Below are 130,667 nucleotides of genomic sequence, written 5' to 3' on the forward strand. Positions count from 1 at the left end.
AAAGAGCCAAATGCAACTCGAGAGCCGCGGATTGGCCACCCCTGTTTTAGACAGACCACTTTAAATTATTCAAAGCCAGAACAAGGAAAGAAAAGCCCCAAAAGTTTTTTTTTTCATGTACACATCGAGAATACAGTTTTATTTTATTCTTAAACAAGCAATGCATTGTGGGTTAATTCTAAAGATTGAGTCTAAATCGGTGATAAATCGGTCATGGAGGGTGAGGACTGACTTCACTGAAGGATTTTAAAGACTTATCTGAAATCATAGTTCCAATCAAAAGACAGAACTTTCACCTATGTCACGAGTCCGGACTGTGTGCACGTTGAAACCGCTGAACTGGTGACTTCACGAAGAAAGTGCCCACCACCCCACAATTAAGAAACCTACAGATTTGCTCGTTAAAAAGCTGGTTAAAATTTCCATTGGGAGTGAAAATATTTTCTCGCTCTTTGTATCAAAATTAGTGTGGTGTGCTGTGTGTGTTTGTGCACCAGGTGAATCGTTCATTATTATCATCATCATGTTTTTACCTCAAGGAAAAAGAATGTGAAGCAGGACAAATCACGGAGACCACCATCTTGTTAAAAAAAATGTGCATACACGAAGTCTTACAGGCAGGTTGTCGTGGCCGAGTGGTTAAGGCGATGGACTAGAAAGCCATTGGGATCTCCTCGCGCTGGTCGAATCCTGCCGACTTTTGTAGCACAGCGGCAGAGCGTGCAGATGGAGGGTGGCAAGAGATAAGAGTCAAATATACTTTGACAAATTGGAAACGAGCACAACGGCACCAATATTCAATATTCAACCACCAGAGCTCTGCAGATCGAATGTCTGTACATTTGATTATTCCATCGAAAATTGGATAATAATTGATGTTCAGTTTGTCAACAAAATGTGCATGTACATCGTAGGTATTATTACGATTAAACTCCACTTGGAGTCGCAATTCTCAACACTATAATATCAGTCATCCGTGACCAAGTGTGAAAGGTACTTCTACGACGTGCTCCACATTTGTCAGGACTTATTTCGTCATCTTTAATCAGACAAAATACATCTTGACCACATGAGATGGAGCATACCGCGACTTCGAGTACCTTGGCCTGGCCGACCGCCTTGAAATCCGGGACCATGTCAACGAAAACCAAGTGGACCCTCTCTGAGGTGTCGTGGATGCTGTACTTGAACCTGGGCACCAGCATCTCCAGCATGGGATGGCTTTGCACATTGACTATGGACAGATATTGAGGAGAACAACACTGCCGTTAATACATGAAGGCTTGGGGAAGCCTTTAATAATTCGGAAAAAAAAAGAAAAAAAACTTCAATTCAAATAAACATACTGAGACATATAATTGGTTGATGGGAAATGGCTCTGTGGCGCAATGGACAGCATGTTGGCCTATTAGATTATTGGTGTAGTAACTCAAAGGTTGTGGGTTCAAGTTCCACCAGGGTTGGTCTTTTAGTAGGAAGAATACCTTGTGTGCTTTGGTGGGGAAAATGATCAGTCCAAACTTTATGTGCATCTTTTCAGCCAATTGCTTGGAGCTTCAAGAAGCAATAAAGTTTTTCAGCCAATTTGATGAAACTTCATGAAGCACTGAATTTCTCAAAAGTACGACGCCCACGAGCAGTGTCTTCTTTGGGACACGGATAAATTATCCCAAAAGTCAATGTAGTCAAGTTTCCATGGTGGAAACACACAATGATTGTCTTAGAATCCAATTCAAAGTTCCTGATAGGATACTCGTGGTCCAGGAGCATGCGAGAATTGGGAGTACATGCAGGATTGGGGAAATTTTGGGAACATGGAGTGTCAGCATTAACAAGACATCCGGACAGAAGCACTTGGCCTGCTACGAATTGCGCATTGAGTCTGCTTGGTCTGAAGTGCAAAGTGCAGGACTGCTCAAGTCTAAATTTTGTTGTGTAGTAATCATGTAAAAAAGAAGACTGCGGTAGTGGGGGTAATACTTTAAAGAGGCCCAGGAAACTTTGGGTTGGGGTTATCAGATCATACTGCTTATGGGATTTGGAATCTTTAGTTTTCTAGACCTACAAGTACCTGGTTCTTGTCCTGTCCAATCCTGTCCTATATTGTCCTGTCCTTCCTTCACAGGGTGGAGTACAACTACCCCGTACATCACTCGAATTTAATCACTGTCACCGCACTTTACAATGTCATTGTAATCTACATTGTCTTTAACTTTACTGCAACTAGTATCCTGTCTTTTGTCATCTTCACATTCTTTATTATTTAGTCATCTTTTGACTGTCTCTCCAATTTGCTTTAAAACTTTGCTTTCGGACTCAAATTTTCACTAAGAATCCATGAGATGCCAAACAAGAAAAAATATAATGAGTACAAAGAACTTTTTTTTTTTTTTTACTTTGCAGAGAAACACTGTTAATAAAAGACAAATTGTACAATCAATTCAAATTTGACTGTTGGAAATTGACCCAAAAATCAAAATAACAGATGAGAAGAAAAATAAAATAACATTTTACAGATTGAAAAAAACATGTAGAAACTAAATAAATTCATTTTATAAAAGAACAAATCAAATGAATAATTGCAATGACAAAAATCCCAAAAGAAACTGACTGATGAAAACCATGCAAAAAAAATGTGACAAATGTACACAAACATGTATTTACACTAACCAGCACAGCGGTTCTGTGCTTGGGGAGGTTCTCCTGTTTTGGTTACCAGCAGAGTTCAAATGGATTCAGCAGTTGTCATTCTAATGTCGATATTGCGATGATGATTGACGTTTCCTGAGTGGATGAAGTGTTCATATTTTTCCTGCTTTAGTTTTTTTTCTCCTCCTCCTTCTCCTTCTGGCTCATGGGTATTCTGGTCTCCGATTGGAGGTGGGGTTCATATCCCACTTCTGACAAAATATTTATTGGGGCCCCATCTCTCAGTGGTGAGATCATTGGTTTGGTTAACCAGTGGTCGTGAGTTTGTTTCTCACTGGGGCCTCCACTCCACAAGAGGGGTTGTGGCAGGAAGGGCATCTCGTGTGAAAACTGTGCCAAACACATATGGGCGTTCATCAGAGACACTGTTGCGACCCCTAATGGGACAAGCCCAAAGAAAGTTTTTTGACTTTCAAGAAGTAAGAAGAAATACATGGGAGCATACCTGCTAATTTGTCTGTTTCTCGCTGTTCACGTTTCACAGAGCCACAGCGCCAACCCCCGGTGGATCGCTTGTGGCGACTCAGATTGTTCTAGGTCTGAGGCCAGTACCACAAACTCACACACAGTGATGCAGTCTCAAGCGCAATGAACAGGCCACTGACAACAGAACGCACAAGGCTTCAATGCCTGGCCTACTTGGCGTCAATGAGGTGCAGGTGAGGAGCTGCAGCCTCCTCAGCCCGAGTGCCATCCAGCCTTGCCAAGAGTGGATACGAGAGTGCGTGGCACAGTCCACACGGACTCGGGAAGGTGAACTGGGTGAAATAAAACAAGGCTAGACGAACAAAACAATAAGACAGACTAATGTTACCGCACACTTTCACAGTAAAAAGTGAAGGATTGATCACAGCTTAAATAATAGTTCCAATAAAAAGAAAGAACTTTCAACTATATCTGGAGTCCAGACTGTGTGCCGTTTTAACGGGCTGGACTGGTGACTTCTCGAAGTCAGTCCCCATCACCGCACGCTTTAGAAACCAACAGATTTGCTAGTTCAAATGCTGGTTAAAATTTTCATTGGGAGTGAAAATATTTTCTCGCTCTTCGCATCAAAATTAGTGTGGTGTGCGCCAGATGAATAATTTATCATCATGTTTTTACCTCAAGGGGAAAAAAAACGTGCGGCATTACAAAGCACGGAGACTGCCATCAGGTTAATAAAAAAGTGCATACACACAAGCCAGCTGTCAGGTTGTTGTGGCCGAGTGGTTAAGGCGATGGACTAGAAATCCATTGGGGTATCCCCGCGCAGGTACGAATCCTGCTGACAATGTACAGGTGGTCTTTTGGTTTGGGATGAGTTCAAATCATGTGGTCAGTGGTGGGTTCTGCACAAAGATTCTATCATGACCTGTTCCAATGCAGTGTCACTCGATGGAAAACTGGAAATATGAGCATGATATAGTGATGAGAGAAATTTCCATTCTTACATGTCACATTTACATTTTCTTACATTTTTGTGTGCACGAGAACATTAATTCCTAATACAGTATCACATCAAATCAAAAGTTATCCTCAACAGTACAGAAGATATACAGAAGTATCAAGTTGTTCCGAGACAATATACGAGACAGTACAAGACAATCCAACATGACAAGAAGAAACACACACCAATAAGATGATGCAAGACGATAAAAGACTTCGCAAGACAAGTCAACAAAACAATCCAATCGAGAACAATCCACAGCACTATCAAGATGATAAAACAATGTGGAGTACAAGACTACCCGACAGTGCAAGATGATACAAGCGAATCTGATGGGAAAGGACAATCCAAACGGATTCTCGAATCCATATGAGGCACTATCGAGACACGATGATTTCGGACAATCGTACAATCCAGCCATACAAAACGTTTTAACACAATACAAAACAATCCACATCACAAGGGACCCCAAACGGACCTCTTTCCAACAGACCTTTCAAAGGACATTTTGTCAATACTGTATGTATCACATTGTTTAACCAAATAGTCTACTTTTACACGCTCATACATTGATCAGAAGACAACCTTCACGTCTCGGGGGGTACCATTAAGAGGGTGCGAGAGTTCAAGTCATGATGGTTCTGAGGATAAATGAATGCTAGTGGGTGGCACGGTGGCTCTGCTGGAAAGCGTTGGCCTCACAGTTCAGAGGTCCCGGATTCAATCCCGGACCCAAATGTATGGAGTTTGCATCTTATCCCCGTGCCTGTGTGGGTTTTTGTCCGGGCACACAAGTTTCCTCCCACATTCCAAAAACACGCAACAATAATTCAACACGAAACTCCCCCTTGGTGTGTGTGTGGCTGTTTGTCTTGATGTGTGAGTATATCATATAAATAAACAGCAAGAGTAATGCTAAGATTTCCAGTTTTCCATCGAGTGAAACTGCATCGGAACAGGTAATTGTCCCGGAACCCACCACTGACCTCATGATTTGAACTAATCCCAAACCAAAAGACTGCATCTTCGTTGTCAGCAGGATACGAACCTGCACGGGGAGACCCCAATGGATTTCTAGTCCATCGCCTTAACCACTCAGCCATTACAACCTGACTACAAAATCTTTGTCTGCATTTTTTTTTTTAACCTGATAGCGGGCTCCATGATTTGGGTGTTTGTTGGCTTTCAAGAAGACATTGTCAGTGACAGTGACAGTGGAAATAAAAAGTGACAACAAAAACAAAAATACAATTTTTCTGATGATGGTGACACGGTAGATCAGCTGCTTAGAGCAGTGGCCTCACGGTTCTGAAGATGGGGGTTCAAATCTCGATCTCACCCGTGTGAGGTTTGCATGTTTTCCCCGTGCCTACGTTGGTGTTTTTCCGGCCATTCTGGTTTCCTCCCACATCCCGATAACATGCAACATTAATTGGAGTCTCTAAATTGCCCGTAAGTGTGATTGTGAGTGCAACTGTTGTCTGTCTCCATGTGCCCTGCGATTGACTGGCAACCAGTTCAGGATGTACCCTGTCTCCTGCCCGTAGACAGCTGGGATAGGCACCAGCACTCCTGGCGACCTTCGTGAGGATAAGCGGCAAAGATAATGAATGGATGGAAATTATGCTATGGCTTGCTCCACATAAACTCTATAGTACGTCCATGTCGAACCTCTTGAGACTTTCATACAGTACCACCAGAAAGATTTCACACCCCTTCACATTTTGCTGCGAGATTTCATCAAAAGCTGTTTTGAAGTTTATCTTAAAAAAAAAAATCTTCATAAAATATAAAGGCAGTCGTGTTTTCAGACATTTGTCTCAATTTATAAATCAGGTAAATATTCAAACATAATGCAATGCCACTCAAACTTAAGCTCAGGTGCATCTGATTTCCACTGATGATCCTTGAGGTCCCTCTCCAACTCGATTGGAGGCCACCTGTGGTCACTTCACTTGACTGAACATCATTTGGAAAGGCACACAGTTGTCTAGATAAGATGCAGCTAAGGATAAGCGGCACAGAAAACGGATGGCTGGATCTTCAGCATCTGGCTGCGCTTTTCTGAGAAACCACCTGATGACCCTGTAGGGGAAACAAATTCATGACTTCTCTTTTTTTCTTCAAGTGGTAGAGTGAATTCCTTCATTCACTCTTGGCATTATTTGCCTTTGGTGGACTGGTGTTTTTTTTTAAGTGTTCAGTGAGGAAGCAGAATAGAAACAGGACTACCAAAGTCAATTTAATGTTTTGCCACACATCAAGGGAGAACGCTGGAACACACTAATCTGGAAATTCTTCCAGTTTTTTTCAAAAGCACTCGTCCCAACAGACTGACAGCCACATCTCTTGGAAAGTGTCAGGGGCGTGGCCAGGCCGCAGCTCCTCACCTGCGCCTCATTGATGATAATAGATCCTTTTCACGTGATGTCATGTTTTGGTGACCACGCCCACTGGGCGGCAAAAGTACAATACGACTGGTGTGTTTTTGTGATGTTTTTGTGAATATTGGCTTGCTTATAAGCATCTTATGGCCTTTTCATCGTGGTTCTTTCATTGTGTGGCTTCTTGTTGCAAGAACAGACAGAAAAAAGGTTCTGACACTCCAGGCGTTCTTTACCTTTTGCTGGGCATTCAGCTAATTTACTGGGGTATCCTCCACACTTGTTACATATCTCTATGGAGGTCTTTGGGCTGTCAATATACCTACGAGCACCCGCAGTGAACCTTTGCCTTCCAGGTTTGCGGTGGCTAACGTGAACCTCGTGGCTGTCGCTAGCCATAGCTTTTCGCGGCACTTTTGCTAACTCTTGGGAGCGGGCTATGCCGATCGCTTTTTTCGAGCGAAAAGTATGCGGCCTCTGACCATCTCATCGCTGTTTGTGTCGTTACAGTCTTTAATCAACAGCCTGAGTTCTGTCACAAAGTGCTCACATGACTCACAGTTACCTTGCGCCTTCTCGTGAAACTTATATCTCGCAAATATGGGCTTTGCTTTCGGTAATCAGAGAATTTTTTTTGGTCACAACGTTTTCGCAACTTATCTTCATCTCTGGTCAGTGTCCATGGAATTGCTGACATCCCGTCCTTTTTCGCCGATCCACAGCAGGAGGAAATTGCACTTTTCCTCTTCAGCTCTGTTTTTAAGCGGCCTCGTGAACAAGAGTTTGGCCTGTTGCTTGAATATCTGCCACGCATCTGGTAAATTGGGTGAGTTGGAACACCGAACGCCTCCTCATCGTCTTCGTTTGTTTTTTTTCTTCCCTGTGAGTCCGTAGTTATGCTTCCGTCACTCTGACGCCATGTTATGATCTTGCTGTTGTGTTATTGAATAACGTAGACCTGAGTCCAACATGGGTGATATTTATGTCACCCCCCCTCCCCAACCTCTCCCACTGACATCGACACAATGCTCTCAAGTTTCATATGTGGCTTCTTTCTTTCTTTCTTTGTTCCTTTTATTCCTTACACCAGCACAAGTGCCTCAATTACTTCTGGTTACAGTGATCAAAGGCTAACCGTAGCCAAAACATTACAGTATACATTTATCGCTTCCTAGCCATAATATGTAGACATGATCTTCCCGTCCAAAACAAACAAACACGTGGTCAGCGTGACGTCAGTGAAAAGTATTCGGAAAGACATAAGCCTTGTGGTTTGCCTTGTCAGTTGTGCTTGCGACTGTTTCTGAAGTAAAATTACAATGTTTGTGTTCATTTTTTTTTCTCTTCATCTTTTCTGTGAAGCTAAAGTATTGAAAAAAATCTTTTTGATGATCTTTTTTATTTTGTGATGCCAAAGAAGTGAAAAAGAATATTATTTCTCTTTAATCAGCGGATCAGATGTCAACTGGTGTGACTGATGACTTGATAATCGATTGGTGCTCTGTCTGTCCTTGACAGAACGTGCGCAGGTGTCCTCTTCTCAGCGCAATTTGTGTCCAAAAGAGAGACATTGCCAGTGAATTCAATTCTCATGACTTTGTTCCTTCTGCAGAGGAACGCACACATCGTTGTGTGTCATGATGCAAGCTTTTGGTTAGTCTATCTCCCTCGTTACAGTGTTCGTGTGCCACTTTAGTCATTTCTTGTTTTGTTCATGTTCCACATTTTGCCTCAGTTATCAGACCTCGTTTCTGGATTTTGGGACTTTGCCTTTTTGCCACGTGTTTTTTGAGCTTCTGCCTTTTTGGACTGCTTCCATGTGTACGACATCTGAAAGAATCAAACTACCCTCAAAAATCATGTCCCTGCGTTACCCCTTGCTGCATACTCGTGACAGGAGGTTTCATTGTTTATGAAGATTAATTCAAGTTTTCAGTTAATAGTTTTTACATTGTTATTAGAAAGTTAGTGTCCATGGTTTTATTTCTGTCACATTCCAAATTCAGTTATTCAGGTAAAAAAAAAAAAAAAAAAATCTGAACTAAAATGCTAAAATCTCATTCTGTTTTTATGTTTTATTCATTTAATTGTACATGCAGTAAAATGACACAAATCCAGGCTGACATTTTGAGGCTCAGCTGTTGAAGGGTGAAATCAATGCCAAAATACTCCTCAAATAAAACGTATGTACCGGTACTCCCTAATATTACATTATTTCTGCTAAAGCAAATAATATGGATTAGAGGTACCTTTTTGTGGTGTGAAAGACCCTAAAATGTAGTGAAATGCTCACATTTGTTCCCCTTAATTGGGAATTTCCAATCTCTGTTTCCCTTGACATATGTGGACTCCTAAATTACTAAGCAGTAATCCAAAGGTTGTGGATTCAAGTCCCACCAGAGTCTCTCTTTCCCTGGCCAAATGAAGCACTGAAACTTTGTGGCCTTTATCCGTCCATTTCTGGAATACTTGTCTGGAGTCTTTTAAGTTCATAACAATAATAATCATGGATGTCAGAGTCACCACAAACCTGACAATGAATATATATGACAAAAGGGTCAAGCAGGGGTGCTTAATCCGTCGATCGATGGTGAGGCCTTTTTGGTCGATCGCAGGATTGGTGAGGCATTTTTGGTCGATCGCAGGATGGCATGCCAAAAAAAACAGCCAATGTTCTCTTAACTAACATAATTACAAATGTTACAGGACTTATGCAACCCATCAATGTGTTTTATAATGAGAGCGTCCACCACCACCGCTGCTTTACTGAGCAACACAGTCTGGGCAACGTCGCGCAAAGACGAGCTAGACATGCTGCTTGTGTTTACTTTTGATATTAATGGAGAAACTTAAAAAAGAAAAAGTTATTTGAAGATGCAATGGCTGTCAGAGTATGTGAATAATCTAAGAAAAAGTGGTTAAACTCGACAAGTGGGAAAGGTCTGGTCTGTAGCCAGCCAAAGTAGAAAGTGCAGGATGAGATGGTGTGTAATCAACCTGCCTGATCCAGGATGAAAGCAAAGACAATACAGTGCACAAAAAGCAAATCCTGCATTTTAAATATAGGAGGCAACATAACATTAACCTTAAAACTGTTTGGGAGCATCATTCATCTTTCAACATGTCTCACTAAAAGATATTCTGCAATCAATAATTCAGTTTTATATCAAGAAAAACAGGGATATCATTGTGGGTTTAAAAAAAAATGAAAAAAAATGGAAGCAACCTTTCAAATTTGTAGTTTATAGTTTGCTTGGGTGCCCTGCGATTAGCTGGAAATCAGTTCAGGGCGTAAACTGCCTACTGCCCGTTGACAGCTTGGATAGGCTCCAGCACTCCCCGCGACCCTTGTGAGGATAAGCGGCTAAGAAGATGGATGGATGGATAGTTGGCTTGGTTTGGTTCGCAATGCATTTTTTTGTTTGGCTTCACTGTGACGACAGTGGGACACGAGGAGAGAAAAAAAAATGTTGGCAGCGGACAGCATGAAGCCAACTAAATTCATGCGCAATTCAAAGAGGTTCCACCCCAGTCATGCTGATAAAACGATGGATTATTTTCAGCGAAACGTCTCGAATATTGCTCACAATCATCCCGCCTTGTGAAAGCTACTTCAGTAAACGAGGGAGGACTCTTAGCATCATACAAGGTAGCGTACCAAATTGCTCAGTGCAAAAAAACTCCACATCATAGCAGATATATTATTGTTTTAAAGTGTTTTATATTTTGTGCTCCTGAGTTAATGTTGCTGAACAGAATTTGAAGTTATTATTCATTGATTTTATTTTTCACAATCGAATGGTGCAATAAGTCGGTCAAAAATGTTTATTTCAGGCAAATTGATGTGCTGAAAATATTTTCTGTTACAGACTGCCGATGTTCATAAAGTTGTTCTCTGTTGTAAGTTGAACCATGTTTCCCATTAATTTTTTTTCTTTAATGTTAATAAGGATACAATGTCATGCAGAACTTTACTTATAATAATTTTATGGACAAATGATATTTATAGTCACAGTGGAGAGGTACAGGTACCCTTTTGCTGTGTGAATCTGTCTGTTGGAATAAGAGTTTTTGACAAAAACTAGAGGTATTTCCAGATTAGTGCATTCCAGCGCTCTCCCTTGATGTTTGGAGCCTCCAAGCAAGGACATGTTGATGAATTACTCTGCTTCCTCACTGAACACTTCAAACACTAGTAGCCGACCAAAGAAATAACGTCAACAGTGAATGAATCCATTTCAAGACCATCTGAAGATCCATCCATCGGAAACTATTGACAACACTGACTTTTTCTTTAGAATGGAAGCAGACTGCCTCGTTGATGAAATACGATTGGACAGCTCCATCTTCAAGGCATTAGCCTCAAATGAAGAATCACTGTTGACTCAATCACAACAATTACTGATTTTATGAAATATGTGTTACCTGGTTACTATCCTGGAAATAATTTTTTATTCATATTTGTCAAAATGATGCAGTGTCAATCACAACAAACTGTCACCTGACAATGAAACATATTGTATTCATCTGCCTGGCCTAATTAGCATCAATGAGGCGCAGGTGAGGAGCTGCTGCTGGCCCTTGTTTGAATTTGTCATGTGGAGGTGGGTTGTTATTCGACAGAGGAATTTGGCTCACCTTTGACCTTTGGCTCAAGGCTCTTGTTGATCCCAACCAACCCTGTCGTACTCATCATAAGGACACAAGCTCAAGTACAAAGAAGACGCAAATCTTTACGGGACTCTTTATTCCTTCATTTTTTTCTGTATGTCTTTATTTATTGATTACATTTTATTTCAGGGCATATTTTTATCACTTTTTTAATGCTGCAATGAACATGCTGTAGGTCATACGTAACTTTGACTTTCCATGTCGGCCGTCAGGGGCGTGGTCAGGAGCTCCTCACCTGCACCTCATTGACACTGATTAGGAAATGCATTGAAGTCTTGTGTGTCGTGTTGACAGTTGTTTGTTGTGCTTTGCGTTTTGTGAGTGAATCTCCCTTGTTTCAACTTTTCTGTGCCACTTCCGTCAAGTCTCGTTCTTGTTTCACATTTTACCTCATGGATATCGGACTTCGTTTCTCGCTTTTGGGATTTTGCCTGTTACCCTTGTGTTTTTTGTGATTCCTTTTTAGATCGCTTACCCATGTATGACCTCTGACTGAATTAAACTACCCTTGATAATCATTTCCCTGCATTTGGGTCCCGTTCCTTACGCATGCTCATGACAGTTGTCATCGTTGTGTATTAGGATTCATTCAACTTTTCAGTTCATCGCCTGTTTTTGCATTGAGAAAAAAAAGATTCGACATGGTTGTATACCTTTCACATTTCAAATTCACAGTTATTTGTCACGAGCAAGCAACATGGTGGAGGACCCAAAGGCAGTCACACTGGAGTCGCTCTTTCATCATAAAAGTTGTGTTTACATTCATGTTAGAATTTGGGGAGCAACTTTTAGGTGCATCCATGTTGGTGAAAACGACATAGTGGTTGCCAAAGGAAGCACGGAAGCTTTGGGGCCTTTCTCCATCCCGTTTTATGGAATATTGTGTCTGGAGTCTTTTTTTAAATTCATAACATGTCAATCATGGATGTCAGAATCCCCACAAACCTGACAATGAGTATCCATCCATTTTCGTAGCCGCTTATCCTCACAAGGGTGCTAGAGATTTTCCCGGCTGTCATCGGTCAGGAGGCGGGGTACACCCTGAACTGGTTACCAGTCAATCACAGGCCACATAGAGACAAAAAGCCGCACTCACAATCACACCTAGGGGCAATTTAAAGGGTCCAATTAGTGTTGCATGTTTTTGGGATGTGGGAGGAAACTGGAGTGCCCGGAGGAAACCCACGCAGGCACGGAGAGAACAAGCAAACTCAACACAGGCGGGTTTGGGATTGAACACAGGACCACAGAACTGTGAGGCCGACGATTTACCAGCTGATCTACCGTGCTGCCAAAAGCTTTCTTTCGGCTTGTCTCGTTCGGGGTCGCCACAGCGTGTCATCTCAAATGACCGCTCATAGTTGTTTGGCACAGTTTTTACGCCGGATTTCTGCCACAACCCCTCTTGGGGAGTGGAGGCCCCAGTGAGGAAAAACTCCCCAAAAATGGTCAATCCAACCAATGCCCTCTCCACTGAGTTGTGGGGCCCCAAGAACTGTGTCAGAAGTGGGATTCGAACCCACGCCTCCATTTGGAGACCAGAATACCCATTAACCAGATTGAGTTTAGTCCTTGAGTCTGGCACCTTAGACCGCTCGGCCCTCCTGACACTGACTTTGTGAAAGCCAACAAACACTGAAATCTACTTAAATATCTCCAAAATACTGAACTACTCCCTAAATTGACCAGTACCAGGTGCTGTAAACATTTTGTCAAGTGGAAACAGAATCATATTTTAAGTAAATATTTAGCCCCTTTTTTTATCTGGAGCTTCCACTTACAGCCATACTGCCCTGAGAATGCCCAATCTCGTTTGATCTCGGAAGCTAAGCAGGGACGGGCCTGGTTAGTAATTGGACGGGAGACCGCCGGCGAATACCAGGTGCTGGAAGCTGCTTCTGTGACAACAAGATCAGTCTGTGTCAATGGCAAAGTGAGACGGGATTGCTCAGCGTTGTGAAAGAAGGAAGTGGAGCAGGAGGACCTCGGCACGGAGAAGAGGTCCCCCCTCCGTCTCCCTTCCATGGTCACCTTTATTAGACCAGCTCAACCCAATCTATCAACCAATTAAATAAATCTTAGTGTTATTTAAAAAAAAAATGCTTCATCTCAGCTTTGGTGATCAGTCAAAAGTAGTCACCGTGGCCAAAACCTTGCATCTCGTCCATCCATCCATGCATCCATCCATCTCAATTAACTGTCTTTCGATCCATCCATCCATTCATTCATCCGTCCCTCCATCCGTCTGTCTGTCCATCCAACTCAATCAACTGTCTTTCTATCCATCCATCCATCTCAATCAACTGTCTTTCTTTCCATCTGTCCATCCCTACCTCCATCCCTCTATCCGTCCATCCATCTGTTCGTCCCTCCGTCCATCCATCTCAATTAACTGTCTTTCGATCCATCCATCTATTGATTCATCCATCCCTCCATCCGTCTGTCTGTCCATCCATCTCAATCAACTGTCTTTCTATCCATCTGTCCATCCGTACATCCATCCCTCTATCCGTCCATCCATCCATCCATCCATCCATCCAACATTGAGAGTAAAAAACAAGAGGTCGTTACCGCTTGACGATTTCTGACCATACGCTTCGGTATGAATAACGAACCCACTTCAAAACCCTGTAAATTTCCATTCTTCAGGAATAAAAGTAACAAAAATAAAAAACGCAAATTGACAAAAGGTGGTGAGAGTGAAGCCATGCATTTCTTTGCACTTCTCCAATATATGCGCTGCACCTTCACTGAGGATCGATCACCGATCACCTCCCAGTAATTTTCTTTGGTTCTTCAAAAGGGAAGCAGACTGCCTGTTTGGTGAAATTTGATTGGACAGCTCCCTCTTCAAGACATCAGCCTCAAATGACTGGTTGTGTAGAATCATTGTTGACTCAATAATAATAATAATTACTGATTTGGTTGAACATCTGTGATCTGGTTAGGATCCTAGATACAATAGCTTTTTTATTTATATTTGTCACAGTGATGCAGTGTCAAGCTGTCCATTGCGCCACAGAGCCAACTGTTTGCAGGCTTTTCTACAGGAGGTTCTGAATGAAATTGAACCTGCATATTTTCTGTTTTTTTTTTTTCTTTTTGAAGGGATTCAGGTATGAATGACAGCGTTGTTCTCCTCAATATTTGTGCACAGTCTTGGACAATGTGCAAAGCCATCCCATGCTGGAGAAGCTGGTGCCCAGGTTCAAGTACAGCAGTCACGACACCTCGGAGACGGTAAAAATGTAATAGATCAATAAATACATCAAAAAATGAAGGAATAAAGTCCTGTAAAGATTTGTCTTCTTTGTACTTGAGCTTGTATCCGTATGATGAGTACGACAGGTTGCTATCTCTTGCTAGGAAGCTAGGAAGCTGCCACGTTATCTAGGGCAGAGCAAAGCATTTCTTTATTGGAAGCAAATGTATGAGAATTATGTTCACAATTATTCCTACATTTCCCCCCTGTTTATCCTACATTTGCTACCACATTTTCTAGAGCAGAGCAAAGCATTCTTCATTGCAGGCAGAGACAGTAACTGAATTGGAGGAGAGCAAAGCATTTCTTCATTGCAGGCAGAAACGGTAACTGAATTGGACCAGAGCAAAGCATTTCTTCATTGCAGGCAGAGACAGGAACTGAATTGGAGCAGAGCAAAGCATTTCTTCATTGCAGTCAGAAGCAGTTAATACTATTTACAATTATTTGTACATTATCCTCCTGTTTATCCTACATTTGCTCAAATCCTTAAATCATCTAATAGATCACCCTTTCGGCTTACAGTCGGAGGAAAATATAGCACTAATTACTTGTAATCTTCTGGATCAGAGAACAGGTCTGGAAGAGAAGTCATAATGTCATCATCGTGCTCAACAATATCACTGTCATTATTATGTTGTGCCAATAGTGGATATATTTCTGCCAATTTTGAATGTGTCGGGGCAATAGCAGTGGTTATAAGTTGGTTAAGTGATGCCTTTATGCAGGGAATACAACAACATCCACACAATGCAATAATAGCTGCAAACAGCGATAGAAACTAGGACAGAGAACACCAAATTTTTAGATTTGCCAATTTTTTATTTATTCCCCCCCCCCCACCACCACCACTCAGACCTGGCTGATGTGTTAACACCAGAGTGCTCCTTCATCTTGTGGTTCAGGGTGTGGAGGACTTGAATGGCCCTTGTGCGTGACCCATCAGGTGCTGTGATATTTGGAATAAACAACAAAGGTCACCAAACATTGAGCAGTCACCACCCTTTTCGGCCAGGAGCATGTCGACCGCTATGCGGTGCTGGAACGTCATGAGTGAGGTTGCAGCTGGTTGTTCCCTTATGGCAATAAAGCCTGCTTCCATATAATTACCTAGTTTCTGTACATTGTAATGTATGTAGTTGATTCTGTCAACATTTTTATTCAGAGTTATCCAAAACAAGATGGATTCCCATCCTGCAGCAATCTCGTTAACCAACTTATACTCAACTAGTACGCCGTTGGGATGCCATTTGCATCAATGTATGTCAGATCTCCATCTTTCCAAGAGGACATTCACCTTCGGGAGAACCCAAGGGGAGGTCCAAAGATGGATGCGGCCAATTGTATATCCTCTGCTTTGGATGGAAACACAGTCACAGATAAGAGCAGTGATACTAGTGTACACGTTCCTGCTGCATTTATCAGTGTGTCATACAACTTTTGACCAACACGCCACCACACATCGCTGCATGGGAGCAGTGGGGCAGTTTGCAGATGGATATCATGACACCATGTTTTCTTGAGAATTCCCACCTTAAAATATGTCCCTGTAAAGCAAACACAGGAGAAATTCGCCAATGAAACATTAGTAGAAAATATCAGTTTATCATTTACTGCCTTCGTTGTTGGATAAATCACTTTTCTATTTCTGACAAGTGGTGTTAGGAGTTGTTTTAGTCATTACCTCCAGGGTACATTGTGTTGGGATTTCTGTTGGAATGACACGCATTAGTGGCCCAGGGCCCATGCATGTGATGTAACTATAGTTTACCATGTTAGCTGCATTCTACATTAATAACAATCAGTTTTTTCCTATTTGTAAAAAAAAAAAAAAAAAAAAAAAAGAAAGAAAAAAATGTTCCTCAGGCTTTTTCAGTTAAAATACTCCCTCCATTGTATAGGTACTCTTTTGTATGGCATTCGGGTTTAAGGCAGCATTAAATTGGCAAATGGTGAGAAGAAAATGGGGGTTTCCTGTAGCATAAGCCCATCGATGGAATCCCCAGCAACTAGACTCTGCCAAGGAATTGAAAAAGTGATTCATTGGGAGGCACACATGGAGTCTTCCCCTCATGCCTCGGTGACTCCGTATAGTTGTTTATCAATGTTATTAGAAATTATGTTGTGCGTCTTTATCTTATTTGTGGTAGGCATAGTTGACTGAGTATAATTATTGGTTCTGTTATGTATTTTTGTCAGCTTTACAGGTGTCCAAAAGTAGCATATGAACAAAAATATCTTTACGGCTGTCAATGTTGCAGCCCAACATGCCATCATATTATTTAGCCATTTTGAAGTCATGTCGACGAAGTCACCCCTAAATGAGTCAAATGTCTTTTAAATCTTCACCAGCCTTCAGGTATTTTCAGATACTATAAATCTGCACCCACCATATGCTGGACTTTGCTCACCTTTCCCTTTGGGTGACTCAGCTGAGATGACACTTTTGTGTAAGGTGCATCCACGTGTTTCTGCTATTTTGTCCATGTCATTCAGCTCTTGCTCAGTCTATGCCAATGTTCAGGTAAAACTGCATGTAAACCAGATGTTAATTCATAAACAGACATAGGATGAAAAGACAAATGGCAGTAATAAAGTTATTAAAGCACAGTAACTTGTTACATTTTTTTTTTCTGATGGTGTAGTGCAGGGTGTCAAACTCATTTCTCTTGCGGGCCACGTTGTAGTTCGGCTTTCCCTCAGAGGGACATTTTGAGTAAAGGAAGCGTGGGATCCATTCCCGCTCAGGGATGATGTCGACATCTGCACTCCGACTGGCTGGCGACCAGTTCGGGGTGTAGTCTCCCGCTGCCCGAAGTTAGCTGGGATTGGCTCCAGCTCTCTCTCCAAATAAATGCAGAAGGGTTGCGTCAGGAAAGTGTTTAAAAAAAAAAAAAAATCAAAAAGACTGTTACCGCTGCACCACCAGGACAATGGTACAAAAATGGTTTTACACAATGCTGGAAAATTTCCTAATTTGTTTCCCATTCCTATCAATTTGATGCATGTGAAATTTCCTAGTGACACGCCGTAAGAAAATGTTTTTTTTTGTTTTTCCAAAGAAGTTAATGGATACACAGAATCCCAACTTTTTTTTTTTTTTTGCATTCGTTATCAATTAATAGCACTTATGTGTGGATCTGTGCAAATTGGACAAGTTTTTTGTAAGTAGTTATCCAATTTGTTTTTTTTTTTTTTTTTGAGAGGGGGGTGGTTCCCACAGGTACCACTCGAAAAGAAAAATTAAAATAATGGATAGGGTTTTCATCCAACCCCCAACAGCAAAATTTAACTATTCAGTCACCATCTTGAGAGCAGTCTCACTCCCCTGTGTAAGTGGACTACTGCAACGTTGGCAGTGAGAATGAGAACAGCTATCTTACAAGTGGCCAATAAAAACAAATTTGTTTTTAGTGTTAATGGTTTCAAAAGCAATAACCTTCTTATAAATCGACAAATTAACTCAAGAATCCCTTTTTGCAATTTTTAAAGCTGTTTGGGTTATTAATAACTCCTGAAAGGGACCCACTTGTGTGAGGGGGTTTCTTCTCTCTGGACTATCTAAATTGCCCATAGGTGTGACTGTGAGTGAGGCTGTTTGTCTCCATGTGTGACATGATGATGTGAAGTTTTGGATGCACATCCCCTTGTGGATTATGTCGAGCACAGGACAAACAAGCCCTACAAAAAAAATTGCATACAAGTTAAATCCATGGGTCATGTAATGCCTTGGTACCAGGGGTACCATTCCCCCTGTTAAGACCTCAGACTTCCTAATGCTCAATATTGCCACCCACATAAAAAGATTTTTTGGTTGAATGTGTTTTGTATCTGTGCTGACATAAATCCCATTTTGTAATATAGCACCTTTTATTTTTCCACATATTTAGTTCTGCTGGTAAGCTTTGTTGTTGCAGTTTGTTTAAAACATCATCTGAAAGTATGTCTTCATTTGTTGCATGGTCAACTAATCCCATAAAGGTTTTGGCTGCTACTTCTTTTGCTGTTTTATCTGTAAATCCATTTCCTAATGATACTTTGTCTGTATTTGATGTGTGTACTGCACATTTACAAATGGCTATTTCTTTTGGTAATTGAACTGGTATGAGCAAATTTTGTAGTAGCTCTGCATGTGTGACTGTGTTCCCTGTCGTTGTCGCTATTACTCTATTTTTCCAGTATTGTCTGTCTAGATTGTGATACCACCGTGAATACAGCAGAATCTGGTCTCAGATTGTTTAAGACTGTCCAATAAATAGTCTGTACAGTTCAGTCGTCCCAATCCAAATCTGTTTTTTTTCCCTGTCCAATCAAGAACATTTCGTACTACCAATACAAATTGTCCCAAACTCTTCCATTCCCGTTAAGTTTGTATTGACGTGTTTGGTGCTGTCCATTCCTTGTGTAATGCATTTAGTTTGTCAGTCAGTCTTGTTCATGCCATTACAACTGATATACCATCTGAGTACAGATAATCAATCATGATTTTGTCTGGTGTGGGCCGTTATAAGTTTACAGTATCTTATACTACGTGGTCACATGCAATGAGTCACTTCCTACATCATTTTGTGGTGGTTCAATCATGTCTCGAGCTGTTTGCAGTGAGATCTCCTGTTCTTGAGGGAGGTTTGTTTGGAATATCTAAAGGTGTAATAATAGAGTGCTGGATTCCTATTTTGTAAGATATTTAACTGTCCTCCCAGTAATTCTTTTTTACTTCTATATTTCCTGTCAGAGAGGGTATTAAGCCCAGTCCTAGTTTCAGCAAGCCAATTCTTCCCAACAAACGTATGGGTAAAATTAAAAAAGTTGCATTTTGGGAGCATTAGTTGTGACATTTTTGATGTGGAGATTGCTGCTCTCTTCCTCATATGCAGCCACAATTATTAAATGTTTCACATAAAGCTCCATAAATTTCTCCTTCCTCTGTCAGAAAAGTGGCAACTTTCTTTTTATTATTTTGGAGCTTTTTTTTTTATTGCTCTTGATACACACTCCCACAGTGTGATCTTCAGGAATGCCACATTTTGCTTTAAAACATGCAGTCATTCCGATTCTGTATTCTTCAGATGGTTCATTGTTGTTTTATTTTGCTTTTCCATTGGCTGAAAATTTTGCTTTTTAGTCTAAATCTAACAGAAGTGCGCTTTATTTACCCTTGAACTCCCTGCTGCTGTGAGAAAGTACTTTCTGTCATGCTCCTGCCTTCCAGTCCTGGCTGGGTGTGGCCAGCTAATTTGGAAGCGCACACTTGGGACTCATCCCGACTGAGTGAACTTGGTATTTATAGGACCCTGGTGACGACTGGTCCTTCGCCAGATCGTTGCCTCTCATGCCTCGTACCCACACTCCTGTATGCCTGACGTCTACCTTCCGTGTACCGACCCACACTTGTTCCCCGACCAACCTCGTAAGCTTGGCGCTACTGCTACTTCTGCTTGTTTGGACTGACTCACTGATTACTGACCTTGCAACAAATAAAGGCTTCCTCTGTCCTGGCTGCTTGCCTCTGGAGTCGTGCATTTGGGTCCGCTCTCGAGTCTCGTTCGTGACACTTTGCTGTTATCCAAATTTGTTGTACTTCCACACCATTTAAGTGGTAAGACTTTCTCAAGTCTTCCGTTCCCTGGACAAATTCGGTTACATCAAATTTATGAGATGTGATAGCTTTATGGCCATTTTCACATCTTGAGTCCAGTTTTTTTTCATTTTTTAATCATTTTTGTTGTTATTTCTTATTTTATCCTGCAGGTTAACTATATATATATATATATTTGTGTGTGTGTGTGTGTAGAGCTGGCCAGCAAAGCCATATTGTGTTGTCCACAAATTTTGATGTTTTATTTTCGAAGGACATTGGCTTTCTACAAACTTCCAGTCCTTACACATTCATTTTTTTTCAGATGTTCTGTAGCAACTATTTTACTATTTGTCAACTTTTTTGATATTTGTTTTTCCCCTGTTGGAGTCAGTGGTTCACCGAGGGGGACTACACTGTCATGCTCCTGGCTTCCTGCCCAGGCTGGGCAGGGCCAGCCAATTAGCCAGAGCGCACCTGCACCTTGTTACAGCTGATGACGCCCAGTATATAGTATATACGACTTGTCCTCCGCTAGATCGTCGTCCTTGTTGCTTCGTTCCCGCACTCCCATTCGCCTGACTACTGCTCTCCGTGTACCGACCTCCGGCTGTTCCTTGACCCCACTATTGAGCCTGCCGCACGAATACTTCTGCCTGGTTTGGACTGCCTACCTGAACACTGACCTTGGACTGAATAAAGGTTTCCTCTGCACCGTCTGCGTGTCTCTGGAGTCATGCATTTGGGTCCGCCCTCTTGCCCCGTTCGTGACAGAACGATCTAGCCATAACATGGACCCAGCCGACTCCGAAGCCATCCGCCGTGCGCTGCAAGTTCAGGGCAAACGCCTGGTCGACCAAGAGGCTGCTTTCCAGGTTACTGATCAACGGATCCATGAGCTCTATGCCCAGCTGGAACCGTGGCTAGCTTCTCAAGCTAGCGCGGTTGCTACGCCAACGATGGTCGTTCCGCCTATTACGGAGCCTCCCCGTGCCGGCATAACTCCGCTCTCCCGACCAGAGCGGTTCTCAGGCGACTCCAGCAACGTCAAGCCCTTCCTGGCGCAGTGCGACCTCCATTTTGAACTGCAAGCGTCCGCTTTTCCCACGGACCGCTCCCGTATCGCCTTCGTCATTTCCCACATGACGGGGAGGGCGGAGGCGTGGGCCACTGCTGAGTGGAGTCGTAACTCTGAGATCTTCATGGTCGAGGTTCGTCTGTGCGCTCACCCAGGTTTTCCAGTACGCAACTCCGGAACGCCAGGCGGCGTCCTCGCTCATGACAATTCGTCAAGGGAGTCGCCGCGTGTCCGACTACGGTATTTAATTCCGGATCCGGGCTGCAGAGAGCCGTTGGAACGATTTGGCCCTCCATGATGCGTTTTACCAGGGACTGTCCCCACAGATCCGTGGCCACTTCGTTGCCATGGATCTTCCGCCTTCGCTAGACTCCCTCATCGCATTGGCCCTCAAGGTGGATCAGCGCCTGACCGTGCAGGGGCAGATGGACGGCCTGAGGGAGGAGGAGACGGAAAGGCTCAGCCCGGTCGCTTCCCGGCCACCCACGTTGTCTTCCACATCGGAACCCATGCAAGTGGAGGGGCTCGGCAGCCCAGCGGAGGAGCGCTTACGTCGGCGACGAGAAGGGCGCTGTTTCTATTGTGGTCGTTTGGGACACGTAATCACCCGCTGGCCGACTCGGCCGAAGCGCCCCGACCTTGGGATCTCGACGCCGGTGAGTGTGCGGTATACTGGCGCTAAGTCAGGGCGATCGCCGTTGCACCTCACAGTCGGGACAGACACTCATTCGTGCTTAGTGACCGCGTTCATTGACTCCGGTTCGGATGCGAACCTCATACATCCTCGGATAGTCGAAGCATTGCGGGCGGCAACCTTCCCCACACAACGTCCTCGTGTTGCTTACGCCGCCAACGGCAAGTTCCTCTGCCGCGTAACACACCGCACGCAAACAATACGTATGGTCTTTCTGGACATGCACACAGAGCGCATAAGTTTCCACGTTGTCAATGCTAGCAACAGTGACATAATCCTGGGGAGCCCGTGGCTCAAGAGACACAACCCCCACATTGACTGGGTCACGGGTCGGATTAGGGCATGGAGTGAGGACTGTCGCAAGCAGTGTGGCATCGCCGGGGAGGACGGAGGGATCCAAGTTGCAGAGCTTAGCACCGCCGCCGAATTAACCACAGTACCCTCTTGCTACCATGATTTGATTTTTTCGGAGTCTAAAGCAAGATCTCTGCCGCCGCATCGGCCGCATGACAGTGCCATCGAACTCCTCCCAGGTACCTCACCCCCCAAACGGAAACTGTTTCCTTTGACAGGACCGGAGCACCAGGCAATGAGTGAGTACATCGAGAAGTCCCTGGCAACCGGACTCATTCGACCGTCATCCTCACCAGCCGGCGTGGGTTTTTTTTTTCCATTAAGAAAAACGATTCCATCCTGCGACCCTGCATCGACTACAGAGCATTGAATGACATCATGGTCAAGAACAGGTATCCCTTGCCCTTAATAGCTACAGCCTTTGAACTCCTCCAAGGAGCCCGGATCTTCACCAAGCTGGACTTGCGCAGCGCGTATCATCTGGTGCGGATCCAGGAGGGCGACGAATGGAAGACGGCTTTCAACACTCCCACGGGGATTTACTAGTATCTTGTGATGCCCTTCGGACTGACCAACGCCCCGGCCGTCTTTCAAAACTTCATTAACGACGTGCTTCGGGAGTTTCTGAATAAATCTGTCTTTGTATACCTGGATGACATTCTCATCTTTTCGGCAGACCTAACCTCTCACATTCGACAAGAGAAGTGCTCCGGCGTCTGGTGCAGCACCAATTGTATGCAAATATGGACAAGTGTGAGTTCCATCGGGCATCCGTGTCCTTCCTGGGCTTCGTCCTGGCAGAGGGAGAGATACGTATGGACCCCGGGAAGGTCGATGCGGTGCTGCGGTGGCCTAGCCCCACCAACAGGAAGGACGTACAGAGGTTTTTGGGATTCACTAATTTCTATAGGAAGTTCATAAGGAACTTCAGTTCCGTGGCTGCTCCTCTGCATGCACTCGCCTCGCCACACACCACCTTCGCGTGGTCCGGGACCTGCCAGGAGGCCTTCAGAAGGCTAAAGGCAAGTTTCACGGCTGCACCCGTTCTCATTGTTCTGGACCCAGATAACCAGTTTATAGTGGAGGTGGATGCATCTAATTGAGGAATCGGAGCAGTCTTGTCTCAGACGAGTCCCAGGGACGGACGGATCTACCCGTGCGCGTTCCTGTCTAGGAAGTTGACCCCGGCAGAGAGGAACTACGACGTGGGAGATCGGGAACTGCTGGCGATGAAGAGCGCTTTGGAGGAGTGGGGGCACTGGCTGGAGGGCTCGCAAGTACCATTTGTTGTCTTCACGGACCATAAGAACCTTGAATACCTGTAGTCTGTGGTTGAACGCCCACCAGGCCAGGTGGGCCCTGTTTTTCACCCGCTTCCGCTTTACTCTGTTCTTCCGCCCAGGCTCCAAGAACGGCAAGCCCGACGCACTCTCGCGGATCCACGAGGGAGGGCGCACGGATTCAGAATCGGCTACTATCCTGCCAGAGGCGTGCTTCGTGTCCGGCTTCACTTGGGCGGTAGAGTCGCGGGTAAAGGAGGCCCTGGGAGAGGTTCCGCCGCCCGCGGATTGTCCGTCGGACCGCCTTTTCGTTGTTCAGGCTCTGCGGGGAGAAGTTGTCAACTGGGCTCATACCAACAAGACTGTCTGCCATCCGGGTATGGCGAAGACCCGCTTGGTGGTCGAATAGAGGTTCTGGTGGCCTAGCTTGGGCAAGGACATGAGGGACTTTGTCAATTCCTGTCCGGTATGTGCTGCCAATAAGTCGCATCGCTTACGACAGGTAGGCGAGTTGCGTTGCTGTCCATTCCCTTCCGCCCGTGGTCACACATTGCGCTGGACTTCGTTACCGGCCTGCCACCCTCCCAAGGGAACACAGTTGTGCTGTCTGTAGTGGACCGTTTCTCCAAGATGGTCCACTTCGTGCCGCTTCCGAAGATCCCGTCGGCCAAGCAGACAGCCCAGATGGTGTTGGACGAGGTCGTACGTTACCACGGGCTACCCCAGGACATCATGTCGGACAGGGGTCCGCAATTCAGCGCCCGTTTCTTGGCAAGGAGTTCTGCAACCTCATCGGCGCCCCAGCTAGCCTGACATCGGGTCATCACCCGGAGTCTAATGGCCAGACGGAGAGGATAAATCAGGAGTTTGAGACCGGTCTTCGATGTCTGGCATCCAGGGACCACAGCACGTGGAGTCAGCACATCAAGTGGGTAGAGTATGCCCACAATTTTCTACCCTCCGCTTCAACAGGTATGGCCCCACTCCATGTTGTGCATGGCTATCCTCCGTCCCAGTTTCCTCCACTGGCCACGAACTTCGCAGTCCCGTCGGCCCTGGCCGTGGTGAGACGCTGCAAACGGACCTGGGAAGCAGCTCGGAGGACACTGCTGCGCATGAGCAGCGCCTACAAGTCTGCAGCGGACCGCAAGAGAAGGGCCACACCAGAGCTCAGGGTGGGACAGCGAGTGTGGCTTTCCACCAAAGATCTTCCGTTGCGGACGGAATCCCGCAAACTGGCTCCCAGGTTCGTTGGCCCGTTCCCGATTTCCAAGATCATTAACCCGGTCGCCGTCTCGCTGAAACTGCCCAGGTCGATGACGGTGCACCCTACATTCCACGTCAGCAGACTTCGTCCGAATCGCACTTCGGCGCTGGTTCCTCTGGCCAAGCCCGACATGGTGGACGGTGGGCCGGTGTATACTGTGCGTCGGCTGATGTCTTCCCGCCGCAGAGGAAGGGGGGTCCAGTACCTGGTGGACTGGGAGGGATATGGTCCGGAGGAGCGCTCCTGGATCCCCTCCCGCTTCGTCGTGGACCGCTCCCTCATCAGGGACTCTCACGCGGCTCATCCTGAGGCTCCTGGGCCGTCCAGAGCCGGCCGTTGGGGGGGGGGGGGTACTGTCATGCTCCTGGCTTCCTGCCCAGGCTGGGCAGGGCCAGCCAATTTAGCCTGTTCCTTAACCCCGCCGCACGAATACTTCTGCCTGGTTTGGACTGCCTAACTGAACACTGACCTTGGACTGAATAAAGGTTTCCTCTGCACCGTCTGCGTGTCTCTGGAGTCGTGCATTTGGGTCCGCCCTCATGCCCTGTTCGTGACACACTGTCTTCCCCCTGAACAAGGAGACAATTACTTTCTGTTTGAGGTAATTTTCAAGCTTCTTCGACAAGTGTCGGAAAATTCTTACCTCTGCATCCTCACATGGTTGTCACTCAATTTCCTGTTCAAATGAGGTAACGATCCTCCACTCACACTTTTACACATGCACACGTTTCACGGAGCTCAAGTGCGTACAGGACACACTTTTGTCAGTTTTATAGACTAATTTGTCTCCTCGACAGGCACTAGTATTCCCGAGGTTTGGTTCTGCCGCAGTCACCCAGACACGCATTCACTTATTCCTCGTGAGTGTGTGAATTTCCTACTCACCAGAGATGCCTTTACTTCCTTCGGCTTCTCGTCAACCCTCAGCCTACAGCCACAAAGTCGAGGCTCAGTCCCAGAAAAGGATCTCAAGTGCTATGGCCACAGTCTTTGCCTGGACGTCGACTCAGTCCCTGGAAATCTCAGGTATCTTGATCCGGCTCGAAGGACCAAGTAAATGTTAGGTTTACCAATTAGACATTTATTAAAGAGGACAAAAAGGAAGCAAGGACACCAGTTCAAGTTTGACAGCTCGAGAGGAGAGGAACTGTCCACTGGATGTGAATTGAGAGGAATAAATCCTGGTGAAGTGTTTTCCGCATTTGGATGAACCACATTATTTTTATAGTTTTTTTTTTTAAATCAAATATTACATCTCATAAAAGCAGAATTTGAGAACTTATTGGTTTATGAACTGATTCAAACAGCGTTTTTTTTTTTGTTTTTTTTTTTTAATGCAAGGTGGATCTGGAGTTCCCAGACGTTGTCTTCGAGGGTGCATGGGACCTGATCTGCAAACTGCTTCAGCACAACCCCAGCGATCGTCTACCACTACAGAGTGTCATCGATCACCCATGGGTACACAAGAACTCGCACCGGGTCTTCCCCCCCAACTGTCCCACCAATACTCTGTGATCCCAAGCCAAAGCTGCCTACTCATGAATCTTGTTTTTTCACCCCCCATCATTTTGTATATCATATTTTATTTTGTAAATGATATGTACTGTAAATGTCTCTTATACTGACCGACTAAACACATGAATTACTGTTCAAAGGGCAATTCTATTCCTATGTATGTTGAAAATTATTTTGATTTTTCGACTTAATCATTTGTGTAATCCTGTTTCGGGTTTTTGTTCCAATCCGTAGTAGATTCACACTTTCAATTCTCTAACATGAATAAACTGTGTTGTTGAAAGAGTCAATGTTTGAAGTAAGGTATGAGCCACCACCATCTAAAGTGAATTTTCTGTCCACCATGTATTTCATATGTAATTGACGTGTGTGTGGCGGCACAGTGACACAATTGGTTAGATTGGTTGGTTGTTCTGAGGACCGAAGTTCAAATCCTGGACCCACCTGTGTGGGTTTTCTTCAGGCACTACGGTTTCCTCCCACATCCCATAAACACACAATAATTGGAGACTCAAAATTTTCCTCAGGTGTGATTGTGAGTGTGAATTGTTGTTTCTACGTGCCCCGCAATTGCCTTGCAATCAGTTCAAGGTGTACCCCACTTCTTGCCCAAAGACAGCTGGGATAAGCACCAGCACTCCCGCGACCCAAATTAGGTTATGCTGTTATTTATTTTGTTTTTAACCCAAGGTAGTAGGAGGTGGATGATGAAAGTTCTCACAGCAAACCCCCCCCCCTCAGTGCTCCCTAATACTCTACTCATAATATTCATAATTTCAAAATTAAATACTTCATGATAATTATTTAAATTTGGCATGATTGACCCTCTGTAATAATGGGTTTAATGTCATGTTCTCAGTTTTAGTTGGGTTGGTTTTGTTTGTTTCCTGTGTTCCATGTCTCGTGTGCTCATTTTGTTCCTTGTGTCCTCCTGTTCATGTTTCCCCTCCTCCCTTGGGTTGCCTTGATCATGGCCGGCGTCTTCGTGGACTTTGCAAAAATTAAAATACTCCTGGTGGACATGGGCATCTGCGGCATAACATGCTGCACATCCCTTTCAAATTTAGGGAAACTCCTCCTCCTCTCAGAAGCTGCAGACCGTACACTCCCACGCAGCTGCAAGAACCGTTCGAGGACGTCCAAGGAACAGATCCCCAAGATGACAGACGCTTGTGCTCTTCCAAAGCTCAGTACCTCCCCGTGGGCACGAGGATGAAGTGGAACTATCCATGGTGAAAAAGCTAGACGTCAAAAAAAAATGAACAATCAAAAAGGTGAAAAGTTCCAAAGAAAACAGAGGAAATCAATTGCAAACAAAGACAAGTTATCATAAACTAAATAATAACTAAATGTAAATACACAAATGTTAAGAAAAAAAAAAAAACAAGTACTCTGCCTTGACGTGGCGCCTGAACCAAAGGCACATTGCAGTGATGAAAGTCCACCTTCAGTGATCACATTTGTATTTTAAGGAATTTTGACGAAAGTCCATTTTCATCTCTAAGACTACCAAGAGAAGAACTGTGTTACTGCATGCAGAAGTCTGGTGTGGCAGAGAAATGTGTTAGAATAGTGCAGGACATGTATGAGGGCAGCAGAACAGTGGTGAGGTGTGCCGTAGGCAAAACAATAATTTAAGGAGAAGGTGGGATTGCATCATGGATCAGATCTGAGGCCCTTTCTGTTTGTGGTAGTAATGGATAGGCCGACAGAAAAGGTTAGACTGAATTCCCCTTGGACCATGATGTTTGCAGATGATATTGTGATATGCAGTGAAAGCAGGAAGCAGGCGGAAGAACAGTTAAAGATGGAGGCACGCACTGGAAAGGAGAGGAATGAAGATAAGCCAAAGTAAAACAGAATATATGTGCATGAATGAGAAAGGTGGAGGGGGAAGAGTGAGGCTACAGAGAGAAGATATAGCGAGGGTGGACGACTTCTAATACTTGGGGTCAACAATACAGACCAAAGGAGAATGTGGTAAGAAAGTGAAAAAACGGATCCAAGCGGGATGGAAAACTTGGTGGAAGGTGTCTGGTGTTCTATGTGACAAGAGTCTCCGCTAGGATGAAGGGCAAAGTTTGGATTCCTGCTGGGCTGTTCCAAAAGCTCAATCTTTTTCGGCCGTTGCCATCCCTTTGTTCTTCCAAGTGTGCGCTTTGGGTCATTGTCACGGAGCACGATGACGTTTGTGTTTGTTTATTTTAGGAAGCAGCAGCCTAGTGTGCCCCCTCCCGAGAAGGACTGTGAGAGCGCTTGCAGGGAGTCCACATCAAAGAGCTCGTCGTCCGGTGTGACCAAAGACATCTGGAAGTTCCTGAAGAAGGCTCGAGAGTCAGGACAATCCAAGGCCAAACCGTGAGTCGAGCTGAAGAAAATGTTGATTGTCGCATATTAGTTGACCCATTCCGGAAAAATCAACATTTTCGTGGCCTGGATAAAAATATGTAGGCCTTTGTGGCACCTGGCTGGCCGTCAGGTGAAAAACGAAGTAATCGAGTAAGTCTTATGTGAGCGAGCTGCTTAGAATTTTCTCAACACTGCGTCAAAAGAGCCAAAAGTTGCATAGCATTACGGTCATTAGTTGAAGAAAAACTGTGGCACATATTTTATAATTGAAGCAAACAAAAATGTCACAAAAAGTGGGCACATTAATAACTTTTATTATGGTGCATTTTTTTGTTCTGCCTCATTGTTAAAAATTGGTAAACAAACAATTTCTTGTAAATATGTATTTTTAGGAGCGATTATATAAAATGTGATCATTTCCTACGGTGCACTAGTTCAGTATCACTGATTTAAGATAACGACGCAAGAATTAATTGGCGATAAGCAGCACCTACTTGAGTCTGCGGTGAAATTGGCGATTTGTCCGCTAGGTAAGCCACACGCGGCACACATTGATGGACGGAATTTGGACAATTGGTCCCGAAGAGCTGCCCCCGAGAGCCAAAATTCCATTGTCGCTACATCTAGTCCTGTGCGCTTTGGGATTTCACACCCGCCTTGTTTTTTAAACTCTGGACTTGACAAATAACCACCCTTGAGCTCCGTAACTAGTCGTCACGGTAACAACAGCGGGTTTGTGCGGAGTCACACTCTGCAGTAGAAAGCGGGTGACAAAAGACAGGCAAGCAGATTTCAGTCAAGCTTGGAACACAGCGCAATTGTTGTAATTCTTGACTTTTGGTATTGCACAGTTGGTACGGTGTTCTCGGGTCTACAAGTAAACATAGTAAATTTGACCTATTTATCAAGACAACTGGGAAGTGTCTCTCGCAAAACCCTTGTGAGGATTCCCTCAACTAATTGAGAGCACAAAAACAAATGGGCCCTTCCATGTTTGCTTTGTGATTTTTAGGAAGACCCTGACGCCGATGAAGGCGCCCCCAGCCCCAGCCCCTCCCGAGTTGGAGGACGATTTCCTGATCCTTGACAACGACATGCCTCTCTACTTTTCCATCCCCACTAAAAGGAAGCAAGAAAAGAGCAAAAAGGCCAGCTCGCGGGACGGAGGCTCCGAGGACAACGGTCCGGAGACGGATCTGCCCGTTTAAATGGACAAGAGATGCTCAACGAGCACATCGTCCTCGTTCCAGACCCTCCGTGAGCTGTCCATGAGCGACCTGTGCGGGCCGCCCCTCAACCCCTTTGAGCTGCGCGCCAAGGACAAGGCTGACCTGAGCAAGTGGCTCAGTTTTCTGTTCCCCACCACCCTCGAAGGAAATAACAAGAGTAAGAGCACGGCCATCTTCTTTGATGGGGAAGTGGCCTTCACGTCCTGGCAAACGTAAGAGTTTTGGCAACCGTCCCCTGCAGATTTGGCCAACGTCTAAAACCACTTGGACTGGTACTTCTACAAAGGCCGAGCCGTCGGCGTCGCGGAGGATCTGTGTTGTGCGACCTTCTCCCAAGGCAAAATGCTGCTGGGCTCCTTTATGAAGAAACCTATGTCGGTGGACAACAGACCCACCACAGTCAGATCTGTCATTCTCCTCTGTTCGGCCATCCTTTTTCCGAGCTGCTTATCCTCACTAGGGTTGTGCTTCAAAAAAAAAAAAAAAAAAAAAAAAAAAATGGTCCAAGCTCCTGTTTCTCCCCCCACAAGGTGTTTTTCCTGCTAATGAGGTCTGTCAGTGTCGTCGTCGACAACGTGAAGTGGTCCGTGCATGTGGGCAACTCCTTCATGGTGCCGTGCGGTAAAATGACATCCACTCTCATCGGTTTGAGAGCAATTCCAGTTTTTTCTTGGTCCGTTTCTTTGAAACCATTGTGGAAGGTGGCTAGGCTGCTTTGTATTTGGAATGGACTCCCAGCCTAGCATACATTTTAAGTAAAAAAAATTAAAAATACATAATTTCTTAAATTATATAATGTATTTAAAATATACATGTATTTCTACTATGCAGTTTATGGTCAGGAAAAGCAAAAAAAAAAAAAAAATTAGGCTTGGAACACATTTCATTTTCCATTCATTGTAATGGGGAAATGCGCTTTGGATTTCAGGTTCTTGATAAACTTTAAGCTTTCATTGAAGGCTTGTGAGTCCTTTATCAAATCCACTCTGAATGGTCTGTGGCGCGGCGGAGGCTTTCGGAACACTGACCATTCCACATTTGGTTTGAAAGGCTCAGGGACGCCAGCCCCGATTCTGTCGCCGCGTTCCTCATTCGCTGGTTTACCACGCTGTGCACAAACAGGCCACGCCTACAGCATACAGAACCTGACGGTGCAGCCCGCCGTCCTCTCCTTCAACAGTATTGTCACCGAGAGTCGCGACTGAAGAGCGGACCCGACGACCGAACCTCGTCCGGCGGTCCCGTTGCTGGGACCTTTTGTATGCATTTTATTTATTTATTTTAGTCTTGTGTCATTTCCTTGTATTTGTAATCCAGGGTTCATACCTCAGGTTTCATTTTGAAGCTGTTTTACAGGAGAGTAGAGGTTAGTTCAGTTGTACTTGTACATTTGTTGACTTCTATCACTCTTTTTGGAAATACAGGGAGTCCTCCAGTTAAGACTGTCTTGACCTACAACGTTTCGACTTTACGACGCTCGTCCCCCGTCCGCATTTTGTCTGGATAATGCTTTTCCCTGCTTCTGCGCCGGGAGCATCTTTGCGTTTTTCGGCCTCCTTTTTCGACATTATCGCCCCAAGTCTTTTAGCAATGTTAAAAATGCTAAAGGAAATCCATTACCATAGAAACGAAGCTCAAGATCATAAAAAGTTGGAGAAAAGGAGACAACACCAACACAGGAGGATTCAGTCGGTCGACCGTGGTGACAATTATTAAAAACAGCCTATATTTTAGCACATCTGATGAAGGTGTTCTGTTCCTATTTCCGATGAAAAATTTTTTGTTTTGGCTTGTCCCGTTAGGGGTAGCCACAGCCAAACCCTCATATTTGTTTGGCACAGTTTTTATGCCAGATGCCCTTCCTGACTCAACCCCTCTCGGGGAGTGGAGGCCCCAGTGGGATATGAACTCACAACCCCTGGTTCACCAAACCAATGAGCTATGTGGCTTCACTCATTTCAGACACAGTAATCACAAAACAAGATTCTTTGGAGGAATCCACTCCTCAGTAGCAATTTCTAAGTACAACTTGTTAATTTTTAATTGATTTGATACAAAGTATTTTGATGTAAATTCTGATTTTAACGGTGGAATCCGGCTCAAGTCAAAATTTAAGTTAAGTCGCTACTGTAAAAACAGATCTCCGTCGTAGACCAAGGACTCGCTGTACTTCCTTAAAATATTTACAAATTAATGTTGAAACTGGTAGTGAGTTAAAATAAAATTAATGGACAAAAAAAAACCCTCAACTCCAAAATAATGTCAGAAATCCAAGATGCTATTCAATAAGGAAGGAAGCGGCACAACAGAAGAGATTTCAAACACAAAGTCCGAATTCTATTTAGTGTTTCACATCAAATAATTTCACGTTTTAACAAAATGTGGTCGCAATTAATGGATTTCATCGCGCAACAAGGAAACAAGCAAAGAGAAAAAAAATTGAAAGATCACAGGCATCAGTTCAAAAAAGATGGCTGACTAACAAATAAACAAATGACTGAAAGTTGATCGGGACAGCGGGAAAGTCTCCTCTAGTGTCTTGAATTCTCATTTATTCGCCAGACGCACTCACACCCCTGGGCAGCAGACGAGCAACCTTTAAAGCTCAAGTGTCATCCCTGTAAACATTCTAAAATAGATATTGTAATAAAAAATACATAACATTATTCACTTCAATGTCTATATGAGAAAATGTGAGCGGAGAGCGCATCATCCACGCGCAAAGTTGCAGAAGTGTCATTCTACGATATCCAAGTGGTCACCAAATTGGCTGCATCCTCCGTCCGTGACGTCACCCGGACATTCGCCAATGAAAACACGCGGTGCACCCTAACTATGGGAGACAAACGCACCCCTTCTGACACGGAAGCTCTTTTCAAAAAGGAGAACACCACACAACAGAGTGAAGTTACCGGGGCAATATTACACTATTGTTTCCAGCCATATTCAGATGATATGCGATCACGGCCAAACCCCATCCCCGTCCGCGGCGGAGATGAGCCATCCCGGCTCATCGCAGCCGGCCGGTGTGGTACGCAGTACGCGATGAGCAACACCGTCGAGCCGGGGCTCATTACTGCGCGCACGCGGCTGAGTGAGGCATTCTTGGCTGGGTTCTTCAGGTTCGCCGCCGCCCAACGCTCACATCGACATTTTGTTCGTGGCTCTTTTATGTCATGAGAGACTGATTATGTGGTCCACCCCAAACTATTATTTTGTTTAGTAGCTGTATACACACACCAACCTGTCATTTGGAACCCACGAAGCTCTCATCCTCTGCACCCGTGCAATCCATTTTTCACAATGAACCGGGTCTCTTGCAAACTTATGAAGGCTAAATCCATTCTCCCGAGTGTTCGAGCAATGTCCAGCAATGCAATGAGCCGGCATTTTGGCTAACACGAAGGAACAACGAGCAACCATCCCGGAGGTAAAACTAAATGGAAACAAACGAGTCCACTCGGGGCACCGCTGTCCTTTAAGTCACATCCCGCTTCTTCTCGAAAACAAATCCCTCAAGAGGATTTTCATGGAGAGAGTTACAAAAAGCTGTATACGTCAAAAATCCTGTTTTGTGGTGAAAAAACACATGGGCCCATATTGGCTGACGTTTTTTCATGAATAACATACTACAAATCATCCATTTCATCAAAGTAGCTCGTTAAGAACATATCTAGAGTGAAGGCTTGCCTGTGACAAGCAAACCAGAAGAAGCTTTTCTTTTCTGAAGTAGGACTGGACTACTGGAATGGTCTTTGAACTGAACTCCCTCAAAAAAGTATTAAACAGCTGCAGCTCATTCAGAATGCTGCAGCTCGCCATCTGACCGGAACAAAGCTGTCAGAGAATACAACTCCAATCCTAAAGTCCCTGCACTGGCTTCCAGTGTCATGAGCATGCGACATGGGGCTGGACAGAAATGCAGGACCCCGAGGCAGGGACATGATGTTGATGGGGGTTTTATTCCAGGCAGAGGTTAAAAAAAAAAAAAAAAAAGATACAAAAACACATGGTAACAGGGAAGGTCCAAAAACAAGGTCAGATTACTATTAGGCCAAAACAAGACTCGACTTAGCTGTGGCGGCTCAGGAACACAGGCCGTGACAATGAATGAATGAATGAATGAATGAACAAATGACAATGAAGATTGTACATAACAAGCGGCTCGTATACTCACACAGACAAGCACAGTCTCAAACACAACAAAACGGCAAATAAGCGTGACAAACTCAAGGCTTATATGCCTGGCCTAATTAGTGTCTATAGGTTGCAGGTGTCGGGCTGCTCCTGGAAGCAGCTCCACCCAGGGCAGTGGCTACACCCCTGACATCCAATCATCTTTAGAATAGATTTTAAAGTTCTTCTACTGGTCTATAAATCACTAAATGATTTACGTCCTGAATACTTGAAAGAAACGTGTACGGAATACAAACAAATACATGTCCGTCTTTTAATTGAAACAACATTGGATTGTGTCAAATTTTCTTTTACGGACATTCTTCAGTCAGTAAAAGACCAAATTCCCCTCCCAAGCCACTCATGAGCGTTCCTGGTGTAATTATCAGCACTTTTGATTTTAAATCCAATGATCGGAGTTCAAGTCTCAGTGGAACCTGTTCCTGTTTGTCTGTGGCTTAAAACAAGACTTGGTTTTGTCAATTTTTCTTTCAGACGCTCTTCCCTCATGCATGAGCTCAAACTCCCCTCCGACACTTGTCATGGAACTTCCATGGTGTAATAGTGAGCACTCTGACTTCAGAGATCTCGGTGGACCTGAAAATTGTTAGGCTCTCAATTGAAAAGACTGGATTTTTACAGAAGTTCTTCCCTCATGCAAAAGATAAAATGCCCCTCCATCAATAACATTCTTGTGGTTTCCATGGTGAAATGGTCAGCACTCTGGACTTTGATTTCAGTGGTCTGAGTTCAAGTCTCAGTGGAACCTGGGATTGCTTGTCACAGAATTTAATTGTGTCAACTGTTTCTTTTTTTTACACATTCTTTCCTCATGCAAAAGATCAAACACCCCTCCCACACCAGTCATGGGTCTTTCACGGTGTAATGGTGAGCACTGGTAAGCATTGAAAGTATATATAATTTAAATAATAACACAAACTTTTGTTAATTCACCTTAAAATAAGCATACCATGTGCAAATCATGAAAAGAATAATAAAACATGAGGTTTACTTACCGTTGCCGTTGAGTGCGTGGCGAGCAAAAAGGCATCGTGGTGACATTAAAGGCGGAGGCACGCACACAACCTGTTTCCACCAAAATTAATAAATTCCATCAGCTATAAATTCAAAACAAACATTAACATTATTTTTCAATGTTTCCTGAAGTACCAATCCAAGGTTGCTTGCCTTTGACGGTTTTCAATAATCTTGCAGAAATACAGTATGGAAGGCAAACGTCATCGAAGTGAGCAATTGCCCGACTAGTTAACAGATTTTCCGGATGATTCTTTGGATACATTCGGAAGTGTCATGGAATTTCGTCACTACGTGTTTGTTTATGGCTGACAGAATGGTGGCTGCCTCCTCCTCTACACTGCAAACTGCTCTTGCATTGTCGTCTGTTGCATCGCCTCCAGCTCCTTTCGCTTCTCCATTAAAAGATCCACGTGATGAAACAACTGGTCAATTTCCTCCTGAGCCTTTCCCAGCGAAACAATTTCCTCAACTTCAGGTTCAACCTCTACTTCAAACTGCTCAAGACGAGCAGCGGCACCAGCTTGTCTTTTTCATATTTCTCAATGAATTATTGTTTTGTTTTGAAGGACAAAACAACTTTCTTCTTCTCCTCACTGGCACTGGGGATCAATTTCTTGGGGCCAATGGTGAAAAAAAAAGCAAAAATCCATGGAGACGTAGAGTGTGCTTGAGCGTCTGACAATAGATTCAGTGACCACCATACGGGATGTGTGTCATGCCTAAGGACTGATATCTCTCTGAGACAATGTGATGCCAGGAAAATGCTCCAGGGATGGCCCACGAGAGAGCACCTCTATCGCACCACTTTCACACCAAGATACAGTACAAATGTTTACGTTCGGTTGAATCCAGCGCCATTTTTTCCCTTTCGTATCCTGAATTATTTCCGTAACTAGAGACAAATATTTTCCGGGGATGCTTTTCGTGACCTGAATCTTTCGTGAGCAGAGACTTTTGTAAGTTGAGGTACCACTGGATTAAAACACAAGAAAAATAAAAGTAGAATTACAAACAGTGTAAAGTGCATGCATGGCATTGGGTCCCTGTGGCAAGTGCCCAGTGGCCAGTTGTGGAGGCTACTCGGGGGTTCAGTGGACCACTCTTGGTCCCTCTGCGTTGGATATGACCTCTGATCTCAGGTCCACCCTCGATTAATTGACCCCTCCGTACAGGGCATTTAACCACGCCTCCTGAAGTGACGTCACGCCACGTACGCTGACGTCAGACAAACAATTGGGAAAAATATCGGCACAGCAACAAAGGAATAGAGCGAAACTGTCCGATTTACCGGCTGATTTCTCACTCGCATTCTTAGCTAACAATGAAATATCGTTGAAAAGCAGACAGCAGGGTTCAAGTATTTCAGCGAGGGGTATTTCAATGGTATTTCCATGCATATCGACGGAGAAACCATTGATATTAGCGCGAGATCTTTCCAGAGTCAGAGGAAGACCGAGAAGCCACATAATATAATATATTATAGCCCAAAGACGAATTCGTCATTGACAGTTTCCTATTTTCGTGTTACCTATCACACTTGTGTGCAGAATCTGTATATGTATCTGTATAGCCGTTTGTGAACCGCCGTATGAAGGAAAAGAAGGAGAGGCTTGATTTACGAGTTGTTTCACTCGTTTTCTTTGTGTAACGTCACGCGCTCCCCTCAATAATTATTCTTGAATTAGTGCCGAACCTATGTAAGTCCTGACCGAGTACGACAATCACTACTTTAGTGCCCTCAAACATCCTTCCTTCAGTCTTGGTGTCTCGGTGCACATCGAAGGCTTTTAGGACTGCTAGTCCGGTTTAGCTTAGCTAATTAGCCACGAACAATGGGACACGTTTGTGCAGTCAGATCATCGCAAAATATCGCTCAACACAGATCAAGTTTGACAATCATTCACACGTAGCTATATTATGCAAGCGAAGAACTGCTAATTCATTTATATGAGACATGGATTGAAAATCAAATATAGGGCATACCTTCGTGCTAACAAACAAAGTCCAGTTTAGCTTTGCTCGGGAGCGCCGAACAGAGACACGTTTGTGCAGTCAGATCATCGCAAAATATCGCTCAACAGAGATCAATTGTGTCAATCATTCACACTTAGCTATGTTATGCAAGCGAAGAACTGCTAATTCATTTATATGAGACATGTATTGAAAATCAAATTTATTTATTAAATATCTGTTCCGGTGGATGGATTCAGTTGATCATGCAGTTTTCCTCAAAGTTTGATCCATCAAAGACATTTTTCGTACTGGGTCTTCGGTTTTGGAAATGGTACGAATTGAACTCCACCAACTAGCCTTTCAGGATACCTGTCGTCACTATTATAAAGTCCGTGACTACACCTCTTAACCATATCTATTGTTAAAGAACCCAAATACGTGACAAAACGCCAACAGAAGCTATACTGGACCATCCAGCCAGCGTTGTCTGAGATTTGAGTCGGAGATTATGCAGATCTCTAGCCTCTGATTGGTCAGTGACGCGGATTTCGCAACATCCACGGAGGGGTCAATTGTGTGAGATCCTTCACCTGGACTTCGCAGACAGCAATTATGGGACATTTCTGTCAGTCCTTCTGCATGCACAATGTTGTGAATTTACTTGCATGTTTCCGTCAGGACACACCAATGGGATTTTTTTCACTACGTGTGCAAGCACTTATTGCAACAAACAACTCATGCATTCATGAAGAGATTTTGTAACGCTCCACTTATTCTTGTTCGATCAACGTCGATCATTCACTTATTTCGGCCCACCACATTCCAGTCAGTCAGTCATGATCCTTGTCTTGCATGCTTCTTTCCCTGTCCTTTGTCCTGTCCCATCTTGTTCTGTTCTTTCTTCACAGGGTGTAGTGCTACAGACTCACGTAACATCCATATTTGTTTCATTGTTGTAGACATGGAACTATTTAGTTTTCTCATTCTGTGTACAGTTTCTCTTTTTGCCCCATCCTTCAAAAAATTCTGTTGTGTTCGGCTGATCCTCAATAAAACTCATTTTAAAATTAGACTAGAAATTACAGAGTAAACTAGAAAATTCCTCTGTGACACAATAAAACTGTTCAGGCATATCAGTGATGCTGATTCTCCATTCTGCTAGATAATACAGCTAAACCCGGAAAAAAAAAAAAAAAAGAAATGAAAGAATCATCTTCCCAAGCTTTGGTAAGACAATGGCACACAATTATGTTAATCAACAGCAAACACGGAAGTCAATGCACAGGTCACAATATGCAATCTATTAGTCGACGAGTAGTCATGGATGTGTCACACAACACGGTAGATATCCCCCAAAAAAATGTAATTTGCTCGACTTCTTTTTGGCGTTGTAGAGCAATCGTAGGGCCAAATTGTTGGTTGGTGCTTATGTAAGATGTTTTGTTGTTCCCGACAAAATATGTCAGCCCCGTACTGGGAAATCGGCTGTGATAGCTCATCGGGCCAGTTTTGGGGCTAAAATCTTGGTCTCTGATCTAAGCATAAGAAGAAGATTATTCTATCATCCAATTAATTGTAGCTATTGTTTGATATGATTTCAAAGGTATCATTTCGACACGTTCCATGTCGAGGTTGCTATAATCAGGAAGCCCGGACATCCCATAGGTTTGTGAAGGTGGTGTGGCTTTGTGGCCCAAGGTGCTGGGTTAAGTCTCCAGTCTCTCATGAGGTGACGTTCAAATCCACCCACTGCCATATTCTTGTCAATCCAGATGTTGTCCTGATACTTTATCATTTGCTCCAAAAAGGGCGCTTAGGACAGTACATGCTTTTGGCCACAAACATGTCAAGCTCTTCTTCCTTTCTTTCTCATTCAATTTGTTTACATGTCCCCATAAAGTATTAGCTCCCCAGGTAGTGTTTCCCAAAATGTCTATCTTTGTCATGTAGGCTGAACAACAGTGGCACATTTGGGGTACTGTCAACAGGCAGGAGGCAAAGTACACCCTGAACTGGTTGCCAGCCAATCGCAGGGCACATGAAGATAGACACCAGTCACCATACTCACAATCATACCGAGGGGCAATTTAGAGTCTCCAATGAATGCATGTTTTTGAGATATGGGAGGAAACCGGAGTGCCCAGAGAAATCCCATGCAGTCACAGGGAGAGCATGCAAACTCCATCCTTTAACAGCCAGCCCTGGTGGTCCAGGGCCCTCAGGAAGTGTGGCATAGAAGTCCCTGATGAGAATGGGGCCAATGACAAAACAAGGAATGCACGACCGCTCATCTGCACAATACCACACCCAAATGACTCGGTCCTGCACGTACATCCCCTGATGGCACAAGGACAATAGCTGCCGTGCAGAGTAGAGGGGGCCTGGCAGGCAGGACCAACGAAGACAGCAGAGGAGGCTTTTGGTTACTAATGTGAAAAGTTGGGTTGACCCGCACGGCCCTTGGCAGTCTCACTCTCATTGCAAGCAGGTTGACTAATTTTGTGATAGGGAGCAGCCCAACGAACCTAGGAGCGAGTTTCCCAGATTTGGCCTGGAGTGGAAGGTCCTTTGGGGAAAGCAGGTCGGGTTCCCTCCCAGGTTCTCTTGAAGCACCTCACAAAGGCCAATCTGGATAGAACTGAACAGAGACTCTGGAACAGAGACTATGGCAGGGAACAGAGAGGGTGGAAAACGGTGCACTATCTGAAATGACGACAACCCAGGAGATGCCAAGGGAAGGGAATTGTGAGAGTCCTCTACCCAAATCAGTTTTTGACTGAACGTCAACGTATGTCTCAAAGAGTATGGTGTATGTATGTATTGGTGTTGACTGTCAAACAAATCTTTATTTAAAAAGGAGAGTTCTTTTGGTGAACTTGAGGGGAATACTCGTGATTTATCATTTGAACATCTGAATTTATGCTGATAGCTGAGCCTTTCTATGATTCAGAGGCATGCTGGAGTCAAGAACCTTCAGAAATCCTTGATGGTCAAGTGGTTAGGTTTCAGCATTCTCACCCCTGTGACCTTGGTTTGATTCCCAGCAGTGAATCTTGTTTGGTTTTAGGGAAGTGTGTGATCATGAACAAATGTTTGGAATCATTGCTTTTTCGATCTTGCGACCCCAAACCAATACAATGCAAACTGTTCGCACTTCACGTAGCAGGATGAATGCAGAGCATAGTGTCGGTCATTGTGTCCAGTTTAAAACTTTGCCAAACAAATATACGTTTTCATCCATACTCGTCTGTTTACCACATCCACCCCTGCCACTGTTAACCTGCAGGGCACTGCTGAAAAATTCAAGTAGTGTAGGTCGAACATGGCTTTCGATTAATTTAATATGGTGCAGATGGGAAGAGAAATGCAGTAGGGGTTGTTTTAAAGGAAGAATATTGATAATGTCTTGGAGGTGAAAATTATATAAAATCGAGTGATAAGGGTGAAATTTAAAATTCAGGTTGTTATGTATAATGTCTTGAATGCAGCCATACGGAGCACAAGCAAGTGCAATCTGTGGGCCGGTCCCAAGCCCAGATAAATGCAGAGGGTTGCGTCAGGAAGGGCATCTGGCATAAAAACTGTGCCAAGCAAATATGAGCGTTCATCTAAAGAATACCATACCCGATCAGTCGTGGCCCGGTAAACAACGCCCGCTACCGGCACCGTTAACCTGCAGGGCATCAGTGGAAATTCAGCTACTGTGGGTCGAAGATAAAGAAGAGGTTGAAAGTGGATTCATCGGCAGAAGAAGATGAGGAATGCACAGAGTCTACAACTGAGTGTAGGGACTTTGAATGTTGGGACTATAACAGGAAAGGCTCAGGAGTTGGTTGACATGATGATTAGGAAAAAGGTTGCTATATTGTGCATCCAAGAGAGCAGGTGGAATTATTATTAGTCAATTATCAGAAAACCAACAAGAGGCAGCATGGTGGCGCAGTTGTAAAGTGTTGGGCTGTGTGGGTTTTCTCCGGGCACTCCAGTTTCCTCCCACATCCCAAAAACATCCATTTATTGGATACCCTAAATTGTCCCAAAGTGTGATTGTGAGTGTGACTGTTGTCAGTCTCCATGTGCCCTGCGATTGGCTAGCAACCTGTTCAGGGAGGAGCATGCCTCCTCCTCAAGGACTGCTGGGATTGGCTCCAGCACTTTCTCGACCCTCATGAGGATAAGTGTCTCAGAAAATGGATGGATGAATGGATGTTTATTTTAGCATCAATTAATGAAAATGTGTATTTGGCATTATGAATAAACAATGTTATCTTGGGGTTGTCATCCTCACATTGCACAACATCATATCTTTGAGTTGTTGTTGTTGCTGCATAGCAACAACCAGTCCATTCATAAGGCAAAAATATATCTGCCTTATCCCCACAGACCCAATAAATAGCTTTGAAATTTCCCAATGTAATGTCTCCTACTAATGTACAATGTGTTACCTGCAGTGTCACCCGCTGGGCCTTGTCCTGCAAATCGAATGTTCCACTGCTTTTTTCCAAATGGGTGTACCTTAAACTTCATCAGGTAAAATACACACTCGGGAATTCCCATGAATCTTTTGAGTAACCATGTGACTCATTTCAACAACAAAAAATTGTAAATTCAACTGGCCACACCTCTATCGAATGAGGGTCAACGGATTGGAGATGGTCATATTTTCATAGTAGGTTGAGATTTTGTAAACCAAATCGCATTCTCCAGGGATATTCTGCAGTCTGATATTATTTTCATAGCATATCAGATAATGTGCTGCAAGATTGCCTTGTATGAAATTTAACATCCTTCACAAAGCATGCTGGCAATGACATTGCAATGGAACCGGTATGTATGCATGCATGCATTTCTTTCAGCCTGTCCCTTTAGGGGTCTCCACAGATGAACGCTCAGACTTGTTTGGCACTGTTTTTAGACCCAATGACCTTTCTGATGGAACCCCTTTGACTTTATCCAGGGAGAGAGCAGCCTATCCTAGCTAACTTCAGGCTAAGGAAGACCACAACCCAAGCTGGTTGCCAGTCACAGTGTAGATATCGAGACCATCACTGAGTGGGAATCGACCCCACGCTGCCTGCACCAAAGGCAGGTGTGTGTACCACTACACCATCAGTGACTAATGGAACCATTTTAGTTTTGAAAATTGCCAGATGTACTGGGGAGTGGAACCCTGACCAAACATAGGTCTTTGGCTACATCGAATTCTCTAATTGAACATGTCATCTGCTGGTGCCACTAATTTTTACTTGAATTTGTAATGCCAAGGACTCAAGACCAAAAGCCTTCCATTTAGATTGACGTTTCTTTACATCCCCGAAGGTATTTTGACACCTTTTCGGGGTCAATTTGGGCTAGGCAAATAACTCTCATCCATCTCCTCCCAGTTTTTCAATTCTTTGTTGGTATGCCAGCTAATTTCCCCCCCTGAGTGGTCAAATTGGTTGTTGTCCTTTTAACATTCAAGTTGATAGAGCCCTATGTTGTTGACTATCTTCAGTGGATGCCACCACGCGTTTTATATTTTTCCTTTAGAGGAGCTATGTTTCTGCTTTCGTCTTCTATCAGGTCAATTATATTGTAATATGTAATCTAGGTTTAACCATTCACTGAGGTGTCCTGTATTCATTGAACTTGAACATGTATATTGTTCCCAGTCCGTATTTTGAATTTGTTGTCTAAAAAGCACAATCACCTTTCACCTCCGATCTCCTCAGGGTATTGAACATCAAGTAATTATCATTTGAAGTCAGATTTAGCAGATCTAGTATTTTCCCTTGATTATTTTCCCCTCAACCACGTGTTCACCATGAATATACTATTATATCATAGACACAAACATGGCAGTAAAATTGAGTGTCCTAAAACACCTTTAACTGTAATCATCGTCCAGATTCAGCTGCGGTTGCTGGACCACAATAGTGCTATAACCCGAGTCGTGGTCCAGGGCCATCCCTTTTAGGTCCAAGGTCTTGTGTGGCTTCTGGCACTTTGTCATCCTGCTGTGACGTTGTGAGACACGTGATAATTCTACTTCCGGACCGATACAAAGGCACATGTGATTTAGTGCTGAACAACACGGCAGAGCTGGTAACCTTTTTTTAGTGATATACAATTGTGTTTCGGGCCATGTACATGGATGAGTAACTGTATATGAGGATATTTGAAGTAAGTACTGTTCTACAACCTTTAGCAGGCATATACCATGTGATTTAGTTACATTATGAGCTGCAGCCACCTGTTTCTTTCCTTTTCTTTCGATGGGAATCTGAAGAAAGCTCAATCGGGACAGGTTTATACCACCGAAGTCTCATGGTGAGGATGGGACAGGCATTTGCTTTTTTGCATGAGGGAAGAATGTCTGGAAGAAAAGTTGACAAAACTCAGTCTTGTTTCAACTGAGACAAACACGATCAGGTTCCACCAAGTCCTATTGTTTCAATTAAGAGACTAATACTTTCCAGTTCCACCAAGACTTGAACTCTGATCGTGGAAGACAGTGCAGAGTGGTTGCCATTTTACCATGGAAGCCCCTTAACTGTTGTGGGAGTGGCATTCGGTCTTATGCATGAGGTAACAATGGCTGTAAACCATTTGTTGGCATGGTCAAGTCTTATTTCAATTGAGAGACTTCCACTTTCCAGATCAACTGATACTTGAACTTGGATTGCCACTTTCAGAGTCCTCTTGTTTCAATTAAGACACTAATACTTTCCAGTTCCACCAAGACTTGAACTCTGATTGTGGAAGACACAGTCCAGTGTACCATGGAAGCCCCATGACTGTTGCGGGAGTGGCATTAGGTCTTATGCATGAAGGAACAATGGCTGTGAACCATTTGTTGACACGGTCAAGTCTTATTTCAATTTAGAGCATTACACTTTCCAGATCAACTGATACTTGAACTTGGATTGCCACTTTCAGAGTCCTCTTGTTTCAATTAAGACACTAATACTTTCCAGTTCCACCAAGACTTGAACTCTGATCGTGGAAGACAGTGCAGAGTGGTTGCCATTTTACCATGGAAGCCCCTTAACTGTTGCGGGAGTGGCATTAGGTCTTATGCATGAGGTAACAATGGCTGTAAACCATTTGTTGGCATGGTCAAGTCTTATTTCAATTGAGAGACTTACACTTTCCAGATCAACTGATACTTGAACTTGGATCCCTGGATGCAGAGTGCAGAATGCTGACCATTATTCCATGGAACCTCTATGACTGGAGGTAGAGGGGCATTTGGACTTATCTGTGAGGGAATAAATCCCTGTGAAGAAAAGAAAACTACAAAGAATCCCATATCCTTCCAAGTGAGAGGACAAACACTATCAGGTCCCACTGTGTCTTAAACTCAGATTGGTTGATTCAGAATCCAGAGACCTTATCATTATACCATGGAAAACCATCCTTCACCACAGCTGTCCCTGACGCTGTCCAACTGACTTGTGTCAGTCGTCAAGACCTTCAAGTTCTTGGGAATTACAGTCTTAGAGGACCTGAAGTGGGAGATGAACATCAACTTTATCTTAAAACAGCCCAGCAAAGGATGTACTTCTTGCGGCTTCTGAGGAAGCACGGTCTGTCACAAGAGCTGCTGAGACAGTTCTACACAGTGGTCATCCAATTAGTACTGTGTACCTCAATCACAGTCTGGTTTGGGGCTGCTACAAAAAAGGACAAACTCCAACTGCAACAGACAATCAAAACCGCTGAAAGGATTGTCGGCACCACTCTACCCACTATTGAGGACTTGCATGCAACGCGAACTAGGTCCAGAGTATCAGGATTCTTTAGCATCATCCCCACCCTGGGTGCCAGCGCTTCCAGCTCCTTGCATTGGGAAAGCGCTTCAGATCAATGCAAGTCAAAACTAGCAGGCATTTAACCGTTTTTTTACCCCCACTGGTAATTAATATATACACCTTTTATCATTTTATCTTTTCTCACAACCTGTGTTGAAGGATCGATACACAGAACGTAGAACAGGGCAGATAATGGGCAACCCTGAAGTACACCACAGTTAATGTGGACTGCTTTGGTACAATACAAATACAATACTTTTGATACAATAGTCTTACCCACTCTCCTTATCTTTCTGGAAATCTGCATTTTTGCAGTCGCATAAAAAGATATTTGTGCGAGACTCGGTCGAAACCTTTCTCAAAGTCTACATTTAAAACTACGAGTCTCATGTTTCTGTCCTTCACATCAGAGATGGTGTCCCGAATCAATAAAAGAATGTCTGTGATCCTCCTCCGAGGGATGTCACAGGTTTGATCCGGGTTAATCAGGTCTTCTAAAACCAAGGACAAGCGGGTTGCTAAAACTTTGCTAAAACGTTTACAATCAAAATTAAAAAGCGTCACCAATTCACCAAGTCCCACTGACATCTCTATATACATTGTAAAATAGATATTGTTATAAAAATTACATGTAATATTATTCAAACAATGTAGCGTACCCAGAAAGACTCATGCTGGGTGAAACACCGGTGGCCGTTGGGGGTGGGGGGGACGGAGCTCTTTTCTCCTCCCGCATGCGCCAAACCACCTCCCTACCCGATCCACCTACACAGCAGTGATGAACAACCCCGAACCTAACAACGACGAACACTGCGGCCGCACACATTGACACATTTAACACCCCTGACTTACGTACTTTATTAAGTTAATTATGATGTGGATCTTTTGTTACTGCTGAGAAGATTATGTCGTCTCCCCAACTATTATTTTTTTTAATAGCTCTCAACACACCTTCCTGTCATTTGAAACCCCTGAAGCTCTTGTCTTTTGCACCTGTGCAGTCCATTTTTCACGACGAACCGGGTCTTTTGGAAAAGTGTGAAGAGTGAATCCATCCTCCCGAGTGTTCAAGCAATATCCAGCAATACAACGAGCTGACATTTTGGCTAACACGAAGGAACAAACAGCGACCTTCTTGCAGGTAAAACTGGTACAAACGCATGAACCCGCCTGAGTGGGTGTCTGCAAATAATGTCACCTTCCTGATTCTTCCTGCTTCTTCTCCATCAAAAAACAGATGCCTCCATTCTGGCTGCCTTTTTTTAAAATTAGAAACATACGAAAAATCATGGTTTTGGTCTCAGTGGTACTTTAAATAAAGTTTGACACAATCAAGTCATGTTTCAATTGAGAGACTAACACTGAGACTCGAACTCGGATCTCTGGTGTCAGAGTGCTCACGATTATGCCATGGAATCGTGTGGGATAGGTGTTTGATACAATATAGTTTAAAGTGAGGGAACAGGTTCCACCGAGTTGAACTGTTCACTGGATTCAGTCTTGACCATTACAGCATGGAAGCCCCATGATGAGTGTAGGAGGGGCATTTCGTCTTCTGCATGAGGGAAAAACGTTACTCTTCTTTCAATTGAGAGATTAACATTTCAATTGAGATTTGAATCTGGATTCAGAGTCCAGAGTGCTCACCATCCCTCCATGGAACCTACCTTGTTTCTGAAGGCCATTTGGTCTTATCGATGAGGGAATACCTTCCTGTGAAAAAAATATACTTTCCATGGAACCAACATAGTTAGAAGAGAGAGGACAAAGAGCACCAAGTTCGACCAAGACTTGAACTCAGATCACTGGATTCATAGTCCAGAGTGCTGACCATTACACCATTGAATTTCATGAGTCAAGAGAGGTGTGGGAGGGGCATTTGGTCTTGTCCATGAGGGGAGAATGTCTTTAACTGAAGCCAGAGGCAAACAGTTCTATGTTCCACTGAGACTTGAATTCAGATCACTGGATTTAAAATCCAGTGTGCTGATAATTACACCAGGAACCCTTATGAATGGTTTGGGAAGGGCATTTGGTCTTTTGCACGAGTGAAGAACATCTGTTCAAGTCAATTTGGCACAGTCATATCGTGTTTCAATTAAGAGACACTTTCCGATTCCACTGAGACTTGGACCTGGATCGGTGGATTCACAGTATAGCGTCCTCACCATTACACCACTACCTGATTGTTCCACGACTATGTCATGAGTCACGTAATAATTTTACTGCTGGACCAAAACAGACCACGTGTTTCATGTCATGACATCCTTGGCACATGTGAGAGAGTTTCATGTTGGTGCCTGGGTTTATTCATGCATCTAATGTTGGGTGGATTAATGTCGACAGTTAGTTGTATTTTTTGTTGTGGATTATCTCCTGTGAATCCGGAAATACTTCATATACTTGTATTAGTGCTGATTTCATGGGGGACAATAAAATGCAAACGTACTGGATTCAAAGATTTCTTTTTACCTCATGTCAACAAATTCATTTATATATATATACACAGTCTTCAGCATGTGATTCTAAAACACATTCAGACTGACATTTTTACAAATCTTCTAAAACATTTGGCAGGAAAACAGTTTTGTAAAATGTGTGAAGTACATCCAGCTTCCAACCTCAGGATGGATCCCTAATCACAAAAGTGATTTATGTGCCTTAAGAGCCCACACCATAAATTCACACCAAGTACAGATGACCCTGTATTTGGTGCCATTAAGCATGGTCCCTTTTTAGATTCTATGAGCCAGGAACCTCATCTATATTGTCTAAAGTCCTTCTCAGCCGCTTGTAGGGGTGGGTGTTTCATTTCTGGCTGATCAGGTGGACTTGGCCTCAGTGAAATAGCCGGCAGCAATGATTCCATCCGGTGAAGCTCCAAGAACCCCACTTGGAGAGAGTCCAAGTCCTGCTGGAGATCCAGGCTGGTCAGTGATACATGTGTACTCTGCAAGAGCAACAGGTTCATGAAAGATCCCCTAGTCCAGAGCCTGAAAAAAAGTGGATTCATCATACATGTAATAGCGAAAAAAATGGTTTCAATCTTTAACCTTGATTCCTTCTTTAAAGTGGGACTGTCATCCCTATAAACATTCTAAAATAGATATTGTAATGAAAAATAGATATAACAGTATTCACTTCAATGTCTATACGAAAAAATAAATGTGAACGTATCGTCAGTAAACCATGCGCAAAGTTGCGCAATTGAGTGTCCCTCGACATCCAAGTGGTCACCATATGAGTCGCGTCCTCTGTCCTTGACGTCATCGTCACTTCCACCGTTGAAAACGCGCAGTGCCTGCTACTATGGAAGCCGAACAACAGAGATATTCGGATTTTTCCGACGCCCCTTCTGACACGGAAAGGACAACACCACACAACTGAGTGAAGTTACCGGGGCAATATTACACTATTGTTTCGAGCCATATTCAGATGATATGCGATCACGCCCAAATCGCATCCCCGTCCCATCCACTTCTGCGGCGGAGATGAGCCATCGCGGGTCATCGCAGCTGGCTGTTGTGGCTTATGACAGAGCCGAGCGGTGCTGCTTTAGGGGGGGTGCTCACAGACGCCGCAGTCCTGAGCCACACAGTCGAGCCGAGGCGCTTTATTCGCGCATGCGACTTTCTCGGCTGGGTTCTTCAGAGCCGCCCCCGTCGCAAAGCCCGACACACAGCCTTCGCAGAAGCTGTGACTGCCGAACGCAGCACCTCGGGAGGTGTGGCTGATTTTCGGAGCTGGTGGCATATAAGAAGGAGGTGGAGCCGAGCCATGCTGCTTTTAGGGGTATGTTCAAATCCACCGCAGTATTCGATGAACACTCTTGAGACGAGGCTGAGTGACACATTGTTGGCTGGGCGACGCGCAAATCGACACATTTCATACTTGGATCTTTTGTTATGTTATGAGAGAGACCGATTACGTGGTCCGCCCCAAACTATTATTTTTTTTTTGTAGCTGTATACCCACATCGACATATTTCATATGCGGATCTTTTGTTACGTTATGAGAGGGACCGATTATGTGGTCCGCCCCAAACTATTATTTTTTTAGGAGTTGTATACACACCTACCTGCTATTTGGAACCCACGAAGCTCTCGTCCTCTGCACTCGTGCAATCCATTTTTCACAACGAACAGGGTCTCTTTCGAACTTATGAAGGGTAATTCCATTCTCCCGAGTGTTCAAGCAATGTCCAGCAATGCACTGAGCCGGCATTTTGGCTAACACGAAGGAACAACGAGCTACCATCCCGGAGGTAAAACTAATGGAAAAAAACGAGTCCACTAGGGGGCGCCGCTGTTCTTTTTTGTCACTTCCTGCTTCTTCTCGAAAACAAATCCCTGAGAGGATTTTCATGGCGGGAGTTACAAAAAGCTGTATATGTCAAAATCATGTTTTTTGCTGAAAAAACACATGGGACCATTTTGGCTGTGGGTTTTTCATTAATAATATCCCAAAAATCATCCATTTCATGACAGGCCCACTTTAATATTGTATTGTGCTCACAAAGTCTTACAGAGTGAGGGAAGGTAAGAGTTGCATCCAACTGCAGCCAATACTTGACTAAAGTTGCTAGCAGTGACATGATTCTTCCCGTAGGCAGACCTGAATAGGTTTAAGACAAATGTGAATAATCAGAAATCACTCATGACCTCTCGCATGTATACCGATATCATCCATCCATCCATCCATCCATCCATCCGTCCATCCATCCATCCATCCATCCATCCATCCATCCATCCATCCATCCATCCATCCATCCATTTTCTTAGCCGCTTAACCTCTGTTTTGCGGGAGTGCTGGAGCCTATCCCAGCTATTAATGGGCAGGAAGTGGGGTACACCCTGAACTGGTTGTCACCCAATCACAAAGAACATGGAGACACAACAGTCACACTCAAAATCACAACTCGGGGTATTTAGTCTCCATATCATGCATGATTTTTGGACTGTGGGGGGAAAATGGAATGCCCCGAGAAAACCCACTCAGAGACTGGGCGAACATACAAATTCCATACAGGCGGGGCCAGAATCAAACCCGAGTCCTCAAAACTGTGAGGCCAACACTTTACCAGCTGATTCACCGTGCCGCGCAGGTAGGTTATCATCAACAAAAAATACAGTCGACATCAACACACCCATCATTACATGCATGAATAAACCCAGGCGCCAACATTAAATCCTCTCACATCTGCCAAGGATGTCATAAATTTACAAATACGAGTAAGTTTATAAATGTTATAACAGAACCATATTAATAACTACCAAAAACAGAAAAGGGATGAAATCTTTACATCTGAAAAGACATCAAATATTCAGACATTCAGAAAACACACATAACAAAGTGATATTAATTGAGCTGGTTGTAAATTAGAGAACCTGTCATTGTATTAAATTGAAAACTGATGTAATGGTGTGATGTAGTTGCACGATATTAGGAACAGGACGTGAAAGCGCACTTTATTTCAGAAGATCTCTATCATTTATTATTTTTCATTCTTTTCGACGTTATTAATGTTATCAGGAATTGTGTGTTGAAAAATGTTCATTGTCGGGTTGAAAATGTCAATTGCCACTGTCAATTGTTAATCGAAGAGCTGAGAAACACGGGAAGTAGGCTGCATATCTTATTTTGAAGCCACACTTATCATATGGCGGAAGGGACTACTTCCTCTTATTCATGATTCTTACTGAGAGAGGTCCACATTTTTTGTGCTCCACATATTTGTGTGCATTAGGCTGTTAACTGAGAGGTTGGTTTTTCGAGCCCACCCAAGGACGTCTCCACAATATAACACTTCCCTGGCTTTTGTAGGATGTTAGTAGATCAAAAGCCCTGAAAAGTACAGTGCAGTATGTCTCTGGAGAGGAATTGGTTAACGCTTTCAGCCGTAAACTGAGAAGTTGGTGGTTTGAGCCCACTCAGGGGACGTTTCCACAATGTAATATTACCTGGCTTTTGTCAGATGTTGGTAGATCAAAAGCACCGAAAAACAAGTTCAGCATCTCTCTGCGGTGCAATTGGTTCACGCGTTTGGCTGTAAACTGAGAGGTTTGTAGTTCAAGCCCGCCCATGCAGGTCTCCCGAATGTAACATTCACCTGGCTTTTGTTGGATGTTTGTAGATCAAAAGCCCCGAAAAGTACAGTACAGTACAAGTTATTTGTGGGTTCCAAATTACAGCTCGGTGTGTCCTATCATTATCCAAGGCGTTTATTCTCACAAGGTTTGCAGGAAAGCTGGAGGCTATCCCAGCTAGCTTCAGGCAAAAGTCTGATTACACCCTAAACTGGTCACTAGTCAGTCACAGGGCAAATGCAGTCCTAGGGGGGCACAAACCAGTGCAATCTGTCGGCCGGTCCCAAGCCCGGATAAATGCAGAGGGTTGCATCAGGAAGGGCATCCGGCGTAAAAACTGTGCCAAACAAATATGAGCGTTCATCTAAAGAATCCCATACCGGATCGGTCCTGGCCCTGGTTAACAACGCCCGCCCCCGGCAGTGCTAACCTGCAGGGCGTCGGTGGAAATTCAGCTACTGTGGGTCGAAGACAAAGAAGAGGAGGAAACCGGATCCAGCGTCAGAAGAAAAAGAGGAATGCACAGAGCCTACAACTGAGTGTAGGGACTTTGAATGTTGGGACTATGACAGGAAAAGCTCAGGAGTTGGTTGACATGATGATTAGGAGAAAGGTTGATATTCTGTGCATCCAAGAGAGCAGGTGGAAAGGTAGTAAGGCTAGAAGTTTGGGAGCAGCGTTTAAATTATTCTACCACGGAGTAGATGGGAAGAGAAATGGAGTAGGGGTTATTTTAAAGGAAGAGCTGGCTAAGAATGTCTTGGAGGTGAAAAGAGTATCAGATCGAGTGATGAGACTAAAATTTGAAATTGAGGGTGTTATGTATAATGTGGTTAGCGGCTATGCACCACAGGTAGGATGTGACCTAGAGTTGAAAGAGAAATTCTGGAAGGAACTAGATGAAGTAGTTCTGAGCATCCCAGACAGCGAGAGAGTTGTAATTGGTGCAGATTGTAATGGACATATTGGTAAAGGAAACAGGGGCGATGAAGAAGTGATGGGTAAGTACGGCATCCAGGAAAGGAACTTTGGGGGACAGATGGTGGTGGACTTTGCAAAAAGGATGGAGATGGCTGTAGTGAACACTTATTTCCAGAAGAGGGAGGAACATATAGTGACCTACAAGAGCGGAGGTAGAAGCACGCAGGTGGATTATATTTTGTCCAGACGATGTAATCTGAAGGAGGTTACTGACTGTGAAGTAGTGGTAGGGGAGAGTGTAGCTCGACAGCATAGGATGGTCGTGTGTAGGATGACTCTGGTGGTGGGTAGGAAGGCTCTCGATGGAAAGGAGAAGCTCCCGGAAGACTAGACAACGACAGCCAAGGTGATCAGAGAGACAGGCAGGAGAGTACTTGGTGTGTCATCTGGTAGGAAAGGGGAGAAGGAGACTTGGTGGTGGAACCCCAAAATACAAGGAGTCATACAAGGAAAGAGATTAGCGAAGAAGAAGTGGGATACTGAGAGGACTGAGGAGAGGCGAAAGGAGTACATCGAGATGTGACGTAGGGCAAAGGTAGAGGTGGCAAAGGCTAAACAAGAGGCATATGAAGACATGTACACCAGGTTGGACACGAAAGAAGGAGAAAAGGATCTCTACAGGTTGGCCAGACAGAGGGATAGAGATGGGAAGGATGTGCAGAAGGTTAGGGTGATTAAGGATAGAGATGGAAATGTGTTGACTGGTGCCGGTAGTGTGCTAAAGAGATGGAAAGAATACTTTGAGAAGTTGATGAATGAAGAAAATGAGAGAGAAGGAAGAGTTGAAGAGGCAAGAGTGAAGGACCAGGAAGTGGAAATGATTACTAAGGGGGAAGTCAGAAAGGCACTACAAAGGATGAAAAATGGAAAGGCAGTTGGTCCTGATGACATACCGGTAGAGGTATGGAAGCAATTTGGAGAGATGGCTGTGGAGTTTTTGACCAACTTATTCAACAGAATACTAGCGGGCGAAAAGATGCCTGAAGAATGGAGGAAAAGTGTTCTAGTTCCCATTTTTAAGAACAAAGGGGATGTTCAGAGCTGTGGGAAGTATAGAGGAATAAAGTTGATGAGCCACACAATGAAGTTATGGGAAAGAGTAGTGGAGGCTAGACTCAGGACAGAAGTAAGTATCTGCGAGCAACAGTATGGTTTCATGCCTAGAAAGAGTACCACAGATGCATTATTTGCCTTGAGGATGCTCGTGGAAAAGTACAGAGAAGGTCAGAAGGAGCTACATTGTGTCTTTGTGGATCTAGAGAAAGCCTATGACAGAGTATCAAGAGAGGAACTGTGGTACTGCATGCGTAAGTCTGGTGTGGCAGAGAAGTATGTTAAAATAGTACAGGACATGTATGATGGCAGCAGAACAATGGTGAGATGTGCCTTAGGTGTGACAGAGGAATTTAAGGTGGAGGTGGGACTGCATCAGGGATCAGCTCTGAGCCCCTTCCTGTTTGCAGTGGTAATGGATAGGCTGACAGATGAGGTTAGACTGGAATCCCCTTGGACCATGATGTTCGCAGATGATATTGTGATATGCAGTGAAAGCAGGGAGCATGCAGAGGAACAATTAGAAAGATGGAGACATGCACTGGAAAGGAGAGGAATGAAGATTAGCCGAAGTAAAACAGAGTATATGTGCGTGAATGAGAAAAGTGGAGGGGGAAGAGTGAGGCTACAGGGAGAAGAGATAGCGAGGGTGGACGACTTCAAATACTTGGGGTCAACAATACAGAGCAATGGAGAGTGTGGTCAGGAAGTGAAGAAACGGGTCCAAGCAGGTTGGAACAGCTGGCAAAAGGTGTCTGGTGTGTTATGTGACAGAAGAGTGTCTGCTAGGATGAAGGGCAAAGTTTACAAAACAGTGGTGAGGCCGGCCATAATGTACGGATTAGAGACGGTGGCACTGAAGAAACAACAGGAAGCTGAACTGGAGGTCGCAGAAATGAAGATGTTGAGGTTCTCGCTCGGAGTGACCAGGATGGATAGGATTAGAAATGAGCTCGTTAGAGGGACAGCCAAAGCTGGATGTTTTGGAGACAAGATTCGAGAGAGCAGACTTCGATGGTTTGGACATGTTCAGAGGCGAGAGAGTGAGTATATTGGTAGAAGGATGCTGAGGATGGAGCTCCCAGGCAAAAGAGCGAGAGGAAGACCAAAGAGAAGGTTTATGGATGTGGTGAGGGAAGACATGAGGGCAGTTGGTGTTAGAGAGGAAGATGCAGGAGATAGGCTAAGATGGCAAAAGATGACACGCTGTGGCGACCCCTAACGGGACAAGCCGAAAGGAAAAGAAGACCCCCAAAACAACAACAAAAGAACTGAAGACAACTTGAAGTCAAATGGAGAATGTGGGTCTCAAACCTACTCCCACTCACCTGCTAAGTGAGGGCTCTTCCTCTTGAGCTGGTTCACTTGTTTTCCTGAAAACAACATCCATCTATCCATCCATTTCCTTAGCCGCTTATCCTCACAAGGGTCACGGGAGGGATGGTGCCTATCCCGGCTGTCAACGGGCAGGAGGCAGGGTACACCCTGAATTGGTTGCCAGCCAGTTGCAGGGCACATTGAGACAAACAGCCACACTCACAATCACACCTCGGAGCAATTTAGAGTGTCCAATTAATGTTGCATGTTTTGGGGATATGGGAGGAAACCGGAGAAAACCCATACAGGCACAGGGAGAACATGCAAACTCCAAACAGGCAGGGCCAGGACCGAGCCCAAGACCTCAGAACTGTGAGGCCAACACTTTACAGCTGCTCCACTGTGCCACCCCTTAAAAGAACAACAACAACAAGAAAGCATGAGAAAAAAAAAATGTTCAATTTGGACGTTGTACATTCACACATGAAGCTGGCATCACCTCTGTTGGCAACTTATTCCATTTGTGTGCAGCATCATAGCGAAAAGCTTATTCATCATGTTTGTCTTGATTTCTACACTCCACTATTTGACCCGAGTCTCTCGATTGCAGAGCTCTTCTGGGTTTTTATTTCGTTAGCATTTCTTTCATGTATTCAGGACCTAAACGGTGTCGTGATTTTTAGACCCGCTCTGGTACCAGTCCTCTTGTGAGTGCTTGGACTCTCTTCCACTCTGGACTTGCCTTCGGTGAGAGGCACCGAGCAGGTTATCCTGTTCTCTGCCTGCACGTTTGGGTTCACCCTGGTGGTCGAGACGGTACCCTCCCACCGCCTTCGGGTTGTGGGGACGGGTCCTAACTGTTGTTTGCGCCTATGCACCAAACAGCAATTCAGACTACCCACCCTTTTGGGAGTCCTTCGAGGGAGTGCAAGAAAACGCTCCTGCTGGGGACTCCATCATTCTGCTGGGGGACTTCAACGGTCACATGAGATCTGGAAAGGCGTGATTGAAAGGAACGAACCCCTTGATCAGAATGCGAGTGGTTTTCTGTTTTTGGACTTCTGTACTCATCACGGCTTTTCCATCACAAGCACCATGTTCAAGCATAATGGTGTCTATACGTGCACTTGGTGCGCCCTCGGTCGCTGTTCAATTTCTTTGACTTTGCGGCTGTGTCATTCCCCCAGAAGATTTGGATGAAGTGGCTGAGTAGAAGGAAGTCATAGAGTCCCTGCTAAAGCACATGCCCCGACTTCAGGAGACAACCAAAAGTCAAGTAGAGAGTGCAGGCATTGGTCCCGCTACATCTCACATGCTGCTCTAACACTTGCGCTAATTCCCATTTTCTCAAACAGCAACAAAACAAGAAGCCAAATAATGTCAACCAGCAGAACAGAGAGCCAAATGGAGAATGAGGGAACATGCAGAGCGAGTGAACAAAATTTATATCGAGTACAAACAGATAATAGAATCAGGAAGGGATCACATATGTAATTAGAAGGCCACAGTGAGAATTGAACTCACGACCCCTGGTTTACAAGACCAATGCTCTTTTTTGCATTGTTTCATCACTTTAATCATCCAACAAATGTAAACAGACCAATGTAACAGGTGAATTTAAAATTCTGTTTTTAAATGGTCATTTTATTTATTCTGCAAAAATGTATCTTTGCCCTGTCTGTAAAGTAAATAAAGGAACTGATATTGATAAGTTTGGAAAGGGTTTCAAAGGCCATTTCTAAATCTTTAGGATTCCAGTTAAGCAAAGGAAGAGCAACTATCCTCAAATGGAAAAATCATGAAACAGTGGTAAACCGTCCCAAAAGTGGCCGGTCTACAAAGATTACCAAAAAAACAGCAATGGCGATCCAGGATGCCACAAAGTAACTCTAGACAACTTCAAAAGAACTGCAACCCTCCCTTTCCTCAGTTAATAGTCTTAGATAGTGCACGTGGATGATGTGGTGTCGTCCAGCCTCACCTTGCCCGTGAGGAAGTTGTAGATCCACTGGAAAATTGCAGGCGACACGTTGAGCTGGAGAAGTTTGGAGGAGAGAAGTTCAGGGATTACTGTTAAACGCAGAACCATGAATTCTGCTCTTTACAAGAAAAGGCTGGTGGTGAATATTCACCCATCAGCTTGGGATCTCAAATTGAAGCCCACTTGGGTTCTGCAGCAGGACAATGATCCAAAACACACACAAAAAAATTACAGTAACTTCTGAACACCTTTAAAAACAAAAATAATGTTGTGGGTGGTTTAGTCAGTCAGTCTTGATTTCAATTAAATGTATTGGCATGATCTTAAAAAAGCTGTTCATGTTGAATTAAGACAACTCTATAAGAAAGAAGAAAAATATCTCCAGAGACACGAAAAGACTAATTTCCAGTTATAGAAACTGAGTTCAGTTGTTGCTCCCGAGGGTGGCCCAACTAGTTATGTCGTTTTGCGGGCATTACTTTGTCACACATCCAAGTAACTTTGAATATTCTTTTCTTCTAATAACTGAAATCATCATTAAAAATAGCAATTTCAGTTCACTTTGGGGTGGCACGGTGATGCAGCGATGGCCTCAAAATTCTGAGGTTCACTCCCAGCCCCGTCTGTGTGCATGTTCTCCCCGTGCCTGCGTGAGTTTCCTCCCACATACCAAAAATATGCGACATTAATTGGATACTAAATTAACTCCATTGCGAAAAGGTGTGATTGTGAGTGTGGCTGGCAGCCAGTCCAGGGTGTACTCTGCCTTCTGCCGGTTGACTGGTTAAATACATCCTGTTTCTTAACATTGGTATTGACATGAGATCAGGGGAGAGCGCGAACGCAGTCCCCCACTACCAGAAATTATGCAGTCGAGATTCCGACATTTGGGGAATTCGCAGGGGTCAGCACAACCCAAGTGCAATGGTTGAGCTTCACCCTGGGAGAACCACCTTCTTGATCATGGTATCTCCCCTGCCAGGTAAGTGTGTGATAAACTGGTGCGAGCACGCAAGTCACACCCGGTCACGCTAAATCAAGCAACGGTGTCATCACGATCACGAGAACAACCACACACACATCGGGCAAACCTTAACGTAATACATGAAAAATGAAGCTTTCTATTTTAATTTTGAGTTTTAATTGAGGTAGTAAATTGAAACCAAGAAAGCAGTGGAACATCGGGAGACGTTATATTCAGTTGAAACATCTTAACCTTAAATCGAATCTCGACATTCGACCGGACCTGACAAGTCTTCCTTTTCCAACAGTTGGATGTTCTTTTCAATACAATACTGCCACCTAGTGAGGCTTATTGCGCATGACAGCCTTGGCGATGTTTGGCATGAAGTCAATGAAGCATTCTCCAGTTGTTCTCAAATGATCACCCGCAACGTGCAATGTCCCGACCCGGTTTCTCAAAACTTGAGAGCAACCAATCCATCTATTTTTTGAGCCACTTATCCTCACGAGGGTCGCGGGAAGTGCTGGAGCCTATCCTCGCTGTCAATGAGCAGGAGGCAGGGTACAGCCAGGGCAAATGTGGCAAAATGTGTTCCTGAAAAGCGACACATCTGCTTTTGTGCCGGAGAATGAGGAGAATTCAGTTATTGTGTGCAATTTTTTGGTCCATATTTTCACTTTGTAGATCCAAGAGAGCAGTCAAGAAAGAGGAGAATTTCTGCAGAGTATTTTCATTTGACAACACGAGGCCCCGTCGCCCAGTGGTTAGAGCAGTGGTTTGTGAGTTCGTATCCCACTGGGGCCTCCACTCCCTGAGAAGGGTTGCGTCAGGAAGGGCATCCAGTGTAAAAATTGTGCCAAACATACAAGGGACAAGCCGAAAGACACTTACTTATAACTTCATTTGACAACACCCGATAAGGTCAATGGCTCCCTTTTCCATTTTTTTCTTATTTTTCATTCAAGTGCATGAAATTATGTAAAACTCGTTGAAATCATTTTTACTTGCGTTAACTATCTATTTGCAGGACAAATGTTGACTCTGCTCCCAATAGCTGTCATAAGCAAATAAAAGTATTCCCTTGGTTCACATTACACGACGTCACTATTACACTTTTTTGTTCTTGGTGTGCTTTTTTTTTTTTTTTTTTACAGTGAAGCAGTGTATGAATGTGCATTGTTTTCTGTATGCCGATGGGCTCAGGGAAATTGCGCATTCTTGTGCTGTATCACGACCGACTTAGAGACCAGAGATCATTGTTGACCTCACTCAAAAACCCACAGCAGTACTTTTCTGGGCTTTTGATTTACTCACATCCTCCAAACGCCAGGAAATTTTACATTATGGAGATGTCCGTGGGTGGGATCGAACCACCAACCTTTCAGTTAACAGCCAAACGCACTAAACTCCCTGGTGGAGGTATTCCACATATTCATGAAAAAAACAGTGCATAAATTAGCAGTGAAACAATCAAGAAGTAACTTACTCCATTAATAATACTGAGCAGACATTAATAAAGATCCAGTGTAAACGCATGCTTTGACTAACTCGTATTGATATAACATCCACCAATCCATCCATTATCTGAGCCGCTTATGCTCACAAGGGTCGTGGGGGAGCTGGAGCCTATCCCAGCTGTCAACGGGCAGAAGGCAGGGTACACCCACACAGACAAAATGCAAACTCCACACATGGAGGTACGGGATTGAATCCAGGTCCTCATAACTATGAGGTCAACGCTTTACAGATGCACCACCATGGCCCCTTATAAAGGCCAAAATGCCGGCTCGTTGTATTGCTGGATATTGCTCGAAAACTCGGGAGGATGGATTTACTCTTCGTACTTTTCAAGAAGACCCGGTTCGTCATGAAAAATGGATTGCACAGGTGCAAAGGACAAGAGCTTCGTGGGTTCCAAATGACAGGTAGCTGGGTGTTGAGCCATTAAAAAAAAAAATAACAGTTGGGGCGGGTGGATGGGAGATGTTATCCTCTCAGAACGTAAAAAATGATCCACGTAGATAAGTCATGGGTGCTAAATGTGTTGATGTGCATGTCGGCGTGCCACGTCCGCAGATCACGGCTTCGGCTGGGGTGGCTCATTGCAGCGCCGAGATGGGCCACTTTACGGCGTTGTCGTTGCTCGCAGCTGAGTACGCTACAAACTATCATACATACTGTCGGGTAGTCTATTGTTAGAAGTGATGCGGATAACATCTAAATATGACTAGAAACGACAGGGTAATATTGCCTCCGTCTCTTCACTCGATTGTGAGATGCTCTCTTCTTCAAAAAGAGCTTCCGTGTCAGAAGCGGCGTGTTCGTCTCCCATAGTCGGCTCCACCGCGTGTTTTCAATGGCGAATGTACGGGGTGACGTCACGGACAGAGGATGCAGCCAATATGGCGACCACTTGGATACCGTCGAATGACATTTCCATAACTTTGCGCATAGATGACGTCCTCTCCGCTCATATATATTTTTTAGTATAGACATAATGAATAATGTTATATGTATTTTTCATAACAATATCTATTTTACAATGTTTATAGGGATGACACTTGACCTTTAAGGAGAGGATGACCGTGGCCACGCTGGCCAGCTGTGACGACCCGCCCCGGCCGACAAGGCCAGCAGGCGACTGCGACAAGCCACCCCGGCCGACAAGGCCGGCTGCGACGAGCCACCCCCACCGACAAGGTCGGGGCCGGCTGCGACGGGCCACCCCGGCCTATGTGGCTTATCATGGCGCCGAGCCGGGCCGCTTTACGGCGTTGTTCAGAGCCGCCTCCGTCCACGATGAACAACACCGCTGGGGCGCTTTATGGCGTTGTCATCGCACGCGGCTGAGTGTGGCATTGTTGGCAGCATTGTTCATAGCCACTGCTGTCCGCGAGCCTATGAGGCAGCCTTCGCTGGCGAGGGAACGCAGCAGCCTTCGCCGGCGAGCCTGACGAGAACATCGACACATTTAGCACGCCTGTCATACGTACGCAGATTTTTTCATACATTATGAGAGACCTATTACGTGGTATGCCCCAAACTATTATTTTTTTTTAGTCGCTGTATACACACCTACCTGTCATTTGGAATCCACAAAGCTCTCGTCCTCTGCAGCCGTGCAATCCATTTTTCACAATGAACCGGGTCTCTTGCAAACTATTCTTGGGATGGAACTCATCATTCGTCTTCCTCCAAACACAGTTAGTGGAATTATGACCAAAAAATTCCATTTTGGTCTCATCTGACCACAAAACATCTCCATGACTTCTCTCTATCATCCAAATGTTCATTGGCAAACTTAAGACGGGCCTTGACATGTGCTGGTTTAAGCAGGGGAACCTTTCGTGCCGTGCATGATTTCAAACCATGACGTCTTAGGGTATTAACAACAATCACCTTGGAAACGGTGGTCCCAACTCTTTTCAGGTCATTGACCAAGTGCTGTTATGTAGTTCTGGGCTGATTCCTCACCTTTCTAAGTATTATTGAGACTCCATGAGGTGATATCTTGCATGGGGCTAATCTCCGATTGAGACTGACCATCATGTTTAGCTTCTTCCATTTCCTAATGATTGCTCCAACAGTGGACCTTTTTTCACCGAGCTGCTTGGCAATTACTCCCGAGCCCTTTCAAGCAGCGTGGCGTTGTACAATTTTGTCTCTGGTGTCTTTGGACAGCTCTTTGGTCTTGGCCATCTTACAAATTTGAATCTTTCTGATTGGGTGGGGTGAACAGATGTCTTTATGCAGCTAACAACCTCACACAGGTGGATCTGATTCAGGATAATACATGGAGTGGAGGTGGACTTTTAAAGGCGGACTAACAGGTCTTTGAGGGTCAGAATTCTAGCTGAGAGACCGGTGTTCAAATACTTATTCGCAGCTGTATCACACAAATAGTTTAAAAAAACATACATTGTGATTTCTGGATTTTTCTTTTGAGATTATCCCTCTCACAGTGGACATGCACCTACGATGAAAATTTCAGACCCCTCCATGATTTCTATGTTGGAGAACTTGCAATGTAGCAGGGTGTTCAAATACTTATTCTTCACTGTACATGAATATTAATTTAAATCCACCCATTGTCTTCGCTGCTTCTCCTCACAAGGGTTGCGGGAGTGCTGGACCCTCTCCCAGCTGTCAATGGGCAGGAGGCGGGGCACGCCCTGAACTGGTGTCCAGCCAATCACAGGTCACATAGAGACAAACAGTCGCACTCACAATCACACCTAGGGGCAATTTAGTGTGTCCAATTAATGTTGCATATTTTTGGGATGTGGGAGGTAACTACACTGCCCAGAGAAACCCACACAGGCACAGAGAGAACATGCAAACTCCACACAAGTGGGGCCAGGAGCTAACTCTGGACCTCAGAGGGTTAGTAATAGTGACGACAGGTATCCTGAAAGGCTAGTTGGTGGAGTTCGATTCGTACCTTTTCCAAAACCGAAGACCCAGTACGAAAAATGCCTTCCATGGATCAAACTTTGTGGAAGACCGCATCATCAACTAAATCCATCTAATATCAACCGGAACACATATGTTTGCACGAAGGTATGGCCTATATTTGATTTTCAATACATGTCTCGTATAAATGAATTCGAAGTTCTTCGCTAGCATAACACTGCTGCGTGTGAACGATTGACACACTTATTCTTTGTTGAGCGATATTTACCGATGATCGGACTGCACAAACATATTGATTTCTTGCTGGCTCGCGACCGAAGCTTAACCAGACTGTGTTTCCACGAAGATATGCCCTAAATTTGATTTTTAATACACGTCTCGTATAAATGAATGAGAAGTTCTCCGCTAACATAACACCACTACGTGTGAACGATTGACACACTTATTCTTTGTTGAGCGATATTTAGCGATGATCGGACTGCACAAACATATTGATTTCTTGCTGGCTCGCGACCGAAGCTTAACCAGACTGTGTTTGCACGAAGATATGCCCTAAATTTGATTTTTAATACACGTCTCGTATAAATGAATGAGACGTTCTCCGCTAACATAACACCGCTACGTGTGAACGATTGACACACTTATTATTTGTTGAGCGATATTTAGCGATGATTGGACTGCACAAACATATTGATTTCTTGCTGGCTCGCGACCGAAGCTTAACCAGACTGTGTTTGCACGAAGATATGCCCTAAATTTGATTTTTAATACACGTCTCGTATAAATGAATGAGACGTTCTCCGCTTGCATAACACCGCTACCTGTGAACGATTGACACACTTATTATTTGTTGAGCGATATTTAGCGATGATCGGACTGCACAAACATATTGATTTCTTGCTGGCTCGCGACCGAAGCTTAACCAGACTGTGTTTGCACGAAGATATGCCCTAAATTTGATTTTTAATACACGTCTCGTATAAATGAATGAGACGTTCTCCGCTAGCATAACACCGCTACGTGTGAACGATTGACACACTTATTATTTGTTGAGCGATATTTAGCGATGATCGGACTGCACAAACATATTGATTTCTTGCTGGCTCGCGACCGAAGCTTAACCAGACTGTGTTTGCACGAAGATATGCCCTAAATTTGATTTTTAACACACGTCTCGTATAAATGAATGAGACGTTCTCCGCTAGCATAACATTGCTACGTGTGAATGATTGAATGAAATCAGAAGCATGGCGTCTCTCTCAGTTAAGAATGTATTGTATTTAGAATCTATAATATATCGTTGATTTGAATGAAATCAGAACCATGGAGTCTGTCTCAGTTCAGAATGTATTGTATTGTATTTGCCATTTTTACCGTTTGTCTTACGTCAGCGCACGTGGCGTGACGTCACTTCAGGAGGCGTGGTTAAGTGCCCTGTACGGAGGGGTCAATTGGTCCATCAATCCCGCAACTCTTGTGAGGATAAGCGGCTAAGAAAATGGATGGACAGATAACTGTTGATTGACAAATACAACACCATTAACTATTTGCAATTTTCACACTTGGAAACGGTGCAATGTGCATTGAACTGTGTGTGTCTACATTGCATATTTTTTTTTCATGTGGTACACAACTTATTCAAATTTTTTTTTAATTATTGCAACATACTTGCTAAATGCTGCTTCACCATGTTTGCTTTGGACTGTGAACTCCATTATTAGACCTGAGTCACAATAGCACTCCCCAAATTTACATTGTCCCCTTTAAGATTGCATCTGAAAAGTTCACAGTCATCACGTCGGCTGCCAGGAGAAATAGTGGGCGGGGCCAAGCAACGATCCAGTCATAACAAGAACTCTATTAGAACACAGAAACATCAACAAGACGAAATGTAAACAAATGTCCAACGGCGCAGTGGCCATCTTGCTAAGACAGTGTCTGGGTCCCCGCGGATACGTCGGGCCAGCATGATGTCGCGGGGCAACACGGTGACCCGCTTGGCGTGGATGGCGCACAGGTTGGCGTCAGACAAGAGCAACACCAAGAAGGCCTCGGCCGCCTGGAAGGAGCACAAGATGACGTGAACACGCCGCCGCCTGAGGGCTGCCATTCAAACGCAAGCTGCTCTGTTCAGAGTTGTTGAACGCCTTGACATCCATATACCACAAAATAAAAGCTGTCGTTCATCATTGGTGTCATATTCATCTTTTGATCTGAAACCCAAATGTCTTCCATATACAAGCCGTGCCGTTCCAATACTTTTGGATGGGCCCGTATAAATGATGTCACAATCATGAATTGCCGACGTGGGTAGAGATGTTTTATGCCAAAAGGCGCCAATACTGTCTGGCTTGGGTCTTCTCGCGGTATGACAAACAATGGCAAGAAGTCTTTGGAAGGAGATGATTAGATGTCCCACCGCCAATGTGACATCACACAAGTTTCGCTCTTGCAGGCTGTCTCCGAGTCATCGGAACCAAAACTGCGGAAGGGCACACCAAGCGAGTGGCTGTTGAACGGGAGGCCCGCTGCTCATTTCACGAGATGACCAAACCCAGCTCCGGGTTGGGAATATTACAGAATCTCCCTCAATAGCCGACCTGTGCCCCCCCTTTCCTCAATTTGGTCAACGTGGTCGTGACATCGTAGGTCGAGCAGCCAATGAAAAAGGCCATTTTGAGACCGCATAATCTTTATCATAATTAGCTGACCTTGGGCCGCATCGTTCGGTGTGAGGCGGGCTCTCATTTGCCCTTTTGAGCATTGTAGCTGTGAGCTTACCTCCTGAACCGCCATCAGAGCCAAGTCCTGCCACCTGTAGGAGCCTTTGCCGAACCCCTGGCACACTTCACGGACCTGAGGGGAGGGAGGTTGGCGGAGGCGCTCATTTTATCGCGAGCGGATAACGGGCGAGCCGAGCGACGCCTCACCAAGCGAGCGAACGGCGCCTTCCTGAGGAGAAGCTCGGTGCTCTTCTGGTACTTACTTTTACATTTGCTCATTTTGGTCGTTCTTTAAGCCTCAACAGCTGTCTAAAAATACGCTTTATAAATATGATTATTATGTGACACTTGTCATTTAGATCACACACACTAATTTGTATGAGCGCATACAATATTTCTAAAGGCGCTTCCTAGTTGTGTGTGTGTCCATGTGGTGTTGCAGCCTTGATTTGACTTTTTTGCATTGTATTAGAGATGAAAGTGGAGTTTAGTGAAAATTCCTGAAAATACAAATGTGAGTACTTGGGGGGTCCAGGGGCATGCACCCCAGGAAATTTTTGAAAAAAATGGATGGCTGTGGTGCATTCTGGCAATATCTGTGAACCAAATCCAGACAAAAATTTAAAGTAAAATTTCCAAGTCCTGACCCAAAAAAAAAAAAAAAAAAAATTGGGCAGATGTTCCCCAAGGGCCAAGTCCAGATTTTTTTGCCCCCCATGTCCCTATCACTGGATAGCATTTGAGAAGCACTGCATTAGAGGAGGATATGTAAGGTCATTGCTGGTGTAGTGGTTAGGAAAGCTTCCTTCTAACCAGTTTCCCTGAGTTCAATTCCCAGGCAATACATTGGTTTACAATGGCCTCAAGTTGTATCAACTGTATGTATCTCTGTGACTGGTCATTGGAGGTGGTGACCTTTTTTCCCCAGTGGCCCTTGCATCAGCGCTCCGTTACTTGGGGCTATTGACAACGGTCTACAGTCCCTAAGCCGATCGGGATAGAGCACACAATATGGGGTTTCCCTGAGCGAATTTGGCTACACAACACAATGCGCATTTATACACTGTAAAAAAGAGAATCCTTCTACACTGTGAAAAATTATAACCACGCACAGATACACACAAAGGCTGCGGAAAATTAACCGTGTTCAAGTTAGGGAACACTGGATTTCAGAACACGGATGGTTTATTCAACAAATCACAAAACTGCAGAACATTGTCTTGAACACTTCACAAATATAAGTTATATAACTATCTAAACAGTCGCTGAAACATGGAATGTGAATGAAGGTGAGGGAGAAGAGAATTTAAGAATGAAGCAAAGCTGAACTAAATATATTTAAGGAGAAACATGAACAAAAGCAAGAGGGAAAGAAAAAAGGGGAGAGGAATTACTGGTGCAATCCAGTGTGTGGCTCCTGCTGTTGTCGCCTGAATATGGATGGAGAAAAAGTAAGCTCTGGGAGTCGCTGCCGGGGTTTCCGTGGCGTTGTGTTGCAGGTGCTTGCTGAGGCGGGCGTGAAACCTGAAGACCTTTCGGGCCATGTCCACGCTGGCCAGGCCATCAATGAAAGTGCTAAGGTGAGCGTACACGAGAGACTGTGTACGAGAACATTCAAACACAAAGCATCTTATTTTTTATTTTCATGCAAAACAAAGTACACGCATGGAAAATACATATTTCTATTCTATGTTTACTAATATCGGGGCGGCACAGTTGCTCAGTTGGAAAGTATTGCCCTCACAGTTCTGAGGTCCTGGGTTCAATCACAGACCCGCCTGTGGCCAGTTTGCATGTTCGCCCCGTGCCTGCGTGAGTTTTCTCCAGGCACTCCGGTTTACTCCCACATCCCAAAAACATGCATCATTAATTGGATACTCTAAGTTGCCCCTAGGTGTGGCTATTTGTCTCTATGTGTGCCCTGTCATTGATCGGCAACCAAGACTGAGTCCTTACTTTTGTCATTTCCGACCATTGTGCTCCCGATTCAAGTAAGTCCTGGAGCGTCTGCCACAATCACTACTGCTCCCTGTACTGGCCAACCAAGGTCTCACTTTTGAGCAGGGAGCAATTCAATTTCCACAAACCCCTCCAAAACGTCACACCAGTGAGGATTTGTAAAGTGCAGGATAAAATCAGGCATTAAAGTTGCACCCGCAGATGAGCAGTCCCGTGTTAAAATATAATCTATTCGAGGGGCTTTCGAGTTGTCTCCACTGAACCAGGTAAAACCTTGTTTTCTCGGATGCATCACTTTAAAACAGTCTTTTAATTTAAAAACCTGACACGTTTTGAAATAAGATATATGTTTTGTCAACTTTAAAATCATCCCCAGCTCCTTTTTTGTCCTCTCTTCTTCACGTGCAGTAAAAATGTCCTCCCATAATAAGTGGTGTCCTACCCAGCATAGAAGATTGTAAATTCTCTCAAAGATCATACCTGTCATTGTTTTCATTAAAACCAAAAATATTTAAGAGAGTTAAATCGTGGCCCAAAAATGTTTAATGTGCAAGTAGTGCTCTTCCAAGTTTAACCACTGTGCTCCCCTTTACCTCAACGTTATTTATTAATATAGCCACTCCATCATTTTTATTTTCATTTGACCCACTCCAAAATGACGGGAGTGGCCACATATCTTCCAACTCTTTGGAATATTTTAAAAAGGGTAAACCACATTCTTGGATTAAAAACACATCGGATTTAAAAGTTTGAAGAAATGATAAAACACTTTGACCTCTGAAATTAGATTTTATTCTTCTAACATTTATTGTTGATACTCTTAGGGTCATAGGAATTATTTTAAAAGTTTAAAACGTGCAAGGCATCTCCAATTAAAAGCTGTTAAAAGGGAGCCTGTTCTGGTATTTCTCGGGATTTAAGATCTTCTTTTACATCAGTAGTTTGAGCCTTTTCAATGTTTTTATTTTTGACTCTTGGTGTTGGTCTTTCCTGCAATCTTTTATTCATTGTGGTTTTGGTGTTGACCGTAAAACAATGTTTAAAAAGGACAGTTCGTTTGGTGAACCTGAGGGAAATATTCTTGATTCATTTGAGCTGTCTGAATTTGGGGGCTTTCCTCTTTTTTTCTGAGCCTCGAGAGGACTCAGAGGAGAGTTCTGATTTAAAAATGTAATTCCAAAAGACCCATACAATATTTTGAAAACTAAATTTAAGTGTATTTGTTCATTTTATGTAAAACCAACACTTTAAGAGTACCATAAGTCTCTAAATTCAATTAAATGACATTATGATATTGCTAATCAATGATGACAAAAGTACTTCTTACCATTAATGTGACTTCTTTGATGATGGCTTTGTCATCTGTTTCATGCTTCATTGAATTCAACTTCATGCAGCCTTTGAGACTTCCATCCATTATGGGTGAACATAGGTTGGTCTTAATGTTTTTTTAAATGTGAGACTTTTCATATGCATAGGTCGAGCCAAACATTCTCAGTACAGCAATACTCACACGCCGCAGTGTGTGGTATGTGACGGGAAGTGTGTTCCAAGTTTTCACAATGAGCTGGTCTGCAGGTTAAATTTTTTTCATTTCTCCCCACTTATGTGCGCTCGCCAACAATGCTTGCCAACCGAGACATGTTTTTATGTCTAAAAATATCTGATGGTGGGCGGCACATAAGCACGCTGTCATTATAAATGACATTGAAAAGCTGTGTAAGGATTCTAACAATTGTATGAGTGTAGACCTTTAAGAGCGGAGGGAGGTGGTGCAAGGTACACTCTGAAGAAGAGTGTAAGGCCGTGCATCATGTGCAAATGCAAAGTGACAATGCTTGGGTGAAGATGTCAGGTCTTTTAAGGATCCAATAGAGTCCCGTTGCCTCAATTCAATTTTCGCATATTACCGAGAGGTGGATGGCTGAGAAGCTCAATCAAAGACACTCCCAGTGGGTACATTTGGATATCTGATGAATCATTTGATAAATGTCATCCACTCCAAAAGCCAGTCGCCCAACGTGGAGCTCGAATCGACGATCCTGAGATTAAGAGTCTCATGCTCTACCGACTGAGCTAGCCGGGCATAGAAAGCGTGACACACATACATCTTGTGGTACCTTTGCTGTTTAATGCTACTTCAACTTCATTTGACAGCATCCCTATTACCATGGAGATGGAGTGTATAAATGCACACATTTTCACTTACACGCATACAGACACACACTCACCACTCACACACATCCATAAACACACACACATAGAGTGAGTGAAAACATGAGAATCCACTGGATCACATGCCAAAATGCGAACAAGCTCAGAAGGTATAATGGACCTGGGCCAGACGATCCATGTTGACCCACCCGGGCATCCAGCAGATGTTGATCTGACGAGAACAATCATAACAGCTGTCTACCCAGTGAGTCATATATTACAAAAACGAAACGAAACGTGTTTGCAATTTTTTACAGTGTTGCAGGCTTTTTTTTTTTTTTAAGTGTATGAATGTGTATTGTGTTCTGTAGCCAAATTCGCGAACGGAAGCCCCACATTGTGTGCTCTATCCCAATTAGCGAAGGGACTGGAGACCATTGTCAATCAGCCGACGTAACAGAGCGCTGACCCAGGGGTGGCCAGGAAAAAAAAAAAGCCTCCAGTTCCAATGATCACCACAAGGGTATGATCCACTCCATACAAGGTGAGATTGTGGGAAAGCAACGCATTGGCTGGGAATCAAACCCAGGTCAATTGCTTGGAAGGCAACTATACTAACCACTATACCACCAATCCCCTAATATGTTTCCGACTGCTATAAAGATGACGTCCAAGTTTTGGTTTCATTCCTTGGAATAAAACACATCCATCCATTTTCCAATTTGTCCTGCCAAGGGTTACTGGAGTGCTCTCGTCTTTCCCAGCAAACTTTGGGCAAAAGGCGGAAATTGTTGATCTTCTTGATCGACAGTTTAATGCCGACCCAGCCTCTTACATTGTTTCGGTGGAGTGTTGGTGCAAAGTCCTGCAGGTTCTCCTTTCACCCTCACCAGTCAATAGATTGAGACAGACAGCTTTCAAGACAGGTTGTCAAGACAACGTGTGATTGTGTTGTGGTTAGTACTCTACGTTTTGGCTGCAGCAACCCCACTTCAGTTCTGGGTCCTGGCAGGAATGCATCCCTGCAGTTGCAATTTTTTCGTACTGCTGCTTTTGAACAGTGCGTGTGAGTAACAATAATACACATGGGCTTGCAGACAATTTCTCTTGACCGTTGGGGTAGTGGCGTAATGGACAATGCATCTGACTTCAGATCAGAAGATTCACTGTTCAACTCCTCGCTAGCTTGATCACATGTAAATTTTAAAATCTAATTCTAAATCTTTCAAATCTCATTACGGTTTGTTTGACATGTTCACTCTGGATTTGAAATGAAGGCTATCACATTTGTACAGTCGTTATTCATCCACAACTCTAGAGTTTATTAAAAAAAAAAAAAAAAGCTCTCAAATTCCAAATAGCTAAATTGTGGTGGGCTGCAGAGGAGCTACCTTGGATCTCCCCTGTCGCCGACTCTGTTTTCACTCATGAGTTGTTTGGATGAAGCAAAAATGCAAATTTGTGCTGATCCTTCTACACCACATTTATGGAGGAAATAATATTTTACAGCTAGCCAAGGTTCTAATTTCTGAGTTGAATTTAGCCTTCGATTGGATGTGAAATAAATGTGGATCAAAAATCTCAAACATGAAAAATCTATTGTTCTGGGATCAAGTCGAAAATTGTATTCTTTACTTAGAATTAAGATGAATTTGTCGGATGAATGTACTGTATAGAACCAGTATATAAGATAAAATTTTTCGTTGGAAAAGGAAGTCAGTTTTAAATGGGCAGAGTATATCGACAGAATAATTAAGAAAATGGTTACTGACATTTTATGGTGGGAAGATGCCGAATTTTACTCAGTATTTTCTGGGCCGGCGGCACGGTGGATCAGCTGGAAAAAGCGTTGGCTTCACAGTTCGACCCCGGCCCCGCCTGTGTGGAGTTTGCATCTTCTCCCTGTGCCTGCGGGGGTTTCCTCCCACATCCCAAAAACGTGCAACATTAATTGGACACTCTGAATTGCGCCTAGGTGTGATTGTGAGTGCGGCTGTTTGTCTCTATGTGCCCTGCGATTGGCTGGCAACCAGTTCAGGGTGTATCCTGCTTCCTGCCCGTTGACAGCTGGGATAGGCTCCAGCACTCCTCATGACTCTCATGAGGATAAGCGGCAAAGAAAATGGATGGATGGATGGATATTTTGGGCCACGTTTTTAACATTAGATCACCTGGTCCTCTGTATCAAAAGATCTGCTCAGTAAATTACAAACATCCCAGAGTTTCACCAAGACTCTGCTGTGTGAACGCGCTCCCCATGGAGCTATAACGAAATCCGCCATTCATTCATCGGGTGGATCGCATTGCAGAGCTTCTGAAGAAAACAAAAGGCAGTGGGACATGATTCCATAGCAATGAGAAACGGTGCATGGATATAACAGCTCAGCACACACTACAGTCCACATTTGGAGTTACTGTAAGCCATGATACTCGCAATGTGAGTTTGCCTCGTTTCAACTCGTCAGTGTCTACATTCTACCCCAAGCTAGCATAAAGGCAGCAATGCTAACGTTCACCGAACAAGTCAACGAGATTGAGAAAAAATACCCAGACGAACCTCTTATTATTGATGATTTTAACCAAGCTAAACTCAACCACGAATCCCGAAATACTAGCAAGGCATCGAATGTCGGATAACAGAAAATAACACTTTGGATCACTGCTATACCACAATAAAGAAACGCATATCGTACCATTCCCCGTGCTGCCCCAGGTTGCTTTGATCACTACTTAATCAATAACCCTAACCCGACAGAGAGGCCAGAATTTAAGTGTGGTAATCCTTTGGTAAAATCAGTGAAAAAGTGGAGCAACGAGGTAAAATTAGAAATTCATAGCTGTTTCGACTGCACAGACTGAAGTTCAGAGAGCAGCTTAGATCAGAGTATTTTTTTTTCCAATGTGATTTCTGCAGGAGGACAAACATGACACAAGGATTCTTAACGTGTTCTAATGGTGTAAAAATGTGTGGAATAAATATTCGATCCCAACATTTCTGTCAACGAAGATATGTGTCAGAGCCTGCGACAGGTGCTGATTTGAGCTCGGCGTAGCAGGCGGCTCTCACAAAAAAGTGGCGCATGTGTGATGGATTGCAAATGGGATAATGCAGAAGTTTGCCTACACATCTGCTTCGCAATGACAAGTTGTCCAGTTGTAAAAAAAATGACGTGGAATGATTTTCCAGGGAAGGCCTGCTACATCTTCAGCAGAGTTGGGAGTGAAAACTTGAAGAAATATGTTTGGAGTATTGGCCCTCTTGGATCAACATACATGTGCAAGCAGATATTCTAAAATGAACTCCATCCATCCATCCATCCATTTTCTTCACTGCTTATCCTCCCGAGGTTCGGGGGGAGCGCTGGAGCTTATCCCAGCTGTCAACAGGCAGGAGGCAGGGTACACCCAGAACTGGTTGCCAGCCAATCGCAGGGCACATGGAGACAAACAACAGTTTTGATCGACTAACATCCTTCAAAAGCCAGGTAAATATTACACTGGAGACGTCCCTGGGTGGGTTTGAATCATCAAACTCTCAATTCTCCCTGGGTGGCACTGTGAAGCAGCGGGAAAGCCTTGGCCTCACAGTTCTGAGATCCCGGGTTCAATCCCAGACCCACCTATGTAAAGTTTGCATGTTCTCCCCTGTTCCTGTGTGGGTTTTCTCTGGGCAGTCTGGGTTCCTCCCACATCCCAAAAACATACAACATGAATTGGCCCATCTAAATTGCTCCGAGGTGTGATTGTGAGTGCGACTGTTGGTCACTATGTGCCCTGCGATTGACTGACAATCAGTTCAGAGTGTACCCTGCCTCCTGCCCGTTAATAGCTGGGATAGGATCCAGCCCTCCCCGTGACCTCTTATGAGGATAAGCAGCAAAAAATATGGACGGATAATCGACTGTGAATCCAAAAATGCTAAATATACTTGTATATTAGTGTTGATTTCATGGGGGACAAAAACAAAGCAAATTTACTGATTTCAAAGATTTCTTTTTACCTCATGTCAACAAATTCATCCATTTTAAAAGAGCTGTAAATTATCCATCAATCCCTCCATTTTCTTTGCCACTTATCCTCACACTTATATTTTATATATATGTATATACATATTACATTTTCTTCTATTAAATACGCTTTGGACTCATTTGAGAACAATGCATGTTTAAAAAAAAAGACTATCGGGGAGAGGTTTACCGAAGTTTGTATCTTCTTTGGTATCTTCACCCACGGGACCAAGTATGACTCCCAGTATGAGAGCAACTTTTTACACTGTATTCCAATAGTTTGGCTGTTTGGGCTTTGATCTTCATGCAGAAAATATCCAACATATTGTGCTTGGGAAAAAAAAGATAATTTTGGAAAGAAGAAGTTATGAGAAAGCTCCATGTATTTATACTGAACTCTGACATATACTGTAAATATCGCCAATATTTATGTAGAAATAAAAAGAGTCCCTGAATCGATCCTGAACCCTTCCATTTGGCCACAAGTTGAATAAAACAATCACTGGAGGCCTGGTTCGGTGGCCTCAGGATCGCTTCTCTGCTCTTTGCAAATGATGTGGTTCTGTTGGCTTCTGTTGGCTTCATCAAGCCGTGATCTATAACGCTCACTGAAGCAGTTAGCAGTCATTTTCCAAACAATCGGAGGACCAAATGACAAATGCGACGACAGAACTTTCAATCCCCCACACCCCTCCCAGCGCCATTAGAGCTAAATCCAACATAAAATGAATTCTCTACTGGTCTAAATAGCATATTTTCTCCTACATGTTGGGCCTGAGGTTCATATCTCAGTGGTTGAAGCATTAGTCTAGTAAACCATCGTGAGTTGATTTCTCACTGTATCCTCTAAATTACATTTATGTTTCCTGTACATTCCCCTCTATTCAAGTACAGAATAAGAGCTTTGTTTGCTTGCTCTGCATGGTGGATCAATTGCCACCTTCTCCATTTGGCTTTCTGTTCAGCTTCTACGTTTGCTGTTAATAGAAATGTGAATTACCTCAAGTGTTTGAGCACCCATTTTGAAAGTGAAAGTACTGGAATCAATACTTCCATTCTCGATTTGACTTCAGTTTGTCTGTTGAATTTTCTTACTCTTATCGTGTATTATGACACGCTGTGGCGACCCCGAAAGGGACAAGCCGAAAGAAACTTACTATAAGATAAATATGTTGTGTATTTGTGTATTATATAGAGCTTGTGCACGTGATGTCACAGTTTGCACGGCGCTATGTTGCCGGTCAAACCAAGCTGCTCTGCACTGCGGGAGCTGTTGAACCAGAGGAGATTTTTCAAATTGGCAGTTGTCCTGTTGGTTGCCACAACAGATGAGACAAATATTCAAAGAGATCATTCTATAGAATACCAGCTGAAAAGACCAGAAAATATCGATGGATTTCAACAATTAAACATGATGGATGGTGCCCAACCAAAATACACACATGCCTGTGGAACGATCACTTCATTTCAGGGAGGAATTATTCTTCACAATATCAAATTACCAAGAAGTATTTATCATGCCAAGAAGGTTCGTTTGAGAACAATGCATATTTAAAAAAAGAAAATACTTACACATGAATTTTTTTAGTGGACAGATCAGTGAAAAGAGGATCCCCCCCCCAGTTGGAAGTTAATTGAGGGAATTTAAACACACGTCTTGCACAATATTCCTCACTCTGAGAAAGACTCAAGAAAAGTGGCATTCATGGAATTAGTTCTAAAGCCTCCACGATGATGGAACATTTTGGATTGAAGCCTGATGAACGCAGCCAACCTGCTCCCACCAGTCAGCTGATAAGTAAAATGAAACAATGCAAATACAAATATGACAGCGTACAGTACATGATGCACGTGTGATCACATTACATAAAGTATAGCATTACTTACTATTGTAATAGATGCCATTGAATATGGGGACAACGCCTCCAGACTTTTGAAAACTACCGGGCAGCGTGATCACTCGCCTTAAAGTGCCACTGACATGAAAATCAGTTTAAAATAGGGATTTTTATCAAAAATAAACATAACATTAATCACTTTGATGATAATATCAATCAGAAAAAGTGAGCTGGGAGTATTTTATAGAGTTCCGTCATTCTGACTCGATACAATTTGCATCAGAGTGGTGGCCACTTTTGTCTGTCACGTCATATGCAGGCATCACGATGGATCCCTGGCACTGAAAACACGCTGTACCGAATGCAATGGCAGACGAAAGAGAGCGATTTACTGATTTTTCTAATGCCCCTTCTAAGACTGATGCTCTTTTTGAGGAAGAAAACAGCGAGTGAAGCGACCATGACATTTTACCATATCGTTTCAAGTCATATTTAGAGGATAAGGGGAAAGCAGACTCCCCGACATATGCAGAAGAGTGGGCAGATGAGGAGGACGAAGGACCCGATGAAATATTCAAATGACTGGGCCGTAATTGTTCGATTTCCTAACCCTTTTACAAGTCTTGTGTATGGCGCGTATTCAGGAGGACCCATGCCGGGCGAAGTAAATATGAATTTTTGGAAATTAATCTAGACCTGTGTCTATATTTTCTATTTTAGTTGTTCATTCCTTAATCTTCTCTTTATTTTTCCTTTCTTATGTACTTTATTACTTTCGTACTTTATTAAGTTATTATGACACGGATCTTTTGTTACGTTCTGAGAGAAGGACCCTATTACGTCATCAGACGGGGATTTGTGGAATGTTCCTATGAGGATGAGGATGGCTGTCGACAGAGCTTCTTATTAATGCTGCTGCTGTCGGACAGGGACACAAGGACAGCACACGGACGCCACATTGCCTTCCGTCTTTTGGACATTTCCCTAACATTCGCTGGAAATAAAATTTGCCTATTTGGAACTTTCGTTCGACTATGGTGACTATACGTCGTTCGGCCAGTTAGCTTGTGTTACACTGTCTTTGTACTTCTATTTTGATATTGTTTTGTGCTGTATTGTATTGTGTGTGATTAAATTGTCTTAAACGCAGTACAAGGCCTTTGTTATATTTTACTGGTTTGACCAAGGGGCACTATTTGAAATTCACACGTAACATCACGTAAACTGTGAGACAAATTAGTCCCCCCACCCTATTATTTTTTTTTACTAGCTCTATACACACCTGCCTGTCATTTGAAATGTACAATGCACTTGTGCAATCAATTTTTCATGACAAAATGGGATTTTTGGAAACGTGTGAAGACTGAATCCTTCCTTCGGAGTATCAGAGCAATATCCAACAACACAGCGAGCTGGCATTTTGGCAAAAACGCAGAAGAAAACAGCTAAATTCTCGTCTGTACAAGAGGTAAATACACTCGATCCTGCGACTGAAGTCTCCATAATGTGTCACTTCCGGCTTCTTCTTGAACCCCTCAGAGTCCACAGATTTTTCATGGCGCGAGATTAAAAAAATTTATGTACAGCAACATTCTGGCGTGTTGTGAACAAAGGGATGATTCCATTCATGACACTTTTTTTTGGGTTCACAACATACTAATATTTGTGTTTTGGTGTCAGTGAGAATTTAAAGGAAGACTTTGTCGAGACTATGAGGAATGGGAGCACACATTAAAAGTTAGTAGATGAGGGTTCAGTGTTTCTTTTAATGCCAAAGTTATCTGCAGATTTCACCAAGAAACATCTCTAAATTGGAAAAGTATGATTGAAATTCCTCTCTCTCTCTCTCTCTCTCTCTCTCTCTCTCTCTCTCTCTCTCTCTCTCAGACATTCCAATGAGCCCGGCTGGAAAACTGACAGCCAATCAGCATTTGCCACGCCTGCAGTGCTTCCTGTTCTGACCCCCCATTGCTCGGTGGTAAGTTTCACCGAACAGAGAATGTCCACTATCTGGCATTTTCCGGACGATTTTTGTGAAAAATAATGACAAACAAACAAAACAAAAATAACATGATGTACAATGTTAAAGCCTGTGCGGAGGTTAACATGACGTGTTATAGAGGGGGCGTGGCACTAACGACGAACAATAACAGTCCGATTAAATGGACCGCGGAGATTTGATGCTTTTCTGAGGAGTTGGTTTCAATGTATATTATACAGCAGGCGTGGCCAGATTTTTTTTTCCTTCCCCAAATTGTACTTTAAAAGCACTCCCTTTCTCGCGTTCGACCAGTGGCAGGGATGAGTTCCATGCTCGCATCGCCGTAATTAGTAACCGGGAAGTGTTGTATGCTTACACGTGTAGATATCCATCACTCCATTTTCTTAGCCGCACAATAGTCACAGGAATGCTGGAGCCTATCCCAGCTGTCAACGGGCAGGAGGCAAGTTTACACAGAATCAGACACGGGGAGAACATGCAAACTCCACACACGGAAGTCCGGGATTGAACAGGTGCGCCTCATAACGTATGTTGTTGCTTTATCGTACCAGCACGAGAGGCTATTTACCAGTAATGATTAAATCCGTGCAAATTTCCCAGTTGATGAATGAGCCTCAACTGTGACAGCCACACCTTTGTCGTGTCAGGTTGACCCCGCGGGAGGTTAAAGAACGACTAATTTGGGTGCATTTTCTCAGTTTTGGTGCAGAAAAAGTGAGCATCTTGGCTTAGCTAGACCGAATGGTCTGTAATGCTAAGCATCGGAGACGTCAGGGGCGGAGTCAAGGATGTTTATTCCGTGTTTGGCACATATCCAGATTTTGCTTGGATTTCAAATATGTTCTTTATTTTCAATTTTTATTTTCAATTAATGTCCAAAATACATGTAATAATATTATTACTTCACTTTGTAGGGTTTATTGTACATATGAATTTTGGGGAGTCTTCCTTTAAATAGATGGATTTCTTGATCAAGTGGATTCTTCCAAATTATAGATTAGAGATAGTAGGCTCAGCTGGTCAAGCGTTTGTCTCCCACTTCTGAGGTCCCGGCTTCAATCCCGGACCCACCTGTGTGGTGTTTGCGTGTTCGCCGAGTGCCTGTGTGGGTTTTCTCCAGGCACTCCGGTTTACTCCCACATCCCAAAATCATGAATCATGAATTGGACACTCAAAATTGCCCCTAGGTGTGGCTATTTGTCTCTCTGTGTTCCCTGCGATTGGTCAGCAACCAGTTTAGGGTGTATCCCGCCTCCTCCTGCTCATTGTCAGCTAGGATAGGCTCCAGGACTCCAACGGCCCTTGTGAGGATAAGCAGCTAAGAAAATGGATGGATGGATTTACTCATATATACACTATGTATACATATAGTACGTACGTAAAATAGACATATACGTTTAATCTGCACAGTATATCATAGATATCCTGCAAATGAGTGCATTCAGACATACTGTACACTTCAGATGCACATCTAGCATACATTAAACACGTTTCATTATACTAGGTTAAAATATGACTCCAACACATCTCCCACTTCTGTCGAAGTGTGTGGAGCTGCTTGAATAGACCCTGACTGAGTGCCAGAGCTTTGTCGAAGTGGTGAGGAGCTGGAGAAAGAGCCCCCCTTTGTTGCTATAAATGTCTGATGTGTGTTTATTCAGGGAATTCCAATGATTTGTTTGTGTGCCGGCACACACTTCGAGGTAGTGATGGGTCCTATTATTTCCTGTTCCAATTATATCTCTCATGACAGTCTCTCTGATAACCTTGGCTGCAGTGGTCCAGTCTTCTGAAAGCTCCTCCTGTCCACTAATGGTCTACTCACCTCTTTTTGAGAAGCCGTACAACAGACTTCAAAAGTAGCTCTTGAGTTTTAAAAATCTGGGCACACTAATTTAGAGTCTACAATTCATGCATGTTTTTGGGATGTGGGATAAACCCGTGCAAACCCGTTATGAGAGAGACCGATTACGTGGTCCGCCACAAACTTTTTTTTTTTAGTAGCTGTATACACACCTCCCTGTGATTTGGAACCCACGAAGCTCTCGTCCTCTGCACCCATGCAATCCATTTTTCACAACGAACAGTGTCTCTTTCAAACTTATGAAGGGTGATTCCATTCTCCCGAGTGTTCAAGCAATGTCCAGCAATGTAATGAGCCGGCATTTTGGCTAACACGAAGGAACAACGAGCTACCTTCCCGGAGGTAAAACTAATGGAAACAAACGAGTCCACAAGGGGGCGACGCTGGCCTTTACGTCACTTCCTGCTTCTTCTTGAAAACAAATCCCTCGAGAGGATTTTCATGGCGGGAGTTACAAAAAGCTGTATACGTCAAAATCATGTTTTGTGGTGAAAAAACACATGGGACCATATTGGCTGTGGGTTTTTCATTAATCATATACCAAAAATCATCCATTTTATGGCACTTGAGCTTTAAGCGCCATTATCGCAGAGGATTGTATTTATTGTATGAAGTTGTTGTATTTTTAGAGTTCTGTTCTTAAAACAAAAAGAAAATTCACGTCAGAAAATGCCAAAAATTCCACTCCGACACACCCCCACTTTGAGGGTTTGGTCGTTCTTTTCAAAGTAAACCCGGTCATTTGTTCACATATCAAACAATATGTCCAGTACCTATGCCTTACTTTTTTAAAGTGTAATTCACAAAATTCAGTCACTAACAAAACAAGAATCGACAATGCCTGTAATAAATTCTCCATTGTATTCTCCAGAACTTTCAGAAGTCCCTGATGGTCTAGTGGTTAGGATTCAGCGCTTTCACCGCTGTGGCCTGGGTTTAATTCCTGGTCAGGGAAGGATGTTTAGTTGTTGTGTGTTCACATGGTTGACTTTTGATCTTGTGTCCCAAGCCCAGATAAATGCAGAGATTTGCTTCTGGAAAGACATCCGGGATAAAACTGTGGCAAACAAATATGAGTGTTCATCAAAAGAATACCATACCCGATCAGTCGTGGCCCGGGTAAACTACGCCCGTACCCGGCACCGTGATCCTGCAGGGCGTCGGTGGAAATTCAGCGACGGTGGGTCGAAGACAGAAGAAGAGGATGCATGCTCCTCCTCAAGGACTGCTGGGATTGGCTCCTGCGCTTTCTCAACCCTCATCAGGATACCGTAAGTGCCTCAGAGAATGGATGGATGAATGGATGTTTATTTGACCATCAATTAATGAAAGAGTGTATTTGGCATTCTGAATAAACAATGTCATCTTAGGGTTGCCATCATCACATGGCATAGCATCATAACTTTGAGTTGTTGTTGTTGTTGCTGCACAGCAACAACCATTCCATTCATCAGGCAAAAATATATCTGCCTTATCCCCACAGACCCACCAAATAGCTTTGAAATTTCCCAAAGTAATGATTCCTACTAATGTAAGATGTGTTACCTGCAATGTCACACGCTGGCAAGTCAATCCATCCATTTTCTTTGCCACTTATCCTCACGAGGGTAGCGGGGGGTGCTGGGGCCTATCCCAGCTGTCAACGGGCAGGGGGCAGGATACACACAGAACTGGTTGCCAGCCAATCGCAGGGCACATCGAGACAAACAACAGTCGCACTCACAATCACACCGACGGGACAATTTAGAGTCTCCAATTATTGTTATTGGGACGTGGGAGGAAACTCACGCAGGCACCAGTCCACCTTGACGTCAGAGGCTCCGCCCCCAAAAGGAGTCGTTTTTCAGGTGGTGGAAACTCGGTCAAAGTTCACTGCCTTTAATTAAAAAACACATCGAACAGGATACATATTTTATGGTACAGTTTAACATATATTTTCATCTAGATAAAATCATTTGCATTCGAAATTATGCAGTACAATCTCTTTGAAGTGGTACGCACACTGACGCGTGCACTGGGTTGGTTAAATCAGCGCAATGCATGCTCCGATGGACAGGTGTTGCCGGACACATCGCTACCTGGAAGTGTGTGCAGGCACTCACACAAGACATTGGAATTCCCTGAATAAACACACGTCTGACATTTTTTTCCAGTAACAAAGGGGGTCTCTTTCTCCAGTCCCTCGCCACTTGGACAAAGTTCTGGCACTCAGGGTCATTCAAGCAGCTCCACACGCTTCTATGGAAGTGGGGGATTGTTTTAATGTATGCTGCATGTGCATCTGAAGTGTACAGTATGTCTGAGTGTGCTCACTGGAGGATATCTATTGTAGATATCCTGCACAGACTGAAATATCACTACACACACACACACCACACACACACCACACACACACACACACACACACACACACACACACATATATATATATATATATAGGGTGGCACGGTGGTTCAGCTGGTAAAGCGCTGGCCTCACAGTTCCCAAAAACATGCAACATTGATTGGTCACTGCCTTTCCTTGTGGTTCAACTCCTCTTTTCTTGAACGCCTATTCTGTGTTAGCTATTTTATCTTATGTTGTGTTGATGTGTGTGAGATTAAATTGTCGCATTTTGCTGGTTTGAACAAAAGGGACTTTAGTTTAAATTCACACGTGACACAACGTGGGGGAATATTTGTTAAAGTATGTGGAAAATTTATTTTCTTTTTGAGGGATTTGAGGTATGATGCGGAGCGAGCAAACAAAACTGACAGAGAATACAAGAACACAGAAGAATCAACAAAGGATCACATATGTTTAAAAAAGACCACAGTGAGAACTGCATTCACAATCCCTGGTTTACAAGCCCAATGCTCTAACCACTGAGTTATGAGACCCGTCTACTGACTTTGTCAACCCAAAAACAACCATACAACTGCGCTAAAAAGCAGACCATCGTGGTAGAAACTTTCCTTTGTTTGGTGTGAAATGGATATAATCCAATATAGAAGATAGCCTTCACCTTATCTGTCAGAGCTAAAATGCCTTTTAGACTAGTAAAGAATTAGTTTTCTGGGATTGGCTCCAATGGGGCTGGGAGGGTTGTGGGGGATTGAAAGTTTGGTTTTATCTAATTTTTCATGTGGTCCTCCGATAGTTTTGAATGATGCTGATCATTCTGGATGCACATTGAGTGAGAGATATTTGTCTATTGTGCATCCATCCATTTTCCAACCCACTTGTCCTCACAAGTGTCACAGTCGTGCTGGAGCCTTTCCCAGCAAACTTTGGTCGGACGACACCCTGAACTGGTCGCCACTCAGTCACATTGCAAATGTACACACACAACACACACACACACACACACACACACACACACACACACACACACACACACACAGACAGACACACACACACACACACACATGAACAAACAAGTATACTTTGTTACCAACTATGTTTTGCTCTCCCATCTCCTTTTTGTAACATCTATGTAAATGAGGGGTGTTTTGAAACCAAATGCTGAGGAGAGGATAATCAGAGAGTGCAGTGGTGAATTGTACCAGAGAGTTCTTCTCTTCGCGAGCTGTCAAACTTGAATTTGTGTCTTTGCTTCCTTTTTGTCCTGTTTAATGTATGTCGAATTGGTAAACCTGACATTTATTTAGCCCTTCGAGCCGGATCTCAAGATACCTGAGGTTTCAAGGGGCTGAGCCGACGTCCAGGCACAGACCGTGGCCCCAGCACTTGAGACCCTTCACGGGACTGGGCCTCGGCTTTGTGACTGGAGACTGAGGGTTGACGGGAAGCCAAAGGAAGTAAAGACATCTATGGTGAGTAGGAAACACACACTCATGAGGATGAGAATTTGCGCATCTGGGCAACTGCGGCAGAACCAAACCTTGAGAAAACTCGTCCCTATCGAGCAGACAAATTGGTCTATAAAACATGGAAAAGTGCAGCGTGTGTCCTGTACGTAGTTGAGCTCTGTGAAATGTGTGCTCGCGGGCCATAGTTTGCCCACCCCTGGACGACTGGCACTTCCTAAAGTGATCTTGCACAAGTTTTTTAAGGTACGAGCAATCATTTAGATGATTTGTTTTTACTTTGACTGACTGGTGTAAACTTCATCCAATGTTTATATGATGCGTGCAAACTCAATTCACTTCACAATAAGCAGCAGTTTGGAAAATGTCAAATTCATCCCAAGAAAAAAAAAATGCTGCCTTGAACTCTTTTCATGCTACTCCAAATTTTCTGCTGAACAAAACAAAACAGAATTAAATGTTGTTTTTCAAAAAAACAGCCAAACAACTGTGCAAGTGGAAATTAAATTCACCCTCTCAAAACCGTCAAATAAACAACTATTGAAATCTTACATGTTACAATTAATTTACTTTTTTCTTGAACAAGGAAATGAATAGAAAAATTCCTGACAGGTGTTTGATTCATGTTTAGATCAATAAATATGCTGGTTCAATTCAGAATGGCTAAAGTTCACAGTGAGCCAGCTCTACATTCTCATTTGCTGACTCCCACGTCAATCACCAGACCATGCTCTACCTTTAAAAGACAGATTGAAAGGCAAAGAAATTATGGTGTGGAATGTGAACACAAGAGGACATTGTTGTATCCATCCGTCCATCCATCTATCCATTTTTAGCCGCTTATCCTCACAAGTGTCGCAGGACTGTTGAAGCCTATCAGAGCTATCTTCAGGCAGGAGGCGGGGTTCACCCTGAACTGGTTGCCAGCCAATCGCAGGGCACATGGAGACAAACAACAGTCGCACTCAAAATCACATTTTGGGGCAATTTAGAGGCTCCATGGAATGCATGTTTTTGGGATGTGGGAGGAAACTGGCCTGCCTGGAGACAACCCACGCAGGTATGGGGAGAACATGCAAACTCCACACAGGCGGAGCTGGGCTCTGATCCCGGTCCTCAGAACTGTGAAGCCAACGCTCGACAGCTGCTCCACCGTGCCGCCTCTTGCTTAGATAGTAGAAATAAAAAAAAAAATAATAATAAAATAAAATAAAACGTGCATTCATTTGTTTGGTGATATTGGACTGCTTTTATTTCGAACACTACTGTATATACGTTTTGGATATATATATATATAATATATATATATTATATATATATATATATATATATATATATATATATATATATATATATATATACTGGATATAAGTAATGGTTCAAAATGGGATTGTGTGGAGATCGAGATTTGGAAGGTGTGACAGAGTATTGAGTAAGTTTCACGATAAGTACCAACAATAAGCGACATTCTTAAGTTTGGGATCACTTTCATCTCATACAGACCAAATAATGTTTCATGCAGTGTTTTGCAGATGTATAATGTGTTCATAATTGAATTGTATTTTTAATCTTTAAATGGTTGGAAGAATGACAATTGCCTGTCGACGTGGTGTTTGCTCCACACACAGAAGTTGTTTTATTGCAAATATGCTGAGACATTTGCATGCCAGACAATATGAAATAGAGACCAAGCAAACGTGTGCCCCTTTCCAGACTGAAAATCCTGAAGTGGCAATAAAATACGTGTATGTATGTTGCGCATGTCCAGTAGAAGTGAATCGAGGAAGTGACCGACTGCCGGAGAGGAGACAAGTTTTTAGTGCCCACAATTTTTAACTACAGAAGAAGACCAAAAGAAATCCTGCTAGCAGAGGGTGGTTTCAATTCAACGACGTCTGGATTATGAGCCGAGGACACTTCCGCTGCTCCACTCTGCTGTACCCTCAACTTCTTTGTATCTACTTTTGTACCCGTCTGAAAGGAATTCGGCTCCGCTGTCTCATGCCTGGATCAATCGCACTCACACTCACACCTCAGAGCAATTTAGAGTCTCCAATGAATACTTGAATGTTTTTGGGATTTCCACACAGGTAGGGGAGGGGATTTGAATCCCGTTCCTCACAACTATGAGGCCAATTCTCGACAGCTGCACCACCGTTGTTTGAAAAGTTGCAATAAAAAATAAAATGAAACTGTGCATTAATCTTGTTAGTGACATTGGTCTGCAATTATTTTGAACAGGACTGAAAATTATTTGCATCCCAGTGGTTCAAAATAGGATCGTGAGGAGATCAACATTTAGAAAGTGAGAGTGATCATGTTTCATGATGAATACCAAAAATAAGCGACCTTTCTTCACTTTGGGATCAATTTTATTTCTTACAACCAAATAATGTTTCATGCAGTGTTTGGAAGATGTATAATATGTTCAATATTTAATTGTATTTTTAATCTTTAAATCGGTCAAACTTGATCAATTGCTTGCAGGTTTGGTGTTTACACGGCACACAGAGACTGCCGTTGTGGAATATGCTGAGATTTGCTTGCTCGACATGATGACATGCAGACCGAGCAAACCAGTGACCCTGTGCAGAAAATTCTGGCAGAAAGCTGCAGTACATGTGTAGATGTCTCCAGTCAAAAGTGCATTGAGGAAGTGGCCCGCAGTCACTGAGAAGATAAGCTTTTGTTTCACACTGAAGAAGAACAGAACCTCACATTCTGTTAGCAGAGGATGGTTTCGATCCATCTACCTCTGAGTTATGGGCCCAGCAAGCTTCCGCTGCTCCACTCTGCTGTACAGTCCAATTCGTTGTATGTACTTTCGTACCCACCCAAAAATAATCTGGCAGCTGTTTCGTGCCTGCATCAAACTCCAAGACACATTTGGTATTTGGTCAACTTTTATGATCATTGGTGTTTATCCGGTCAAATCAAAAGTGCTGATCAATAGTGGCACCTTTCTGGATACTTACACATTGATTTGAAATGGACAGATCATTGAAAAGAGGATTTTTTTTTCCCAACCGTAAGTGAATTGAGGGAATGAAAACACAAGCCTTAATTGCACAATTATTATCACTATGAGAAAGACTTTAAAAAGTGGCAATTATTCAGTAAGTTTGAAAGCCTCATGCCAGCACGATGATGGAACATTTTGGATTGAAGCCTGATGAACGCAGCCACCCTGCTCACACCAATCAGCCGATAAGTCAAATGCAACAATGCAGATACAAAAGTGACAGCCTACAGTATATGATGCAAGTGTGATCACATTACATAAAGTATATCTTTACTTACTATTGTAATCAATGTAGCCATTGAACGTTGACAACGCCTGCAGACTTTTGAAAACGACCGGGCGGCACAATCACCTGGGGCTGCCCTTGGGCCCACTGCGTTTCGTCGCGGCTTCACTTCTCAAACATTATCAAAGGTGGGATGTCTGTAAGAATATTCTCGCCCAGAAGGAAAAAAAAGCACCAACAACAACCCATTGCTCTTTTTCATCATAAGACACCTACAGTCAGATGCTCCCGTAAAATTATCCATCCCTTCGCGATGAATAATTTCAGAGATTTGATCATTAAAGTTTGATTTGTAATTGAAAAAAACACAAATATTTCTCTTTTTATAGGAAAACACATGTAAAGAGAAAGAAAAAAGATACAAGAAGGTTTATATTTTTATTTCTCAAATAAACGTTTTTGGGTTAAACACGTTTTGATCTTTGGTTTCTTTCTAGAATAGTTGTAGATTTTTTTTTTTTTTAATAAAGCACGGTGGACCACCTGGTAAAGTGTTGGCCTCACAGTTTTGAGGTCCCCGGTTCAGTCGCGACCCCGCCTGTGTGGAGTTTGCATGTTCTCCCTGTGCCTGCGTGCGTTTCCTCCGGGCACTCCGGTTTCCGCCCACATTCCAAAAACATGCAACATTAATTGGACACTCAAAATTGCCCCTAGGTGTGTGAGTGTGAGTGCGACTGTTTGTCTTGATGTGCCCTGAGATTGGCTGGCAACCAGTTCAGGGTGTACCCCGCCTCCTCCCCGTTGACAGCTGGAATAGGTTCTAGCACTCCCCGCGACCCTCGTGAGGATAAGCGGTGAAGAAAATGGATGGATGGAGTGTTTAAATGAGAGAAACCTGAGAAAAGTGGATAATGTGTTTCAGGGCCTTAAAACATATATAAGAAATGGGAAAAAATACTGTCAACAAAAAATAAATGTAAATGAAAAAAAATGAGAAAAAATACTGTGGATGAGAAAAAAACAACCTGTAAATGAAAACTTGAACTGTAAATGAAAACAAATACTATGAATGGAAAAAAAGCATCTTGTAACTTTTTCTCATGGGCTTCCGGGGACCCCTTTTTTATTCGGGGGGCGATCAGACAATCAGACAAATTCTCCCTGCCCCTTTTTTTTTTTTTGTGATCTCAAATAACTGAGCACTTGAATGCACCCTCTCTTTCTTTTTTTTTTTTTGGTGCAATGGGTAAATGTTACGTTGGGGGACCGTCCCTGGGTGGGTTCAAACCATCAACCCCTCAGCTCACAGCCAAACACAGTAACCAATTGCAACACAGAGACGTGCCGCGCCACACTTTTTTGAGCTTTTGATCTACTAACGTCCTACAAAAGCCAGGCAAACGTTACATTTTGGAGGCATCCCTGGGTGGGATCGAACCACGAACCTCTTGGTTAACAGCCGAACGTGCGAACCAATTTCGCCACAAAGACACACAAAGCTGTACTTTTTGGCGCTTTAGGTCTACTAACATCCTACAAAAGCCAGGTAAATGTTACATTGGGGGACCGTCCCTGGGTGGGTTCGAACCACCAACCCCTCAGTTAACAGCCAAACACAGTAACCAATTGCGCCACAGAGACATGCCGCACCACACTTTTTCGGGCTTTTGATCTACTAACATCCTACAAAAGCCAGGCGAATGTTACATTTTGGAGACGTCCCTGGGTGGGCTCAAACCACCAACCTCTCAGTTAACAGCCGAACGCGCTAACCAATTGCGCCACAGAGACGCACAAAACTGTACTTTTTGGGGCATTTGGTCTACTAACATCCTAGAAAAGCCAGGTAAATGTTACATTGGGGGACCATCCCTGGATGGGTTCGAACCATCAACCCCGCAGCTGACAGCCAAAAACAGTAACCAATTCTGCCACAGAGACATGCCGTACCACACTTTTTCGGGCTTTTGATCTACTAACATCCTACAAAAGCCAGGCGATCGTTACATTTTGGAGACTCAAATCGAAGCCCACTTGGGTTCTGCAGCATGACAATGATCCAAAACACACAACCAAATTTCAGTAACTTCTCAAAACCTTGAAAAAAAAAAATTGAGTGGTTTAGTCAGTCAGTCTTGATTTCAATTAAATGTATTGACATGATCTGGTTGTTCATGTTGAATTAAGACAACTCTATCAGAAAGAAGAAAAATATCTCCGGAGAGACATAAAGACTAATTTCCAGTTATCGTAAATGCTCGAGTTCAGTTGTTGCTCCCGAGGGTGGCCCAACTAGTTATTTCGTTTCTTTGTCACACATCCAAGTAACTTTGAATATTCTTTTCTTCGAATAAATGAAATCAGCATTTGAAATATAGCAATTTAAGTTCACTTTGGGGTGGCACAGTGATGCATCTTAAAAGCGATGGCCTCACAATTCTGAGGTTCAATCCCAGCCCCGTCTGTGTGCATGTTCTCCCCGTGCCTGCGTGGGTTTCCTTCCACATTCCGAGACCCACATACCAAAAACATGCGACATTAACTGGACACTAAATTAACTAAATTGCTCAGAGGTGTGGTTGTGAGTGTGCCTGGCTGTCAGTTCAGGGTGAACTCTGCCTTCTGGTGGTTAAATACATCCAGCTTCTCAACATTGATACTGAGACGAGATCAGGGGAGAGGGCAAACATAGTCCCCCCTACCAGAAATTATGCAGTCGAGATTCCCACATTTGGGGAATTCGCCAGGGTCAGCACAACCCAAGTGCAATGGTTGAGCCTCACACTGGGAGAACCACCGCCTTGATTAGTATTGTAGCGCCGGAGAAAAGGAGTCGGAGGCGGAGTGTCGGACACAGGAACAAAACTTGTTTTATTGTTCGACATCAAAACACAACTCGCATAACGGTGGGAACTCTGTTAACCTTTACTCCTGTTTTATTGAAAGGATCGGTGCTGGTCGGCGCTCAGGAGACAAAGACGACACTCAACAAGAGACCAACGTTCCCAAATGCTATTTAGCCTAATAACTGGCATATTTATTTCGACCAAATGCAAGTTCTCAAAATACAGTTGACATTGCGTGAAATCAATCATATGAGCCCCTTACCTATGCCGAGAAGGTGGAGAGCCAGTCACCCAGGTAGATGTCCGCTTTGTCAACCAGCTGGGCGTCCGTACGAAACCCGCAGCAGACTCTCCCTGTTTGTACTCTGCATCTCTCTATTATACTTTTCAGTTGCGTGTGAGAGAAAGGACGGGTGGCCTACCCGTCCCACCTGGCGCTGCAACAATTGTAGCCGATTTACTATTGACACCTAAGTGTGTCCTTCAGGTTCTGAGAAACATCTTACGTAGCCATAACAGTCAAGATATCCCACAACAATGTTCGTCTTTGGTATGCATGTGAACAAGATAGTATGCGAAAAACAAGTGAGAGTGAAACGGTCCCCGTGCTCCAGGACCCTGAACGGCCCGTCGTATGGGGGGCGCAGAGGTCCACGGTGGGCGTCATGACGAACAAACACAAAATCCGCAGAGCACAGGTGACGGGGCAGCCAGGCAGCTGGGGTGCCATGTTGCGACGTGGGAACCGGCGCGAACCCTTTTGCGGCCTCCAGCAGGGAGGACCGTTGCCTGGCTGCGGACCAGGGCGCTGTGGCGTCCGGGATGAATTCGCCGGGGACCTGCAGTGGCTGGCCGTAGACGAGATCGGCGGATGAGGACAACAGGTCCTCCTTGGGGGCGCACCATGACCCACGGGAGCTTATCCAACCAGTTGCCGTACGTCAAGCCGGCACGCAGGGCTGCTTTCATGGAGTGGTGGAACCGCTCGCAGAGACCGTTTGCCTGGGGGTGATAGGCGGTAGTGCGGTGCAGCTTGACCCCAAAACTCTCAGCGACTGCGTTCCAGAGTTCAGAGGTAAACTGAGGGCCACGGTCGGAGGAAAGGTCGCACGGGGTCCCGAAGCGCGCATTCCGCGTGCCGATGAACGCCCGGGCCACGTCTGACGACATTGTCGAGGAGAGGGGAACGGCTTCGTGCCAGTGGGTCGTCCTGTCCACCATGGTGAGCAAGTAGGTGAAACCGTGCGAGGGAGGAAGTGGACTTACCAAGTCGACGTTGACGTGGTCAAACCTCCTCTCGGGGACAGCGAAGGGCTCCATGGGGGCTTTTGTGTGGCGATGTACTTTAGCCCGCTGACAGGCCACGCACGAGTCGACCCAGGCCTCCACATCTTTCTTAAGACCGCGCCACACGAACTTCTGGGCCACCAGCCTCACGGACGGTTTCCTTCCGGGGTGGGAGAGGTTGTGGACCGCCTCGAAAACAGCTCGCCACCAGTTTGCAGGGACCACCGGCCGAGGCTGGTCAGCCGAGAGGTCGCACAGCAACCTGACGCCCGAGTCACCAACCGCGACTTCCTCCAGGCGCAAACCCGTGTCAGAAGTCTTGAGGGCCTGCACCCCGTGGTCCGAGGCCTGTTCTGCGTAGTCTGAGTAGTCGAGACCCAGATGCACAGTGCCGACGATCGCCCTGGAGAGGCAGTCTGCGACCACAGTGGATTTGCCGGCGATGTGTTGGAGGTCCGTAGTGTACTCCGAGATGAACGACAGTTGGCGTTGCTGGCGGGCGGACCACGGCTCGGCCACCTTGGACATGGCGAAAGTGAGGGGTTTATGGTCCACATATGCCGTGAACTCACGGCCTTCCAATAGGGAAGGGAATAGGGAAAGCGGATCGCCAGCCAGAGGCCGAGGAGCTCTCTATCGAACGTGCTGTATTTGCGCTCCCTGGGGACCAGCTGACGGCTGAAAAAGGCAAGCGGTTGCCAGGTGCCGCCGACCCACTGTTCGAATACGGCTCCAACAGCGTAGTCCGATGCATCGGTAGTGAGAGCGACAAGGGCCCCGTGGGTCGGGTGGGCCAGCATAGCGGCACGACTCAGCGCGGATTTTGCCCGACAGGTGGGCTGAGAAGTCCTGAATGTGTGGAACAGGGTAGCGGTTGGGCGTAGTGGCGTCGTTAAGGCGGCAGTAGTCACCACACGGTCGCCACCCCCCACTCGGTTTAGGGACGATGTGTAGCGGCGAGGCCCATGGGCTATGCGAGCGGCGGACGATGCCCAGGCGCTCCATGTTGGAAAACTCAGAATTAGCGACTGCTAGCTTCTCGGGGTCAAGCCGTCGGGCCCTCGTGTGAATCGGGGGGCCCTTGGTCTCAATGTGGTGCTCGACCCCATGTTTAGTCGTGGCAGAGGAGAAAGTGGGCCGTGTCAAGCCAGGGAACTCACCAAGGAGGAGCTGGTACTTGGTGCCACCTGAGAGTGAACTGGAGACACCGCCACAAGTCGCCTCATTGCGGACGCAGGCGACCGTGGAGAAAGTCAGTGCATCCACTATACGGGCCCTCCTAACATCCACCAGCAGCCCGTGGGCACAAAAAAAAATCAGCGCCGAGGAGAGGGAATGAAACATTGGCAGTGACAAAGTCCCATGTGAAGCGTTGACTCCCGAAACACAACTCCACAGTCCTCGTGCCATAAGAGCGGATAGGGGAGCCATTAGCGGACAGTAGGGGTGGCCCATGAGTCCCGCCAGTGGCGTCCTCCGCAGTGGCCGTCAGGACGCTCCTCTGGGCGTCTGTGTCGCAAAGGAATTTGCGCCCGGAAAGGTCACGGCCGCTGCAAAGCGTGGGCTTTGGCGTTTCCCGACGCGTCGTAGTTGCAAGGGGCGCGGCACCTCTTCGTTTTCGCACCGAAACGGGCATGGAAGTAGCACAAGCCTGTGCCAGCACGGCCGTCGGTGGGGATGGGGCCCCTGCTGGATGCCACCCCCGCGCCCGGAGGCGAGTAACTGCGCGTCGCGGCCAGCGTCTCAGGGGAGAAGCGCTGGGTTGCCAGGAAGAAACGGTCGGCCTCCTCGGCCGGGGCCCGGGGCTCAGTGACAGTACTGTTCGCGAGCGCCGTCTGAACATGCGGTGGCATATGCCTGAGAAACAGTTCCATGAAAATGAAATTGGGGTCTTCCGTGCCCAGCAGGTTTAGCATCATTTCCATGAGTTCGGAAGGTTTGCTGTTCCCCAGTCCATTAATAGCCAACAGACGTCGGGCACGCTCCGGCCGTGAAAGCTCAAAAACCTTGAGAGGGTGAGCCTTGATCCCAGCATACTTATCTCGGGCCGGGGAAAGGTGATGAAGTTCACTGCTCTGGCCGCCGTTGAGCTCCCAAGGGCTGAGACAACGTGACAATAATGCGTGGAATCATTTGAGATCCCGCAGAGGGTGAACTGAGCCTCCGTCTGCGCGAACCACGCTGCCGCGGACGTCTCCCAAAACTCCGGAATTTGAGGATGGCGGTTGCCATGTTCGGTTCAGTCTTGAAAACGCCGGGACTGATGTCGGGGTCACCAGTGTAGCGCCACAGAAAAGGAGTCAGAGGCGGAGTGTCAGACACAGGAACAAAACTCGTTTTATTGTCAGACATCAAAACACTACTAGCATAACAGCGGGAACTCTGTGAACTACCCACTCCGGAAGAGCAACAACAACAACAGTCCATGCGGAACCCCGCATCCCAACTCGAGGTCCCGCGGGTGAATTATGTAAACACCACAATGGTATCTCCCCTGCCAGGTAAGTATGAGATGTACCGGCGCGAGCACGCAAGTCATTCCCGGTCACGCTCAGTCAAGCGACTGCGTCATCATGATCACGAGAACAACCACACACACATCGGACAAACCTTAATGTAATACATGAAAATGATGCTTTCTATTTTAATTATGAGTTTTAATTGAGGTAGTAAATTGAAACCAAGAAAGCAGTGTAACATCGGGAGACGCTATATTAAGTTGAAACATCTTAACCTTAAATTGAATCTGTTGTTCGACTGGAACTGTCAAGACTTCTGGGTTTGACCACAATGTTGGGCGATTGGCGTTTGGTGTAAATGATGGGTATCATTAGGCTCACCGGATATCCAAGCATACTCACAGGGAACGCCTCTGCTTGAGCTTCTCAGTCATCCACTTCCTGATACTATAGAAAAGTTGAGGCAACGGGGCTCTATTGGGTCCTGAAACCCCCGGTGATGTGCCTATAAGCATTATTAAATAGATATTGTAATGAAAAATACATATGACATTATTCACTTCAATGTCTGTACAAAAAAATAAATATGAGCGTCGAGTGTGTCATCCATCTGCAAAGTTGTGGAAGCCTGACTTGACATCCAAGTCGTAGCCTGCAACGTCATGAGCAGATGTGACACTGGGAAATTTGCCATTGAAAACACATCGTGGCACCTGCTATAGGAAAGGAACAATGGAGATTTTGTGATTTTTCTGACACCCCTTCTGAGACCGAAGCTCTTTTCAAAGAAGAGAACATCTCACAATCGAGTGAAGTGACCAGGGAAATATTACTCGATTGTTTCGAGCCATATTTAGATGATATGGGGATCACTTCTAATTGATAACGGACTCCCCCCAGTATGTATGACAGTGTGTAGTGTACTCAGCCACGAGCGACGACAACACTGTAAAGCGGCCCTGGTGGCTCCGGCCCGGCGCCGCGATGAGCCACCAGGGCCGGAGCCATGATCGGCGGACGCGTCGCTGACGTGCACATCGACACATTTACCACCCCTGACTTACGTATGCGGCTCTTTTGTTCCGTTCTGAGAGGATTACGTCCCCCCCAACTCTTATTTTTTCTTTAGCAGCTCTATACACACCGACCTGCCATTTAGAACCCAAAAAGCTCTCGTCCTTTGCACCTGTGCAATCCATTTTTCACACCGAACTGGGTCTTTTGGAAAAGTATGAAGAGTAAATCCATCCTCCCGAGTGTTCGAGCAATATCCAGCAATACAACGAGCCGACATTTTGTCTAAAACGATGGAACAAAGACCTACCTTCCCGAAGGTAAAACTGGTATAAACACACGAGGCCACCTGAGGTGGCTCCTGTTGATAACATTTTTTGAAATTCTGTATTTTCTTTCAAGCATCAGCCAATCATATCAACAGTATTGAGATTTCAGTCCCATCGGGGTAAATTGGAGAACAGTGGAAAACAGTAATCCTGAAAGGGATATTAGACGGGGCACAAAACATTGATTCTTCTTCTCAGTTTTTTCCCCAACTGTGTTGGGATCTTTGAGCATGTAAATCAAAGACTAAATTACAGAGTCCTGTAAACATTACTATACCGGGAGTTGAATCCAGGCCACCTGGGTGAAAACCAGGATCCTGACTGCTGACCATATGGGACACATGTTCCCGCCTCAGAAATCCTTCCCCTTTTCAAGCACTACGTAAGATAGATATTCCTATTCTGGGAGGAGGATACCCTCACGAGAGGCTATTAACCAGTAAATATGAAATGCATGCAAATTTGATGAATGAGCCTCATCTGTGACAGCCACAGTTTTATCGTGGCAGATTGACCCCATGGGAGGTTAAAGAAGGACTAACTTGCGTGCGTTTTCTCAGTTTTGGTGCAGAACAAGTTGGCATCTTGGCTTAGCTTGAATAAATGGTCTGTAATGCAAAGCACCAGAGACGTCAGGGGCGGAGTCAAACTTTGTTGGTTCGGAACCGAGAACTTGAATAAAGGTTTCATTGGTGAGGGAAAATCTTATCAAGAGGTGCAACAAATTATAGGCTCTTCAGCTAAAATGATCTTGAATGCCTTAAAACAAAGAAAAGCCAGTGACACATTCCAGAAAATGGAAGAAAACCATCACAATTGGTCACAGAATAACCAGAATGGCAAAGGCTCAGCCAATGATGATCAGTTCCAGGATGTCAAGTGAAGACAGTGAAGCATGGTGGTGCAAGTATCATGATATGGGCCTTGGGCCTAGTTATTGGCTAGCAGGGATCATGATCAGTTTGCATATGTCAAAATACTTGAAGAGGTCTTACAAGTAAAGGGTTCCCACTTTGACAAAAATCTCCATCTTGTTCAAAGTGACACGTCATCTCAACTTTTTACTTTTTATCATCTTGGTCAGTGTGAGAAGTATGACGTCGTGTTGGATCGCATGTCCTGCTGGGATCCCCCAAACATTTTGATTTTGTTTCTCTCATTGTATTTTAGCTTGACAATATAAATGGCTTGTGGATGATTTTTTCTAGGGAGAATTGCAGCAGAAGTGTCAGGATGCTGATGAGTTTTACTTTTCTACTCACCAAAAAAACTACATCCACATGGACATCGAGAAATGGACCATTACTTGTACCAATGGCTGAAGTGTTACAATGCTTAATGAAGCTTCATGACACCATCTTTACTAGTGTCCACAATGTCCGCGCAGGAGACTAAGATTCAATTCCTGTGTGAATGAAGTTTTTTCTCAATGTCACCTTTTAGTGAGGTTTTTCATGGCAGGTTTAAATACAATAAACAGTATTCATTTTAAAAGTCTTGCTCAGACTCAATTTTGAAACAAGAAGCAGTCACACGTGTGGTACACATCTCCATCGCTTAACTATGATAACTTCCACTCGACTCCAAATTTACAATGTGACCACCAAACCTAACAGCTACCCGAGTAGAAAGCGACAAAACAAAGTCTGTTTCCACCCGGTCTCAAACAAGGGACCTTTCGTGTGTGAGGCAAATGTGATAACCACTACACTATGGAAACTGCTATCATCTAAACTCTCTCACACTTTTTTTGCTTCCTCTTTTGCTCTCACCTCTACAGACAAACTCACATTCACACTTTACTCATTGACTCACATTCACACTATCTCTCGCGCACTTTCACATTCACATCTCAAAAACAGTCTGACCCAATTTCACGTTCACACACAAACACAAACTACCTCTCTCACACAGAGACACTCACAAACAAAAAACTTCTAGATGGGAGTGTAAAATCATTTGCGAGATTTCACGAGATGTTGCACTTCTGGTGGGTAACAAAACTGGATGAGAGCAGTGACAAAAAAATTAAATATTTTTAACATTGGTGAACAGATACATGTTTTGCATCATCGGGGATAATTTGCACTTCTAAAAGGTTTGTAACAACGATGCTTTTGTTGTAACTTGTTTTTATTAGGAGTAATCCATGTTTGTGAGAAGAAATAAACACAAACCCTTCGTCACATTTCCCCTTCACCCCCCATACAAAGTTCATTGTTAGCGGATTTTCTGTACCTTCACAATGTAGAAAACGATCTCGTGTTTTCAAATACAAGGATGACTTTATTTCTGAAGAAGAAGTTAAACTACTTCAGAAAAATGCTGAGGATCATTTTGCTGCAGTCTGAAAAGTGCAAACCCAAATCTATTTCCAACATAAAGGACAGTGAAAAAAAGATCAAGCCAATAATGATGTACAAAATCATTTGAATGTGTGCTTTCAGGGATGTACGTATTTCTTTTTCTTTCAGATTTCATTTTTAACATGAGCGCATTTACAGTACAAGGCTGCGGCTTGTTGCAAGATCGGAAGGGCACGTATTCATGTGGAACGTGCAAACCAAATAATAAACCATTTTCAGCTGCTAGGCCACATTTCTGCCCCATACTGACTCATTTTGACCAAAATCCTTCAAATATGTTCAACTCGAGTAAATTTACAAGCGTCATTGTTGAAAGAAATATCAGAAGCTGGAGGGATGTGAACAATAAATGTGCATGTAGTTAAGTATTCAAAGATGTACAGATTATCAAGATTATTAATCTTCCAATACGTATTTAGGAAATGCTGCATTTCATTTTAGATTTGAAAATAAACGAAATGATGAGAAGGCCAAATTTTACATTGCATAGATGTAATGTGGTGCCATGGTGGCTCAGCTGGTCAAGCGCTTGTCTCACAGTTCTGAGGTCCGGGCTTCAATCCCGGACTCACCCGTGTGGAGTTTGTACGTTCTTCGAGTACCTGCGTGGGTTTCCTCCAGGCACTCCAGTTTCATCGTTTCATCCATACCACTTATGATTTCAGTGACAAATGTGAAACCAAAACTTGAAAGGCATTGGCATCATATAGTCTCGCCCCATTATTTGAGAAGCACTGCATCAGAGGAGGATATGTAAGAGCATTGCTGGTGTAGTGGTTAGCATAGCTTCTTTCCAAGCAGTTGTCCTGCGTTCCCAGCCAATGCATTGGTTGACCATGGTCTCAAGTTGTATTGACTGGCTGTATCTCTGTGAGTGGTCATTGGAGGTGGCAACCTTTTTTTCCCCGGTGGCCCGTGCATCAGTGCGCCGTTGCTTGGGGCGATTGACAACGGTCTACAGTCCCGAAGCCAATCGGGATAGAGCACACAATATGGGGTTTCCCTGAGCGAATTTGGCTACAGAACACAATCCACATTTATTCACTGTAAAAAAAAAACGAATCCTGCTCCACTGCAAAAAATGACAAACACATACGCACAAAGGCCGCGGAAAGTGAACCGCGTTCAACTAAGGGAACACTGGATTTGAGAACATGGATGGTTTGTTCAACAAATCACAAAACTGCTGAACATTGTCTTGAACACTTCACAAATCTAAGTTATCTAACGATCTAAACAGTCGCTGAAACATATCATGTAAATGAAGGTGAGAGAGAAGAGAATTTAAGAATGAAGCAAACCTGAACTAAATATATTTAAGGAGAAACATGAACAAAAGCAAGAGGGAAAGAGAAAAGGGGAGAGGAATTACTGGTGCAATCCAGTGTGTGGCTCCTGCCGTTGTCCCCCGAACATGGATGGAGTAAAAGTAAACTCTGGGAGTCGCTGTCGGGTTTCCGTGGCGTTGTGTTGCAGGTTCTTGCTGAGGCGGGCGTGAAACCTGAAGACCTTTAGGGCCATGTCCACGCTGGCCAGGCCATCAAAGAAAGTGCTAAGGTGAGCGTACACGAGAGACTGTGTACGAGAACATTCAAACACAAAGCATCTTATTTTTTATTTTCATGCAAAACAAAGTACACGCATGGAAAATACATATTTCTATTCTATATTTACTCATACCGGGGCGGCACAGTTGCTCAGTTGGAAAGTATTGCCCTCACAGTTCTGAGGTCCTGGGTTCAATCACAGACCCGCCTGTGGGCAGTTTGCATGTTCGCCCCGTGCCTGCGTGAGTTTTCTCCGGTTTACTCCCACATCCCAAAAACATGCATCATTAATTGGATACTCTAAATTGCCCCTTGGTGTGGCTATTTGTCTCTATGTGTGCCCTTTGATTGGCCGGCAACCAAGACTGAGTCCTTACTTTTGTCATTTCCGACCATTGTGCTCCCGATTCAAGGAAGTCCTGGAGCGTCTGGCACAGTCAGCACTGCTCCCCGTACTGGCCAACCAAGGTCTCACTTTTGAGCAGGGAGCAATTCAATTTCCACAAACCCCTCCAAAACGTCATACCAGTGAGGATTTGTAAAGTGTAGGATAAAAGCAGATAGTCTGAGAAAAAAATCAGGGATTAAAGTTGCACCCGCAGATGAGCAGTCCCGTGTTAAAATATAATCTATTTGAGGGGCTTTCGAGTTGTCTCCACTGAACCAGGTAAAACCTTGTTTTCTCGGATGCATCACTTTAAAACAGTTTTTTAATTTAAAAACCTGACACATGTTTTGAAAGAAGATATATGTTTTGTCAACTTTAAAAATCATCCCCAGCTCCTTTATTGTCCTCTCTTCTTCACGCGCAATAAAAATGTCCTCCCATAATAAGTGGTGTCCTACCTAGCATATAAGATTGTAAATTCTCTCAAAGATCATACCTGTCATTGTTTTCATTAAAACCAAAAATATTTAAGCAAGTTAAATCGTGGCCCACAAATGTTTAATGTGCAAGTAGTGCTCTTCCATGTTTAACCACTGTGCTCCCCTTTACCTCAACGTGGGAGTTATTTATTAGTATAGCCACTCCATCATTTTTATTTTCAATTGACCCACTCCAAAATGACGAGAGTGGCCACATATCCTCCCACTCTTTGGAATATTTTAAAAAGGGTAAACCACATTCTTGGATTAAAAACACATTGGACGTTAAAGTTTGAAGAGATGACAAAAAACTTTGAGCTCTGAATTTAGATTTTATTTTTCTAACGTTTATTGTTGATACTCTTAGAGTCATAGGAATTATTTTAAATTTTAAAACGTGCAAGGCTTCTCCAATTAAAAGATGTTAAAAGGGAGCCTGTTCTGGTATTTCTCGGGATTTAAGATCTTCTTTTACATCAGTAGTTTGAGGCTTTTCAATGTTTTTATTTTTGACTCTTGGTGTTGGTCTTTCCAGCAATCTTTTATTCATTGTGGTTTTGGTGTTGACCTTAAAATAATGTTTAAAAAGGACAGTCCGTTTGGTGAACCTGAGGGAAATATTCTTGATTCATTTGAGCTGTCTGAATTTGGGGCTTTACTCTTTTTTTTTTTTGAGCCTCGAGAGGACTCAGAGGAGAGTTCTGATTTTAAAATGTAATTCCAAAAGACCCATACAATATTTTGAAAACTAAATTTAAGTGTATTTGTGCATTTTATGTAAAACCAACACTTGTAGAGTACCATAAGTCTCTAAATTCAATTAAATGACATTATGATATTGCCAATTCATAATGACAAAAGTACTTCTTACCATTAATCTGACTTCTTTGATGATGACTTTGTCATCTGTTTCATGCTTCATTGAATTCAACTTCATGCAGCCTTTGGGACTTCCATCCATTATGGGTGAACGTAGGTTGGTCTTAATGTTTTTTTTAAATGTGAGACTTTTCATATTGGACTTTTCATTGGTCGAGCCAAACATTCTCAGTACAGCAATACTCACACACCGCAGTTTGTGGTATGTGACGGGAAGTGTGTTCCAACTTTTCACAATCACCTGGTCTGCAGGTTTAATTTTTTTCATTTCTCCCCACTTATGTGCGCTTGCCAACAATGCTTGCCAAACGAGGCATGTTTTTAAATGTTTCTAAAAATATCTGATGGTGGGCGGCACATAACCACGCTGCCTAAGGATTGTAAGAATTGTAATTACGAGTGTACCCCTTTAAGAGCAGAGGGGGGTGGTGCAAGGTACACGAGGAAGAAGAATGTCGCTGTGCATCATGTATAATGACAATGCTTGGGTGAAGATGTCAGTTCTTTAACGGATCCAATCAGGTCCAGTTGCCTCAGTTCAACTTTCGCATATTACCGAGAGGTGGATGGCTGAGAAGCTCAATCAAAGACACTCCCAGTGGGTAGATTTGGATATCCGGTGAATCATTTGATAAATGTCATCTACTCCAAAAGTCAGTCACCCAACATAGAGCTCGAACCCACGACCCTGAGATTAAGAGTCTCATGCTCTACCGACTGAGCTAGCCGGGCATGGAATCTGTGACACACATACATCTTGTGGTACCTTCGCTGTTTAATGCTACTTCAACTTAATTTGACAGCATCCCTATTACCACGGAGATGGAGTGTATAAATGCACACACACATCATCCTCTTTTCACTTACACGCATACGGACACACACACACACACACACATATGCACACGTGCAAAAAAGCATGCAAACACAGACAGACACAAATGCACACACAAATGCACACAAGAGTTTCAGTTTTCATGTGAAAATATTTACCCAGGTCTGTGGCTGCTCTGATTCAAATATTGGTGTTTCTAGAAGTGGTATGGGTGGCATAGTGGTTCAGGTGGAAAGCGCAGGCCTCACAGTTCTGAGGTTCCGGGTTCAATCCACGACCCACGTGTGTAGAGTTCGCATGTTCTCCCCGTGCTTGCGTGGCTTTTCCTCCCGCATCCCCAAAAAACATGCAACATTAATTGGACACATGGTGGCATCCTAAAATGCCCCTTGGTGTGATTGGGAGTGTGACTGTTGTCTGTCTCGATGTGCCTTGAGAGTGGCTGGCAATCAGTTCAAGGTGTTCTCTGCCTCCTGCCCGTTGACAGCTGGAGTAGGCTCCAGCACGCCCCGTAACCCTCGTGAGGATAAGCAACAAAGAAAATGGATGGATGGATGAATGAATGGACAAAACATTTTCCCCCTACAATGAACATTTTTACCACACAATAAATAAATAAATGACAGAGAAAGTGCTAACTTTCAAAATAAAAGTGCACTTCTACATCCGGTTCCAATTATAGCGCAACAACATCACACCATTACATAAACTCAATAGTAGGGTATATAATTGGCAACTAAGACAAGTCTCTCAGAGGCCCGACCAGTGAATCAGTGTCAAAAAGCTTGCACTGTATTTGTCATTCAAGTGAGGACTGGGCAATTTTCTCCCATCTTTTAGGGGAGGCTTTTTTTTGCTCATGAGATGACCAAAAGCCTAAATTCATGCAGTCTTTGAACAGAACAACAGGCTGGGGCCATCAAGAGTTGAACAAGAGACCTCTTGACCTGCAGTCAAATGCTTCACCACTGAGCTACACTCCCATGTCTTCCTGCTACCTCTTCGTTCTTTAGACAATTCAATATTCATCATTCGTTCCAGTTGTAAAATGCGTATGATTGAGAACTATTCGGATCAAAGGATTTGTGCCTACCCGCTGCACTCGATCATTTTAGTTTAATTCCTGATTGTGAGTAATGTTTTACTTCTGACACTCACGTCTCCTGTAGCTCTGCTTGAGGAACCTTCCACTGTTCTTGGTCCCAGGACAAAGCTCTTGAAAAGTCACCTCTGTGGTGCATGTCGGATCCTCAAGTTTCTTAGTTCACATTGGGGTCGTTTCTGACTGAGCAATGGTAAAGTTTCTCGGCTATTTTCAGCAGCTCCTTCACGAATACAAACATCAATTGTGAAATTTTGAATGATGACAAATTTGGAAGAAGTGGACATTTGGATTTTCACCCAATAACTTCAAGTTTACACCTCAGTGACAAATGAAACATTCCTGACAAAAGCAGAAGTCAGTCAACTGCACGAGAAGTCAGCTCCGCCACATAGTATGTCTTTTCCCGAGGAATTGCATGTGACTTTAAAGCAGAACCTTTTACATCCATCAGAATGCTAAAGAAATGACCCTAACGTGATTTGAACAGACAATGTTCTGATCTGGAGTCAAACACGCTACCATTGCGCCACAGAGTCAGTGACAACAAGCTTCTTTAGAGGTGTAACCTCAAAACGAGGGTATATCGGCAACCAACACAAGTCACTGACATGCCCGACTGGTGAATCCGTGTCAACAAAGCTTGCACAGTTATTTGTCTTACAAGTCAGGAGTGGGCAATTTTGTCCCATTTTTGAGGGGAGGGGTTTTTTTTGCCCATGAGATGATCAAAACCCTGAATCCATGCAGTTTCTGAACAAAACTTTGGAGGTTCTGCAGCTCTGTGCTTCATGGAGACTTAGCTTTGTGGATGAGTGTCTGACGCCGCCATGATGCTCCCTGTCTTCAACCTCCATTGCGCGGACTGTGTCGCTGAGCTAACACAGAAAACGAAAGGCGCTGGAATATGCTCTTATAGCAACGAGAAATGGTGCATGGATGTTATACAGCTCAGCACTCACTGCAGCCTGCTTTTAGAGTTGCTGGTTTTGAACTGTAAACCGTTTTATTCACCACATGAGTTCCCCATAAGTTTGTCATGCATGTTTGCAAATGTGCAGAAGTCAGAAAATGAAAAAAAGCTACAACAGAAGTGCTTGTTGTGGCCGAGTGGTTAAGGTGATGGGCTTGAAATCCATTGGCGTCTCCCTGTGTAGGTTTGAATTGTTCCAACAATGCAATCATAAGACTGGTTTGGGGTCAGGTCAGTCCTGCGGTCTGGGAGAAGATTTGCCTGTTGTAATGCAGTATCAACAAATACATTTTAGCATTACTGTATATTTGCATGATAAAATCCAGAAAATATAAATACAAATACAGCAGCATCAAGGCGACACAACACAATTCAGCGACGGTATGACAATCAAACATGAGAAGAAAACGCACCAACAAGAATATGGAAGACACTAAAAACTTTACAAGACAATTTGACAAAACAATCCAATCTAGAACAATACACACCACTATCAAGACCACGATCGAGACAAGATGATCAGGATCTGACAATCCAGCCTTATAAAAAACAAAACAAAACAAAACAAAACAATACACAACACCGGATGATGCATAAACAGATACTAGAAAACAATATGTGATACAAGTCTATACTGTATGTGAGTATATGCGGGCTACACACCCCGTGTTGTGTTTATCAGAACTATACGGAGGAGAGAATCTGACCACAAACTGAGCAGGGAAAAGGTTTCTCTTCAGTGAGTCTTCTCATTTCATTTGCTTTTTCTTGAGTTTTCCCTCACAGAGAAAATTTCCATCGTTGACGTCAGTGTGACATGTAATATCACGTTTGGACTTTTTTCATGTCATCATCAGTGAGGAGAGTGTGACATCATGTCATCACTATCTGACATTGGAGCTGCTCGTGATCCTCCACAGTCCCTCAGCTTTGCAGTTTTTCACTTTGGTCATTTTGCTTGGGCCACATTTGCTTGAAGTTGAAAGCATTTTGTTCATAGAAGGTTCTCAATGGTTGAAAGACATTCATTTCTTTTTGATTGGGAAAATGGATTTGATATAATGTACAAGCAAATTGAGTCATACTCACTGTTTTAACAAGTGTTATTTATCAAAGATTGGTGGAACGGTGGCTCAGTTGGTAAAGCATTGTTGGTAAAGCACAGTTCTGCGGTCCTGGGTTCAATCCCCGACCTGCCTGTGTGGAGTTTCCATGTTCTCCCCGTGCCTGTGTGGGATTCCTCCGGGGACTCCGGTTTCCTCCCGCATTCCAAAAGCATGCAACATTAATTGGACACTTGTTGTTGACATTTGCTCTATGGCGCCATCAAGCGGTCGAGAAGCCCAATTCTATGGCTATTTCTTCAAGAAAATGCTTTGAATGTGCTTGCATTACTATTTGAACAAAATGCATCATGTCCTCTAAGGATTATTTGTTGTTCATTATTTATGAATTGGTCACCAACAAATCGCAGGGCACTTGCGAGAGAGCTGAAAACCCGCAAAGGCCACACAAGCGAGGCCGGGATGTGAAGCCCGGTCCTCAGAACTGTGAGGCGGATCACCGGACTCCACTTCATGACTCAAGAATTTATTTTGGAGGAGTACTTTTTAAAATTTGTAGTCTACAAAAAAACAATTTTCATTTCAAATGAAATATTGATACAAAAGCTTTATACTCCACAGTACGTAGCTATTTATAAACGTCTTGGCTCGTTCATCACCCAGAAACTTCCTTCTTTTTGTGTAAGTAGGCGAATTAAAATGCCTGTATTGTAACATAACTTCGAGAATAAGCGCACAGTATTTGTTATCCGCTGCAATAGTTCGAAATAGGGTGTCGGCTTCGAAAAATAATTGGACTCATTGTCAGTGAATGCAGATGGAGGAAAATGCGGCCTGGTCTTGTAAATTCAGGCTAGCAACCTAGCATAGGGAACAGGTGGCATGCTTGAACGTAAAACAGGGTTCGTACGGGTCAGGGAATTTCTGGAATATCATGGAAAGAAACGTTGCCTTTTCCAGGTCTTGGAAAGTCCGGTAAATAAAAAAATATTTGGCTTGGGTCAGGGAATGTCATGGAATTTTCAGTCACTGTGACTTGACTGCCGAGATCACACTCTCAAACCTGCACAGTCAAGCACGAAAAATCACGCACGTAAAATTTGTTACGAGTAGAAATACGACAAATACGACATTCTCAGCGCACATGAAAACCAATCCAGCAGTGAACCACAGCCCTTTTTTTTTCAACACAAGCACAGAGTCTCCTGATAGTTTACCTGACTCCACCTACCTTCAGCTCTTAAAGGGTTACACTCATTACAAACACCGCCCACCCACACGGTCTGGGTAGCGTAGAGCAAAGTTAGACATGCTGCTTGTGTTTGCGCTCGAGAATAATGGTAAAAGTAAATTTAAAAAAAAGTTCTGTTGCTTTCATGAATGCCGGGTTATGTAAATAATAGAAGAAAAAATGCTGCAATTGGACAAGATTTTCTCTTTTTTTGAGTAAAAGAGATCAGGTCTGAAGCCAAAGTAGAAAGTACAGGATGAGATGGTGTATAATGTTGAAATTCCACCTTGGCACAGCCTGATCGAGGATGAAAGCACAGACAATACAGTGCATAAATAGCTAATTCTGTATTTTAAATACAGGCAACATAACATTAACCTTAGATGAAAATATGTTCAACATGTAATTGTAGTTGATATTTTTAATAACCATAAATTTCACAGTCATTATGATGCGCCTACTACATTGATAAGCTTTGGCACTTATTATTTAAGTGAAAACACACAATCATATAGCTGAAATATTGCTGTCTACCACAATCAGTCAATCCGATATGAGTCATGGAATTTTGTATTTAATACTTGGAAAGTCATGGAAAATTAATGGAATTTTGATTCTCTGGAAGTGTATGAACCCTGGTAAAATGAACAAGTGTGACCTACTGCAAGACAAATGCATCGAACGATAAGCGGCTAAGAAAATGGATGGATGGATTAATGGATGAATATTGGCGTAATTGTAATTTTAATACACTGACCTCATTTGAGATTTGGTCTGTTGTGTTGACTTTGCATGTTTATACGCTGAAAAGAAAGAGCATCGAGGAGAAAATGCCAAGCCGAGCACGTGCGCGATCACGAGGCAGAGCGCGTGGCCAGGAGACTGCTGCACCTGGGGTAAGCAACTTGAAATGTGGTATTCTCAAAGTTCAAAGGTCAAATCGCTAAAACTTCAAATGTGGACTAGCCAGAATCTAGATGCTGAATAGTCATTTCACATGTGGAGTCATCTTGAGTTCAAATGTGGCAGAACCAAATGGTCGAATTTGGAAGAGCGAGTGTAGGCCAACAAATCTGCTTGATACTTCTCAGTCTGCTGAATGTGCAGCCCCATAGAAAATATTTGAAAATAGTTAAAATGAGAAAACCATCACATGTATCAGGGTACGTGCAACTTGTAATCCTCATACTCTTGCAAGATTCAGGCTCGAGAGCCAGCACCAAAGGTTTCAGAACAAGCAGTGGTCGGGCTGGTTGGCCGAGGGCGGCAGAAAACTGCCCTAGCAGCTTATTCTGAAGAAGGTATGTTGTCATATTTTTGTAATAGAAATATTACTCACTTCAAATTGTTCAAGCCATGTCTGCGTGTCAATATGCTGAGTGCAGTGGTGTACTTTGAACTTCGTCAACTGCTGGTCCTTGTATCTGACTGCTATTCTAGTGGTTCTTGAGATCTCTGCTGGATTTCAACAAGTGAGTATAGGAGAAAGAGGCGGACGCAGAAGAGACCTCAATGATGCCGGCGTTAACACCCGACAGACGATGGAGCATGTCAAAGCTTCAAAGTCTGGTATGCTCCTCTAAACGCTCACAAATATTCAGTTCGTCTTCATTTAAAAAAAATAGATACAATGGCTCCAACTAGTGGTTGGGTAAATAATTAATCCTCTGCTGATAATTTTTCAGGAACAAGTGGCTCTCCTATTCAGTTGTCTGCCAACTTCTTTCGTATCCTGTCCCGCCCTCAATGGGTTCTATACCAATACCACGTTGACTTCAAGCCACCAATGGAGTCCCGTCGCCTTCGATCGGCCCTCCTGTTCCAGCACGAGCGAACTCTGGGCAATGTTCACTCCTTCGATGGAGGGATACTCTTTATGCCGCAAAGACTTCCTCACAAGGTGCCTTCACACATTGACAACATTGACAATTTGGGCTCGGATAGAGCACATGAAAATGAACGGGCACAATGTGTGCCATGTGTTCAGGTGACTGTGCTGCAAAGTTTGACAAGTGATGGTGAGAAAGTGGAGATCATTGTGACCCTGACGAATGAACTGCCTCCAATGTCACCAGTTTGCCTGCAGTTGTACAACATTATATTCAGGTCAGCATTGAGGTTCCCATGTGCTGTGTGGTTCTCTATGATTGAACATTTTTTCAAATGTGGTTTTACGGTTTATGTCAGATGCATTTGTCCAATTATGACATTGTTTTTGATGTTTTCTGAAGGATTTTGCGACTCCTCGGCATGCAACAGATTGGACGCAATTATTACGATGCCAAAGATCCACTCAGCATCCTGCAGCACAGGTCAAATTTTTATTCATTTATTTTTCATTTATTGCTCTGAAGCTAACAATACAATTCGCAAAGGATCTTAAATGTAGATTAACATGTTTTGCAAGAACTGAGTTCTTGTATGAACTTTTTTTTTTCCTTAGTTACAAGAACAGAACAAACCTAGTTCAGTAGTGGATTATATTTGAGCTCTTCCCAAATGTTTAATATGTGCATGATTCAGAATTATTTCCCTCCCAGATTGACCATATGGCCAGGCTACACAACAGGCATCTTGCAGTACGAGTCAGCCATCATGCTGTGTATCGATGTGAGCCACAAAGTGCTGCGTAGTGAGACTGTTCTGGACTTTATGATCAACCTGAGACAGAGGTGTGGACCTCATTCCTTCACCGATGTCTGTGCCAAGGAGCTTGTTGGGCTCATTGTTCTCACTAAGTAAGAAGCACTTTAACCCTAAGCTAACCCTAATGACATACATTCGTTTGTTTGTTCACAGTTTTTTGTGTGTTTGTCAATGTTAGGTACAACAACAAAACCTACAGGATAGATGACATTGCTTGGGATCAAACACCCTGCAACACGTTTACAAGGGAGGACACAGACATCTCCTTCAAGAACTACTACAAAACTGTTGGTTGCCACAACGACGAGTCTCGAACTCCTGAAAGGGAGAAAAATTGATTAGTCACATTGACTGTTAATGTTGCATTGGCCGTTGAGAGCATTAGCGATGCACTTCAAGCAGTCGCTCACATTTGAAAAATGTATGGGTGTGGTCAGTCATGCTCACAGATAAAGTTTCGGGTGTGATTAGGGATGGAATCTCAAGACCTTAAAATAACTTGCTGGATTGATATAACATAACTGTAGATTAAAAATAAAATAAACAAATTCATAACTAAAATAGAAATAAAATTTTCAAATTCAAAAATGATAATTTCCAATTTCAACTGATATTAGTAGAGCATGATATTAAACGGTATTTAAATTTTTTTATCAATGAAAATTCTTGATCAGACAAACTATCTGAAGAAAAGTTAAATGCACTGGCCTGTCAGGGAATAAACATGAACGGTCTATACTTGCAACGTTTTGAAAATGGTGAAAGTTTTTTTTAAACATAATCGGCGCTCGTGGCAACAAGCTCGCGATACATTGTAACAAACATTCCTCTCGCCAATCATGATGTATTGTTGTGGGAGAGGGGTGGGGGGATTGCATCGGGGGACTGCCGTAAATAGGAGGCTGGCTTGCTCGAACGCACCTTTATGTGCATGCGCTTGACATATTGGCCACACTTGAATCAAGCGACGAGGTCGATCGTAGTCTAACGTTTTTTGGGGGGGCGTGGGGGGGCACGCCGTCACACTGCGTAGCGATCCACGCATTGAGCACCCCTGGTGTAACTGAATTTCCTTTGACATGGCTCATGATGTTGATGACTTTCGTCGTGAATGCTCTCGCAGTATGTGAAACAGCTCTGAATAAGCGCTTTGGGCCGAACATCCATGCATTCTCAGTATGGTTAAATTGCATTTCCTGTTTTCGGGTGAATACTGATTGTTTTGAAGAAGGCTTGTTAACGTTTATTAAATAAACATGTAAATTAATCTCGAGACTACACAAAATAAGTGACTTCTTTCAATATCTTTTTTTCTACCCATAACAAATTTTCGACTGCAGATTTGCGAGTGCGATGGCGCACGGGTGCCAACGCGCTCGTCAAATATGAGTGACTGGTGTTGTAATCCATCTCATAGTACAGTTGTAAGAATTGTCTTTCAATACTCTTGGAGGTTGGTGTTTGTTTTTCAATCTGTTAGCCATCGAATGTGTACGAATTGTTTTTTAGAGATACGGTGTGGAAATCCAAGACAGCAATCAAGTTCTCCTGGTCAGCCGCGTGAAGAGGCTTGCTCGAGGTCAAACACCTCCTGGACCAGCTTTGCTCATCCCAGAGCTTTGCTACCTCACAGGTTCACACCACAATACGCACGTCAAATTCTCTGAACTTGGTTGACACGTTGATCCACAAATCCTGAAATTGACCCTGAGTCCTTGTGAGAATTGGATTACCTCCAAAGAGCAATAAGAACTTGTTCCAAACAGAAACTAACCCACAAGGACCACAAATCCATCTTCAAATGTCCTTGAAACTGCCTTGCACACATGTGTTGACTGAACTCACAGTCATTGACATCTACTCAACATCCTGATCCAATCAAGTGACTGAATGCAAGTGTGTCCATGACAACATTTAGAAAATGGTGGCCAGCATGGGTGACATTGGGAATGTGAATCTCTTCTCAGTTTCCTCACTTGGTTATACAGGGCTTTCAAATAGTCCTCAAAAAACTTGTGATGTCCACGTCATGTTGAAAACAAACTCCAAAAATGTGTTCCATAGTGCACTGCACATCATTTTTCTCAGAGGAGGAAAAGGTCTGGGTTCTTATTGGTTCAGCTTGTTTCTTTCTCACGCTTGACTGACAAGATGCGAGCAGACTACACCATCATGAAGAAATTCATGTTATTTGCTTTAACAGGAATAATGTAACCTTAGGGAATACCAGTACATTTGTCACTTTATTTAGGGAGTATTTTGGCATTGAATTAACCCTTTAAGAGCTGAGCCTCAAAATGCCAGCCTGGATTTGTGTGCAGTTATTTGTCAATTTACAATTACACTTTAATTGAATGAATAAAACACAAAAACAGAATGACATTTGAGTGTTTTAGTTCAGAATTTTCTTTTACCTGAATAACTGTGAATTTCAAATGTGAAAGGAATGAAACACGTGGCAAAAACGCAAAGTCCAAAAATTCTGGAACGAGGTCTAATAGCTATGAGGCAAAACTTGGAATATGAACAAAACAAGACTTGACTAAAGTGGCACACGAACGCTGTAATGAGGGAGATACACGAACCAAACGTTTGAGTAATTGCTCACAATGATGTGTCGCGCTCCTCTGCAGAAGGAGCAAAGTAATGAGAATTGAATTAACTCCGTGATGTCTCTCTCTTCCAGACAAAGTGCGCTGAGGAGAGGACACCCGTAAAAATTACGAAATTAAAACCGCTGTAATGATCCATAATAAAAATGACACAAGACTGCTCCATTATCCCCCATCCAAAGGACATTTTATGTTGCCATTTTTCTGTATTTTTTTATTTTTAGCCCACTGATGTGTGTAGTCTGCCTTAAGGCTTTTGAATGTAGGTAACGTAAGTGACATAAGTGTGAACATTTGTTTTTATTTGGCACTACCCCATTAAAAATCAACTGTTTAGAACAATGATCATTCTGTGTATGTACCTTATAGCAGCTGGGTTAGAATGACATAATAGTATCCTTCTTTTTCTCTCCAGAAATATAACGTGTTATTACTATCATACCCGCCTCATTAAAACTGTGATCTTGCTTCGTCAACCATTTAAAACAAAAGCGTTTGTCAGGAGTGTGGTCATGCCACTCACCTGCACCTTGTTTGTTAATTATGTCTTGTAATTAAGCTTTGTGTGTTGAGTCTTAAGTGGCCAGGCTGTGGGTGTGCGTCAGTTTACAACCTTCATAGATAGATAGATAGATAGATAGATAGATAGATAGATAGATAGATAGATAGATAGATAGATAGATAGATAGATAGATAGATAGATAGATAGATAGATAGATAGATAGATAGATAGATAGATAGATAGATAGATAGATAGATAGATAGATACCCCGCGCCCCTCGTGAGGATAAGCGGCTAAGAAAATGGATGGATGGATGTGTATAGTTGAGCAAACTGATTGTCCCAATATGTACAATCAACGTACTTCCATTTTGTTTGTTGAAGAAGGAAGGACCAGACCTGTTGAGTGATCCCAAACTCTGGACCTTCTCTGTTTTTCCCCTGCTTCACGCTTTTCGCAATGCAAGTGTGCAGTAACATGAGTCTAACATGAGTATCCACTCCTGCTAATCCTGGATGGCAGCAGCTCCTCACTTGCACCTCATTGACGCCAATTAGGCCAGGGCATAGAAGCCTTGTGTGTTCCGTTGTCAGTGGCTTGTTGGTTGCTCTTGAGACTGCGTCACTGTGCATGAGTTTTTGTTACCGGCCTCAGACCTGGAAGAATCTGAGTCGGCACAAGTGATCCACAGGTGGTAGGCACTGTGGATCTGTGAACTGTGAACAGTGAGGAACAGAAATGAGCCCGTATGTCTCGCTCATGTGTGGGCAGAGGCTCGACCTTCCTCACGCTTCAATTCACCCCTCCGTAGAAAATGCGCAATCCGCATCACTGACCAATAAGAGGCCAGAGATCTGCATAAACCACGCCCCTTTTTTCGACCCGCAGTTTTCTCAGACAACGCTGGATGGTCCAGTATAGCTTTTGTTGGCATTTTATTGCGTATTTGGGTTCTTTAACAAAAGATATGGCTAAGAGGTGTAGTCACAGACTTTATAATAGTGACGACAGGTATCCTGAAAGGCTAGTTGGTGGAGTTCAATTCGTACCCTTTCCAAAACCGAAGACCCAGTACGAAAAATGTCTTTGATGGATAAAACTTTGTGGAAGACCGCATGATCAACTGAATCCATCAACTGGAACAGATATGTTTGCATGAAGGTAAGTCCTATATTTGATTTTCAATACATGTCTCGTATAAATGAATTAGCAGTTCTTCGCTTGCATAATATAGCTACGTGTGAATGATTGTCACACTTGATCTGTGTTGAGCGATATTTTGTGATGATCTGACTGCACAAACGTGTCTCTGTTCGGCGGTGAGCTAAGCTAAACCGGACTAGCAGTCCTAAAAGCCTTCGACGTGCACCGAGACACCAAGACTGAAGGAAGGATGTTTGAGGACACTAAAGTAGTGATTGTCGTACTCGGTCGGGACTTACGTAGGTTCGGCACTAATTCAAGAATAATTGTTGAGGGGAGCGCGTGACGTTACACAAAGAAAACGAGTGAAACAACTCGTAAATCAAGCCTCTCCTTCTTTTCCTTCATACGGTGGTTCACAAACGGCTATACAGATACACATACAGATTCTGCACACAAGTGTGATAGGTAACACGAAAATAGGAAACTGTCAATAACAAATTCGTCTTTGGGTTATAATATATTATATTATGTGGCTTCTCGGTCTCCCTCTGACTCTGGAAAGATCTCGCGCTAATATCAATGGTTTCTCCGTCGATATGCACGGAAATACCATTGAAATACCCCTCACTGAAATACGTGAAGCCCTGCTGTCTGCTTTTAAACGATATTTCACTGTTAGCTAAGAATGTGAGTGAGAAATCAGCTGGTAAATCGGACAGTTTCGCTCTATTCTTTTCTTGCTGCGCCGATATTTTTGCTAATTGTTTGTCTGACGTCAGCGAACGTGGCGTGATGTCACTTCAGGAGGCGTGGTTAAGTGCCCTGTACGGAGGGGTCAATTCAGAGGGAGCGGCTCAGGAGTGCCGTCTACTGACTACTTCGCCAAATAACATCACAATGAAAAGTGTCAGTCACTGTCAGAAAGTACTAGGCTTAAAAAAATGTGTATTTTTAATTTTTGACTCAAGGCGGTTTCTAAACCTTCTACATGTGCAAGCATTTTGTTACTGTATCTATCTATCTATCTATCTATCTATCTATCTATCTATCTATCTATCTATCTATCTATATCTATCTATCTATCTATCTATCTATCTATCTATCGATCTATCGATCTATCTATCTATCTATCTATCTATATCTATCTATCTATCTATCTATCTATCTATCTATCTATCTATCTATCTATCTATCTATCTATCTATCAATCTATCTATCTATCAAGTTCTTTCGAGAAGTGTGGGGATCGTGTACTGTTCTGTGTTATGTCAATTTGTTTGAAGTTTCTGATTTAACAATAATATGATACCCAAATTATCGGTTGATGTTGATTCAGTTGGTGTACATTTCCAAGTAATGGGTCCAGTTAAGAAAATTCTTTTGCTGATTTTGTTGTGGATAAATGATATTCCTGTCACTCGGCAGCTGCTATTCTGAGAATGACCCCAATAAAACCAACGCCAGACTTTGATCTCCTGGTAAAAAAAAAAAAAAAAAAAAGAGAGGGAAGTTTATTTAGGTCAGTTTTAGACAGTACTTTGTTCCATTTTTGAATACTTTTTACTTTTGAGTACATGAACAGAACAAAGTCTGGGTGAATTTCTCTTCCAATCAACACTGTTTGAATTTGTCATGTGGAGGTGAGCCGTCGTTCTTCAATTGAGGAATTTGACCCACTAAAGTTCACCTTTGACCTTTGGCTCGAAGCTCTTGCTCAAGTACAAAGATGAGGCAAATCTTTACGGGACTCTGTATTCCTTCATTTTTTGATGTATGAAAATATTTATTTAGGACATTTTTACTTTTGGGCACACTTTTAGAACTTTTTTAATTCTGCAGGTCATAAGTAACTTTGTCCTTCCATGTAGGCCGTCAGGGGCGTGGCCAGGCCACTGCCCTGTGGCCTCCTCCCCAGCTCCTCACCTGGAGCTCGTTGACGCTAATTAGGCCACTCTTATAAGCCAGGGGTCGGAAACCTATGGCTCGCGAGCCATACCTGGCTCTTTTGGTGGTTGCATATGGCTTATGGCCTTGTTACGACACACTGTACATGTGTGTTCTAGCATGCAGAGGAAGTTTTTCCTAGTGGGGTTGCTGTAGTTATGTGTGGTAGTCATTGTCCACAGGTGCAGAAGGGTCTAACACCGATCGTGTCGAAACAACTAATCATGGAAATGCTTTTGTCAAAGGTCACTCAAAGAAAAAAAGATGAGGAGGAGCAAAGTTTTCACCAAGAATGGACAACCTTTGTTGAGAGGGAGGCTTCTGCTGCGTGTTGAAATTCACAGACGGGGAGTTTGCCAAAGCGTTCGTACTCGACGTTGCCGATATACATTTTGCCAACTTCGCATAAAGACAAGATAATCAAATGAGTGAAAGACATGCCTTTGTCGGCAAGAACGGTTCACCCGTCGTACCAGCATGATGGCAAATCAAATTTAATTACGTTCATGATGAACGAATGGAAGTCTTAATGCTTGCATGAAGCTTAATCTGACGATGTATGAACTCCAAAACCATCAGCAAAACCGAGCAGCACAAGCTGTCACATTAATGGGACAAAGTACTTTTGTTATCATTGGTCAGCAACAGCGTAACAATATTATTTAAAATAATTCAGAGACTTATTGTACTTGAAAAGTGTTGGTCTTACAAAAATGCGCAAATACACTTGTACTTAGTTTTCAAAATACTGTATGGCTCTATTGAAATTACATTTTAAAATATTTGGCCTTTATGCTTCTCTCAGTCGAAAAGGTTCCCGACCCCTGAGCTAGACACGTTCAACACTATTGAGATGATCGCATCCTTCGCCTGAGCTGCCCCTCACGTTGTCCAACTGTCTTGTCAACCGTCGAGACCTTCAAGTTCCTGGGAATTACAGTCTCACAGGTGGGCGACTCCTAACCTCCCAAAAACAATGGACAGTGCATTGGTCTTCTTAAAAGTGTAGTAATTCAAAGATTGTGGGTTCAAGTCCCACCAGAGTCACTCTTTCAGTGAAAGTGGGTTTCCTTTGGTGAGTAAAATGTGGAGAGTGAACTTTATGCGCATCCATGTTCATGAAAACAAAATACTGTTACTTTGATGCAAAATATTTCAAAGTATGAAAGAACCCTTCCACTCCTATTTCTGCTGTTTTTTACAGACGTCAAATTTATAAATTCAGTGCCCTCTCAACACTGAACCGGAGAGGCAGGAATTGGATTTTGGAATCTCATTTCTCGCAAAATAATTCAAGGCGGGATGAGACAGCCAATGGCAAAATGCCTTTGCTATTAATTGTTAGCACAGTGGATCAAGAGTCATTTAGCACTGAGCCCTTTTGTGTGCGTGTGCGTATTTTCACTAATTGCATGTCACTAATTCAACATAACAGTACCAGAATGGATGCAATGTATCACCAATGTCAACTCTGCAGCCTGCATGCTGGCCAAAACGGGGTGTCCCATGGTCCAGGCAGGGCTCAAGGTCCGATTCTGGAAAACAGGACATTTCAAAAGAAATGTGCACTACATTTTTCATGATGGTGCTTCCATTAGCATCACTTTGTTCGTTTGAACTTGATAATAGCATCATCAGTGGCTTTTCCTCTTCATGAACCCCAGCAAGTTCATTTCCATCCTTAGTTTATCTGTTTCTAAGTTAGAAGAATGTATGAAAAAAAACAAACAGAAAGCATCTATCCATCTATTTTCTTCGCAGATTATCCTTACGAGGGTCGCGGGGAGTGCTGGAGCCTATCCCAGCTCTCAACAGGCTGGAGGTGGGGTACACCCTTGAACTGGTTGCCAGCCAATCGCAGGGCACATAAAGACAAACACGCGCACCCACAATCACACCTCAGGAGAATTTAGTGTATCCAATTAATGTTGCATGTTTTTGGGATGTGGGAGGAAACCGGAGTGCCCGGAAGACACACATGCAGGCACAGGGAGAACATGCAAACTCCACAGAGGTAGGCTTGGGATCGAACTTGGGTGGTGAGAACTGTGAGGCCAACGCTTTACCAGCTGACCCACTGTACCACCACGGAAAAAGCATTTTAAAGTTTAATTATGGCAGAGGTCACATACAGGTGAGGCCTGATTTAAACCCCAGTCCTCACCTCAGAACTGTGGCGGTTTCTAAACCTTCTACATGTGCAAGCATTTTGTTACTCTATCTATCTATCTATCTATCTATCTATCTATCTATCTATCTATCTATCTATCTATCTATCTATCTATCTATCTATCTATCTATCTATCTATCTATCTATCTATCTATCTATCTATCTATTTTCTTTTGCCACTTATCCTCATGAGGGTTTGGGGGGTCTCTATCTATCTATTTATCTATGAAGCTTGTAAACTGACGCAAACACACAGCCTGGCCACTGAAGACTCAACACACAAATTCTTAATTACAAGACATAATTAACAAACAAGGTGCAGGTGAGTGGCATGACCACACCCCTGACAAACGCGATTTAAATCCTTGACAAAGCTAGATCACAGTTTTCATGAGGCAGGTATGATCGTAATAACACGTAACATTTCTGGAGAGAAAAAGAAGAAGGGTACTTTTACCTCATTCTAACCGAACTGCTATACAGTACATGCTCATTGTTCTAAACAAAAGATTTTTAATGGGGTAATGCAAAATAAAAACAATTGTTTCCATTTATGACACGTTGGCATGACCTCCATCCAAAAGCCTTCAGGCAAACTCCACACATCAGTGAGCTAAAAATAAAAAAAAATCAGAAAAACGGCAACATATGTGTGTCCATTGGATGGAGAACAATGGAGCAGTTTTGTGTCATTTTTACTTTGGATCATTACAGCGCTTTATAATTTTGTAATTTTTGCAGGTGTCCTCTCCTCAGCGCACTTTGTGTCTGGTAGAGTGAGACATCGCGTAGTTAATTCAATTCTCTTCACTTTGCTACTTCTGCAGAGGAGCGCTACTCATCATTGTGTGCAATTAAACAAGCGTTTGTGTGCCACTTTAGTTAAGTCTTGTTTTGTTCATGTTCCATGTTGGGCCTTCTAGTTATTGGACTTCATTTCAAAATTTCGGGACTGTTCCTTTTTGCCACGTGATTTTTGTGCTTCTGCCTTTTTGGACTGCTTTCCTGTCTACGACCTCTGAAAGAATCAAACTCCCCTCGAAAATGATGTCCCTGAATTTGGGTCCTATTTCTTGCCACATACTCGTGACAATAGGCATCGTTGTGTGTGAGGATTAATTCAAGTTTACAGTTTATAGTAAAGGAAAAATTAAAATTGTTATGAGAAAGTTATTGAACATGGCTTTATTCCATCCACATTTAAAAATTCACAGTTATTCAGATTAAAAAAAATTAACTAAAAAGCTCATATCAAGTTCTGTTTTTGTGTTTTATTCATTCAGTTTAACTGTAATTGTACATGCAGTAAAATGATGAATAACTGCACACAAATCCAGGCTGACATTTTGAGGCTGAGCTGTTAAGGGGTTAATTCCATGCTAAAATACCCCCTAAATAAAACTACAAATATACTGGTAATCCCTAATGTTACTTTATTCCTGCTAAAGGAAATAACATGAATTTAAGGTTCCCTTTTGTGGTGTGAAAGACACTAAAATGCTCTGAAATGCTCCCATATGTCCCAGAAATACTTCTTGAAAGTCAAAAAAACTTTCTTTCATCTTGTTCTGTGAGGAGTCGCCACAATGTGTCATTTCAGATGAACACTCATATTCGTTTGGCACAGTTTTACCATGCCTAGTTAATGCCCGCGCACCCTAAGTGCGGAAGTCACGGTTGTCATTCATCTAGCCAGCACCACTAGTGTGGAAGTCACAGTTTTCATTCATCCAGCAAGCACAACCAGTGCGCTGGAAGCCCGCTTGCGGGTGTCCTTCACCCGCATACCATACCTGGTTCAAGCCTGCGCACCCGAAGTTTGGAAGTCATGGTTGTCATTCAACCAGCCAGAACAACCAGTCTGGAAGTCATGGTTGCCTTTCATCCATTCAGCACAACCGTTGCGCTGCAAGCCCGCTTGTGGGTGTCCTTCACCCGCATATCATGCCTGGTTCATGTCCGTGCACCCGAAGTATTGAAGGCATGGTTGTCATTCATCCATCCAGCACAACCAGTGTTGAATTCATGGTTACCTTTCATCCATTCAGCACAACCAGTGCGTAGGTCACGGTTGTCATTCATTCAGGCAACACAACTTTTGCGCTGGAAGCCTGCTTGGGGAAGTCCTTCAAACGGATACCATAACTGGTTCATGCCCGCATACCCTAAGTGTGGTAGATGACTATGTCATTCAACCACCCAGCACAACCAGTCTGGAAGTCATGGTTGCCTTTCATCCATGCAGCACAACCGTTGCGCTGCAAGCCCACTTGCGGGTGTCCTTCACCCGCACACCATGCCTGGTTCATTTCCGTCCACCCTTGGTGTTGAAGTAATGGCTGCCTTTTATCCATCCAGCACAACCAGTAAGCTGGAAGCCTTCTTGGGTGCGTCTTCCCATCGGATACCATGCCTGGTTAATGCCCGCGTCCGCTAAGTTTGGAAGTCATGGTTGTCTTTCATACATCCAGCACAACTCTTGCGCTGAAAGCCCGCTTGCAGGTGTCCTTTACCCGGATACCAAGACTGGTTCATGCACGCGCACCCTAAGTGTGGGAGTCATGGTTGTCATTCATCCAGCCAGCACAACCAGTGTGGAAGTCATGGTTTTCATTCAACCACCCAGCACAACCAGTCTGGAAGTCATGGTTGCCTTTCATCCGTGCAATACAACCATTGCGCTGCAAGCCCGCTTGCGGGTGTCCTTCACCCGCATACCATGCCTGGTTCATGCCCGCGCTCCCTAAATGTGGAAGTCACAGTTCTCTTTCATCCAGCCACCACAACCATTGCTCTGCACGCCCGCTTGCGGATGTCCTTCACCCGCATACCATGCCTAGTTCATGTCCGTGCACCCTAAGTGTGGAAGTCATGGTTTTCATTCATCTAGCCAGCACAACCAGTGTGGAAGTCACGGTTGTCATTCATCCAGCTAGCACAACCATTGCGCTGCAAGCCTGCTTGCGGGTGTCCTTCACCCGCATACCATGCCTGGTTCATGTCCGTGCACCCTAAGTGTGGAAGTCATGGTTGTCTTTCATACATCCAGCACAACTCTTGCGCTGAAAGCCCGCTTGTAGGTGGCCTTTACCCGCATACCAAGACTGGTTCATGCCCGCGCACCCTAAGTCTGGAAGTTATGGTTGTCATTCATCAAACCAGCACAACCAGTGCGCTGGAAGCCCGCTTAGATGCGTTCCCCCCCCGAGCATATCATGCCTGGTTCATGCCCGCGGACCCAAAGTGTGGAAGTCGTGGTTTCCTTTCATCCAGCCAGCAAAAGCAGTGCGGCAGTCACGGTTGTCATTCATTCAGCCAGCAAAACCAGTGCGGAAGTAACGGTTGTCATTCATCCAGGCAACCCAACTATTGCGCTGCAAGCGCGCATTCGGGTGTCCTTCAGCCGCATACCATGCCTGTTTCATGTCCATGCAACCTAAGTTTGGAAGTCATGGTTGTCATTCAACCAGCCAGCACAACCAGTGCGCTGGAAGCCTGCTTGCAGGTGTCCTTCACCCGCATACCATGCCTTGTTCTTGCCCGCACACCCTAATTGTGGAAGTCATGGTTGCCTTTCATGCATCCAGCACAACCAGTGCGTTGGAAGCCCTCTTGGGTGCGTCTTCCCATCGCATACCATGCCTGGTTCATGCCCGTGCATGCTAAGTGTGGAAGTCATGGTTGCCTTTCATCCAACCAGCACAACCAGTGCGGAAGTCACGGTTGTCATTCATCCAGGCAACACAACTATTTCGCTGGAAGCCTGCTTGGGGAAGTCCTTCAAACTGATACCATGCCTGGTTTATGCCCGCGCTAACTAAGTGTGGAAGTCATGGTTGTCATTCACCCAGCCACAACAACCTGCGTGCTGCAAGCCCTCTTGCAGGTGTCCTTCTTCCGCGGAACATGCGTTGTTCATGCCCGTGTGCTCTAAGTGTGGAAGTCATGGTAGTCATTCAACTAGTGCGCTGGAAGCCCGCTTGGGTGCGTTTCCCCTGCATACCATGCCTGGTTCATACCGCACACCCTCAGTGTCGAAGTCTTGGTTGTCATTCAACCACCCAGCACAACCAGTCTTGAAATCATGGTTGCCTTTCATCCATGCAGCACAACCGTTTGCGCTGCAATCCCACTTGCGGGTGTCCATCACCCGCATACCATGCCTGGTTCATGCCCGCGCACCCTAAGTGTAGAATTCATGGCTGTCATTCATCCAGCAAGCACAACCAGTGTGGAAGTCATTGTGGCCTTTCATCCATCCATGACAACCATTGCGCTACAATCCCGCTTTTGGGTGTCTTTCAGCCGCATACCATGCCTGGTTCATGCCCGCGTACCCCAAGTGTGGAAGCCATGGTTGTCATTCATCCAGCCAGCACAAGAAGTGTGCTGCAAGCCCGCTTTCGGGTGTCCTTCAGCCCCATACCATGCCTGGTTCATGCCCGCGCACCCCAAGTGTGGAAGTCATGGTTGTTATTCATCCAGCCAGCACAGCCAGTGTGGAAGTCATTGTGGCCTTTCATCCATCCATGACAACCATTGCGCTACAATCCCGCTTTTGGGTGTCTTTCAGCCGCATACCATGCCTGGTTCATGCCCGCGCACCCCAAGTGTGGAAGTCATGGTTGTCATTCTTCCAGCCAGCACAAGTGCGCTAGAAGCCCGCTTTCGGGTGTCCTTCAGCCCCATACCATGCCTGGTTCATGCCCGCGCACCCCAAGTGTGGAAGTCATGGTTGTCATTCTTCCAGCCAGCACAAGTGCGCTAGAAGCCCGCTTGCGGGTGTCCTTCACCTGCATAACATGCGTTGTTCATGCCTTTGGGCACTAAGTGTGGAAGTCATGGTTGCATTTCATCCAGCCAGCACAAACGTTGCACTGCAAGCCCTCTTGCAGTGTCCTTCACCCGCATACCATGCCTGGCTCATGTCCGTGCACCCGAAGTGTGGAAGTCATGGTTGCCTTTCATCCCTCCAGCACAACCAGTGCGCTGGGAGCCCTCTTGGGTGCGTCTTCCCATCGCATACCATGCCTTGTTCATGCCCGCGCACGCGAAGTTTGGAAGTCATGGTTGTCATTCATCCATCCAGTACAACCAGTGCGCTGGAAGCCCGCTTGCGGGTGTCTTCTTCTTCTTCTTTTCCTTTCGGCTTGTCCCGTTAGGGGTCGCCACAGCGTGTCATCGTTTGCCATCTTAGCCTATCTCCTGCATCTTCCTCTCTAACCCCAACTGCCCTCATGTCTTCCCTCACCACATCCATAAAACTTCTCTTTGGTCTTCCTCTCGCTCTTTTGCCTGGGAGCTCCATCCTCAGCATCCTTCTACCAATATACTCACTCTCTCGCCTCTGAACATGTCCAAACCATCGAAGTCTGTTCTCTCGAATCTTGTCTCCAAAACATCCAGCTTTGGTTGTCCCTCTCATGAGCTCATTTCTAATCCTATCCAACCTGGTCACTCCGAGCGAGAACCTCAACATCTTCATTTCTGCCACCTCGAGTTCTGCTTCCTGTTGTTTCTTCAGTGCCACCGTCTCTAATCCGTACATCATGGCCGGCCTCACCACTGTTTTGTAAACTTTGCCCTTCATCCTAGCAGACACTCTTCTGTCACATAACACACCAGACACCTTTCGCCAGCTGTTCCAACCTGCTTGGACCCGTTTCTTCACTTCCTGACCACACTCTCCATTGCTCTGTATTGTTGACGCCAAGTATTTGAAGTCGTCGACCCTCGCTATCTCTTCTCCCTGTAGCCTCACTCTTCCCCCTCTACTTTTCTCATTCACGCACATATATTCTGTTTTACTTCGGCTAATCTTCATTCCTCTCCTTTCCAGTGCATGTCTCCATCTTTCTAATTGTTCCTCTGCATGCTCCCTGCTTTCACTGCATATCACAATATCATCTGCGAACATCATGGTCCAAGGGGATTCCAGTCTAACCTCATCTGTCAGCCTATCCATTACCACTGCAAACAGGAAGGGGCTCAGAGCTGATCCCTGATGCAGTCCCACCTCCACCTTAAATTCCTCTGTCACACCTAAGGCACATCTCACCATTGTTCTGCTGCCATCATACATGTCCTGTACTATTTTAACATACTTCTCTGCCACACCAGACTTACGCATGCAGTACCACAGTTCCTCTCTTGATACTCTGTCATAGGCTTTCTCTAGATCCACAAAGACACAATGTAGCTCCTTCTGACCTTCTCTGTACTTTTCCACGAGCATCCTCAAGGCAAATAATGCATCTGTGGTACTCTTTCTAGGCATGAAACCATACTGTTGCTCGCAGATACTTACTTCTGTCCTGAGTATAGCCTCCACTACTCTTTCCCATAACTTCATTGTGTGGCTCATCAACTTTATTCCTCTATAGTTCCCACAGCTCTGAACATCCCCTTTGTTCTTAAAAATGGGAACTAGAACACTTTTCCTCCATTCTTCAGGCATCTTTTCGCCCGCTAGTATTCTGTTGAATAAGTTGGTCAAAAACTCCACAGCCATCTCTCCAAATTGCTTCCATACCTCTACCGGACCAACTGCCTTTCCAGTTTTCATCCTTTGTAGTGCCTTTCTGACTTCCCCCTTAGTAATCATTTCCACTTCCTGGTCCTTCACTCTTGCCTCTTCAACTCTTCCTTCTCTCTCATTTTCTTCATTCATCAACTTCTCAAAGTATTCTTTCCATCTATTTAGTACACTACCGGCACCAGTCAACACATTTCCATCTCTATCCTTAATCACCCTGACCTGCTGCACATCCTTCCCATCTCTATCCCTCTGTCTGGCCAACCTGTAGAGATCCTTTTCTCCTTCTTTCGTGCCCAACCTGGTGTACATGTCTTCATATGCCTCTTGTTTAGCCTTTGCCACCTCGACCTTTGCCCTACGTCGCATCTCGATGTACTCCTTTCGCCTCTCCTCAGTCCTCTCAGTATCCCACTTCTTCTTCGCTAATCTCTTTCCTTGTATGACTCCCTGTATTTTGGGGTTCCACCACCAAGTCTCCTTCTCCCCTTTCCTACCAGATGACACACCAAGTACTCTCCTGCCTGTCTCTCTGATCACCTTGGCTGTCGTCGTCCAGTCTTCCGGGAGCTTCGGTTGTCCATCGAGAGCCTGTCTCACCTCTTTCCGGAAGGCCGCACAACATTCTTCCTTTTTCAGCTTCCACCACATGGTTCTCTGCTCTACCTTTGTCTTCTTAATCTTCCTACCCACCACCAGAATCATCCTACATACTACCATCCTATGCTGTCGAGCTACACTCTCCCCTACCACTACTTTACAGTCAGTAACCTCCTTCAGATTACATCGTCTCCACAAAATATAATCTACCTGCGTGGTTCTACCTCCGCTCTTGTAGGTCACTATATGTTCCTCCCTCTTCTGGAAATAAGTGTTCACTACAGCCATCTCCATCCTTTTTGCAAAGTCCACCACCATCTGCCCTTCAAAGTTCCTTTCCTGGATGCCGCACTTACCCATCACTTCTTCATCGCCCTTGTTTCCTTTACCTATATGTCCATTACAATCTGCACCAATCACAACTCTCTCGCTGTCTGGGATGCTCAGAACTACTTCATCTAGTTCCTTCCAGAATTTCTCTTTCAACTCTAGGTCACATCCTACCTGTGGTGCATAGCCGCTAACCACATTATACATAACACCCTCAATTTCAAATTTTAGTCTCATCACTCGATCTGATACTCTTTTCACCTCCAAGACATTCTTAGCCAGCTCTTCCTTTAAAATAACCCCTACTCAATTTCTCTTCCCATCTACTCCGTGGTAGAATAATTTAAACCCTGCTCCCAAACTTCTAGCCTTACTACCTTTCCACCTGCTCTCTTGGATGCACAGAATATCAACCTTTCTCCTAATCATCATGTCAACCAACTCCTGTGCTTTTCCTGTCATAGTACCAACATTCAAAGTCCCTACACTCAGTTGTAGGCTCTGTGCATTCCTCTTTTTCTTCTGACGCTGGATCCGGTTACCTCCTCTTCTTTGTCTTCGACCCACAGTAGCTGAATTTCCACCGACGCCCTGCAGGTTAGCAGTGCCGGGGGCGGGCGTTGTTAACCCGGGCCACGACCGATCCGGTATGGGATTCTTTAGATGAACGCTCATATTTGTTTGGCACAGTTTTTACGCCGGATGCCCTTCCTGACGCAACCCTCTGCATTTATCCGGGCTTGGGACCGGCCTACAGATTGCACTGGTTTGTGCCCCCATAGGGCTGCATGGTTGTCATTCATCCATCCAGTACAACCAGTGGGCTGGAAGCCCGCTTGCGGGTGTCCATCACCCGAATACCATGCCTGGTTCATGCAAGTGCACCCTAAGTTTAGAAATCATGGTTGTCATTCATCCAGCCAGCACAGCCAGTGTGAAACTCAAGGTGGCCTTTCATTCACCTATTACAACCATTGCGCTGCAAGCCCGCTTTCGTGTGTCCTTCAGCCGCATACCATGCCTGGTTCATGAACCGCACACCCCACGTGTGGAAGTCATGGTTGTCAATCATCCAGCCAGTACAGCCAGTTTGGAAGTCATTGTGGCCTTTCATCCATCCATGACAACCATTGCTCTGCAATCCCGCTTTCGGGTGTCTTTCAGCCGCATACCATGCCTGGTTCATGCCCGCGCATCCCAAGTGTGGAAGTCATGGCTGTCCTTCATCCAGCCAGCACAACCATTTCTCTGCAAGCCCGCTTTCGGGTGTCCTTCAGCCCCATACCATGCCTGGTTCATGCCCGCGCACCCCAAGTGTGGAAGTCATGGTTGTAATTCATCCAGCCAGCACAGCCAGTGTGGAAGTCATTGTGGCCTTTCATCCATCCATGACAACCATTGCGCTGCAATCCCGCTTTCGGGTGTCTTTCAGCCGCATACCATGCCTGGTTCATGCCCGCGCACCCCAAGTGTGGAAGTCATGGTTGTCATTCATCCAGCCAGCACAAGTGCGCTAGAAGCCCGCTTGCGGATGTCCTTCACCTGCATAACATGCGTTGTTCATAATTTTGCGCACTAAGTGTGGAAGTCATGGTTGCATTTCATCCAGCCAGCACAAACGTTCCGCTGCAAGCCCTCTTAAAGTGTCCTTCACCCGCATACCATGCCTGGTTCATGTCCGTGCTCCCTAAGTGTGGAAGTCATGGTTGCCTTTCATTCATCTAGCACAACCAGTGCGCTGGAAGCCCTCTTGGGTGCGTCTTCCCATTGCATTCCATGCCTTGTTCATGCCCGCGCACGCTAAGTTTGGAAGTCATGGTTGTCATTCATCCATCCAGTACAACCAGTGCGCTGAAAGCCCGCTTGCGGGTGTCCATCACCCGAATACCATGCCTGGTTCATGCCAGTGCACCCTAAGTTTAGAAATCATGGTTGTCATTCATCCAGCCAGCACAGCCAGTGTGGAACTCATGGTGGCCTTTCATTCACCTATTACAACCATTGCGCTGCAAGCCCGCTTGCGGGTGTCCTTCTTCCGCATAACATGCGTTGTTCATTCCCGTCGCCCTAAGTGTGAAAGTCATGGTTGCCTTTCATCAATCCAGCAAAACCGTTGCACTGCAAGCACACTTGCGGGTGTCCTTGACACGCATACCGTGCCTGGTTCATGTCCGTGCACCCTAAGTGTGGAAGTCATGGTTGTCATTCATCCAGCCAGCACAGCCAGTGTGGAAGTCATTGTGGCCTTTCATCCATCCATGACAACCATTGCGCTGCAAGCCCGCTTTCTGGTGTCCTTCAGCCGCATACCATGCCTGGTTCATGCCCGCGTACCCCAAGTGTGGAAGTCATGGTTGTCATTCATCCAGCCAGCACAAGTGCGCTAGAAGTCCGCTTGCGGGTGTCCTTCACCCACATCATATGCTATGTTCATTCCCGTCGCCCTTAGTGTGAAAGTCATGGTTCCCTTTCATCCATCAAGCACAACCGTTGCACTGCAAGCACCCTTGCTGGTGTCCTTCACCTGCATACCATGCCTGGTTCATGTCCATGCACCCTAAGTGTGGAAGTAATGGTTGCCTTTCATCCAGCCAGCACAACCAGTGCGCTGCAAGCCCGCTTTCGGGTGTCCTTCAGCCGCATACCATGCCTGGTTCATGCCCGCGTACCCCAAGTGTGGAAGTCATGGTTGTCATTCATCCAGCCAGCACAGCCAATGTGGAACTCACGGTGGCCTTTCATTCACCTATTACAAATATTGCGCTGCAAGCCCGCTTTCGTGTGTCCTTCAGCCGCATACCATGCCTGGTTCATGCCCGCACACCCCACGTGTGGAAGTCATGGTTGCCTTTCATCCATCCAGCACAACCAGTGCGCTGGGAGCCCGCTTGGGTGCGTCTTCCCATCGCATTCCATGCCTTGTTCATGCCCGCCCACGCTAAGTTTGGAAGTCATGGTTGACATTCTTCCATCCAGTACAACAAGTGCGCTGGTAGCCCTCTTGGTTGCGTCTACCCATCGCATTCCATGCCTGGTTCATGACCGCGCACCCCAAGTGTGGAAGTCATGGTTGCCTTTCATCCATCCAGCACAACCAGTGCGCTGGAAGCCCGCTTGCGGGTGTCCATCACCCGAATACCATGCCTGGTTCATGCCAGTGCACCCTAAGTTTAGAAATCATGGTTGTCATTCATCCAGCCAGCACAGCCAGTGTGGAACTCACGGTGGCCTTTCATTCACCTATTACAACCATTGCGCTGCAAGCCCGCTTTCGTGTGTCCTTCAGCCGCATACCATGCCTGGTTCATGCCCGCGCACGCTAAGTTTGGAAGTCATTGTTGTCATTCGTCCATCCATTCCAACCAGTGCGCTGGAAGCCCGCTTGCGGGTGTCCTTCTTCCGCATAACATGCGTTGTTCATTCCCGTCGCCCTAAGTGTGAAAGTCATGGTTGCCTTTCATCAATCCAGCAAAACCGTTGCACTGCAAGTACACTTGCGGGTGTCCTTGACCCGCATACCATGCCTGGTTCATGTCCGTGCTCCCTAAGTGTGGAAGTCATGGTTGCCTTTCATCAATCCAGCAAAACCGTTGCACTGCAAGCACACTTGCGGGTGTCCTTGACCCGCATACCATGCCTGGTTCATGTCCGTGCTCCCTAAGTGTGGAAGTCATGGTTGCCTTTCATTCATCTAGCACAACCAGTGCGCTGGAAGCCCTCTTGGGTGCGTCTTCCCATCTTATACCATTCCTGGTTCATGGCCGCGCACGCTAAGTTTGGAAGTCATGGTTGTCATTCATCCATCCATTCCAACCAGTGCGCTGGAAGCCCGCTTGTGGGTGTCCATCACCCGAATACCAATTCTGGTTGGTGCCCGTGCACTTTAAGTGTAGAAATCATGGTTGTCATTCATCCAGCCAGCACAGAGAGTGTGGAACTCACGGTGGCCTTTCATCCATCCATGACAACCATTGCGCTCCAATCCCGCTTTCGGGTGTCCTTCAGCCGCATACCATGCCTGGTTCATGCCCGCGCACCCAAAGTGTGGAAGCCATGGTTGTCATTCATCCAGCCAGCAGAACAAGTGGGCTAGAAGCCCGCTTTCGGGTGTCCTTCAGCCGCATACCATGCCTGGTTCATGCCCGCGCACCCCAAGTGTGGAAGTCATGGTTGTTATTCATCCAGCCAGCACAGCCAGTGTGGAAGTCATTGTGGCCTTTCATCCATCTATGACAAACATTGCGCTACAATCCCCTTTCGGGTGTCTTTCAGCCGCATACCATGCCTGGTTCATGCCCGCGCACCCCAAGTGTGGAAGCCATTGTTATCATTCATCCAGCCAGCACAACAAGTGCGCTGCAAGCCCGCTTGCGGGTGTCCTTCACCTGCATATCATGCCTGGTTCATGTCCATGCACCCTAATTGTGGAAGTCATGGTTGCCTTTCATGCATCCAGCACAACCAGTGCGCTGGGAGCCCTCTTGGGTGCGTCTTCCCATCGCATACCATGCCTTGTTCATGCCCGCGCACGCTAAGTTTGGAAGTCATGGTTGTCATTCATCCATCCAGTACAACCAGTGCGCTGGAAGCCCGCTTGCGGGTGTCCTTCACCCGAATACCATGCCTGGTTCATGCCAGTGCACCCTAAGTTTAGAAATCATGGTTGTCATTCATCCAGCCAGCACAGCCAGTGTGGAACTCACGGTGGCCTTTCATTCACCCATTACAACCATTGCGCTGCAATCCCGCTTTTGGGTGTCCTTCAGCCGCATACCATGCCTGGTTCATGCCCGCGCACCCGAAGTGTGGAAGCCATGGTTGTCATTCATCCAGCCAGCACAACAAGTGGGCTAGAAGCCCGCTTGAGGCCGTCCTTCACCCACATCACATGCGTTGTTCATTCCCGTCGCCCTAAGTGTGAAAGTCATGGTTGCCTTTCATCCATCCAGCACATCCGTTGCACTGCAAACACGCTTGCGGGTGTCCTTCACCTGCATACCATGGCTGGTTCATGTCCATGCACCCTAAATGTGGAAGTCATGGTTGCCTTTCATCCATCTAGCACAACCAGTTCTCTGGAAGCCCTCTTGGGTTTGTCTTCCCATTGCATTCCATGCCTGGTTCATGCTCGCGCACGCTAAGTTTGAAAGTCATGGTTGTCATTCATCCAGCCAGCACAACCAGTGCGCAGGAAGCCCGCTTGGTGCGTTCCCCTCCAAGCATACCATGCCTGGTTCATGCCCGCGCACCCCAAGTGTGGAAGTCATGGTTGCCTTTCATCCATCCAGCACAACCAGTGCGCTGGAAGCCCTCTTGGTGCGTCTTCCCATCGCATACCATGCCTGGTTCATGCCCGCGCACGTTAAGTTTGGAAGTCATGGTTGTCATTCTTCCATCCAGTACAACAAGTGCGCTGGTAGCCCTCTTGGTTGCGTCTACCCATCGCATACCATGCCTGGTTCATGCCCGCGCACCCCAAGTGTGGAAGTCATGGTTGTCAATCATCCAGCCAGCACAAGTGCGCTAGAAGCCCGCTTGCGGGTTTCCTTCACCTGCATAACATGCGTTGTTCATGCCTTTTCGCACTAAGTGTGGAAGTCATGGTTGCCTTTCATCCATCCAGCACAACCAGTGCGCTGGAAGCCCGCTTGCGGGTGTCCATCACCCGAATACCATGCCTGGTTCATGCCAGTGCACCCTAAGTTTAGAAATCATGGTTGTCATTCATCCAGCCAGCACAGCCAGTGTGGAACTCACGGTGGCCTTTCATTCACCTATTACAACCATTGCGCTGCAAGCCCCCTTTCGTGTGTCCTTCAGCCGCATACCATGCCTGGTTCATGCCCGCGCACCCCACCCACGTGTGGAAGTCACGGTTGTCATTCATCAGCCAGCCAGCACAGCCAGTGTGGAAGTCATTCCCGTCGCCCTTAGTGTGAAAGTCATGGTTCCCTTTCATCCATCAAGCACAACCGTTGCACTGCAAGCACGCTTGGGGGTGTCCTTCACCTGCATACCATGCCTGGTTCATGTCCATGCACCCGAAGTGTGGAAGTCATGGTTGCCTTTCACTCAGCCAGCACAACCAGTGCGCTGCAAGCCCGCTTTCAGGTGTCCTTCAGCTGCATACCATGCCTGGTTCATGCCCGCTCACCCCAAGTGTGGAAATCATGGTTGTTATTCATAGAGCCAGCACAGCCAGTGTGGAACTCACGGTGGCCTTTCATCCATCCATGACAACCATTGCGGTGCAAGCCCGCTTTCGTGTGTCCTTCAGCCTCATACCATGCCTGGTTCATGCCCGCGCACCCCAAGTGTTGAAGCCATTGTTATCATTCATCCAGCCAGCACAACCATTGCGCTGCAAGCCCACTTTCGTGTGTCCTTCAGCCGCATACCATGCCTGGTTCATGCCCGCGTACCCCACGTGTGGAAGTCATGGTTGTCATTCATCCAGCCAGCACACCAGCACAACAGTGCGCTGGAAGCCCGCTTGGGTTCGTTCCCCCCAGCATACCATGCCTGGTTCATGCCCGCACACCCTAAGTGTGGAAGACATGGTTGCCCTTCATCCATCCAGCACAACCATTGCGCTGCAAGCCTGCTTGCGGGTGTCCTTCGCCCGCTTGAGGGTGTCCTTCAGCCGCATACCATGCCTGGTTCATGCCCGCGCACCCCACGTGTGGAAGTGATGGTTGTCATTCATCCAGCCAGCACAACAAGTGCGCGAGAAGCCCGCTTGCGGGTGTCCTTCTTCCGCATAACATGCGTTGTTCATTCCCATCGCCCTAAGTGTGAACGTCATGGTTGCCTTTCATCAATCCAGCAAAACCGTTGCACTGCAAGCACACTTGCGGGTGTCCTTGACCCGCATACCATGCCTGGTTCATGTCCGTGCACCCTAAGTGTGGAAGGCATGGTTGCCTTTCATTCATCTAGCACAACCAGTGCGCTGGAAGCCCTCTTGGGTAGTCTTCCCATCGCATACCATTCCTGGTTCATGGCCGCGCACGCTAAGTTTGGAAGTCATGGTCGTCATTCATCCATCCATTCCAACCAGTGCGCTGGAAGCCAGCTTGTGGGTGTCCATCACCCGAATACCATGCCTGGTTGGTGCCCGTGCACTTTAAGTGTAGAAATCATGGTTGTCATTCATCCAGCCAGCACAGACAGTGTCGAACTCACGGTGGCCTTTCATCCATCCATGACAACCATTGCGCTGCAATCCCGCGTTCGGGTGTCCTTCAGCCGCATACCATGCCTGGTTCATGCCCGCGCACCCAAAGTGTGGAAGCCATGGTTGTCATTCATCCAGCCAGCACAACAAGTGGGCTAGAAGGCCGCTTGCGGGTGTCCTTCACCCACCTCACATGCGTTGTTCATTCCCGTCGCCCTAAGTGTGAAAGTCATGGTTGCCTTTCATCCATCCAGCACAACCGTTGCACTACAAACACGCTTGCGGGTGTCCTTCACCTGCATACCATGCCTGGTTCATGTCCATGCATCCTAAGTGTGGAAGTCATGGTTGCCTTTCATCCATCTAGCACAACCAGTTCTCTGAAAGCCCTCTTGGGTTTCTCTTCCCATTGCATTCCATGCCTGGTTCATGCCCGCGCACGCTAAGTTTGAAAGTCATGGTTGTCATTCATCCAGCCAGCACAACCAGTGCGCTGGAAACCCGCTTGTGTGCGTTCCCCCCCAAGCATACCATGCCTGGTTCATGCCCGCGCACCCAAGTGTGGAAGTCATGGTTGCCTTTCATCCATCCAGCACAACCAGTGCGCTGGAAGCCCTCTTGGTGCGTCTTCCCATCGCATACCATGCCTGGTTCATGCCCGCGCACGTTAAGTTTGGAAGTCATGGTTGTCATTCTTCCATCCAGTACAACAAGTGCGCTGGTAGCCCTCTTGGTTGCGTCTACCCATCGCATACCATGCCTGGTTCATGACCGCGCACCCCAAGTGTGGAAGTCATCGTTGCCTTTCATCCATCCAGCACAACCAGTGCGCTGGAAGCCCGCTTGCGGGTGTCCATCACCCGAATACCATGCCTGGTTCATGCCAGTGCACCCTTAGTTTAGAAATCATGGTTGTCATTCATCCAGCCAGCATAGCCAGTGTGGAACTCACGGTGGCCTTTCATTCACCTATTACAACCATTGCGCTGCAAGCCCGCTTTCGTGTGTCCTTCAGCCGCACACCATGCCTGGTTCATGCCCGCGC

The 130,667-nt window shown here is 44.6% G+C and overlaps 2 protein-coding genes, 2 long non-coding RNA genes, 9 other non-coding genes and 2 pseudogenes across 13 annotated transcripts; 5 read left to right on the forward strand and 10 right to left on the reverse strand.

Moving 5' to 3' along the window:
- The first annotated feature begins 3,903 nt into the window (after window positions 1-3,903).
- On the forward strand, window positions 3,904-3,985 carry trnas-aga (transfer RNA serine (anticodon AGA)). The gene has a single exon. It is a non-coding gene; the product is annotated as a tRNA-Ser (tRNA).
- A 1,180-nt stretch (window positions 3,986-5,165) lies between these two features.
- trnas-aga (transfer RNA serine (anticodon AGA)) lies at window positions 5,166-5,247 on the reverse strand. Its single transcript has one exon. It is a non-coding gene; the product is annotated as a tRNA-Ser (tRNA).
- Window positions 5,248-12,691: 7,444 nt separating this feature from the next.
- On the reverse strand, window positions 12,692-12,802 carry trnal-caa (transfer RNA leucine (anticodon CAA)). The gene is made up of 2 exons: window positions 12,765-12,802; window positions 12,692-12,737 (listed from the first exon to the last, which is right to left on the reverse strand). It is a non-coding gene; the product is annotated as a tRNA-Leu (tRNA).
- A 166-nt stretch (window positions 12,803-12,968) lies between these two features.
- Window positions 12,969-13,087, forward strand: LOC133497298 (5S ribosomal RNA; annotated as a pseudogene).
- Window positions 13,088-26,507: 13,420 nt separating this feature from the next.
- LOC133497293 (uncharacterized) lies at window positions 26,508-34,033 on the reverse strand. The gene is made up of 2 exons (XR_009794018.1): window positions 33,977-34,033; window positions 26,508-27,462 (listed from the first exon to the last, which is right to left on the reverse strand). It is a non-coding gene; the product is annotated as an uncharacterized LOC133497293 (long non-coding RNA).
- A 22,973-nt stretch (window positions 34,034-57,006) lies between these two features.
- LOC133497299 (U1 spliceosomal RNA) lies at window positions 57,007-57,170 on the reverse strand. Its single transcript, XR_009794020.1, has one exon. It is a non-coding gene; the product is annotated as a U1 spliceosomal RNA (small nuclear RNA).
- Window positions 57,171-63,395: 6,225 nt separating this feature from the next.
- On the reverse strand, window positions 63,396-64,559 carry LOC133497295 (histone H3-like centromeric protein A). Its single transcript, XM_061813351.1, has 3 exons — window positions 64,488-64,559; window positions 64,339-64,413; window positions 63,396-63,616 (listed from the first exon to the last, which is right to left on the reverse strand). The coding sequence occupies exons 1-3, from the start codon at window positions 64,557-64,559 to the stop codon at window positions 63,434-63,436; spliced, it is 330 nt and encodes a 109-aa protein (XP_061669335.1). The 3' UTR covers window positions 63,396-63,433.
- Window positions 64,560-66,230: 1,671 nt separating this feature from the next.
- LOC133497297 (uncharacterized) lies at window positions 66,231-80,331 on the forward strand. Its single transcript, XR_009794019.1, has 3 exons — window positions 66,231-66,505; window positions 76,126-76,216; window positions 79,114-80,331. It is a non-coding gene; the product is annotated as an uncharacterized LOC133497297 (long non-coding RNA).
- Window positions 68,253-68,325, reverse strand: trnak-cuu (transfer RNA lysine (anticodon CUU)). The gene has a single exon. It is a non-coding gene; the product is annotated as a tRNA-Lys (tRNA).
- Window positions 68,958-69,029, reverse strand: trnag-ucc (transfer RNA glycine (anticodon UCC)). The gene has a single exon. It is a non-coding gene; the product is annotated as a tRNA-Gly (tRNA).
- On the forward strand, window positions 78,988-79,059 carry trnae-uuc (transfer RNA glutamic acid (anticodon UUC)). The gene has a single exon. It is a non-coding gene; the product is annotated as a tRNA-Glu (tRNA).
- A 6,547-nt stretch (window positions 80,332-86,878) lies between the features above and the next one.
- Window positions 86,879-86,952, reverse strand: trnan-guu (transfer RNA asparagine (anticodon GUU)). The gene has a single exon. It is a non-coding gene; the product is annotated as a tRNA-Asn (tRNA).
- Window positions 86,953-87,832: 880 nt separating this feature from the next.
- On the reverse strand, window positions 87,833-87,973 carry LOC133497300 (U1 spliceosomal RNA; annotated as a pseudogene).
- Window positions 87,974-99,414: 11,441 nt separating this feature from the next.
- Window positions 99,415-99,487, reverse strand: trnak-cuu (transfer RNA lysine (anticodon CUU)). The gene has a single exon. It is a non-coding gene; the product is annotated as a tRNA-Lys (tRNA).
- Window positions 99,488-104,771: 5,284 nt separating this feature from the next.
- Window positions 104,772-108,298, forward strand: LOC133497296 (piwi-like protein 1). Its single transcript, XM_061813352.1, has 9 exons — window positions 104,772-104,856; window positions 105,165-105,261; window positions 105,401-105,529; window positions 105,646-105,860; window positions 105,948-106,065; window positions 106,188-106,272; window positions 106,501-106,698; window positions 106,785-106,893; window positions 108,116-108,298. The coding sequence occupies exons 1-9, from the start codon at window positions 104,791-104,793 to the stop codon at window positions 108,281-108,283; spliced, it is 1,185 nt and encodes a 394-aa protein (XP_061669336.1). The 5' UTR covers window positions 104,772-104,790; the 3' UTR covers window positions 108,284-108,298.
- Window positions 108,299-130,667: the final 22,369 nt, after the last annotated feature.

The sequence above is a fragment of the Syngnathoides biaculeatus genome, unplaced genomic scaffold, assembly GCF_019802595.1.
Source record: "Syngnathoides biaculeatus isolate LvHL_M unplaced genomic scaffold, ASM1980259v1 ctg69_pilon_pilon, whole genome shotgun sequence".
Classification (NCBI taxonomy): Eukaryota; Metazoa; Chordata; class Actinopteri; order Syngnathiformes; family Syngnathidae; genus Syngnathoides; species Syngnathoides biaculeatus.

What these genes read in the sequence shown, in the direction of transcription:
- LOC133497295 (XM_061813351.1), bottom strand. Translation starts at nt 64,559, where the DNA reads ATGAGCAAATGTAAAAGTAAGTACCAGAAGAGCACCGAGCTTCTCCTC. An exon ending in AGGCGCCGTTCGCTCGCTTG is followed by an intron (nt 64,414 to 64,487) that starts GTGAGGCGTCGC and finishes CCCTCCCCTCAG; the next exon opens with GTCCGTGAAGTGTGCCAGGG. An exon ending in CTCTGATGGCGGTTCAGGAG is followed by an intron (nt 63,617 to 64,338) that starts GTAAGCTCACAG and finishes TGCTCCTTCCAG; the next exon opens with GCGGCCGAGGCCTTCTTGGT.
- LOC133497296 (XM_061813352.1), top strand. Translation starts at nt 104,791, where the DNA reads ATGCCAAGCCGAGCACGTGCGCGATCACGAGGCAGAGCGCGTGGCCAG. An exon ending in CGCAAAGACTTCCTCACAAG is followed by an intron (nt 105,861 to 105,947) that starts GTGCCTTCACAC and finishes CCATGTGTTCAG; the next exon opens with GTGACTGTGCTGCAAAGTTT. An exon ending in GGGCTCATTGTTCTCACTAA is followed by an intron (nt 106,699 to 106,784) that starts GTAAGAAGCACT and finishes TGTCAATGTTAG; the next exon opens with GTACAACAACAAAACCTACA.